This window comes from Camelus ferus, chromosome 20 (assembly GCF_009834535.1).
Source record: "Camelus ferus isolate YT-003-E chromosome 20, BCGSAC_Cfer_1.0, whole genome shotgun sequence".
NCBI lineage: Eukaryota > Metazoa > Chordata > Mammalia > Artiodactyla > Camelidae > Camelus > Camelus ferus.
In genome coordinates this window covers 32,565,896-32,710,074 of record NC_045715.1, presented here as the reverse complement: position 1 = coordinate 32,710,074, position 144,179 = coordinate 32,565,896, and the positions used below count along the sequence as shown (strand labels likewise).

Sequence of the window (144,179 nt, the reverse complement as noted above, 5' to 3'; positions counted from 1 at the left end):
ATGACCTGTCTTCCATTAGCCTGCAGTGTCCTCCTCAAACCACTTTGCCAAGACAGCTCCGATTCATCCCTCATGTCTCAAATCAAATGGCCTTTCTTCACGGAAGTCTCTGTTCCAACCCCTCAGATTAGATGGTTTTCCCTAATCCATTACCCTGTCATTATTTTTTTTAATCATAGTGCTTATCCTACTTCTCATTTATAGATTTGTGGGATTATTTGCATAATACCTTTTTTTTTTCTGCCGCCTTCCCATTGCTACTGGTCCATGAGGCATGCTTTGATGACCTCATTCCTGGCACATAGCTGGTTGAATGAATTAGGAGGTAACTTTTAAAATGAAACAAAACAAAAAGCGGCAGCCTCTGGAGGAATCGAGTCTGGTGTACTTCACAACATGAAGACATAATTCTGCTAGTAGTCATCTGACTTTCCTGAATTGTAATGCAGGTAAAGGCTAAATTAGTAGGGGAAAATAATATGAACTCAGAGGGAAAGAGTTAAAAGGAAAGACATTATCAATAAGACTGTTTTGAACATTCTTGAGAATTGCATCAGTTTCCCAATAATTCAAAATGATTACTAGATTCAATTTTGAAAATTGAATATTATTACCTAGAAGATTCATTCTGAATTTAAGGTCAGTTTAAGGGCTATTTTATTACTTGGAATTGGGCATCCACCTACACGGATGTGTACACATGTAAAATTGTGTGCATTATTCCCTTTGACCATCATTTTTAATTCAGGGAAGTCATTCGTTTTTCTCTCCTTCATTTTAACATTTACTACAATTTACATAATGTGATTTTTTTTTTCCATTTAAAACTATATTGGAACAAACACAAGTCTACCGTTAATTCAGGTTGTGAATCATTGCCACGCTGAGACTGACATCATGCGTAATGTTTTCAATAAATTTTAAGTAATATTTTTATTATCTTTGCCATTTTTTCTTGAAAGGAGGTTTTGGAATATTCATAAAATAACTGAATTTGACCATAAAAATGTGGTTATAAATAACCAAAATCAATTCCTGTTTGAAATATATGAAAGTTTTTTCCTTAGCCCAGTTTTTAAAAAAGAGTTCAGTGTTTATGTGAAGTCATCAGGAGAGGACAGCTCATGTAAGCAACTGCTAGGTAGTATATAGATGCACAGAGCAAACGCTTGAGAAAAGGGATGGTACGTGCAGGTAAATCTCTCCTATTCATAGAATAGGCTACTGGATGCTAGTGTTTTCTAAGCAGAGGGGAATTACATCACTTTATTAGAGAGAAGGCATTTGAAACGAGATCTTGGAGCACAGAGTCAGGCAGCAGATGTGACATCATTCTTTTCTGCCTTGTCATTTCCACCTTGGACAATCTAAGAAAGGAATATGCTTTAAATAAAACATTTTTTTTTCCTCTAGAAATATGACCATATGCCTCCTATGTATTATTTTGTTTAGTTTTTCTAAACCTCTGTAAAATATTACTGAGTTGAGCACATCTAAAATGTATTCTTTCCATTAAGTTATTATTCAGTATAAGTTATATTCAGTATAAATTTAGATTAGGCCAACAGTTAAGGAAAGGCTTGAGGGCTGTAGGAAGCTTATGAAATCTGGCTGGATTCCTATATTATAACTCCGTAGGATTCCCTGTTTCTCTCTCTTTTTTTTCCCAGCGAATTTGAGTTAATTTCTGCCTTTCCTACAAGTAATTCCATATAAGCGATACTGGCAGGAAATGAAAAATTACAAACAAATTATTTGGGGATAAAAAACCATTTAAATGTCTGTTGTCAGTGTCCTTTTCTTGGTGAAAGCATGTTCCAAATCTATTTTGCACTAAACAAGAAAATATTTCCCCTCTTTCTATGCATATCTACTGTGAAATCATGTAAAGTAAAAAGTAGACAAATGAGACCCTATTAAACTAAAAAAACTTCTTCATAGCATAGGAAACAATCAACAGAGTAAAGTGGCAGTCTATGGAATGGGAGAAAATATTTTCAAACCATATATTTGGTAAGGAGTTAATATACAGTATGTATAAAGAACTACAACTCAACAGCAAAAAACCAAACAATCCAATTAAAAAATGGACAAAGGACTTGAATAGAAAATCAACCAAAGAAAATACACAAATGACTAACATCAAATGAAAAGATGCTCAACATTGCTAAAGAAATGCCAGTCAAAACCACAATGAGTGATTATCTCATAACTCTTAGGATGGCCGCTACCAATAAATAAATAAATAAATAAATAAATAAATAAAATAATAAGTGTTGGCCAGGATGTGGAGAAATTGGATCCCTTGTGCACTATTGTTGGGAATGTGAAAGAGTGTTGCTACTATGGAAAACAGAATGGAGGTTTCTCAAAAACCTTAAAAATGTAATTGTCATATGATCCGGAAATCCCACATATAGGTATATATTCAAAAGAATTGAAAACAGAATTACAAAAAGATATTTGCTCAGCCATGTTCATAGTAGCATTATTCAAAATAGTCAAGAGGTGGAAGCAACCTCAATGTCCATCAACAGATGAATGCATAAAGAAAATGTGGTATATACATACAGTGAAATTGTTTTCACCTTAAAAAAAAAAAAGGAAATCCTGTCACATGCTATGGCATGGATGAAACTTGAGGACATTATGCTAACTGAAATAAGCCAGTCACAAAAAGATAAATACTCCATGATTCTTCTTATATGAAGCATCTAAAATAGTCAGTCCCTCAGAAAAACAAAGTAAAATGGTGGTTGCCAGGTGCTAAGAGGTGGGGGGAAAGAGGAGTTATCATTCAATGGATATAAAGTTTCAGTTTTGCAAGCTGAAAAAGTTACAGCCATCTGGGGCACAGTGATGTGCTTGTAGTTACTACTGTTCTGTACACTTAAGAGTGATTACAATTGTAAATATTATATTATGCATTTTAACTCTGGTAAAAAAGTAAATAAATAAAACAAAAGCATGGGAGCCCAATGATACATGTATTATATTTACTTCTTTAGAAGTGAGTCTATATGATTCAGCTTAAAATTTGCATGTGGGCTGGCTTCCTGCAAAGGCATCAATGAAGCAGGAAACTAACTGGTTTGAGGAAGCATCAGAGATTTCTCTCATTCTTCACCAGTGAGTGAAATCATGGAAAATAAAACATCAAGCCTCAGGTTTTGGCCTTTTTAGTTCAAGATGTCCAACAAAACTCTATTCTAGCGACTTTTAGACATGTAAAGGCAGAATTTAGGTCAGGGCTAGAGATCAGCCACTTATAGAGAGGTGAGAAGAAAGCTATGGGACAGAAGATATAAATAGAGGAAGGCTGAGGGCTAAGGAATGAAACTTGGGAGACATTCAGAATTTGTGGCTCTAATAAAGCTAGAGCTAGAGCTAGACGAGTAAAGTTTAAAAGGTCGTAGAGGATCCTCAGTCACAGACTTTTAGCCTGAGCTAAACGATCATGAGTCTATTCCCAGTAGCACCAAAAGAAAAATAATTTTCCCACTAAAACAAGTGGTTTTGGTCTCTTTTACTATCTTTTTTCAGTCTAACATAGTAGTCAGTTCTCATAGGACATCTTTTCTTTCATATTTTATAAAGCATCATTGATGTTCCACCAATACCTTAGGAAAAATACCCCAAATCCAATTCTAAATCACAGCTTGATGCAAGTGTTGGAGAATGGGGGAAAAAAAAAAGCAATTAAAACGAAAAGAGCACAAAAATCACCAAAGACCTGAGACACAGAAAAAGGGAAATATATTTGGAGAGTTGAAGAGACATTCATGCTTTAGAAAAATTGAATAAAAGAGGAGATTTCCATCTAATTGCTGTATAGTCAATTTTGCAATGATGACAATTTGCATGTTTAACTGAAAAGAAAATAACAGGCAACATCTGAATGCAAATGAGCGCTTTCGGTTTTTTTCTTTTAATGGGCAGGTAAAACAGTTACACAAAAACCAAACACTGAACACAGAGAAAGGAATGCTCAGCATTTAATTTAATGTTTAGCCAGGAATTTTGGTAGTTTCCCCAAATATGTATGTACATATACAAATACTCTGTAAAAAGCTATGCAAAATGTCATATGTGTGTGTGAGAGAGAATGAAAACTTAAGGTCGTAGTCATAAGCTGCCTGACCATTTAACTCAAGTTTAATTTTAGCCAAAAATTTCCTGTTCTTAACTGCTTAGTGAAGGTATAGCCAATTTGACATACCCATTGTTAAAGCATTAGTGTTAAGAAATAATGCCGAAACCCAGAACCAAAACCAAAATAGAACCAAGGTAAGGGTAAGAGACTCAACCCAAAATTATTGAGGCTGGCTTTGGAGTGAATAATTGCTAAAAATGTCATTTAGAGACAGGTCAGAAACTTTTGTTTCACTGTCCTGCCAGACCGCTGATCATGTTGTCCCCTGCAGTTAGAATGCTGCAATTATAGTCAAGTGGGAACTCAGAGAGGGGAAATGCATTTACTGAGACATGGACAGGCAAGTTGCAAGTGGACAAAGTGAACCAGGAGCTGGGCTTGACGGATACGTATTTGGTCTCCGCTCCTCAGGAGTTCACGCTCTTCCAGCCCCTGTTCTGCCACCTCCACCTCCATGGAATGACAGAGACTGGGATCTACCCAGTCTTGTGGAGGTGCCCATGCAATGTGGCAGGCCAGTTGCACAGTCTGCCACCTCGGACATCAGTGACATCCATGGCACAGTCAGGGAGGCCCAAGCTTGTGGTTGCAGCTTCCCAACGTGGCATGTCCTGTGGCTCCATCCACTTTTGTGTTTCACCTGGACTGCTTACCTCCAACATCAGATGTAGCTCATTTCTGTAGAATTTTGCAAGAAGTAGACCTGCAGGGAATCAGTCTCGGAGAAGAGAATCCTTACCGAGAAGGAATCAATCACAGGAGTAAAGGGGACGGGGAGTTGCTTCTGCAACTAAGAAATGAATCTCATTTGGGCAAATCCTACATTTGGAAGCTGTTTCTACAATGAGAAAAAAAGGAATTTAGTAGCATGCTGAGGATGACACAGCTTATAAATGATGAATCAGGATTTAAACCAGATGGCCCAACGCTAGTACCTGCTTCTTTAGCTGTGGAACAAGACAGCAAGTCTGGGGCACTCTGGGCTCCCCTCTGTCATGCACTTGTCCCAACTATTCATTTCTCCATCTTTCCTGCTGAAGAGTAAGCTCCTAAAAGGCAGAAGCTGTTTTTTTTTCTTTTTTTTATCTTTTCATCAGGTCAAGTAATTAGTAACTCTTTTTTGTACTAAGTTGCTAGTTTTATCTCATTTTTCCCTCAGTCTGGGAAATTCTAGGATAGTTTGTTCTATTCCCAGCCATGTCCATTTTGGAGCTAAGTAGCTTCTATGTTCATGGTACAAGTCTTAGCTGTACATCAGCCTTACCACCCATACCTGTGGCATCATATCTTCCACCTGGAAGAAAAACTGACCTCCACTCAGTCCCTAAAGGCACTGACTACGTTATAGGAAATCAAGATCATCTTACTTAGTAATTATGGTCTGTATATTTTTAAATCACATGATCTTTTTAAAGTTACCGTGTGCTAACCTTCTATTAACTCATGTAATACACAACAGTCCTTCAAGCTTAGCACTCTAGTTGCTCAACCTTTGACTGGGGACTGATGTTTCCAGACAGAGCACTGGGAAATGACACTGACTGTCAGGCAGCTGCCTCTCTCCCTAGGGCAGTGCTAAAAGCAGGAGGCCTCAAAGCTCTAATTTGGACCGCTTTCTCTTCATCACGTCAGCTGCTTGACTTTGGACAAGCTATTGAAACTCCCTAGGCTCTGGTGGTAGAAGTAGCAGTAGCAAGAAGGAGGAGCAGGAGCAGGAGGAGGAGGAGGAATGCACACATGCAGTAGAGGATTGTAGCTGTAATTAGAAACACTGTAAGTAGAGTGCCTGCAATAGACAAGGACTCTAATAAAAAGTAGTTATGGCTGAGGTTCTAGCCCTGGTCCTGCTGTGAAGTAGGTACGTGGTTTATGGAGAGTCACATCACCACTCTGGGCTTCAGCTTATTCGTAGAACAGAGGAAGTCTGTGATCAATGGCTTCAAGTCTTTCTACTTAGAAAGGTCAGGGGATGAGAACTGTGGTAAAGCAGCTGCTATGTCACTCGGGATCTAAGAGTCATTCCTTTATATGTCCTTCAAGAACTCAGAAATGTAAATTCTCGTCCTGGACTACCTGTTCCTTAGAGTTCTTAATTTTACCCCATGAGGTGGTAATACGCGTCCATCAGCACATATTGTTTGCACACGTATACACTGGTGCACACCTGTCAGTGTGTTGTGAATATTGGGCACTCAACACGGAAATTTTACTCTGAAGGACAGTAATATGATAATGTGTGTATGAATTATGACTGTCGCTATATGAAAATTTTGAGTAAATCTCAGTTTGCACTCAGTAAAGTGAGGTGTGAAATTGACACACATTTATGAAGGTCAAATGTATTAGGGGCTCCTGTGTTTGCCATTTAATGAGAGGAGATAAATAAAAGAATAATTAGATTTGTGAATGATAAACAGGACCTAGATTTAGTTCACCTTCTCTGCTTCAAACACCAGCTCAAGTTTGCTGTGTAGTATTTCTTTATGCATAAATCTTTGGGAGATTGCCACCACATATGTTTGTTTGTCCTATGATTTAAGCTAATGGATGAAAGCTTAGACAAGGTACAGTGTCCAGGTCCACTTTTATGAAAACCAGTCTCTTCTCTGGGAAATTTTACTTAAGTTCAATAGCTGACTAAAGTGTCAAATAATGAAATTTGTATTTTAATGGTGAATTCTGAAATCATTTCAAATTTGGGCTGTTAAGAATACCCATCCTGTGTTCCTGAAGAATGTCATTCTAAGTGAAGTAAGCCAGAAGGAGAAAGAAATATACCATATGAGATCGCTCATATGTGGAATCTGAAAAAAAAAAAAGAACATAAATACAAAACAGAAACAGACTCACAGACATAGAATACAAACTTGTGGTTGCCAAGGGGGCGGGGCGTGGGAAGGGACAGACTGGGATTTCAAAGTGTAGAATAGATAAACAAGATTATACTGTATAGCACAGGGAAATATATACAAGATCTTGCGGTAGCTCACAGCGAAAAAAAAATGTGACAATATATGTATGTTCATGTATGACTGAAAAATTGTGCTTTACACTGGAATTTGACACAACATCATAAAATGACTAGAACTCAATAAAAAATGTTAAAAAAAAAAAAAGAATACCCATCCTGAGTGAGTGCAGTGATTCAATCAACAGTGTCAAAACCAACTGCACTTTGAAATATTGGGCTCTAGTTTGCATATAGATTTGCCATCGTATGCTGTTGAACATCTTTCAGCGTGTATTGGGGTTATGTTCCTGTTATTTACATGCGTAATTCTGCCTCTTATCACAAGGTGGTTAAGCATCCCCTCTACCTGAGGATGGATCCTTATCTTGTCATTTTTTGTTATTCCCCACAGCAGCCATTGCTGACTTACAGAACCAACACATCACTGCATTTGAAGCAGCTCACCCAACACTTAGTGACAGTGTAAGCATTTGGGAAAAAAAAAAAAATTCCCAGATTTTACCAGGATGACCAAATACCATGGTATGGGTTTGTCTTCTAAATCCTGAATTCTTAAAAGAATTATTAAGCTATCCCATGCTTCAGGAAGAAACACAATAAAACCATCTCCCAAAGATGAAAAGCCATTTTACTTTTTAAAACAACCCTTAATAGTTTTTACATTCTGTCTAAGAAAACATTCAGTGATATTTGCAGTGGCAAACTATTCTTTAATTCAGCTTTGAAAAGCAGGGACATCATGTATGCATGGACACAAAGTCCCGGAGTTTTTAGAGCGTACGTAGCGGGTCCCTTATACAGAAGTGTTAAGGATCTTCAGGGATGCATGTTGGTGGCTAGAGTCCTGTTTTTGGAAGGTGACAGTCACTCCGGCTCTCTGCCAGCTTTCCATCCTGAGGACCAGAGGTCAATGAAAGGCTGAGGAGAAAAACAAGTATATCCAAAAGCTGAGAAACACAGAAGACTTAGGTGTTTAGAGAGAGTAGTGTTTGATAGTAAGGACTTCAAATCAGAGACTGGTCTTATCAGGGTCTGATACTTACGTGATCTGTGCTGTCAAAGGATTTGTTTACATTCTACGAAATTTGTTTAACTTATCAGTATTATATCATTACCTTTCTCTTAACATTATTGTTATTGTTATGGTATTGGATTTATTTACTTTGTGCATTTTTTTTCTTTGTTTTGGTGGTCTTTGTGTGTGTGTGTGATATAAAAGAAGAAGGGGACACTGATGTTAGTAATTCTGGAGAGATTTTCTCCAGTGAGCGTGCTTTCACGGAAGCCTTTCATCCTTCCAATTCTGATCTTCACTATGTACAGGCCAGGGTATAGAAAGCCGTGAAGTCTGCCCCTCTCTGCCCTACATTCGGTTCATTTCAAGATTTATATCAGAGGCTGAATGAAGACCCAGAAGGCCCAGGTATGTGGATGATGTAATACTGACACAACAGATTCCCTGGATGGCAGAAGGAACAGGCCAGAGAAATGGACATTTGGAAAAAAAAAAAAAAAAAGAGGTGGGGAAAGGGATGAAATCTAATAGGAAGTGAGGCAAATGTCCTTATTTGCTCTCATCCCCCTGAAAAGAACTACACACATGCAAGACAGAGGAGACAGATTCATGTGAAAATACCAGGGTGTAGGCTCTCTCTACGAGGCGTCTCCACCCATTACCATATGAAGGGGGCCTGAAACTCTGTTCATCTTAGAATCATTGCTCTTGTGTACTGTGCCTTGAGGACCATTGCTCCTGCCATATCTACCCACTCCTACTTCTCTTTTATAAATTAGGATGAGTATTTTAAGTGTATAAGATGCTGCTTTAGATGCTTTCTCCACTCCTAAAATGTCAAGATAAAGGAGCAAGAACTGGGAGAAGTAAGTACCATTTAGAGTCAGAGAAACCTCTATTTGAATTTATATACGTATTATATACACGCATAGATCCAGGGTCTGTCATGCCAGCTGGGTGCCTTAGTGAAGTTATGGAACATCTCTGAACCTCAGTTTCCTCCTCTGTAAAATGGAGCTGATAATACCCAGGATTTTCATGAGGATCGTAATGATGTGTTTCAAGCTTTTAAGAGTCACTTTACAACATGTATCTCCCTTCACTCTCTCCCACAGAAGGCGGCAGCTGAGATTATAAAATGCTTTCCTGCCAATACCACTTCTTTTCAGTGACTTCATATTTTATTTAAGGTCCTTATTTTTGAAAGTAGAGATATACTTTGTCTTTTTTCAAATTTTTTGGGGTTTTTTTTTCATTTTTCATTTTATCTTATTTTGTGGGGAGAGGAGGTAATTTATTTAATTCATTTATTTATTTATTTATTTTTAGGGGAGATACAGGGGATTGACCCAGGACCTCGTGCATGCTAAGCACACACTATACACTTGAGCTATACCCTCCCCCTGAGACGTACATTGTCTTTACCAAAGGAGGAAATACCTTGAGGTGAGCCCACCTTGAAATCTTGGGTCTCAAGGTAAATACTATAATCCGTGTTTAGGGAAGACTAAGATAAGGAAAGACAGGAACCCAAATACAAGTTCAGTAGCCGAAGAACAGGGTAGATAGTCAGACTGGGAAAGTGAAAACACAGGACGGAGCTGAAGGCACGTCATGCAGAAGAACAGGTCTGTTGCTGCAAAGGGCAGAAGTAGGAACCGAGAATGAGAGTCACCAAGGGACTGCCTTGGGTTTACTATAAATAGGACTTACTTACTATAATAAGAATTTAGAGCCAACAAAATTGAAGGATTAGATGACAGTCTGTCAAACATACTGTAGATACGGTTCTGCATTGAGTGAAGCTAAATAAGCAGGTGGTGACAGTATTAATGACATGTGAACAATATATGAACATACAGATATGAAAATCACTCATTTCCAGTTACGCCTGTGTGAGTCTATTATCCTATGACGGATGACACAGAGTCTGTCGAGACTTGTAAGAAGAGAAACTGAAGGCAATGATAGCATCTCTGTGGATGACTTGAAATATATTCTTGTAAGGGATGTGGCTATTGCCTCCAGTGCCCTCACCTCTAAAGATAGCAGGACGCCGGCCCTCTCTCAGTATCGCCAAGTCATATCCAAGAGTTAACCACTCACTTGCATGCAAACCTATGGGCAGCAGATACCTCCACGTGTCTGTTCTGTTCTTACTCTCCTGGTTTGGCTCCCCTGTTCACACATCTTCTGACCAAACCAGAGCCGACTCACAGCAGTCACTGCCAGTCATGGGGATGCCTCGTCCAGCCATGAAAGTTACATCTGGAGGTTCCCATTGCTGGGTTCTGTGCTCTGGGCTCCACACAGAAACAACACCAGCTTCCACATCTCTGGGCCATTCTTTATCTCTTGGGTCCTGAAGCAGCTCCACTTATGCCCAGAATCTTCAACGTCCCAATTTGCCTTTGCATCTGTCACTCTGTCCCTGCTCTGCCAGTTCAAAAACCAAGTCAAGGGACCGATTTGGAAGAGCCTCCACATCCCCTCCATCCTTTTCCTCCAGCCTTTAACTCTTCCTTTATAATTCCCTGGTCCTGCACTACCCAACCAAGACCCTTTCTGTTTCTAGTTCTCAGTCACTAAGCAAAAGCATCAATTCATACAATCAAATAGATTTGAGTGTAGGTTTCTGTTGGCCATGAAAGGAGACAACATGTCAGTGGTGATATACAGAAGGAAGGAAATTATTGTTTATTTTAGCACTAGCGAGCACAAATGCCCTGTTCCATATTTTTTCTCAAGGGGAAGGCAACTTGTAAACCCTTTTAAGATAACTTCAAATACGCTAACATTATGATTCCACAAAGAGTTTTCTTTCCTGCACTATAGAAATAGGCCATTAGATTTGCATGTCTAAAGGAACTCTTCAGTAATTGCTTTCCTTAAACACAATTAGGATGGTCAGCCCCTGAAACTGCAGGAAAAAGGAGGACAAAGTAAATGATCCAACTTTGTTTCACTGTGTGTATTACAGAGGAATAAACACGTCTCCTTTAACAGCTATACCTGTATTTTAATCTGACTTTATAATGTGAGAGGACAAATTGCATTGACCTTTTTTTAAAGCCCTCGTCTGCTTGGTCTCCAGGTATGGGAATTTTCTGGTCTGAAACAGAGACTGATTTAAGAGTCTGCTTGGAGGGAGGAACTGGATGGAGATAATACAGCTAATATTCCTGTAACCAAGAAATACTATGCCCCAGAAGGAAGAATTACATATTTTTTAATATGTAACCAGCTCTGTGTCTAATTAGCATTGTAATTTTGGAAAACTTATTTTACCTTTCTGAGCTTCAATTTGGTATTCTATAAATCTAGGATATTAGATGTCTAAAATTTCCTCCAGCTCTAAAAAAAAAAAAAAAAAAAAAGCATCTATTATTCCAAGCCACAAAGAACTTGGGGAGCTTATACACAGAAACATTTTTATTTCCATGTTTCTTTTGTAGAGAAGGAAGGATACTTCCTTTTCTCTCTCACCTTCCTACTCCCATGAAGTTAATTAAACTCAATAAAACATTTATTATGTAGGCCAAATGTTTTCAGTGTCTGGAGTTTTGCTTTGACAACTGCGTGATTAAACTAATTCTGTTGCCATAGTTTGAAAAAGCCGACCCCCTTCTTTCCACCTGGTTTATCCGAGTAGGTTTTCAGGGGCTACCTCCAAAACAAGATTTCTAAAAACTGGGAGTGGTTCAGTTTTAATAAACAGAACCTCTACTCATATATTCCACTGACAAGCTGTATGAGCTTGTGTAAGGACCTTAACTACCATGTTCCCCTAGATCCATCTGTGAATCGTGGCAAATTTCCTGCCTTCTTCACAGCCTTGCTTTGAGGATCAGTTGAAATATTTATTTGGCCAACCCTTAACTAGTGTTCGCTTTTAAACAGTATGAAACAGTGTTTAAAATAGTGTTATTTATAAAGCAAACAGTATCCCACCCAAACCTTTATTTTTATTCTATTTTATTTTTTACTGATGTGTAGTTGATTTACAATGATATTTTTAGGTGTACGGCAGTGATTCAGTTATACCAATACGTATGTATTTTTTTCCCCAGATTCTTTTCCATTATAGCTTCTTACAAGAAATTGAATGTAATTCCCTGTGCTGTGCAGTAGGTCCTTGCTGTTTATGTTTTATATACGTAAACCTTTAAATAGTGTTCTTTGTGGAGGCATTATTTGAAATGGTTTATAAACATCAATTCCATTTTCAAAACAATTTTGGTGATTTGGGGCTATTATTATCCACATTTTAGAAATGAGAAAAATGAGACCCAGAGAGGTTAAGCAACTTACCCAGACTTTCACAGCTTTTAAATGTTTGGTCTGGGATTTTGACACAATCTCCTTGGACTGGGGACCCATTTCTGTAACCCCTATGCTATGCTGTTTCTCACTTTGAAAACTCCAACATGTTGTACAAATGTTGGGCACTAAACATTATTGTTTACTGTTACTGCTTCTTTTGAAATCCTTATTAACCACCAACAGCAGTAATCAGAGAGAGATGGAGCGACAGCTACAGCATATGTCATTTTTCCACTTAGAAATGGCTTGTTTCAATAAAAAGGATTTTGCAAAGTGTATTTTTACTCATAATGTGTGTACATAGACATTCTCTTTGTAACTGTTGCCTTTATTTTCTTTTAATCAAGTGAAGGTTACTTTCCTAAAGAGAGTTCTCACTCATCAACACGCTTGATGGAAATGCAGAGGCACAAAGAGAGCAGGGTCTGTTGAGGAAACACGATGAATCAGGAAAGCAGTTTATACACACTGTGATTGTTTACCTTTTTGTGTAGGTATCAATACAATGTACTCATAAAGCATTCTGTCTTTTCCATATCCAGTATAATATTTATAGAAATTTAGTTAACTCTGCATGATAATAAGTTAACCATTTATAAGGTGCTTCCATGTGACGGGCACTATGACGGGCTTTATCAAAAAACATGATTCTCTTTAATCACAATAAGGTCAATGCCAATTAACCTAATTAGAAGATGAGGAAGCTTAGGCCCAAGGTCACACTTGTAGTCAGCAAAAGAGCTGGGATCAAAACTCTGGTCTGTCTGCCCAAAGAGATGTTTTTCCTAAGAAGACATACAGATGGCCAATAGGCATGTGAGAAAATGCTCTGCATCACTAATCATCAGAGAAATGCAAATCAGAATCAAAATGAGGTATCTCATATCTGCAAAAATGCCTATCATCAAAAAGCCTACGAGTAATAAATGTTGGTGAGGATGTGGAGAAAAGGGATTCGCATGCTGTTAGTTGGACTGTAAACTGGGCAGCACTGTGGAAAATGGTATGAAGGGTCCTCAAAAAAACTACCACTCTTTCAATTTAAGAAAATGAAAAAACATTTTTTAAGCATTCTGATCTGTCTAACTTCAAAGTAAATCCTCATTTTCATTTTGCTCTGATTTTATTTTTTAATTTGTTCCTTTCATGTTTGCAGAAACTAAAGGAAACCACAGCTGGAAGGGGGTTAAAGTACATGCTACAATAATAGTCCACAGTTGTATTTATTAAGCAGTGAGCTATTTCTGTATGTCACTCTCATTTTTACAGCTAATAATTTATAATTGAGTACAATATTTGATGATGATCAATTGATTTCAATTAGTCAGTTTGCATCCATTGGTTTATATAAATTTATAGGTAATTCTATTTTTAATAGAGGTAACTGCTTCATAAAATTTCATATTAAAAAGATCCTACATACTGCTAATATTGATCTATTGCTACTTATCTTAAAGTTTGGAAACTTAAGTTTGCGCTTGTACATTAAAAGTCTGGAGAGAGACTGTGATTGCCAGTTTTGCCCTTATGCTTCACCACCTCCCGTCAGTACTGATGGTGCAGAAGAATTTCCCGTTTCAGATGAAGGCCCAGAACAGAGGCACGTCTGTAAAGGCACATTTGGGAAAGGTCCTCAGAAATTAGATGGTGATCACTTCGCTCCTTTGCCTCCTGTGTATGAAATAAAATGAAATGAAAATATTTCATAAATTTGAATTAATTGTGACAACTTAGAAAAACACTTCTACAAACAGTCCTCATCTAAAAAAAAAAGTTCGCAAAATTATCTTAGAAGTTAGGGATTTGGATTTCTGAGCATATAAAAATATGAAATAAATTGTTAATTTTTTTTCTTATTTTTTTATTGAAGTATAGTTGATTTACAGTATTGTGTTAGTTTCTGGTGTACAGTATAGTGATCCAGTTATACATATATGTATTCTTTTTCATATTCTTTTCATTTAGGCTATTATAAGATATTGAATATAGTCCCCTGTGCTGTACAGTAGGACCGTGTTGTTTATCTATTTTATATATAGTAGTTTGGATCTGCTAATCCCATATTCCTAATTTATCCCTTGCTCCTGCCCCTTCCCCTTTGGTAACTGTAAGTTTGTTTTCTATGTCTATGTGTTTGTTTCTGTTTTATAAATAAGTTCATTTGTATCATTTTTTAGATTCCACATGTAAGTGATATCATATGATATTTCTCTTTCTCTGTCTGACTTACTTCACTTAGTATGATCATCTCTAGGTCTATCATGTTGCTGCAGATGGCTTTTTTTTTTTAATAGCTGACTGTATTCCATTGTATACATATACACCACAACTTCTTTATCCAGTCACCTGCTGATGGACAGTTAGGCTGCTTCCATGTCTTGGCTATTGTATATGGTGCTGCTGTGAACATTGGGGTGCATGTATCTTTTTTAATTAAAGTTTTCTCCAGATATATGCCCAGGAGTGAGACTGCTAGATCATATGGTAACTCTATTTTTCATTTTTTAAGGAACCTCCATCCTGGCTTTTCATAGTGGTGCACCAAATTACATTCCCAATTTCTGTTCAGCTCCCTAGAGCAGCCCTCAGCCTATGTGTGACCTAGAGCTGTGGTTACCAGCACCATGTTAAAGTCAAGATGGGTTTGCATATTTTAAGTTTAAACCAGCTCTCAGGTATGGTCAGGGTCATAAAGTCTCCTATTTCTTGACGACTGAGGGATCAGCAGTGGGTGAAACCAGGTGGGCAAGTGGAAAGATGGTTTGAAAAGCTCTGGTTACATTGTTTGAAGGGTTTGTCAAAAGGTGCTAGTACTGAAACAAGTCCATCACCAAATTCAGAACTGTCCAGCTGCCATGTTTATGGACAGATACCCTATGTCTGGTGTACAGTCAGAACTCAAGAAGATACTAAATGCCACAAAGGGCAGGAAAATTTTCTGAGATTATTTTAAGAGCAGTTGCCTCAAAGGTGACGGGAGGCTCCTTCCTGAGAGGGGGTGGTGCTCCTCCTCGGTCCAGCCTCTCGGGCACAGCAGCCAAGACCTCTCTGAGCCAGCCGTCTCTGCCTTCTTGATATGAGTTCTTGAGGGGAGACCGGGCTGAGGGGACTGGGCTTGCCATTATCCTGTAGGGGGGAAGGATGAAATCTGTCAGGTGGATGAAGGGTCCCTGCACCTGTCACGATTCGCTCCTGCCTCCCTGTAATCACAGAAGAGCCCCGACGGAAGGTATTCCCCCTCTTAACCATCTCTCACGTACATACTGAGTTTCAATTCTCCCCTGACACCCTTTCTTGACTTCTCTCTGTTAAAGAAAACCAAAGAAAATAATATTGAGTGTCTGTCGTTCTGTTGTTTCTGTCAGGTTAACAAAAGTATACATCTTCCCCAGTCTCCTCTCTTGTTTGGCGTATGTTCTTGTCTGTTCTTAGCAAATGTATTACATATGTATATTATTGTCTTGAGTTTTTTTCATAGATCGCAACACAGTCTGGCAGTCTGGGCTTTGGGCTATTCTGGCCATTTTGCTACAGACCTGCCTGCTTAATTTAAGGCATTAAATTCACACTGTCTGTTCAGTGATCCTAATGATCTGTGTCAATTCTCTCTCTCTTTTTAACCATTTCTTTTATTTTTATTTAAAAAATTTTTAAATTGGAGTATGGTTGATTTACAGTGTAACCCATTCTTTTAAGTGCTGACCTCAGAGAGCTCTGTGAGTAGTCAAATTGTTCTGTTTTCTTTCTCTCTGCCATAGAATTATCAAAATTTTGTCAGGATTTTATCTAGAAGATCCGATCGTTTTTGTAACATTTTATTTAAAATCGTTAACTTAATAGAAAAGTGAGCATGGGTTCACTGTAAAATTGTTTTTCAATAATAGAGAAGTTTAGAGAACAAAACAATACATTTTTCCTGTGCCCATACCAATTTTTATTCCATACCCAGAGGTAGTTGTCATTCATACGTTGACGTTTGAATATTATTTTCTAGGCATTGGTTGGAGGAGGTCATGGAGAGGACGTGACTGCTGGTTGACCTGCAAACTGAACCCAGACAATGGAGGCTCCTCACCCTCTCCTAGTCCTTGGAACGTACACTCTGCACACTGTTCCCACAGTGGGGCACAGCCTGGAGAGAGCACTTTGTCGTTGAGATTATCAGGTTGGGGTGCGTGACTGAACCCAGTTTCAAGACTCTGGCGGGAACTGTGGAGATCTGTTCATCTTGTGACACCCAAGACAAGCCTCAAAGTAAGTTCTCTTTCTTTTTAAACCTGTCACGACCACAGTGTGGAGTGGCAGCTTCTTCCTCCAGTCTCTCTGGGCCCTCATGTATGGGCCTTAGTTTCAGATTTCACCTGGGGAACTCTCAAGATTTTGAACTAGTAGAATTTAATTTGGCAAGAGGTGTACTATCTGGATGTCTAAACACGAGAATTTTTTAAGGCTTTATGTCTGTTCTTTGATCATCAGTTTATAAACTAAAGTATCATAATAATTAAAGTTACTAGAGTGTGTGATGCTGGTGTGTCACAGTGCGTGGTGACCGGCGATGGTCCTGTAAGTAGTTATTTGTGTTGCTGTGGAATCATGGTTCTTTGTGATCCAGCCCGGAGGTGTGGGACTTCAGGCAGGGTTGCATTAACGCCCCAGTACTGGGGCTGAAATGGCATAAGTGGTCGAAGATTATCAATTGTTTATATATTTGACAGTTAAAGATCTTTGTAAACCACTGCATTGTCCAAATGTGTATTTTATACTCAACTCTTTTTTTTTTTCTATTAAAGTTCACTGTGAGTTTGAAATACCTAAGTGTTGGAAATATAGCATTCCACCCAAACATGGCAAATCTTGGTTATGGATAAATGATACAACTGTGGGTATCTTTTTCGGCCTTTTGAAAATCTAATCTATCCACGGTGGGATTGTTTTTAGGTCAGTACATCTAGTTCCTTTCACAGGATTTGATAGCTGCACGGTACTGCATAGCTGGTCTATCAGTTGTGGTCCTAAGAAGAAACACGTGTGGGCAGGACTAAAGAAACCAGCAAGGGACAGTGACACATCCAAGGGTCTGAAACAGAGCTACCCCCTCAAGGACTGAGGAAACAGGGAGAGAAGGATCTTTGGTCCTGGAACCCAGTGAAGAGTGGTGGGCGTTTGGTAGGAAACTGCTCTTCCAAAATTTGGGGAGAGACTTGCAATGTGTACAGACCAGACATTTATAGAGAGCAGCGTGCCTCTCTTGCAATTTCCTATCCACTTGTCCCATTGTTGGAGGAGAGAAGGGGAGGAGGAGCAGAAGAAATAGGGGAGGAAAGAGAAGAAGCCGGCTAACCTTCTTCCCTTAGATTTTTGCCTGCAGAGGGATCTGGCCTGGAGAGCAGGAGATGGCTTAAATCAAGGTTTGCGTTTTTGATGAATATGTCGGACTGGACATTTAAAAGGCTGAAAGGAGACTCTGTTTAATAAATTAAACAGGAATGATCCCTTTAGAGTAAATCATAAGGCTGCCCAGTTAACCTGAGCTGAGTAGAGGGGGAAATAGCCCCACTGAGCAAAAACAATAGGACAATGAGATGCGAAATAGTTTCTTCATGACTTCCCATGAGCCGTGTTTGCTCACATGGCGGTTACACTTCTTGATCTGATGATCCTGGGATAAACTGTTGTGTCTCCCACTCTAATTACGTGTTTATGTGCTGGTCCTTATGTTTCACTGGGTTTCCTTTGCATGTTTTAAACTGATGTGGCTAGAAGAATAAAGGCTTCTGATTGTTACAAGTTCTTAGGAAAGTAGATCTCTAGTCATAATAAAATAGGTCTCTTTATCCAAATAAATAATCTTCACATTGAAGTCTATTTTTTCTTTTATTAATATTGTCACCCCATTTTTTAAAATACGTTTTTACTTGGCATTTTTTTCCATCCTACATTTTTTAACTTTATGTCGTTTTGTTTGGGATGTGTATCTTGAAAACAGCATTTAAGTAACGTTGTTTGACTTGTCTATTTGTTTTTATTCTGTGTTTGTTTAATTTTTTTACCCAATCCGATATCTGTCTCGTAGGAAAATTGAATCCTTCGGGTTCATTTTGGTTAGTTTTCATCTATCTTTTATTTATTTTATTATTTTTATTTATTTCAATGTAATGAGACTTACATATGGTAAGTTATTTTAGGTTATTAATTTGTCATGGGGGCTTATTACCTCTATGGCTCTTTTCTTAGGATTTTGATCAGGATTTCTATTCTAAGTGATAGATACACCATTCAGAGTAATGTAAGGAAAAGGCGTGCATGTGTGTTTATGCATATAGGCTGAAGCAAGGAAAACAGAACAGTGAAGGGGAAGCTGGCTTCAGTGTTGACAGAAAATCAGGGCTTAAACAGTGTCAGGTAATCTCTCCACATCTCTGTTATTGATCTTCACTCTCTCTCCTTGTTGGCATCACTCCCTGAGGCTTCTTCTCCACGTGAATGGTGTCTCCTATTTGAATAGTGATACCTACAGGCTCATGGTCTTAGAGCGCAGCATCTTAAGGGAGTAAAAAAACACATTGTTTCTTCTGCTCACTGCTACTTGAAATTATCACTCGCTATTGGCATGTCACTTTATTAACCCATCTCTCAAATCTCTACCCATTTCTCTACCCCTTAGGTCTGCCTTTAAAAAGACAGAATAAACTTCCTCCCAAGACTAGTAGATGAAGTTTAAAGTTTAATTTCTGTAGTAATTAAAAATGCATTCTCTGGCTTGGTGTTATTCACCTGACTGTCTTGTATTCACATTTTTAAAAAGAGAACTGCTTGGGCAAGTCACTTTACCTTTTGGGATTTCTTTCTTTCTTTTTTTATTTATGAGAAAAATGAGGTGACTTTGAATCGGATGATCTCTGAAGTTTTTTTTGTTTTTTTTTTAAATCTTCAGATCTCCATGAATCTGTGACTGTAATCTCTGCCTTGCAGGAATTCTGCAAGAATTAATGTTTGTGAAATAATTTCAGAATCAAGGATGAAAGGTTTTATGTGAGTGCCAAAACCTCTTTTTTATTAAATGAAGCTTAGCAGGCAAGTCTTTTCCATCTCTTCGTTGGAGAGACGGAGTGCAGCAAGGATTCAGATGGACTGAGTTTTGATCCTGTGACTACTGTTAGACCAATGGTTGGGACTTGGGTACCATGACTAGAAAGAGAGATTGTGTCAACAGAAGGAGAAGGGAAGGAATTACATGCAAAGACAGACATCCCGTTTCCACGAGGCCTCACTCATTTGGGATCCATCTAATTTTCCCTAGTAGTTTAGATGTTTTATAAACTATATTTTTTATCTTAGTAATTTCTATTACTATTTTGTCTATATTTTAATTAATCAATTAATCTAAGATATTTTTCAGTATCTACATCCAATGTTTAACTGCAACAGAAATTTTAGCATGTTTCCACATCCCCTCACCCACCTACCATGTTGCTATTACCTGAGGATTAAAATTTTCAATTTTATAAGCTATGTTCCAATAATTATTTGTCTTAACTATGCTCTCTCTGGCCTGTTTGTCCTCAATAATAGTAATTTTGCCAGCATTTACCTTGCCGTTAAAAATCCTCAACCCAGCATGTGGTTTTGAACTTCGTTAAAATGGCCACTAAGAGAAATTACATAGGAGACGTTTGCAGGGAGGTTGTTAGTAAGAGATCTACACTTGTTTATGCTCCTGGCAATACCTCGGTGAAGCAGGAAGTGCAAACAGGCGTGATGCCAAATTCCAGAGGAGTGGAGACTCCAGGGATGTCCAGGAGGCCTGCTTCTATTGGAGGCCCCTTACCACGTGCTCAGTCACTCTGAAGACTGGAAGCAGATTTCCCTGTAAGGCCTGGAGCTGTGCAGACTGGCGACTACTTTCCAGTGCTCCTGCTGTTTGGAAAGCCCCCTCCAAGCATGCGTCGGAAATCTGGATCAGCTCTGCATCAGCTATGCCAACCTTATTATTGCCAGGAAGAAAGCTTTCTCAAATAAAAAGAAGATAAACAAGCTTCTCTGTCATACCAATTCCAGACAAAAATAGCTGACATGCTCTTTAATAGGAAGCAAATTGCTATAGAGGTGCAGGGCTTGTTTTCATTTTAAGGAATCTGTATCCAAGTACTTACGACTTCAAAAAGAACGTAAGATACAGTATGCTCTTTATTGGGCATCTTAAATGATTTCATTTTTACGATATGTTAATTTTACTTCCAATCTTCATCTCTACCTTACAGTTGATGGCAATTCTTATTTCCATTATTTGAATCTTTTTTTTCCCCATAGCCACTCAGGGATAGAATGAGGACAGTTCTAGGGTTTCCCCAAACCCAGAAGGATTTGTGTTGAAAGATCGCTCTCTTTGTGCAGTAGATAGTATCAAACATAAGTGTGATTTGACCAAGGGAAACATTCATTCATAATCGTGAAATTCCCCCTGTCCTTTTAGGCTGACACTTACTTTACTTTTTTGTTTGTTTGAAGCTAATGTAACTCCTATGTTTGCTATTTTGTGCCTGGCATCAAAATTTCCATTTTTCTTGTGGTAATCGTGTGGCACGGAACTGTGGTCTTGATGGTACTTGAAGACGTCCCCAGTGGTTGCTTGCTCCTGGGCCTTACCTGGTGTCTGAGGACGTCAGTTTGGGTGATTGCGGCTGGCAGCCTTAAAAAGGGATGCGGGGCCATGCTTACTAAGACTGTGAGACCCGGCTGCATTGGTGGGACAGATAATGCACAGGAACTCAGCTACCAACCAAGGACATACATGGTTAACATAACTTCTCCTCTACTCGTAACTGCCTTCTCCTGAAGTTGACACCTACGCCGTCTCCTTCGTGCCTCAGCCCTTGACCTGACTCAGCCTATTTCACATATATCTGAAAAGATGCACTGTGGTTATTTGCAGATGGATCTAACGTCTGTATTTATGATCTCTTTGATTTTCCTTCCCCTCAGCAAACCTAGCCTACACCATGTACCTGTGCTCACTCTTACAATAGCTTCCTACTAAAGGTCTATCTTTCTGACTAGATTATAAGCTCTTAGGAGATGGTGGCTGTGCCCTACTTATCCTTATATATACTAAGGTGCTGGGCACAGAGTAAGTGCTCAGTGAAAAGTTGAATTCAGCAATTCAGAGACCCAATGTGGACCTTGTAGAAGCAGGTTGGATGGCACCTTGGGATAGTTCTTCCTCTGTTATTGGCCTTTTCATTAGTGACTTGTTAATTGCCAAGGAATGAGAGTGATTTTTGGAGCTGGGCAGAGTTGAGTTTAAATTCCAAATCTGTCATTTATCTACATTAAGATTTAAATTTCTGAGGCACATTGTTTTTGTCTTTCAAATGGGATAATGCCTCTTTTAAAAGGTTTTTATAAAGACATTAAACTATTCATCATTATTTTTGTCACGTCTTATATGAATTTCTCCATCCTAACAAGAAAATGCAATTATGTCTATCTTTAGCATGATTGTATTAATGAAAGTCTTTGAATTCAGATCTTAACAATAGTCAAACACAGCTGCAAAACTCTAGAGCTAATGAAACCTTGGAAGTTATGAAATCTAGTGGTTTTCAGACTTACATAGCTATGGGATTTCTGTTCACGCAAAATCCTTCTAGGTGACTCAAAACTGAACTTTAATCTCTAGGACGTTCTGGTTGAAGAAAAGGTCGAGGTAGTTCAGCCCCATCTCTTTTGTCTCCCCTTTTTCTCCCATCCAACGAGCATCAGCTAAGGAATTCTCTACGTTTCTAGGACTCCTCCATATGCATTTTTGGGTGAGGTCCAGCCCTGTCATTTCACAGATGAAAAGAACTTAAGAGTCAGAGATATATTACACATTCAAGGTGACACAGCTCATTAATATCAGGTCCGAGGCAAGAATCACATTTCTTAATTTCCATTGTGGTGCTTTTCCTATTCATTACAGGGCTGCCCATGCACATAGTATGAAAAGGATAATTGGTCCCATATTGGTCTTTCAGGCCGAGCTCATCCAGATAATCACAATAACAGCAATATCTAATTTGTATGGAAGGTTTACTGTGTATCAGACATTATCTACGTATTTCAGAATCACTTTCATCTAACCATTGCAGCGACTCTGTGATTTGAATACTGTTATTACCCCCATCTGACGATGGCGAGATTGAGTACCAGAGAGGCCAAGTAACTTGCTTACAGTTACCCAGCAAGAAAGTGCCCTGGTCTGTGCCAAATTCACATCTTCCCAACGTGAAAATCCATATTGAAACACTATACTCCAGATACTAAGAAAATAAATATGGATCTTGTTTATATCAGTAATCGTTAAAAACTTCAAGGCCAAAGATACTGACTCCAATCGGGGAAAAGAAAACATTCATTCTGTCTCAAGTTTTCTACTGCATACATTTGGAAAGAATCTGTTAATTATTTTGCTTTATGTTAATAAGCCTTTTTTGGATTAAATGCCATTAATAACCATGACTTTTTAAACTGTGCTTGCATTTCTCAGGCACATTTAAATTTTACAAGTCTTTATTTCCCAAGAGGAAGTTAAATTTAGTCCATATTGTTTCTAAGAAAACAGTCTTTGATCTATGGTAACATGCTAATATTAAACCTTTAAATTAAATAACAAAGACATATAATCATGACTTAACTAGTTGCTGTAAATTAATCTAGATTTATGTTGCAAAAATTGTTGTAACAGGAAATAAAATTATGGATGCTTGTGGTTGCACTCCTGTATCAATTTTTCTTTATATAACTACAAAATTATCCATTGTAAAACTCAAATATTTAATCAATGAGTTATTTTCAAACTGATTATTTTAGTGTGTTCACCTATTTTTTACTTGTCTAATGCAATGAGTTTTATATTGATTATATACTTTCATATTTAGAAACTCTAGTGGTTCCCTTGTGTCTAAGTTCTCCAGGGCAGTGTACAAAGCTCATCACAGTATTGCCCTCAATTGTTCTCAGGTTCATTATTCAACATCCTCCCACACTGGTCCTCTCCTGCAAGAACAATGAACTTCAAGCCATCGCCCAAGTACTATGTCCCCTTAGGTCTCTATGCTTTTGCACATATTTCTTCCTTATTGAATCTTCATACTCCTTTCTCTACCAAACTATTCCTTCTTCACACTATTTCTAGCTCCACACTCAGATCATTAGCTCCTGCCTCCTCTGTACTTTGACTGCATTCTGTTCATAATATAATTATAGAATTGAGAGTAACTTATACTTGTATTTGCATCTATCTATCTATCTATCTATCTATCTATCTATCTATCTATCTATCTATCTACCTACCCATCCATCCATCCATCCATCCATCCATCCATCTATCTATCTATCTATCTATCTATCTATCTATCTATCTATCTATCTATCTAACTATCTATCTACCCATCTACCTACCTATCTATCCAACCATCCATCCATCGATCTATCATCTACCTATCTCTAGGGAGAGAGAGAACACAAGCAATTAGAGAAAGAAGAGCATATCCTATTTATCTTTGTATCCCCACAGCCTTGCAGAGTATCAACAAAAACATTCCAACTATTTCTAAATAATTTCGTCTTTTTTATTAAGTCTGTGAAGTGTGGCATAGACATTTTAATTCTGATTTTGCAGAGGGTAAGATTAAGTTGCAAAATCACAGAGTAAGTTGAAGCCTTAACTGCCATCAGAGGACAGGCATCCTGAAAACAGGTCTAGAACCTTTCCCCCTTTACCAAGGAATCACAAAAACATTCTATTTTTCATAGAGATAGAATAGTTATATCTCTCTTTTCTGTTAAAATCACTGTGGAGTAAGTTCCCTTGTTCCACAGGAAGAAGAGATGCCCAGTGCTGGGTAGGCATAAGTTCTAGGAGCTATTTACGGAAGGGCTTGCCAAGAGTACTGTGTATTCTGGGTGCAAATAGATTTCCTATCATTCGTATAATCTCCTTTTTAAAACTACTTTGTCGAGGTATAATTGGCATACAAAAAATGCACATGTATAAAGTGTACAATTTGATCAATTTTGACACATGTACATTCCTAGAAAATTATGCCAGATTGTAAACCTATCCATAAGACCCACAGTTTCTTCCTGCCCTTTGATAATCCACCTCACCCTGTGCCAGTCCCCAAGCAACCACTGATTTGTTTTCTGTCCCTATAGATGAGTTTGCTTTTTCTGGAGTTTCATATAAATGGAATCCTACACTATGTGCTTTTGGTAGAGGAAGGGGGCGGGATCGGGGAGTGGAAGTTTGGCTTCTTTCACTCAATATAAAAATATTTTGGGACTTGCCTATGCTGTTATTCATATTAATAATAATACCTAAAGTCACTGGTTGCTCTAGCCTGCTGTGCTTTCAAGGAGGAGGTAACACATGTATCTTAAAAATATCTCTTAAAGTATCATTCTCTACTCGCATTTACCATATTACCCTGACTCTTCCTCATTTTCTCAGGCTGCCAAGCACAGTTCTTCCCTTGTGTTATCCTTTGAAATACACATTTCTAGACTGTATCACGTTTCTTGAAAAAGAAGGCTTTGAGAAGCTACCCCCAAGAATTTAAAAAGGTAAAGTTATTTTATGGTTTGGTCACACCCCGTATGTCTTCCAGTGTCCTGTCAGTGCTGTTCTTAGCTGATTGTATCACCCAGCGGTAAGTGAGGCCCTTGTGGGCTTCCTTGTCGTCTAGCTGATCTCAGCATTTCTTCATTTTCTCTGAAACGTAGCCCTGCTTCCCCCTTTCCTCACTGACTTCATCAGCCCAGCAGTAAGTTCTCCCAAAATGCTCCAGGTAAGTTCCCTCACATGGAATCTTCTCCTTGGCCATCGTCATGATTCATAGCTTCATTTTCTCACATTATTTTTTTTTTCACCAATTAGTCCTTTGGCTCCACCATAATACTGTCATTCATCCATAGAACTTTTTTTCCCATTGTCTTTGTCTTTCAGAGAAAGAAAGAACATGCTGCTTCTGGTAAAATATATTCCTTTTTATCTGGAATGCCCTTTCCTTCTCCACCTCATTTTGCCAATCATTTTTTCTAGACTCACATTGAGCTCTTCCCCCAGTCTTCCCTAAACCACCTATGCTGAATTTATGCTCTCCATGTGCTCCCACAGCACTTGGTTTGCATCACTATTGTGCACTGAGTACCAATAACTTTGTCATAGGCTAACTTAAGTATAGATATCTTTCTGTTGCCTGTGAAGTATCAAGTAGCAGCTTTGAATCCTTGAAGATGCTTTGCACCTAAGGGATAAGCGTATTATCTCAGTAGCTTTTGCGCCATTCTCCCTTCCCTGAATAGATGCAAAAAGGTCCTATGGTGAGCTTCCTACACCCATCCTTATGGACCAGTAGGTCTCTTCATGGTCAGTTTCTTTCTTCCCCTTCCAAACTCCTTCTTCCTTTAAAGTGGCAGGTGATTAATATGTGGAGGTGGGAGAAGGGAGTGAGAAAGTGGTAAGAGGGGGTTGGCTCTATCTAGGATTAAACGTGGGAGGAGAGTTGTCAGATTTAATAAAGAGATTCATTTCAAGCAATTCCTCTCATCCCATATCTTCCAATTAAGTGAGTAGAAATAACTTGTTTCTTCTGCTCACTGGTGTATGATTTTAAATTATCACTCATTACTGACATGTCATTTTATTAACCCATCTCTACCCATTTCTCTATCTATTGAGGCTGCCTTTAAAAAGGTAGAATAAACTTCCTCCCAAGGCTAGTAAATCAAATTTAAGGTTTAATTTCTACAATAATTAAAAATGCAATGTATGGCTTGGAGTTATTTACCTGACTGTATTGCATTTATGTTTTAAAAAGAGAACTGCTTGGGCAAGTCACTTTACCCTTTGGGATTTCTTTTCTTTTTTCTTTTTTTTTTTAATGTGAAAAATAAAGTGAGTTGAAGTGGGTGATCTCTGAAGTTTTTACCTTCAAGTCTCCATGAATCTGTGACTCTATTATATCTGCCTTGAAGGAATTCTGCAAGAATTAATGTTTGCGAAATAATTTGAGATTCAAGGATGAAAGGTTTTATGCTACTGCCAAAAACTATTTTTATTAAATGAAGTATGCCAGGGAAGTCTGTTCTGCCTGGGGGTAGCTGCTGTCAGAGTCCCCAGCACTGCCTGTGCCCAACACAGCCTCAGAAAGGGGCAAAAGGAAACAAGAATTCACTAATGGAGTCGGCAATTATGGTGAGTGGAGAGCACAAATATTCTGAAATGCAAACCAGGGAGTGATAACATGCACATTCAAACATTAATGTTTACAGAAAAGAGTCCATGGAAAGATCTTGCCTTGGTGTCCCTATTAACGCTCACTCATGTGCCAGGGAAGAGGAATTGGTGAGATCTCTGTGCACCTGCTTGCACTGGGAATCCCCAGTAACTTCCTCCTGCTGAACCTTTCCATGAATGATCCCTTCTGCACCATCAAAGGAAACCTGTTTGATGACCCCATTTTGGCCATCGAAGTGACTGAAGTGATTACTGAACCATTGCATTGGAATTCAAGACAACTTAAAATTATCAATTCAGTGTTTCCCATGTTTCTCGTATCGATAAACTGAGCTTCAGAGCAGTCAGCAGACCATCAAAAATCACAATTAATGCATATTTATAGCAGGGCTGAATAGCAGACCTGTGACTCGTAACCCAATGCGTCTTTCACCACAGTTTTGTTTTTTTTTTTTAACAATTTAACTCTTTTTATTCTGCTCATGAATGATTTAGATGAGGAAGATGGGAGAAAGAGGGTGCACCATGAGGTTGCAGAGAACCAGGGGCACAAGTCAGTCCATTCCACCTTCTGTGTCTGAGGTGGGGTCTCTAAACCCAATAAAAGGGGAGAAGGTAGCTGTAAGGACTCAGTTTGCTTCCGGACCTTTTCTGGAGCCTTTCTGTCCAGTTGTCACTGATGAACGATGACAAGGCAGCAAAGACCAAGGCCACACCCACGACAGCCTCTTGGAATTTCCAGAATAAGTGTTGTTCCGTCAGAGCAGAGGGGCAGCATTTAAACTCCTTCCTCTTAGATGAGCTGCAAGTGATTTTCTCCACACACCCTGTGGAGTCGCACTCAGGTTTCACCACAGCTTAATATCTTAAAAGTTAATTCTAATCTCAATACTAACTGATGGAAGTGTAATGGACCCCCCTCAACTGTGTGTTGACACACGCCTTCAATGCTTTAAGCCAAGAGATTAAATCAGAGAAATGAAAATCAAAACCACAATGAGATGCTACCTCACACGTGTCAGAATGGCTCTCATCAAAAAGACAATAAATAATAAGTATTGGCAAGGATATGGGGAAAAGGGAACCCTTGTGCACTGCTGGTGGGGTGTAAATTGGTGCAGCCACTGTGGAAAACGGCATGGAGCTTCCTCAACAGGTTAAGAATAGAATTATCATATGATCCAGCAATCTTAGTTCTGGGCATTTACCTGAAGAAAACAAAAACACTAACTCAAAAAGATATATGCACCCCAATGCTGTTCATGGCAGCATTGTTTACAATAGCCAAGATATAGAAGCAATCCAAGTGTCCACTGACAGATGAATGGATAAAGATGCCATATACACACACACACACACACACACACACACACACACACACACACATACACACAATGATATATTACTTAGCCATAAAAAATAAAATCTTGTCATTTGCTACAACATAGATGGGTCTGAAGATTATCATGCTGTGTGAAATAAGTCCGACAAAGAAAGAAAAACACTGTATGATCTCACGTACGTGTGGAATCTAAAAACTAAACCAAGCAAACAAAACTAAATGAAAATAGACTTATAGATACAGACGTCAGACAGGTAGTTGCCAGAGGGGAGGTTGGTGAGGGGCTGGGTGAAATAGGTGAAGCAGATTAATAGGTAGAAATTTCCAATTATAAAATAAATCAGCCACAGGGATGTAATACACAACCTAAAAGTATGGTCAAAAATATTACAATAACTTTGTGTGGGGACATCTGTCACTAGACTCAATGTGGTGTTCACTTCACAATGTCTGTAAGTGTTGAGTCACCATAAAACTCACCTGAAACGAGCATAATATGATACATCAACTGTATTTCAAAACTTAAAAAAAAAGATTAAGATAAGTAAGCAAAATGTGCTAAAACATGAAGATTGTGTCTACCCATATTTTCCCTCACCTCAGTTATCCTAAATTACAGTAATTTTGCCCAGATTTGCCTTGCTGATGGATACCATCAAACCAAGAGATGGTAAACTTTCACAATACAGGCACTATCAGAGATTGTTTACTGCAAGATTTTCAAGCAAATTGCAGTGGAAAAAGTGGCTATGCCAGACACTTGTTTACATAGTAAATGTGCAAATGAAATTCTGGGTGTGTTAAAACTCTGAAAAACTAACTATAAGGACTAAATACTTAAAGGATGCTTCTTTAAAGGATGACTAAATGCTATTGTAACTTTACTTCTGTCAAGTGTGAAGCAAAGACTGAAGGTGGATAGTTGATGAGCATTACACATGACTTCTTTTAGTGATTTGAACATGTGTGGATTCCCGCTAGCTGTCAATGCTCATTCTATATTTTGGTGTATTGTCTGCTTTATTGAGTGGCCAGCCCCATGCATGGAAAGATGACAAGGGACAGAGATTCTGCAGCCCTTGGTAACCTGATTTCCTCATGGAATAGTTCTTTTTTTTTTTCTTCTCCTTATGAGATTTTTTTTTTTTCCCCAGCCTAACATGGAAGAAAGATGTGCTTTCCAATCAGGTTGATCTCAGTTCCAATCCTAGCACAGAAACTATTAGCAGGATGACCTCCTATGAGGCTGCTTCAAATGGCACTCAAAGTACCTGCATGGCAGGGCTGCTGTGAGGATTAGGGACAGTAAAAGTTATGCAGCGTGGAAAGTGCCCAGCACATAGCACCTGTTTTCCATGGAGGAGTAATGTTTTCATAAGCTTCCCTGGGAATAACTTTCCCTGCAGTCAAATACCCAGTGATCATGTAAAAACGACTCTTGATAATTTATAAATATTGACACAAAAGATAGTAGGTGACTCTAAGAACTGTGTGCATTTCTGAATCCATATTTACTCAATATTGTTCATAATTAGGTTTGGAATTGTAACTGACATTAAATGACCTATTTTAACTTTAAACAGATAATAATAATTTTTCTGTAACAACAGTATAGGTTCTAAATATTTATTGACTAAATCAAAGGTTAATATACTAAGAAGTATTAAAATGGATTAAAAATTTAGGAAATAGCTCTTAGAAACTACAGAAAAATAGTGACGTCGAATTGACCCCTAAGCTAAAACAAACTTCTGTTATCAAAGAAGGCAGATGGACAAGATTAAAGAAAGAGAACAAGTAGAAATGAAAAGAGAGGAGACAAAGTAATCTGTGGCAGTGCAGGGTATGAACAATGAACAAGCCATAGTCAACATGGGAGGCATAGCATAGGACACAATGTGAGACTTACAGCATTGGGAATAAGAATTTGTAACGCAGTTGACAGATGCAGTGAATGCTGTCCCGATGAAAAGATTTTCCCCAGCTTGCAGAGTGGGATTTATCCTCTCTACGAAGAGCTGGTAAAGGGAATTTAAATTTAAAAACAAAAAAAATTTATCAAATCTTACACAAGAATGCAATTCAACAATGGGGGTTTATGACAGTGAGTGGCAAAAATTAAACCAGTAATCTACATGTTCATTCTCAAAAGATTCATCATTGAATTCCAGTCATATTTTATATGATTACTGGTTATTTTTACAATGACTTATGATTAACTACCTTTTAAAATGTGTTAATATTTTCTTACCAATCATTAAAATCTGTTAAAACAATGAGTTCTACATAGGGTAGCCAATTGTGATTCTTCTTTGTTTTATGGAGACAGACTGACAGGGCATATATACCCAATTTACCACTTAGTTAGTGACCGTAACTTCCCAGAGTCTCAGAGCCCAATATTATGGAAAGCATTAAATAAATAATATTTAGAGCATCCTTAAAACCATGTCTGTCCTAGAATAAGTGCATTGTAAGATGTTCTGCTGTCATTATTATTTAACTAGTCTTTTGAGAATGTTCACCTTATCTGGCCTTGCTACCATCGCTCCCACCCCATCATGGCATCAGTGTACCTTTGTCTTCAACAAGGGCACGCTAGCATCAGAGTGATGCTTACCCATGTTTCTTTACTCCAGAGATTTGAGCAAAGCCTATATGTTAGGAAAAGTGATAGGTGCCTTTGACTTTGTGAAATACGTCCATTTCCACTGCACTAAAAGCACAGAGCCTTTTAGTCCCTCAAACACTTTATTGATATTCTTACACTGCATGTTGGACTTTGCCAGAGTTTTGTTCAGAGCTTTGAAATAATGTCATCTTCCACAACTCACATTCACATTCACACAACCACCCAGACTTCTGAGTGTTCATCTCCTGCATTGCTTTTGTTTGATTTAGTCCATCATCATCTTTAACACAATCAACTCATAGTGATTTAAACAGAGGCCAAAAAGTCAATTGCTTTTTATGAAGAAAGGAAGCGCTGGAGACTATAAATCACTTACCCATCTTGGAACTTGGGGTTTTCATAAAACAGTAGATTTTCTTAAATCAAATTGACATATTTTTGAGCAGCTACACTATGCTAAGTGAGGCAAATCAATCGGTACTGACTGGAAAGACCCACACTTCGAAATGGGGCACCCTAAAATGCCATCAGTGGAGACTGAAAAAATACAGAGTATTGTTTTGTGTTTCATCAGATCAACCAAACACTGGATGCTTGCTTCCCTGTAAAGTTTCTTGCAAGAAATGACAAGGAATCTGTGAGACTGAGTAACCTAACATGCTCACCCAAAAAGATTATTTTGATTTTGAAATAAATGTAATTAGTAGTTAAACTCTCAATTTATTGCAGCCAGCTCAGTTGTGTATTATAAAATGGCATTTACATTTTAACTGAGAAGTTGCTTTTACATTAATATGTCCTGCATGTTGCCCATTTTATCTGAGGGTTAACTTCTTAAGAGGCAACCACGTAATAGTTTCTTTGAGGACAGAGACACTTCATTACAGTTGACCTTTGTCTTGGCTGCCTAACTCATGAATAATTGAGAGCTGAAGGAAATGACAGCTCACCCAAGAGCAGGCTAGTTCTTTTTCGGTAGTTATGACTTTTTCACTTGCCTCATCAGCTTTCTCTTGAGAATCTATACGCAGGCTTTGGAACAAGGAAGATCTGGGTTTGAACCTAGGCTCTGCCATCTAGTGGTGATGAGAACTTAAAAAAGTCACTTATCCTCTTGGAGTCTAAAACGCTATGGACCAGTGAGTACTGCCCACCCAGGACTTGCATGAGGATTAAATCAAATAGTGCATGCAAAGGCCCTGGATCTTAGTGAGGGTGCCATAAATTGTAATTATTATGATCAACGTTATTAACATTATCATTGTTGTATTAATAAGTGGTGTTATGACAGCACGACTTTATTGAACTTGCTATTGCATCACTTAAAAGCATAGAGGTGCTGGTTTGAGTACGTGTCATAGGGAATGAAGACAAGGACTGGGTATGAGAATCTGGGTGTTGGGGCTTCTGAAAGTGTCAGATAGGCCAGAGGAGGGAAGCACCAGGGGAGGTCCCAAGGGATGAACACCAAATCCCATTTCACAATTTTTCTAGGCTGGAGCTTGTTCTGTCTTAAAATAAATGCTATGTCACCTCACTACACAGATAAGACAGAGCACAGGAGGGGGTGGCTGGGCAGGTGGGTAAGTAATGGGAGTGGAATTGGGAGCAGCCTCCATGTCTCCCATTTCAGTGCTTTAAATACTAGGCTGTTCCATCTCTGCTTAAAGTGGACTTTGCTACAAACAGCTCTTTTGCATTTTCAATAAAATTCTGAAACTTAAGAGGAGCTGAAGCTTAGAGTATTAAGGTAAAGAGATTCTTCTTATCACCTCTTTAAGATCACTAGACTATTAACATAAAAGAATTCCTATTTGCACTTTTAGAAAAGAACAGGAATAACAAAAATCTAGGACACATCTTCTCATTTGTGCAAATGACAAAAGCAAAGCAAAACGTAGTAACTACAGAGAGTAGTGGTGAGAATGTTTAAGTTCCTCCTATACATGTGATGTTTTTCTCTTCAGACATTCTCACTTTCTTGATCTGAAGCTTTCCCTCAAACTAAAATAATAAAAGTTAAAGGGAAAAAAAACCCCACAAATGTCACTTTTTATTTACATTATTCTATGGCCGTCTGCTCATAGGGACACAGAATTCTTGGTTCATTAGTTCATCTGTAAGCAGACTTACCCTGAGAAATAAGTCAATGTGCTTCTTCCCTCACCTCCATACTCTCCATTCTTACCCATTTTTCACTGATGTATATTTCAAAAAAGAAAAAAAAAGAAATGGTGATGATTTAGCAGTTTAAATTTATTTGAAAATTCTGATTTTTTTATCCAAGGATATTCTTATACAGAGGTCTGCAAACTACAGCCAAATCTCGGCATTTCTTTTGGTATGAATTACGAGCTAAGAATGGGCCTTTCCCTTTTGGATTACTGAAGTCAAATCAAAGGAAAAAATGATTATTTGTGGCATGTGTAAACTATATGAAATGCAAATGTCACTGTCCATAATGAAAGTTTTATTAGAAATCAGCCACACCCATTCATTTACTCATTGTCTGTGGCGCCATTCATGCTCCAACAGCAGAGTTGAGTAGCTGTGACACAGACCATATGTTGCACTCTCATTGCTTTGCACCATTGCTTGGTTCACTACAAATCACAGTGACAGTACTAATTCTACAATGTTTCTGGTGTCTTGCATATCACTGTACCACATTAATTTTATTACCATTTCATTCCGTATCAAAATAGGAAAAGAAGAAAAAAGTAGACAAGTATTGCAATCTAATCATACAGTGGACCATGGATTATTTCATTATCAAATTAGATCGCAAAATATCTTTTTTATTAAGCAATGACAGTATAGCAGTGCTGAAGAAGTGTTGATATTTTCAGACTATGCACTCATCACATCTCCAACTCATGGAAAGCAACAATCAGAAAAAGTAGAAAAATGTAAATGGAATAACTAATCACAACAGCATTTCTTCACACACACACACACACACACACAAACCCTAAAATGAGGCTGCAACTAAATTTCTCAGGAGCTCATTTATTAGCCAAGCAAGAAATCTATTTACCAATGTTGGCTTAGCGATTGAAGAAATGTAATGAAAGAAAGTAATTAAGTATCAACTTTTAGGCAAAAACAGTTTCTCAAAGAGTTGAAAACATTGGGAACAACACCAATAGTCAATTAAAAACAAGGCAAGTAATCTTGATGAGTCAAACAATGTTATCAATACTAGTCTGTTGTTGCTTATCAGTGAAATCAGTGATAAATTTTAAGTGGCTGAAGAATTATTTTCTTTGAATAATCTGCATGGAACAAATAGAAGTGAGAACGTTTTCAAGGAAGTTGAGAAAAACTAATTCAGTACAACCTGAAATGGAATCTGCTAAGATGTGTTACTACTGATGGTGGTAAGAACGTGTGGAGCAGAAAAGGGCTTGGCTTTTTTTTATTAATTCACAGAGCTTGTGAAGAATTAAAGTGCTCAAGCTTAAGGTTATTCACTGTGCTATTCAGAAGCAGTTATTTGCATAAAATATTTCAATCCATCAGGTGTTACTAAACCAGTGGTGTCAACAGTGAATTCCACTCACTTTTGTGAACTTAATCATTGTCACTGGATGTTTGTGGACTCGTAACCAAGAAAGAAATTTTTCTGAATGAAAAGAACTTCTCTTAAGCACTGTGATCAAATACTGAGCAGTTTTGAAATTAGGTTTGCTGTTAACTTGATAATATTTCTTCGTGAATAAGAACAAAGGCAAAAGAGCACTTACATTATGGTCGTTTCCACAACAACTGAAGTTGTTGGAATCACAAGTAACTTTTTTATAGTCCTATGCTGTCAGAAGTTAAAACACCAAGCGAGGTCTCCATTCTTAGACAGATTGGTAGTGGGCTAAATTGCAGTTCAGAGCTAAAACTACAATCACAGTAGCATTTTCCTGACCTTGATGAAAGTGCAAGGGAGATTTCCATACTTTCAAATCAATTTAACTGTGTTAACTGAGGAGCTTCCATCTAACCTTCAAATTGGAAGTTATTAATCTGCAATATAATGGCATGTTAAAAGTCAGACACCAAGAAGGCAATGTAATAGAGTCTATAAGTTCTTCCCAAGAGATGAATGTGTTCAATTAAAAATCGCATGTTTGTGGCTTGTTACCAGTATTTGGCAGTACCTATCTGTGTGAAAAGACATTTCATAGATGAAATATACAAAATCTCGTTTCAGATCAACATTAACAGATAAACATTTGCAACCAGTTTTGATGATAGAAAACACAAAATTTGAAACCCCAACATTGTGGGTTTACTGTCCCCGCTGTAACAAATTAATTACCACAACTTAGTTGGTTAAAGCAATGCCCATTTATTATCTCACAGTTTTGTAAGTCAGAAGTCTAAGCTGCTGCATGGCTCTGCTTAAAGTCTCACAAGGCCGAAATCATGGTGTCTGCAATACTGTATTCCTTTCTGCAAGTCCTGGGAACAGTTCCACTTCTAAACTCATTCAGTTGTTGGACAAATTCAGTTCTGTGTGGTTGTGGAACTGAGACCCTCATTTCCTTGCTGACTGTTGGCCAGGGGCCAATCTTGGCTCCTAGACGCTCCCCAGGTTCTTTCTCGTGCTTTCTGTGTGGCCCCTCCACCAATAGAGGGTCAAATCCTTCGCATGTTTCTAATCTCTACCACTTCTTCCACTGCATCCTCTGTCTTCAGCCTAAGGGTGTTCCCTGTGCTTTGAAGAGTTCATTTGATTAAAGTAAGCCCAGATGAATAACCCAGGCCAATCTCCCTATTTTAACTTCCATGGTTTTGCTTTTATCTGTCACTTCCCTTTTGCTGTATATCATATGTAAAGGATCCAAGGATTAGGATGTGAACATATTTTTAAAGTCATAATTCTGCCTATCATATACAACTAAGCAAAATGTTATTGCCCCAGAAGAAATCTATTCTTTTTATTAGCAGCTGTGTTACAAAAAATTTCTACTTTATTCTTATTATATTTTGAATTTTGTTAATTAAAAGTGTATGGGAATTTGTGTTTCTCTCTTGTTCTATAAGTACTGTCTAATATCCTCAATTTTTCCATTGGCCCATAAATCTAAAATATTTACTATCTGGTCCTTTACAGAAAAAGTTTACTGATCCCTTCTAGTGGAAAAATAAATTGGTGCAGACTTTCTGGAAGGAAGTTTAACAATATGTTTCAATAACTAATACCAAAAACCCCAAAACCCAAAAAACTGTGCTAGAAACTATATTATGAGGAACTTTTCCTAGGAAACTAAGTACATGTGTGTTCAAATTTAGCAACAGGGTTTTTTTTTAATCATTTATGAAGGCAGAAATTTGTAGCTAAGCCAAGTATGTACCAATAGGAGGATGGTTAAATAAATTAAAATAAATCCATTTGGTACAAAAATTGTAACAAATGAAGCTATTTTTATCATCATTGCTTATATGCATTTTAATGTTTTTAATAATGCATACTTATTATGTTTTGAAGCAATAACTATAATTAAAAGCTATTTTTATAAAATAATTGACTTAATTTTGTGGGAACATTAAAAGAAGCAATTGAAAAAGACTTTGGTCTAAAATGGTTAATCCCAAAATAGAGCTTTATAACCATTATTTAGAGGTATGAAGAAATCTCCCAGAAAAAGGGCTAAGAAAGTAGTAAGTTATTTCTCAGGAGTGACTGAGAGTTGGAATTTTTAGAGCAGGGAGCCTTGCTTTCCATTAGAAGTTCTGTGTACTGTTTGATTTTACTTTGATAAAAGTGTAAAAATAGAGAATTATGCGTGTGTGTGTGTGTGTGTGTGTGTGGTTTCTTCTTTTAAGAAATGTGGGGTAGAAGCTGTCCTTTCCTCAAGAAATCGTTACATGCCACAAAACAGAAATGACTGAGGGACTGAAAGGAGAACTAATTACTAAAATTGCTCCCTGTGATCTAATAGACCAGAGCTTAAGTCAAAGAAACATAAATTAAATGAAATCTCGCAGGACCTGAAATAATTATTTTGTAGGTCATATTTTTCCTTTTGACCAGCATGTTCTAAAGTCTTCCTTCTACATTCATTTCCTAAAGAGGACTCCTGAATTCTCCTAGCTGTAGAAAGCCTTCCCTTTCCATCAAGAGAATGGAAATCATTAAACAAAGGTCTTTTTTTCCTAGGGCAAATCTGACAAGGTGAAGGAGTATTTCCCTTGGATACATGGAGAGGCAAAGCAAGAAAAAGCCAACAGATAGGCAATTTGTCTAAATAAGGAAAAATCCAAGATAGGCTAAGAACACAGAAAATTCTACACAGCAGCCTGAATGTCAGAATGAGCTGGGGCTTTAAAGTAGGCAGTCCTGACTTCAAATTCCAGTCATTCCTAACCCTCTGAACCTTAGGTCTAGTATCCGTTAATTGTGAGTGAGTGATATAGATGTCACGGAGTCTTTAGACATTAATTAAATAACAAATATAAAGTAACTAGCATACTATTTAGCATAAACGTTCAACATAGCTGGGGTTCTCTGCCTGTTACTGTAAACTTCTCCCCTTAACCTACACCTTTTTAAGTATCTACAACCATGTAAATAATCTAAACGTATCTATTGATACACTTAGACACAGCTTTTAGAATGAAGTATTCCTTACTAATGAAGTAATTCCTTTCATTCTATGTATTTTGAAGGCAAGAAGCACATCTAATAATTTTCACATAACTCTACGTAACATGCATCCTTCTATTAAGGTATTTGAATATTTACAGTCAGTATTCTGCTTAATCTGCACAGTGGCATACGAGGTGTGAGCTTTTATTATCCCCGTTACGGACAGCCTGTTACAGATGAAAAGGCTGAAGCATAGAACGGTTATTAAATATCTTGTCCAAGGTGATTCCACTAGAAGGAGGCAGAGGAACGATCTGAGGGCTTTGAACCAGATGTGTCTGTCCAGAGACCAGGATTCTACTGTGTGCATTGCCATCACCCGTGAAACTGATGGGACATGTTACTGACATTGCTTTCATGCGTCTCTTTGTGCGCTGAGGTGCACTAAGGAGGTGTATTCTCTGTTTTCAGTGTACACATCCACATTTAATCCAGCACCAAATTGGATCTACTTTCACTTGTAAGAGACTCTCAAATTCTTTCATTTCCCACCATCCCTGTCCTTATTACCTTGATCCAGACTGCTCTTGCCATTGGCTCAGCCTGCACCGACCTCCCAAAGGATCACCCAGTCTTCACTCTTGCACCCCCTAGTTCACTGTCTACACTGTAGGAAGCTGTGCTCTAGAACCCAGTCTGTTCCCGTGACACTCCAGTGAACTCCCACTGCTCTGAGGAAGAACCTTCTCCTCTTCCACTCCCCCGGCAATGTGGTCGCCAAGAAAGGAGCTGTCCTGTCCAGCTTGCCTTGGAGGCTTTGCAGATTTTGCTTGTTCACTAAGTCTTCAGTCAGCGTGCAAATGAACCCGGTTTCCAATCTCCTTTATGTTCTTGCACCTGCTCATTTCTTCAGCCTCATCTTTTGCTACTTCTGCCCTTGAATTTACACCCCAGATACAATGAATATTGTTTAGATCTTGAAAATCACCTAAAAGAGAAGCGTTATCAGAAACACATTGCACTGAAAAAGAGGAAGGTAAATTCCAAGAACTGGAAAACCGGGAGAGCTGAGGCTGGTGACAGGGTGGATAGGAGGGCCAAACAAAAAGACACTTGGTAAGAAAAGGAAATGGACAATGCACATAAGCAAACAGGAGCACAGACCTGTGTCATCAGCCACAGGGACTTGAGGTCAAAGGTTGTTGTGTCTTATCCTTAGTGACACATATACTTGTCCTATTTCCCTCAGTTCCTTCTGTATTTTTCTTTCACTGGGAGAGCAATTCTGGAATGAGTTAAGTAGCTATTAAGCTACTATATAGTTATTCCATGCCAGCACCCTTCTAGAAAGATGGGGTGCATTGCCTTCATGAAAACCATAGTCTAGGTAGGAAGGACATACTGATTATTTCTACACAATAGAAGAAAGGCTGCACTAAATCTTACAGCTGCTCGGCAAAGGAGGGGCACTTTGCCAAAGATGAGGGCTCACAAAAAGAGGTTTCCTCACCGTTTTTATAAAGGCCTGTTGCTTTTGTTTATGTCTACAAGATGACTGAATCTCCAGATGTTTAGTCGCAAGTTTTCTGGACATGCATGGTGGTTCATGTAGACCATGTGAATGGTCATATGATTTTTTTTTTATTTCCACTTGAGCATTAATTCATTTATGTTTGTATTGCCTTTCCTGGCTGGAAGGTTGAAATTTTCCCAAAGGTCACAGTGGAATTCCTCTCTTGGCTTGACAGGCTGAAGACCAAATTTTTGAATGTCAAATGCACTTATAAGTAGTCTGAGTTTGATGCCTGATGCCATTTCACTTATATTTCTTTCTGAAGAAATGTGTTTTCCCCAGCGTGAAAACTCTATTGGAAATTAAGTCATAGGCAGGTTCCGCTGCAGCAGGAGGCGGGTTTTTCCATGTCTCTCTTCTCAATGTCTACACCATTCTGGGAGGTGGGGGGATGGGGAGTAACCTAAGGGGCCGAGGTGATAATCATATGAGTAAAGCAACTAGGTCTTTCATGCTTTCATCCCAAATATTCCACCCCAATATTTTCAGCAATATGCAGAATTGAACATGCAGAATGGAAAACTGCTCACAAATCAGAGTTGCAAATCCTGGGAGCACTGGCATAGCAGGTGTGATCCCCACCCTGGCAGAGCCGTGGAAGCCCCCACCTCGAATGTAGGTAGTAATAGCACTGGTTGTAAAATATTTAGAGAAATCACAAGACTGACTAAAATCTGGTCTGCTTTTTATTATCACAGTGTGCCGTCATTTAAAACAACATCAGTGGCAACTTCCTTTCTGCGGGGTCCTCTGCACCCTCTCGCTGTTTAAGCCTCTCTTTCTCCCCCACCTGCTGGGCGAGGGCCGCTGTTGGCAGGCGGGGAGTGTTGTTGTCATCTGTTGCTGTTCCCTTTGCAGTGACATCACTGTTGGTATCTGATGCTGCGATAATAAAGGTGGCGTTGTAACAAGGGCGACGTCCCTGCTGCCTCCCAGTTAGAACACCTCTTCCCTGCAAGTACTGTGCCCACTTCCACTCAACAAATGGCCTCATAAAATTCTTTATTTGGCCAGGCTGTGATGGGAGACTGCCTTTTCGGGAAATAGGATGTGTCTTCACAGTCAGGCCTGAAAGCGATGAGAACAGTAATTCATGAGCACTGCTCCTTTAAGAGCAGGTTTCTCCCTGGGTCCAGTATGTACCACCAAAAGCCCAGTTTGGTAACCAACAACCTGTTTTGAATATGAGCACAAACTTTGTGGAGAATGTGTAACTTCGTAACAAACAATATGAAGAAATATCCTACTGAGTTCTTCCCAAAGAAAAGAGAGTGATTTTCTAGAGTAATTAGCAGAACACCTTGCTAGGAATATTTGAGGAAAAAAAGAATTCCTATTGGAAGGAAGGGAAGGAGGGAAGAAGAGGGGGGGGAAAAAAGGAGGGAAGGTAAAAAAAATTTTTTAAATAAAAAATTAAAATTAAAATTAAATAAAAAAGGACTGAAGGGGAAATATGTAGGAAATCCTTCAGCTTTTGTAGAGTAAACCTGATTGATGTGTACTGCATGTGGATTTAAAAAGAAAAAACAAAATTAAATTCAAAGATACTTTTTTTAAAAGTGTGTTCTACTTCTACCTACATTAAAAAATGTTTATTTAAATGATTAAAAATTGAATGAGCACAAAGCAGCACCCCATCTTTGTGCATTGATCCAATAAGACTCTGCACTGTACTGTATTTTGACAGGCAATTTTTAATCTTCAATCCAGACTCTCCCCTGTGGCCACAGTATTCTAAGTATTTTTCCAGCCTCTTTCCGCCTTTTTCTAGGCCAACAGCAAAGCTTGTGATCGCGCTGTACGTGGGGGCCACTCCCAGTCCTCAGAGATTGCACTTGATAATATGTAAACAGTAACCTGGAAAGGGGAGCTGAGATTTAGTAGGAAATCAGAGATTACTCTTGTTAAGATGTAGCAAACCTAGCAAGGAACTCCATGAACTCGAATTCCAGAAGATCACGGCATCACAACTGGAGTGAAATTAATACCACGTTAGCTCAATTCTAATGTTTTGCATTCGTTTACAGATACAAATGTAAGGGGTACTGACATTTAATGATTGGACCAAGGTGACACAGGAGTGAAGCAGGAGGAGAAACTAACTAATGATTAAGACAAAAGCAGAACCTTGATTGCCTGAAACCTGCTTCAGAACTTTAACCATGTTCCACCGTAGGAAAACAGTAGTTCTGGCAAAAATACAGTCCTGATGATTTATTTATAAATGGTATATAACTGGATGCCTACACCCTTTTGTTCCTTTTTTGAATATGCAGTGTGGATATTTCACTGTCACAATGAGAACGGTGCTTACTTTAGGTTTTAAGAATACAGGGAGCAGCAGCGTGTCAGTGAGACTAAACCTGTAAGCCACATTCGATGCACAATCTTATATATGATGAATTTTAGATTATCAATTGAGGCAAATCCTTTCCAAACCTCTTATAATTTTCACTAAGGCAAGATGTTTGCACGGACTCTTTGGGTCAGTCAGTTTCATTCTACACAGATACGGTGATCAGAGTGGATTTTCTAGGAGAATAAGACTTGTACATGTATATCCTACTTAAATTAAGGCAATTTTTAAAGATATCAGATATCCTTTGTGTACCATTATAAAGTTTCTTAACATAAATACATGACAAATCAGACAAGCATTTCCTTTGTCAGATTATAGCTCTATTTTCCATTCAGAAAATGTGGTCTCCAAAAACTAATTTGCTCCCGAAAGAAAAACTCAGAACCAAAGTTAGTGTTAGATGCCCAACATCCAAACATCCTTGCCATCACCCCATGCGTCCTAAAGAAACTTTTGTTTAAAGCAAAACACAAGACAAACTGACAAGATAAACCCCATATAAACTTCCATATGACAAAATGCTCAGCGAGGAGGCTGGCCCCATTCCCAGCCCCAGCGTGAGTCCAGATTGGTCTAAGCCAATTACTATGTTACCATTCCTCTCACCAGTGATTGATTTAGACACTAGCACGGGAAATGCAACTTAAGAGGGAATCTGTTGGAGATCTTCTGGGAAATACTTCTTCACTCTTAGAAGAGATGCAGAGAAAGAGGCAGCTTCCTTTCCCTTGGGATCTTGTTTCACCTGGATGTGTTGCCCGAGGATCTAGCAGGGGTCCAAGCCCATGCTCTAGGGGTGGGTAAAGCAGAATCAGGAAGAGGACGTGGATTCCTAATGACCACCCTTGAACCTCTAAACTATTTGGCTCTATAATGGCCATTCTTCTGGACCTCCTGTCATGTGAGATAAGAAGTGGCCTTAGTATTTAAACTAGTTGCAACTGGAAACATCCAACATGATAAAGACCAAAACTGCCTCTAAAACTTTCCCTCTCAGATGTGCCCTTCCTGGATACAACATGCCTTGCCAAGAGGTGTGGGAGATCCAGTGCAAACTCCTTAAAGCCATCACACATGGAGCTTAAGAGCGTTTTCTTAAAGCCCCAGAGCCAGCTTTGCTTGAGATGTCAGTGGCAGAAAAACAAATCCCATGTGAAATGACAGAAGGGTACCAGAGGTTCACCTTGAACACACAACAGGGGTGTGGGGCAAGAGAATCCAGGAGAGGGATGCAGGAGTTTGCACCGTGATCATCATCCCCACCTCCTCTTCTCCCTAGACGCACAGCTAACTTGCACTATTCAGCCTCTCTTGTGACTAAGTTCTAATGTAAGGAATGTCGGAGGAGGTGATGTTTGCCTCTTTCCAGACTGAGCCATAAACCCTCCAGATGGCTCTTCCAGGCTCTCTCCCCCTTCCAGCTGACTGGCTAGGAAATGGCCTTAGGAATGACCTTGGAAGCCATGAGTTAAAGGTGGATGAATGGCTTATGGACATAGACCTCTGCATTCTACCTGTTCCTGCAGGAATATCCACAGTGGACTGGCAACCTTGAACAAGATATAAACTTTTTTGTTTTATACTGCTAAGTTTGACAGGTTAACTTGTTACAATTGTTAGTATTACAACATTAATTAGTACAGAAAAATTACAGAGTTTAGGTTAACAGTGATGTGAGCAAAGTGAACTAGTGGGTTAATAGAAGCCAGGTTTATGAACAAGGAAACTGAGGCTCAGAGAGTTAGGTGTCTTGCCCAAAATACTCAGGAAGTAACTTGTAGAGCTGGCCTAGAACTCAGCTGTTCTGGGTCCAAGTTTATGTTCTTCTGGTGTCCTATCCTGCAAGAGGACAGGTGGATGAAACTCAATTGGGTTCCATGTCTTGAAAACTGATCGTGACCAAGATATATCAGAAAAGACAAATCCTGTATGAGCTAAACAGTACAGATTATTGTGTTGTTACTGTTTTAGTCCCTAAGTGCACTACTTTCAACTTTATACTAAGCTTTATTTTAAATCACATTCACTAGAATTATCATGTGATTGCTATCCACTGATGTTTTAATGCAAACTGGCTTCCTCTAGGTTGATCTAGAATATTGCTAACATTTCCCTGCTTTTTAGCATGTAATTTATCTTTCTAATGAATTCATAATGGTACTTGGCATTAAGTTTTTACAGTATCAAAATTAAGGAACCATGCCTCTCTTCTTTCCCTTAAACATTTTTTCTAATAAAAAATAATATGTTTCCATTAGAAAAAAAAGTGATTTAAAAACCACCCACAGAGCCAGTTCCTCACGGTCAGAGAAGGAGGTCACAAGCAAGCAAGGGGAAGAGACTACAATGACCCACCTGGCGACAGACGACATTTGGAGACATAAGTATGAACTCAGATTTAGCTTAACATAGATGCAGAGAGTTACATAAAGAGCTATTTATAGATACCCATATACAGGGATTGGTATAGACCCGTGCATTTCCTTTCTCTGTCAGCTGGGAGGGCTTAGAAGCAATAACATCCCAAGAGCAAGCAGCACATATGGCACCCAGATCTTTGTTTCTAATACAATTCGCCAATAAAACAAAGCCGGGCTCCTTGGAGAAATGGCTGATTCCAGGACTGGGGGCTGGAAAGATACAAGATGAGCCTGGAATGTCTTATGGTGCCAGAAAGAAGGAACTTAAAAAAATACCCCACAATGATGTAGTATCCTGAATGTCAAAGGGATACAGGAGCTCATGGAAAGAGCTCTCCATGGCCAAAACTGGAACAATTTGAGTAACAAGATAAACAGAGTAGTATCAAATTATAACCCAAAAATATAAAAGGAACCTGGAAATATCCATAAGTCTGTACTGATATAAAATACTGAATAAAGGGATAGAATAGAATCAAATAGACAAATATCCCCTGCAGAAAAATTCCAACTAACTTATGGAGACTCCAACCTCAAGAAAAAAAAGGAGGTGGACCATAACTCCCACTCCTTAAGTGTAGGCTGTACACAGTGACTTCCTTCCAAAGAGGACGGTTTGGAAAGGCAGGTGGAAGAGGAGTGAATTTACAGTGGAGAAACCTGACAAACACTACTTCAGGTAGGCGGTCAAGTTTCACACCAGTAGTGACAAGTCACATAGGTAAAATGTGCCCTTGACGTGCTGTAAGGAAAGTGGCACTTAACCTCTGTGTTATTCCTCCCCTGAAACTCCTAACCCCCGTCTAATCATGAGAAAAAACATCTGACAGTTCTCAGTTGAGGGGCAGTTTACAAATACCTGAGCAGTGTTCCTCCTATCTGTCAAGGTCATCAAAAAACAAGGAACTGTCACAGCCAGGGAGACCCTAACGAGACATGATGGCTAAATGCAATGTGGTATCCTCAGTGGGACCCTGGGACAAATAAAAGGACATTAATAAAAAACTAAGGAAAGCTGAATAAAATATGGACTTCAGTTAATTGACTTGAGTCAATATCGGTTCATGTATTGTAATGAAAGGACCACACCAGTGTAAGATGTTGATAGTAGGGGTCTGGGGGTGAGAAGGGCTCTCTGTACTCCGTGTATCTTCATAACTTTCCTATAACGTAAAACTACCCTAAAATTTAGAAGTTATTTTTTTTCAAAAAGCTACCTATCATCTTCCAGTAAACACTTTGATGCAGATTTCATCTTTTTTCTATGAGTCTATTTTTATTTTTCCAAGTGGTTTCATACTGTGCATACTTTCTCACTTAGCATTTAGTGAATGTATTTTCATGTCATTATAATCTTACAACACGATGTGTATTTATATCAAAGTAGATCATCATAGGGATGTATCATAAATTATTTAGTCAATTATCCATTGGTAACTTTATTCTTCTCTGATCCTGCTGAATTTACTGAGGAAGGAGGGGTGGGACATGGAGAGAGTCAGAAGAGAGGAATAATTCTGACATATTTGCTCATTGTGAGAAAGAGAGGGGTGGATCTGACTCAAAGCTGCCAGGGATCAAGAAACAAGAGACCAACACCAGACACTGGTGTTGGATCTGCAAATAACTCTGAGTGTAGCCTTGAAGTCACTTAACCTGTACAGTTCTTTATCTATAAAATGTCTTTATCTATAAAATGGAGTAGGCAACTTGCTCAATACCATCCATTCCTAAAATCTATTATTCTATATTTTGCAAAAAGACTATTTCTTAGGCAATTTCATGTAGATGATATGGCCAGATATACTTAATGAAGAGGGTGTAGAAAATGGGTGACAAACACACTTCCTCTTTGCTATAGGGCCAAAAACAATTTCCCACCACTTGGCACTAATGGAATACATTGCATGACGTGACAGTTGGAGGCAAAGGGGACTCTTCCTGCTGAAGGAGAGGGAGGACTAGACCCTGAATGTTGCAAGGACACTGAGTTCAGCTGAACTTGGGAAAATTCTGTCTAACGGTGGTTCCTAGAAAAATTAGTGGTTTCTTAGATGTGAGAATTTTGCAGCCTGGGCTGGGTAGAAAACTGTCAGGGATATTATAGAAGCTGTTTCTGCCCTGGGTAGGAATTCAAGCTGAATGGTCACCAAGAATACTTTTCATTTTAAAAGGCTAAGACTTTACTTTAACCTTATGAACAACACCACTTTTAGACCCCTGACCGTAAGCTTTGCCCCTGTTTCTGAGCTCTCTGCTGTCTCATTGGTCTCCTGAACTGAAGAACTGATCCATTAGCAAAAACAAAGGCATCTATTAAGCAGATAAGTCCTTGGGCTTGTTTGTACGCATTGATGGGTTCATCTCTAAGCATCTTATGAAGGATGGGCCGTTTCATTGTGATTAAGAGAGTGTGAGTGGAGTCATCTCTTGAAATTCAATCTTCTCTACTAGGTCAGTGCAGAAAACAGAAATGTTGGAAAGCAGATCTCCAGTTCACAATCAAACTTAAGTACTTGGCCTCAAAATTTCTTCATATTCTTTCCAGAACGTGAACTTGTGAAAGCCCCAATAGGTAGAAAATACTACACACACACACACACCACACACATTAATATTAAAGTTTTTGAAACTGCTCTGATCTGCAGAGGGTTCCTCCCCTTCACACTGTTAGGTTTTGAGGGAGGAACTGCACCTGGAAGGAAGTTTTCTTTCCCATGTGGTGAAGGTGCCTCACTGTTTCACACATTAGTTGACTCTCATGTGTTTCCTCCTACCTACCTACCTACCTACCCTCTTTATTCCGGCAAAGACTATGTGGTGGGTGTCCCAACCTGTTCATTTCTGGAATTCCACTCCTAGGAAAAAAATTAGATAACCTCTCACTCACTTCATCTCAGAATAATTCAGTCCTCAGGGGTGATGGGTGGAAGGGGAAATGGAGGAAGGAGACTGAAACAAACCAGCTTTAAGAACTTTTGGTCCTAAATTTCAAAAGTGCAGATAGTGAATGTAAGATTTTATGAGAAACCACATATTGCCTGCGGATGTTCACTTCCAGCACGCGCGCGCGCGCGCGCACACACACACACACACACACACACACACACACAAACACAAGCACAACACACCCCAAGCCATAGGCGACTGCTATTCGCAAACGCCTCCTCTCCAATCACCAGAGCAAGGAAGGATCCCCAGAGCCTCAGCGCACCGCCAATAGCTGGGGTCTCTGGCAGCCTCGGCCGCAACCGACCAGTCTGGGGAACGACAGCGTGGAAAGCATTGCAAGGAAATCCCTTGCATGCTTTGTGGTTTGTTAAAAATGCAGCATCATCCTCTCCGCTCCCTTTCTGGGGCCGACAAGCCGAATTCGAGGGCACAGGGAAACCAGAGGGGTGAAAAGGCTGCCTCCTCCGGGAGCCCTCGAGTCCCTCCTTCCACGCGCGCCGCCCCCCCGTCCTTCTCGGGCTCGGATCGCCACCGCTCCAATGGGCCGGCGGCGCCCTCACCATGTCCTCTTCTATTCACTCCAGCGGGGAGAGAAGAGGGAAAACAAAACTCTAAAAATAACTGTCAGCCTCTTAAAAAAAGGAAAGCTTAGCTGCCACCGCCCCCCCCCCCGACCCCGCGCTCCCGCCCGTCTCTTCTCCCTCCTCCCGCCCCCCCTCGTGGGGCACATGTCTGCTTCTTACAACACCGAGCCACATGGTTCCAGTTAGGCGCCGAACCCCACCAGGACGGAGAGGAAATCCACATCTGTGGGACGCTCCGCACGGAACCACCTCCAGCCAGGGAGGCCGGGGGACTGCAGCACCGAGATGAAGGGCTAGACCGCGGGATCGCTGCTTATGCGGTGAGAGGGGGCGCGGGAGGCGGCCGGGGCGCAGGGAGGCCGGGGAGGGGTGGGCCCGGGGCCCCCGCAGCGCCCGCCGCCCGCCCCCGCGCGCGCGGTCGGCATCTGCCCGCCTTGCTGCAACTTGCTGCAGTGTTTGAAAGAGTAGTAGGAGCGCAGGGAGGTGGGGCCGGGAAAGACCCGGCAGAGTGGTGGGGGGTGAGCGCGGAGGGGGCGGGGGGCCGGCCCGGAGGGGGTGGGACGGGAGCGACGAGGGTAGCCCGGCGCTTACACATGTCACATGTGCTTTTTAAGACGGCCGGGAGCGCCTGCGAGCTGGATTTGGTGGAGGATGCTGCGGCAGGTGCTTCGCAGAGGGCTCCAGTCGTTCTGCCACAGGCTGGGCTTGTGCGTGAGCCGGCACCCGGTCTTTTTCCTCACCGTGCCCGCAGTCCTGACCATCACCTTCGGCCTCAGCGCGCTCAACCGCTTCCAGCCCGAGGGCGACCTGGAGCGCCTGGTCGCGCCCAGCCACAGCCTGGCCAAGATCGAGCGCAGCCTGGCCAGCAGCCTTTTCCCCCTGGACCAGTCCAAAAGCCAGCTGTATTCGGACTTACACACCCCCGGGAGGTATGGCAGGGTGATCCTCCTCTCCCCACCCGGGGACAATATTTTGCTCCAGGCTGAGGGCATCCTGCAGACACACCGAGCCGTGCTGGAAATGAAGGTGAACCACAAGGGCTATAATTATACTTTTTCCCATCTGTGTGTGTTGAGAAATCAGGATAAGAAATGCGTGCTGGATGATATTATTTCAGTGCTAGAGGATCTCAGGCAGGCTGCCGTCTCCAATAAGACAACAGCCAGGGTGCAAGTGAGGTATCCCAACACTAAATTAAAGGTAGGCTCCTCCTGCATGCTTCTGCCAATTAAAGAGGCAGCGCTTCATTTCTCGCCCTAAACAAGCAAAGAGAATGCAGAGGTCTCATCCTTCAGACTCAGAAGCTGATGCTTCTTTCATTTTTGGGGGGAAATAAATGATGGGCAACTGAGTGAAGAAAACAGGCAATAAATGGCACGACTAGATATTAAGAAATTCAAAGCCAAACAAAACAAATGCCAAAATGAAAAACAAAATGGAAAAAAAAAAGTTGTTTCTGAGACCCTGCAATTACATCTTTGTTCAGGGTTAATAAATCAATGAATGGAAGGGGGAGGGGGAATCCTGAACAGTTTGGGGGATTTCTTTTCATTTTGGGGCTCGATGTATTTCTTATTACTGACTACACATCCACCTGGTGCCATATCCACCTATTTACATCTTCAGCCTGGCTTTATGTGGACATGTAGGGAGTTTGTGTTTCGCTGCCCTGTGTGTGTGTGTCTGAAAGCAGTGGGTGTGAATGTGGTAGGGATTCCAGGAATTATGTTATGTGTTTGCAGAGCAAAAGAAGCAGAGATTTTCTATGTGTGAAGATGGGGATGTGCAGCTAACTGATGTACTAGTTTACTGAGTCCTGTCATCTTCCTTCCCCTCCTCAAAAAAAAAGAAAAAAGAAAAAAAAAATCCAAACCAGAGCAAGACTGTAACAGCCCAATACCAAAAGAAAGGGGAAAATCACAGTCAGCAAAAAATTGCCGTGAATGATTATTTCAGCATTAAATATATGGTGCTGTTTAAACTCTCAATTCAGATTTTGATGTTCAAATGAGATTTCTAAACTCATTCCACACTGTCAGGACTCAGCTACTGCAGGCAATGAGGCATGCAGTCTCCAGGTGACTGAAGTTTCAGGGACAAATGTGACTTCCAAAGGAGTCACTGCACCATTTGAGTGCTCGACCCTGTGCATGCTCAGAGGCTGCACAGCCAAAAATTCCCAAGACAGGGGTTTCCCTGGAAGAAGGAATTTTCTGTCTTCTGAGGTATATGAGTATGTGTGTGTGATTCTGGGGAGATCATGGAATGGGAGGGACCCCCGTTTCAATAAACGAGTGGCCTGAAGTAGGAAATCACTGTATTTCTATTTACCTATTTGATATAGTCGGCATCTGTACACAGTTTAAAAATAACTTTCTTGGGATTTTTTTTGAGGTAAAAAAGCTCTTTTTCCTGACTTGAAGGAGGATTTAATGCACTTAGAAACCAGGGATTCCTCAGGAAACCCCATAACCTGCATCCTTTGAACATGCTGTCCTCGTTGAAATGCATCAGTGGCTGACAGGGTTTCAGCCCCTTGTTCAGAGGAACAGTCCCTTGGGGTCTAGTGAAACTGGACAGATGATTCATCAGCTTGAAATCTAGGTAAGGGCTTGCCTGCCTCACACTTATTGAAGGGAGCATGATGAATGTATGTAGTTGGGCAACACACTTTCTGTTTCCTGAATCCTTGGCCATCGACATTACTGCTTACTCAAGAAAAGGATGCAGTAAAGAGGCAATCTTCCTCGCCTACAGTCTTTTGACTGAGTTCTGTCCTAGGCTTTTACATCCGGTGTAAAGAAAGATTTTGAAACTGTGACATATTTAAACTTCAGTTTGTTTTTCCTGTTGAGGCAAGTTTACAGTTTATTCACATGCAGTCTTGGTTGGATCCCTTAATTCCTTTGGTCGGCAGTGCTCTCCAGGTGGAAGGACTTTGTCCAGTCAGCCACTGTGGGGTTTCTCTTTGTCTGGCAATATCATTATGACATTTACAGTCCAAACCCTCGAGGTCTCTAATTCACTCCTTTAATAATCATTGCTTGTGTTCCTATGATTTACCAGGTGCACCTCTAGGCACATAAAATAGCATCTGAGGCAAGAAAAGCAAGGTTCTTACCTTCATGAGGCTTAATCGTAGATGCCAGGGTCCTCACTCCGAGTTACGTGCAAGCAGGGACTCTGAAATCCGTGGGTCCACCATGCTGGGCCTAAAATAGATGCTCCATCTAAACTTTCTGGCTGATTGGTTGGATGCTCTACATCTTGGTAGGAGTCAGTAGATAATCATAAAAGAATGTGGAGTAACTGATTACAAAGAGCAAGGTCGTACTAGTGGAATTATTCTGCTAACCGTATCAAGAACAGGTGAATTATACACTGGCTCTCTAATCTGTAAAGCCCTTCTCCTGCTCCATTCTGATTGCAATGTCTCCTCAGATGCGTTGGCTTGACTCTTCTTTGCATGGCGTCAGTGGGGTCCTTAAGCTATGTTTGGGTAAAGGAATTTGAGAATCTTCTGAGAGCAGTGGGCCCTCTCGAGCACCTGGATGTAACATCACACATGCTAATGTAATACAAAGTGTAATCGATAGGATATGGGGATACCTAGAACCCCAACAGAGGGTCTTCAAGTGGAGAACTCCTTGGCACAGAGCAAAGCGAGATGGCCTTTTGTTTTGATTCTATGTGATTTGGAAATGATTTCAATTCCTATGTGACAGTGGTGCTCAAGCAGTCCCTGGGATGCTGACCCATGACAGAGTTTGAGAACTTCTATTGTATGGGATTTGAGGGAAGTTTTTAGACATACCTTTTTGGCCCTCTTATTCATTTTGCCTTCCTCTGTCCCACGTGGGTCCCTGATCTTCCCAACTCTGGCCAATATGGAAAATTTGAGTGCTGGATGATGCTGTTGGTGGGCAGAGAATCGATCGCTGAGGAGAAATGCAGAATAAACAGCAGTGGCTGGATAATGTGAGGAGGAATTGGCAATCTCTTACATAAAAGAAGCAGGAGGTCAGAGCTTGGTGATAGTCTGAAGACGTGTAAGCACTGACTGACAGAAAGAAGAGGTCAAGAACCTTGGTTATGGCAATCAGAAGGGCATCTTCCGAGTATTATAAAGACACCCAAGTAGTTCTGAGCACAGAAAGGTTTAGAACTTCTGATAGGCATGATTATCTTGACAAGGTGATCCAGACAAGTAGGGACACAGGAAGTTGCTGGTTTAGGATTCTAAACAGAGGCTCTGATAAAGCTGATATGAAAAAAGGTGCAGTCAGCCAAGAATGCTACAGAAGTGAGACATGTACACATTTTCAAAAGCTGTGTAGAAAAGATGCCAAAATCTGAAACCCTTACACCTGTATGAGATGAACTCTACAATTGTGGCTGTCCTTATAATCTTTATATTGTCGAGTCTTCTATTCCCCACCCGTGGTAAACCTTATCCAGCTCTATGCAGACAGAATTTACATCACTGATTAGTTTGTTGATTAATTTGCTCATTGATGCTGAAACATCAGAAAATTATCATCACTGTTCAAACCTCTATGACACCCTTTTATTTCAAAGGTATTCTCTACACTGTTCAGATTTCTCTACTGTTTTTTGACCCTAATAATTTGGGGGCCATTTTTCCCCACTTATTTAAACACCCATATTGTATACATTAATACAATGCGACCAGACTGAATTTTGAAATTAAACACCTAATGTTTTGTTGGAACCAGTCTTGATTAAATTGAGACAGGCACTCAAAATCCTTAAGCAAGTACTGCTCTAAACCCCAAGAAATATTTTCATTATAATTCAAGGGGCTCAGGTGGTTGCAGGTAATAATTCCCTGCTTCTTAGGTAGCCCATCACGACCTCACTTTGCCATCTGGATAGTTCCAAGAAAGTCATGATTTCCACGTGTCCCCAGTTTTTTTTTATTCTAGCCACTGAAAAAGGCCAAGTAAAGAAGCAGATAAATGTGGCCCATGGCAAATGGTGAGAAAGAAATGAAGCAGCTTTGCTTCTCCTGCAGCCTGTCCTCCTTGCTAAATTCCATTAATACACACCTCTGAATAGACGTTGAACTGAAGTGTATGTACTCCAATGTATCACATTTAAGAATAGGACCACGTTTAAGAATAGATTTTCCTACCTCTTAACAAAGGAGTGTTTCTTTGGGCACTTTTTGAGTACGTCATCCTACTTTGGAAGTTGTTGCCATTCATTACTTCGTTCCAGTCTCAGTAGAAGAGCAACTTAAGCCAACACGTAAAGTAAGGACCAACTTTTTTTTTTTTTTAAAGATTTCCAAGAAAAGTTATTTCATAGACTTCTTTCCCTAATTCATTCTAAAACCTCAAAAGACATCTCTGTCAGGATCTTCTCTGATATTTAGATTTAAGCTTACATTCCTGATTCTATCTCTTAATAAGGGAGAAAAAAATTGCTACTTTATCGAATGTTCGTTTCTGTTCTAACTGATGTGGTGTTTTATACACCGCATGTCATTTTTGCAAGCTTATGAGTCGGAGTATTTTTATCCCCATTTTGTAAGTTAGGAACCTAAAGATCAGGAGGTTAAGTGACTTCTAAGAGGTCCCCATGGAGTACATGTTGGAGCTGGGATTTAAGTCCAGGTCTGTCAGGCACTGGCGTTTATATTCTCACCATGATGCTATATTAAGTCCTTGCACATCCTGCACCATTCTCTGTAGCGACAGCCCTTTTTACTAAGAGAGAGCTAGGGCCGTAACTCCCAAGCCATCCGAGATCCACGCTAAGGTACCGCCACTGCTCTTGCACCCCAGTCCCCGCCGTCAATCACTCACTCAGAGGGACCAGCCCAGGTGAAGTGAAGCCTCTCTTCCCTCATTCACCTACAAGGGAATAAAGCTCCTAGTCTGGGCAAACTCTGTCATGGAACCTGCCACAAAGAGTGTAGCAAATTTCCCTCTGGCACATGATTTCACCTTTAATGCCATTTCACAGCAATTCAGAACAAACTAAGGTGAGGTTCCAGGATCAGCTGAGAGTGGAGAAAGCCTGAGTGTGGTCCACGGTTCTGGGCCAGGGGCTTATGTGCCAGGCAAGTTTGAGAACTTCTATCTTAAACTGACATCAGGAAAATAGAATTGTTGAGACAGCATGGGATAACACGATGCAGGCTAAATTGAGAAATGTTCAGGAGAGATCTGAGTTTTAACCCCAGTTCTGTAAAGACCAGTTTTGTGACATTGGACAAGTCCCATCACTGATCTGAGCTTCAGGCTCTGCGATTCTTCTGTAACATTCCACTGCGTCATAGATAAATATCATGACAGTGGATTTCGGGATATGTTCTAGAATATTTCTCCTCCGGAGTAAAGTAGATGTACTTGAATAGATGTGAACTATGCCACTGAATGTTGATTGTGGTTTCCTCAAGCTGCTGTTTCAAAATGAGTTCATTCATTAAACTTTTATGAATACCCAAGTGGACAAAAGACTTGCTTGGTGTTGGGGCCTAGATTCTGCTCCTTGGCTTACCAAAGACCTACTTTAAACCAAATTAAATAAATTGCATAAGTACTTATTTATGCTTCTTTCTAGAGTTTGGGAATTCAAGGATTAAGGAGAGTTTTTACAAAAGGAGAAGAGAAACAGTTCTCACGGTTTTTCTTATTTTCTCGCCGTCAGCTGAGCTGATGGTGGTTTTCTCCGTGGTTCAGGACCACCAAGGGCTTGGGGGTGGGGTGGGGAGAAGTCAAAGAGACTGACAGCATGGTGGAAATGTAGGCGGGGCTAAGGCCATGCCCACCCCACCCCCAAAAGACAAACACTCCTTTGCCTCTCTTGCCACTTTTGGCAATAATTAGCTCTCAAACTTTTTTCTTACTCTTTTCTCCTTTGAAAGTTATTATAACTGAAACAGGCTATGATGTTGTGCTTTTCAAAATATATCGTATTAGGAGAATATTTTGCATTTTAACCCATTAGCCATCACACCGTGATTGGACCACATTGCTTTTAATTCAGTTTAGAGTTGATCAGCATATGCTCAGACCTGTTCCAGATACACCCAGACATTTCTACACATGCTCAATATCAACATTTTTGAAGAAGAAATCTGGCAATTCCAAGGGTCTAGATTTGCAGAAGACAGCTCTAGATTGGATAGCAGGTCTATTTCTTCCCTAACTTTAGTTAAGCAAATCACCCGGGCCCCATCTACAGGGTGGAAACATGGAAGTGACTCAGTTCTCTGGATCATTTCTGCCAGGGTGCTGGGGGAGAGGGTTAGAGCCGTCACAGCCCTGGCAGCCGGAAACATTCGGCGATGCTTCTGCCCTAGAAGTGTGCCAAGCTGCATTGTAAGCTACACAGTTAATTTCCTTTCGTTTTCTAAGACCTTGCTCCTCAAAGTGTTGCGCAGGGACGGGCAGCATCGGCATCACTTGGGAGCTTGTTGGAAACGGAAACTCCCCAGGTCTCACCACAGACCTACCAGCCGGAACCCGCACTTTATCAAGTGCCCCAGGTGACTCAGATGCACCTGAGAGTTTGAGAAGCTCGGGTCTAAGACACAAGAGGGACTGTAGCCTTCCTCATTCCCAGCTTGAGTTTGTAGTAGCCCATAGACGCAGACCGAAAACACGGTAAGAAAGCTGATCGAGCCTGTAGCCATGCCATGTGGACGTGTGACAGAGACGCTGGCGAGATGCCTGGAGAGTCATCAAGCAGCTGTTCCACGTGGGGAAGCCCTCGGCCCTTTCATCTGTAGTTGGTTGGGCCTGTCACCTGGTTAGGCTTAAAGCTGATTACTGTAGTTCAGTATTTTCCAAAAACCTTGAAATTTAATCTAACGATCTCTTCAAGAAAAAAGAATCAGCAACGTTCTTCTCGAGCCCCTTTGCAGTTATTTTACGATAGTGGCAACATTAAGCCCTCGTTAGCCTGATTATGGTGATACTATATGAGCACACGAGGTACAGGAACTCTACATAGGCGCAAGCGGAGCGGGGGGAAATGAAACAGAGTTAGAGTGGAGTGTATTTTTAAAGTGGCCTGGCAATCCACGCCTTTCTCAGACAGGATTACTATGGCAGAACCATTCATCGAAATCAAGGCTTATTCTCTGTAAGGCGGGGGAGTTCAGGGCCTCTGAAAGGCACCTGTGCGCAGCTCTTGAAATGCGTAAGTTTAGTCACTGGATTTGTGTTGGAACAGCTAGTCCTCTCCCTCCGGAGTTCCCCTCCCAGCAAGGAGAGGCTTCACCTGGGCCGCTGTCTCCTTCCTCTCCTGTCTCAAAGGCCAAGAGGATGGCTCTGGGTCTGGAAAGCAGAAACACGTTTACAGGGTTCTTCCAGCTTCAGGAGGGTCTGAAAGCAGCTCCAGGTGCTCGTGGTAGACAGAGGCTGGACTGCACGTGTAGGGCTCAGTCCCTAAGCTCTGTCTGCCCCTTGAACGTTCAGGTCTGTTCTCTCACCTCACCAGGTCTCAGTTATGCGAGGGAGAGAGTGTTCAGTTCTCATCGTCACTGTGGGGCATGCTAACGTGGACAAGTTGTACCTCAGACTCAAAAGTCGTTTGTAAACACTAGCAGACTAACAAAGCTATTGCTGGGTGTCTGCTCTGTGTCTGGCCCTGGCTGGGAGCTGGAGATTCAGTGAGGAACAAAATAGATGTGGTGCTTGACCTTCCAGGAGCTTGAGTCTAACACGAAAAACAAAAATCACATGGGTACGTTCATAATTACAGATTATCACGAAGAAAACTGCATGGTGCTGTGAGAGAAGGATTCCAAGTCTTGGGCTGTGACAAATGACCTTCTTGAGGAACTGACTGGGAGCTGAAATCTGAAGGGTGACAGAGAGTTAACAGGCAAGGCTGGGTTAGGTGGTAGGACCAACAGGAGGGAGGGGAAGTCATGGTACCTTAGATGTGTTGAATGAAAGCCCCTGAGATGGAAGTTAAAGAGTGACCGTGGTGAGGGCGCTAAGGGCCACATTAAGAACCTCTTGAGAGCTGGTATAACACAGTTTAGATCAGGACCTATTGAGCTCCATTGTCCAGGTCTACATCTGTACTCTGTTCCTTTTGCTCTGTAACTTTGTACAAACGTTTTAGCCTCTTTGTAACTCAGTTTCCTCATCATAGCCCCGACTTCCTAGCATTAAGTGGATTCAGTGAATTTATGATACCTGGGGCGGAGCTTCTCAAACTCCATTTGTCACCTGGAGTTCTTGTTTAAAATGCAGATTCCGTTTCAGTAGATCTGGGATGGAGTGAGATTTGGCATTTCTAGCAAACTCCCAGCTGATACTGATGCCTCTGGTCCTTGATTCACACTCTGAGTAGCAAGGGTATCAAGCACTTAGAACAGCGCCAGATTCTTTGAAAATCCTTAAAATTCAGATGCACTTGAGAGTTTGAGAAGCTTAGGTCTAAGACGCAAGGGAGACCCAATGAGACTTCCTCATTCCCAGCTTGAGTTTGAAGTAGCCCATAGATGCAGACCGAAAACACGGTAAGAAAGCTCCTTGAGCACTGATATTCTGCCCTTGTTCTGGAATTGGTTGATTGACTTCTTTGTGAACTCATGGTGAGATGAAAAGCCCTTTTTGTTTCAACCCTCAAAGCTGAAAGTCTTTCTATCCTGTGGTAGTCATTGCTGTTTACTTAATAAGCAGAGTAGGAGGGGTTTGCATCCCTCTGCTTTTGAGCTAAAGAGCTTGAGCTGCCTCCAGAAACCTTGTTCTGCACGTGACCTCTCTTCTCTAAGGGCAGTAAAGAACAGATAAGAAAACTGTGGGACTTTGGTTTCAGTGTCCCCTGGACCTGGAAATATCTCAGAGGTTGTATATTTGTATCATTTGCAATAGAGCCAACCTTAACCTCTCTCTCCTGTCTGGGCTTCCCAGACATCAGCCTCTATTGAGCCTCAGCTTCTTACTGGCTCACTCCCTCACCATTCCCATATTTATAATTATTCCCACGAACTAGTCTTTGTCATTGTCTATTCTTTAAATATCCTCATTCAAGCCAGACATTGATTTTCTTCCATGTCTATAACTCTTTGAATGGCATTCTCTCCATTCTGTCATTGACTCGGGTGCAGAATCTCAGTCACCTATGATTAATTCTTCCTTTCCCCCTCACCCCCACCCAGCCAAAGACATAGAAACAGCGAGAGCTAATTCATTCCATGCCAAGGTGGCCCTTAGAACAATAGCATCCCCATTGCCTAGGACCTTGTTAGAAATGTACATTCTTGGGTCTCAGTCCAGATCTACTAATACTGGGGGTTGGGGGCCACAAGCTCCCTAGGTGATTCTGATCCCTGCCGACATCGGAGGACCTCTGTTCTGCAGTAGAGGCGTTCAACCTTGGCTGAATGTAGGAATTATGCCGGGAGCTTTAGAAATACTGATGTGTGCATCTCCTCCCCAGAGATTCTGACTTCATTAGTCAGGAGGTGTCATGGACACTGGGATTTTAAAAACCTCCTCTGGTGATTATCCTGGATTACCAGGGTTGAAGTCTTCTTTTCAAATTTCTTTTCCTCCTCACCGTCTCTTCCTCGGGCTTTTAACACCTCTTACCTATTTTATCTAAGCAGTAATCTAGTCTCTCTCACATAACTTCTCACACTTGGAACCTTGCCTGTGTAGCAGGATCATCTACCTCTTTTGATTATGTTTTTCTCTAATCAAATCCTGCAAGAGCTCCCCATTGCCTGGAGAGGACATGACAAACCATAGCCCTTGAGAACGTCCCTTGGCTGGGCCCCAGCTTGCCATGAAGTTTCAGGTTGCAATACACCTTATGCTGCAACTAAACCACAGCAAACCCATCCTGAATTTTCCTGGCTTTTTTTTTTTAACCTTCATTCATGCTGTTCCTATGGCTTGAAATTTCTTTCATGGTGTCAAACTCACATCTCTTACATTTGCCTTTTCCATGGAGCTATTCTCAGTGCTTCCAAAGGTAGGAAGCACTTTTATCCACTTTAGAGGTGCTTTGAAGGCAGTTCCCCTAATCACAGTGTAACTTGTGTTATAGACTTAGGGCAAATCTTTGCTGACGTATAACTGTACGTGCCTAATGAACCAGTAATGCTGCTAGCCCTCACTGCATACGTTGATTTGCCTCGGTGGGGTTAGCTAATACGGAGGAGTCTGTGGAACGACCCCTTGGGGGAATTTGCAAGGGAATAGAGAAAGAGCCCATCCAGTCAGTCTGCCATTCTCAGGCTGGGCTAAACCCTCAAGAAAGATGGCCACAGAAGGACATCGAAAGCTGTTTCTATGAGTGGTCCTGAGATACATGAGCCACAAGCAAGACGGCTTTGTGCTTAGGACACAAAGGACAACCAGACAAGAGAGAGAGACACTTTCGCCAGCTATACACAGCACATGTGTGACTTCAGCCCAGGAGAGGCTGAGGGGAGGTGGCTTGAACACCTGGTAGGGTTACCAGATTTAGCAAATAAAAGTACAGGCTACCTAGTTAAATTTGAATTTGAGATAAACAAGAAATAATTTTTAAGTGAAAATATGTTCTAAATACTGCCTTCTCTGCTTATCTGAAATTCAGATTTAACTGGGTGTCCTATATTTTATCTGGAAACCTAGCACGATGGGAATTCACAGAGTGCCATCTGAAGACCCCAGCACAGACTTCAGAGTGTCACGGGACCAGCACCATGTGCTCAAAGGCAAGGAGTGGCCCATCAGCCAGCGGGCCGAAGAGGCAGACCATGAAGACCTAGTTGGGAAATAGTAAAGATCTTCTAAAGACCCCCGGAAGTGCATGAGTAAAGCTTTTCAGGGGCCAGAGTTCCTGTCTTACTCAGATGGGGATGCAAGCAAGTTAAATTTAAATTTCTCTTGATGTAACCTGATAAGTGTACTGAGGCATTAGGAAACACAAGTTACATTTATTGTTTTAATAGCTCCAAATGTTTACTTGCTAATGAAATGAAAATATAATGGATACATGAGAGAAACTTGTCCAGGACTGTGCTGGATAAACATTCCATTTAGAAGATGTCTTTTGTTTTATATTTTATCTGTGAGAAGACGAAAAATATTTATACATAAATAGAAGTGCAGTTAAAGAAATTAAGTTATAAGATAAGTAAGCCTTGGGGATATAATGTTCAGCATGGTGACTATAGTTAACAATACTGCACTGTATATTTGAGGTTGCTAAAAGAGGGATGTTAACTGAAATTATGGTAATCATTTTGCAATAAACACATAAATCATGTACCCCTAAAATGAACACAATATGATATGTCAATTCTGTCTCAATTTTTAAAAACTTTAAAAAGGATGAAAAGACACTGCCCGCATTAGCTAGAACCTATCTGTATTAAACAGCAATTGATTATAAATGAAATAATTTAGGTCAACACTATGGTTTCAGAAGGATTTTTTTTTTTTTTTTGGAAAAGATCCATCAATTACTCAAGTTTAAGAGTCATTAGATTGGAGAAAGGGATATTTATTTAGCTGCCCTAGGACTGAGAATATCATAAGCAAAAATACAGAGGCCATAAAATCTAAAGTGAAAGATTTGATCATTTCTATTCATGTGATGGTAGAGAGTGAAATTAATTTCTTCAAGCATAGGGACTTGGGTAAAGAAGAACAGAAGTCCTATGAGAAAGAGAAGAAGGAAGGAAGGAAGGAAGGAAGGAAGGAAGGAAGGAAGGAAGGAAGGGAATAGATGTTGGGTGAAGACTGGTGAAAATTTGTAGGGTGAGAGTATTAGCAAGCCAAAAGCTGAACCCCTAGACAGGACAGGTTTCCCTTCCCATGAATGAAATGTGGCTTTGGAATCAAAGATGACGCATGCTCTTAGTCGTTTGTACACCAGCACTAGTAAGTATACGGGCTATTTAGGACCCATCTTATTTTCCTTCAAGATTATAAGGCTTTTAAGGGCAGGAATCGTCACTTGTTCACATTTCTAGTTTAAAAAGAATGCGAGGAAAGCCCAGCTTGTTAGTTCTCCCTTCCCAGGATCCAGGTCTCCCTGCACAGTGCAGTCTGGTGCATGATCTCAGCAGGGCAGGTTCCTGGGCGTGTGAAGCAGGGCCTGAGTACTGGGGCACGCGGTCAGGGCGGTGGGCAGCAGGCGGTGCCCCGGGACACAGACACCCTGCTCAGCTCCGGGGGGGTGGGGGTGAGAAGCTCAGGGGCTGCACTAGTTTAATGACCCCTTTTCGGAGATTGAGCAGACCTCTCTAAGGGAATAGCATACAAAACTGGTACTGGCAGCTTGACATTTATTGTTATTTCATTCTTTTCAACCTTCGTTACCCTGGGGATTATTTTTAAGGAATTGGACCCTTTCTAGGCTGTGAAAACTTTAGACAGTTCTTTTAGTAACTAATCGCATGTTATCAGCGTGTCTCTTGCGAAACAAAGTTCATTTGTATTTTTAGTTAATTTATCTCAAGGAGTCGTTTATAGACTGATGTTACTCTAGTAGTCTTCTTCCTGATAGAAGAGTATTTAGGTAATTGATAACTAAATTGACATAAGATTCTTCATTTCCGATCTTCTCCCTCAGCTCTGTGTCCTGAACTTACTGGTGATGTTAAAGTTATAAGCATTGACAGTGTGGCCCATTTCGCCTAAAGCAACAACCGTTTCTTATTGCGGTGGGTTCTTCACGGGGGATAGAGATAGGGGAGCCTCTTATTGATTAAGCCCTTTTTCAGAATTTTAAGATAATGGTGAAGAGGACAGCAAAGAGGAAATAGACAAATCTATGTTTGAACTCAGTTTGATCATTTATTAGTTGTGTGCCTTTAGACATGCTACTTAATGTCTTTGTCCTTCAGTTTTTCTATGTTAAAAATATGATTACTATTTTCTACGCTACATTAGAAGTATTATTAATATCCACTTGACAGGTTTTAAAACTTTTGAGCACTTAGTAGTTTCTTCATAAGTTGTAACTATTTTTTTTTGCACATATATTTTTACTGAAGGGTAGTCAGTTTACAATGTTGTGTCAGTTTCTGGTGTACAGCATAATGTTTCAGTCATATATGAACACACATGTATTCTCTTTCATATTCTTTTTCACTGTAAGTTACTGCAAGATATTGAATCTAGTTCCCTGTGCTGTACAGTATAAACTTGTTTATCTATTTTATACATAGTAGTTAGTATCTGCAAATCTTGAACTCCCAATATATCCTTTCCCACTCCCTTCCCCCATGATAACCATAAGTTTGTTTTCTATGTCTGTGAGTCTGTTTCTGTTTTGTACATAAGTTCATTTGTCTTTTTTTTTTTAGAGTCCACATATAAATAATATCATATAGTATTTTTCTTTCTTTTTCTGGCTTACTTCACTTAGAACGACAATCTCCTGGTCCATCCATGTAGCTGTAAATGGCACTATTTTAGTATTTTTATGGCTGAGTAGTATTCCATTGTAGAAATATACCACTTCTTATCCAGTCATCTGTTGATGGACATTTAGGCTGTTTCCACGTCTTGGCTATTGTAAATAGTGCTGCTATGAACATTGGGGTGCATGTATCTTTTTGAATTAAGGTTCCCTCTGAATATATGCCCAGGAGTGGGATTGCTGGATCGTATATGGTAAGTCTATTTTCAGTTTTTTGAGGAATCTCCATACTGTTTTCCATAATGGCTGCAGCAAACTACAATTCCTACCAAGAGGGTTCCCTTTTCTCCACATCCTCTCCAGCGATTATCATTTGTGGACTTTTGAATAATGGCCATTCTGACTGATGAACCTCATCATAGTTTTGATTTGCATTTCTCTAATAATTAGTGATATTGAGCATTTATTCATGGGCTTATTGGTCATTCATATGTCTTCACTGGAGAAATGCTTGTTTAGGTCTTCTGCCCATTTTTGGATTGGGTTTTTTTTTTATTATTAAGTTGTATGAGCTATTTCTATATTCTGGAAATTAATCCCTGTCTGTCTCGTTTTTTGCAAATACTTTCTTCCATTCTGTATGTTGTCTTTTATATAAATCCAACATCATAATAACACCAAGTGAAAAATCACAATCCTACTCACCAATTTTACAGAATTATAGACCATTTATTTCCAGTCTTTAACTGTAAAGTTCACAGTTGCCACATAGGGTGCATGTCTTTTCTGCTTGTTTATTGTTTTTTTTTAAATAAGCATTTTCATAATTGTTTTTTTTTGGTAGCTCAGAAGTCTGGCAAGTGACTGTGACATAATTTACTTAATTGCTCATTTATTGTTATCTAGAGAGTGTATCTAGGACAGTGTTTTTTGGAGCTGATTCCCACAACCCTTAACAGACAAAAAGGAGAAAGCAAAATATTCTGGCTCATCAACAGAAGCTGTAGGAAAAGAGCATTTTCTTATGTGATTTGAAATGTCGCTTTCATAAGCGTATGCACTTATGAAAGCAAGATACAAATATAGGTCAACAAGTTCCAGGGGAGCAGGTGTCCCAAGAAAAATCTTGGATAGAATTTAGAAGGACCTGATTTATTTATAGATCAACTCCAAAATGCTGTAAATTGCTTTGCTAAGGACCACATCCAAGAGTAAGCTTCTAAGAGTACCTAGTGACTTATCTTATTACAAAGTAATTTTTACTGCTTTTCACTTGGTGCAACTCAGTGCTTCTCAAAAGGACCACTTCAGGAACTTTCCAATTACAAGATGCCTGGGTCCCCTCCCCAGACTAGTGGAATCAGAATCTCCAGAGAAACGGCCTGAGAATTGGGATTTTTTTTTTAAGCTCCTTGTATGATTTACAGTGGATAACCAGGTTGAGAAACATCGAGGGACCTTAAACCAGAAGAAGGTTCCCCCATCCCACCTGACTCCTTGCCAGATGCATAGGATGCGCAGGATGAGAGGATAAGGGGATAATGCTATTTCCCCTGCACGCCCGCTTCAAGACTCATTCTGGGATCTCAAAAACAAGAGATTTGTCCTGACAGGAGCCATCTCAGTACCATTTTCCCGCCAGAAAAGCTGCCTCCTTAGTTGCTCTGTAGCTGAAGTAAACAACTTCCTTCTCTCCTGTAATTCCCTAATCTGGTATTGATTGGCCAGAAATATGATATCTTCATCAATTTGCTCTGCTCCAAAAATATCCTGGATTGACAGTCACTGGGAAAATACATCCCCTGACACTTTAAAAGGCATCCTTTCTTAATACATTTCTGCCAGAAGATTAATAAAGAAAACTTGTAGGCACATGGTAAATACTTATTACTATGGTGATAGGGCCAAAGGTAATAAATCTTGATAGCTCAAAGAAGTATGATACTTCCAATTCTTATTAAGTTGTCATTAGCTCCTTGATTTCCGTCAAGGTGACCTAAATTCATTCATATCCTGAGGTGGTCGGTGTTTGCTACTTTGTAACCAATTCATTAACACTATTCATTGTTAGCCCATCCTTTTGATAAGCATGTATAAGAGACAAAGAAATATGTGTTGAATGGATGACGGTTCGAGTGAATTAATTATTAGGCTTTATAATAGTCCCGTTTTGAGTTTTAAAAGCATCATAGTGAAGAATTTCAAAATACTCCCAGTCTTAGCTTAGTCAGAATTGACTTAATCTTCACCCAAATTCCACACCTTCTTTCTTTTCATCTGTGGAAGTCATATTATCCTTTTCTAGACAGATGCGGTCTGGGAAGGCTAACGACTAGTTTAGCAAGCTTGGGACTTCTAACTCATTCATAAACAGGTCTTGGCATCCCCAGATCAGTGTGGCAAGCCGATTCATATTAGAACCGTATTAGCACAATGTCTAATTAAAGGAAAAGTATGTTCATTAAAGCGCAATGAATATTTAAAGTAGTTTCAACGACATAGGAGCCATAACAATCCAAGTGCCCTTCTTGGGTCAGTAGAAAGCTTTCCATTATCATCCCAGTGGATTCACAAATCTTATACTCCCTCTCTTATTATTTTTAAACGGCAATTATAAATCACTTGATACCGTGAGGTGAAAGGATGTTTTTCTTGTCAATGTGAATGATGTGGTGTGCGCTGCTAGCCACCAGTAACTGGAAATTGTACACCACAAAAAGAAAGCCAAACATTTGGTACCCCACTACCACTTTTATATTAAATAGTTTATCTTTGGCAAAAAGTAAAAGCATTTTACGAAGTTGAATCCGTACTGATAGTTTGCGTAGGCATATAAAATTGGGAATTGACCTAACTTTTAGTTACTGCTAAAAAAACAAAAAAGCATTAAGTAATTGTGACACGGCTTAAAGGAGTTTGACATAATCATCATAGTACATGCATATATCTTTCCAAGGGTTCCTTGGAAGAGATTTGAGAAGGTCATCTCATCTACACGCTTCAGAAAGCTCTGTATATATAAATTGCTTCAATATACTATTCACTATTTAATGTCTCTCCAGAAGAAAATTAATCTTCATATCTATTTTTAAATTTTTAAAAAAATTTTATTAAAGTCTTGTTGATTTATAGTGTGTTAGTTTCAGGTGTACAGCAGAGTGATTCAGTTTTTTTAAATATATATATATATGTATATATACACATTCTTTTTCAGATTCTTTTCCATTATCGGCTATTCCAAGTTGTTGAGTACAGTTCCCTGTGCTATACAGTAGGTCCTTGTTGTTTATCTGTTTTGTATATAGTAGTGTGCATCTGTTAATCCCAAACTCCCAGTTTATCCCTCTCTGCTGCCTTTCCTTTTGGTAACGTAACTATTTAAAACAAGTATTTCTTTTTGTTCTTTTTTCAGTAAAGGAGAAACCTGATCTTTACTACCATTTGTGAACATCTTCTACCTGTGACCTTGGAAATGGTCATTACATTCTCTTGGACTTCTCTCTGCTGAATAATCTCTTACACATAGACCTCCTTCTCCACTGCATAGCCCTTTTGTTTTAAGCAAACTTTAAAGTTTGGCAAATTAATATGTCTTCCGAGTCTTAATCACCTATGTTGTGTTCAAAAGATGGACAAGTATTTTCCCTGCTCCGCGCTTTCTCCTCTCTGTGTTTGCCTTATCCCAGTGAATAGTTTTTCTCAGTAGAGATGTATTCTGTGCTTACATTGTTTCAGACACTGGGCTAGGCACTGGAGATAGAGATAAGTTACTAGCCCTGCCTTCCAGACGCCTATAGTCTAGTGGGGAAGGAAGACAAGTAAATAGAAAGTAAATGGGAACTGGAATCTTAAAGATTAGTTCAAAACGATCCAGAGCACTTAGTAATCCAGGATTGGTGCTACATCAGATTCAGCCTCCTCAAGGGGTCCATAATAAAAACAAACACTCTTTGCTGGTGGAAGAAGTCTTTCAGGGACACTTATTTCAACTGGTGATAAATGTTTTATTTTTCAAAGTGTATTCATTAAAATTAAGGTCAGTAGAGATCTGCTTTCCATAAGCAGGGAAATATTTCGCCATGATCAGTTACTCTGAAGGTTATGAAGTCAGCATAAAATCCCAGACTTATAAATATAGACTTAAAAAAGGAATACAAAGCAGGAAAACTTGATGGGTATGGACCAAGAAATATCAAAATGAAGAAACATGAGCGTTATTAGTCATCCACAAGACCTGGCCGGAAAGTTGTTGGACAGTGGAACTTTCCACGACCCCAGAAATCTTCCTTCCCTGAGGTCTTTCTTCTCTAGCAGTTGTAACTGATAAAGTAGTCGTGGGATTATTAACCGGCAAGAATGATGTGTATATGCAAGTACGAGGCATCTTTAATAAATTGTGAAACAGTCACAGCTAAGGCAGTGAAAATGGTGAAGGAACCACAGCTCAAATGCTGAGCATTTTTAGAAGGACAAAGGATAAAGAGTTAACTCCTAATTTTGAAGGATAATATCTGGTTTGATAAACATCTCTGACTTAGTGCCTGCTAGGGTGGTAAATCAGCATTTTTATTCCCATTAAACAAATTAGTTAAATCTCTCTGGAACAGGATGGGTAAATATAATCCACAAAAGGGGTCTTACATCTTTACTGATGGAAAGGATGTTAGCTGTCTGCTTCTGAGAGCTAATGTTTATATCCAGTGGCAGGGCATTAAGTCTGCATTAAGAGACATAAAATGGAAAATGTGCCTTTTTCTCTTTTCATAAGGATTCCTTGTACTAAGAAAGTGAAGTGGGGCATTAAATAATCGCCCAGTGAATTCAGTCTTCATGAACAGAAAGTTAACATGTTGTTATATCTGACTATCCTAAAGCAGCACTTTTATTTTTCTCTGCTTTTTCTCAGTAATTATTAGTTCTCTGAGTTTTTGTTCTTGTTTGTTTAATTCACACATAGGAAGACTACAAGTTGGGAACTCTCTTTCTTTGAATTTTTTGGAGGCAAGGACCGACCACGGTGTCTGTGGGAGTGGTTCGACTGTATAATGGTGCGAGGCCCCGTGCTCTGTCTTACAGAGCTGGTACCCTTCCAGAGAACATGCGGGATTTCATGGGGTCGCTCAGTAAGGCGCTACGTTAGAATATCTCCATTCTCACAAAGAGGAAACTGAGGCACAGGTGTGGTTAGGTAACTTGTCAAAGTCTGCTAAGACTGGAGTGGAGCATGTGTCCCTCCTGCAACCCCTAAACTCTCACTCCTAAACCACTGACCATACACTGACCGCGTGGGTCCCTCAGTCTCTAGTCTTGGTTGTATTTCTAAAGTTATTCCTGGTAGTTTTCATGGGAAACTCAAGATTCAAAGTAGAATAGGACTCACTGTATTGTCAGATTCATCCTCACCCAGAACTAATAAAAGTCTATCCCCTATAGCATTTCTTTTCCAAAGCAGTTTGGGCAGTTTTATTAAGTTCAATTTATGTGCACCTCACTTAATTGATCGAATTTCTGCCACTTTTCTTGGAATATTCCTCTAAAGTCCTAATAAACCTGACTAATAATCATGACACTTTTTCATTAAAAAACTCTCTCTCTCTATTATGATATTCCATTATTCCTTTTTCTATTAACAACATAGATTGACCCTAAATAATTCTTTTCTTTCTCATAAGTCATGCTGATTCCTAGTGTTTATGAAGACCAGGAATCAAGGTCCACGTCCACATGCTGGCTTTGTAGAATAGGAAGCATTGTAAATAGAAACATGTTTGATGTAGTTTTAAAATGACCTCTTCCTGTCCCAAATTTAGACTAGGGAAAAGTGGCAGCTGAAGTTCTTCTAATTTTATTTAGTAACCACCCCTCTGAGGGTACCCAGAATACTTGAAGGTATGAGGAATAAACATTTATGAAGTTCTTACTAAGTGCAAGGTAATAATTGATTGTGTGTTTCTGAAGCAGTCTGAAAGCCTGTCCCTACATGTCACACGTGTACAGTGAGTGTGTCTGGCAGTAAATACCCCATGAGGGATGCAGACCCTACTTGCTGTAGAAAGCAGTTCAGAGGAGCAAGCGATCGCCTTTCCCTTTCCCTGAGGCTTTAAGGATGAATTGGGGTTTGAGCTGGTTCCAAAAACAAAGGTTGGAATCAGCTGAAGAATTTCGGGGAGGGTACTTGAGACAAAAGAAGAACCGCTTGGGTGCTCAGTCCGCATTTTTGTTCACATTAAGCAGATGGGGGAAATTATTTTCTTTCCTAGAATTGGCCCAGGTGGGCTAATTAGAGTCATAGAACGCTATCTTAAAACAGTGAGTTATAGGCTACCTCCCGCCTCCCCCACCCAAGTATGCCAACATTTAAGAGCTCTGAAAAACTGTGCAAGTTTTCTAGGTCAAGGTTTCCTAACTCGGCACTACTGACGTTAGGTCTGATAATTCTTAGTCGTGGGGCCGTCCCGTGCATTGTAGGATGTTCACAGCACCCCTGCCCTCTACTCTCTAGACTCTGTTAGTGTCTTCCTCCTCTCCCCAGTTGTGACAGCCAAAAACAAATGTCTTCACATTGTTAGATGTCCCCTGGGGTGCAAAGTTGCTCCTCCTTGAGAACCACCAATCTAATTCAGAATTCTCTTCTCCTCCTGTAGCACAGGCCATCAGGAAAACAGTCTTTTTATCCAACCCCAAGCCCTGATATTGCACGTGTAAGTCCTCTTCCACGTCAGGTGTGCTCAGCCCGCTTGGCAGGATGCCGGGCTCTCATCTCTGGAGAGTTTCTGGGACGCCCGGTGAGAACCACTAAGAAATGCTCACTAATATCTCTTCTCCACTGAGGAGACCTAGGCTTGTTCACTTGTCAAAACTATAGTCCGTTTTAGATTAGAAACCCATTTCAATTGTAAATTCCATTGGTGGGAGAAGCTCAGCGTTTGGGAGCGAGCACAGCTGGTGCTTCCTGGATGTTAAATTATTCATCTTCCTCATTTTGGAAGCTCAGAAACAGCCGTGCTGAGACGCTAAATCCTCAAGGTAATATTGCAAAACCCAGTCCCTGGTACTAAGGAGGGAAAAGGCCTGCTAAATCACAGGAGCCATCATCCACGGCTTTAGGAGAAGCTGTACAGTGAATGCTGTTTGCTAACTTGATTTTTCCCCATTTTGGTAAAGCAGGAATACAAGTTTCCCTGCGAGAATTTTGTGAAGCTCTGTTAAGCGAAATCAGCCTTTCTACCTTTATATATTCTCGTGCCTGTGTCATTCATGCATGTAGTTCATTTTTCAAGTGAAATATTTTGATCCTCTAAAAAAACATTTTCTCCAGAAATCAGAAGGTAGTCATGGAAATGGGGAAGCACTTGCTCAGTTGCAGTTTGTAGAAAACAGGTGACTTTTGAACAATCGCTTGATGATAAATATTTCTCATTAATGGCTCTATCCTCACACTTGGCTATTTATTGCATAATCCATTTTAGTCCATATTGTCCTAGTACCTGTCCTAAGCTCACCTGGGATTCTCATATTATATTCAAAGCTGCGTTAGATCTTGCAGAATGCACAGCTCCTAGCAGTGTCCTACAGCAGTTCCTTAATGCTTTCTTAGGTAACTAGTAATCTTAGAACCCTTTATTTCTGTGCACTCAAAGAGGTACATTCTAACCAAAATGCCTATGTTACATCTTAACGAGACAATATTCTTCTTCATACATGACAGAGTCCCTACGTGTGCGCCTCCACCTGTATGCTCAATTCAATGGAGATTCTGGGTTATGGGACTCAACTGAGAATTTGTAATGCTCAGTGACTGCAGAAACCTTCGTTTTAATTTAGGCTGCTTGAGTGGTTGACCCCCACCTGATATAAATATCAAAACTATCAAACTTCAAATTTTTCCTTCGGTCAGGCTCTCTAGCTTTGCGTTAGCTCCTCTGAGAGTGCATGTAGACAAAGGTAGAAGGTAATAGAGGAAGCCTGCGGGCAGCCATTGCATGATCAAAGCAACACAAATTTCTAAACGACCATTTAGTTCTTTATCCAGGAGACTTCTCGGATGCATAGCTAGACAACAGTTGGATTCCCCCACTGGAAACGAGCCAAGTGTGATGTGTCACAGCTACGTTCTTTGGGAAAAAAAAAACTTGTTGTAGGCATTAAAACAAGAGAGAGTTCTAGTGAACAAAATCTCAGCTTGGGTTCATTTATTAAAGACTCTCTTCATCTTATGAAAGCAAAGGGGGAAAAATCTATTCCAGTGACCGAGCCCATGGGCCAGGCAACCCAATATTCAGGCTCTAACTGTGAATCCAAGACATCCCAAGCAATGCTCGGTTTATGGCGGTGGTGCCAGGGGAGACAGCGTGAACATCTGTCCTCTTTTTCCTTCATGATGCTTTCTTCAGGAGTTTGGAATGTAACCTGAGCTTCTCTAGCTTCTTAATAACACGGTTTACTTTAACATACCTGAAAGAGGAGCATTTAATTCAGACAACCTTCATTTTACTATGTTGCAAAGATGTCTTCTTTGGGAAACCTCATTTTACATACATTTTATTTTATTTGAAATTTGACAACTTATGTCATAAAACAGATGTTATCCTGCACAGTAAGATGTGTATTATTAAATAAGGTGTTGGACTTTTTAAAAGTCACAGTGGAGAAACTGTTCCAATATAAGATCAGTGAGTTTGGAAGCGGACAATGGAAGGAAAGTAGAAGTTGCTGGAGAAATTTAAAACTAAAGATCCCTAAAGAAAGCAGAACCAACACAATTCAAATGCTAGTTTGTAACTAATACTAAAAGGTAGAGAAGAATTAACCCATCCTATCAATTAAATGCATATTTGCTTAATTTCAGAAGAAATCGTAGTGCTGGGAATAAATCTGACACTTTAAAATCTGTCTGAATTCCATTCAAAGGAGAGTGAGTGGTTCACTCAGAACACTTTGTAAGAATGGGCTTTCCCAACAGAGCTACTTGCATCTCGAATTCTTCTATTTCTGTAAAGGAACACCCCCAATACAAATGAGTAAGAGAAACAGATTTAAACATGGATGTATAGCTGTGAATTGATGACCCAACCATATGGTTATGAAAAGGCCTTAATAATGAGAGAAGACATTTGGAAATTAGTTAAACTAGTTCAGAGATGCCAAGTTTTACAGTTTATTTTCTGATTTGTCCTCCCAAGTAACTTATACTATTTGTTCTCTGGTATTATTTAATTAATAAGTGTGAGTATTTACTCTCTAGCTTTTTTGTTTTCTCTGAATGTCTGATTCAAATAAATCGTGAAGTAGCCAGGCTGGCTCGGCCACAGCTAAACCCAGATGTGACAACTGTTGAAGATGAAGCTAACATTTTTATGTAGACATTCAATGCCTTGTTTAGAATTTGTTTAGCCCTCCATTCATTCAGCATGCCTTTTAACGAGACTCTCCTAGGAACCAGAACTTGTGCTGGACCCTGGAAAAACCAAAGGGCATTAAATCCTGCCCCCTCAAGCTGCAGAGCTCAGTGGGCAAAAGCTACATCTCTAGAATCAGACAAATCTAGGATTCCACCCTGACCTTGTCACGTATGAGCTGTGATACTGGACCATGGACAGTATATCGCTAAGCCTTGACTTCTTCAATTTAAAATGAGGATAAAGATAGGAATGATCCTCGAGGTCACTGGAAGGATTGAAACGAGAAATACGTTTCAGTGACTATCACAAAATAAAGAAAGAGTAAATGTTAGTGTTTATGCTCTAAAGGGAAGAAACACATTTTAAAAATGAAACACAATTAAATTGTAGAGGTCTCTGGCGTGGGGGTCTCTGACAGTGCACAAGGGATCTCTTGGCATCTCAAGAACAAGAAGAATGAAAAGGAACTATCCTATGTGAGTGTAGGCATTGTTGGAATAGTCAAAACCTGCAATTTTAAAAGATTTAGGGAGAAGAGGGTATAGCTCAAGTGGTAGAGTGAATGCTTAGCATGTATGAGATCCTGGGTTCAATCCCCAGTACTTCCTCTAAGAATAGATAAATAAACCTAATTATCTCCCCTTACCAAAAAATGAATAAATAAAAGTATTAGAACTCAAACATTTTTAAGTAAGATCAAACAATTACTCTACCCCCCATTTCTGCTGAGTTAGAGGAGAGAACAGAATTAAACTAAAAGATGAGGTGGAAGGAAAATTTTGTAATTCTAAAGGTTGTTAGTAAAATTTATCACCTCCAAAGATGTATTTTTAGAAATACGACATGCAGCTGTCTTCCCTGGATGATTTGGATGCAGGGCTGACTGGAGCCAGAGGGATGAAATCTTTAGGCTCTTCCTCGCCTCCTATGATTGATGTAGGAATGATATGCAGAGTTGACGACGTGTCATAAACCATCGTGGCAGAGATGGAAAGGCTGTGGGAAAAGGTCAGGAGAAATAGGTAGCAGTTATATTTTTAACAAGGAATGGAGCAATCGCCTGTAATGTGTGGCATTGCATAGTCTTTTGAAGGTTTCATGTGGAAACATCAACATGTAAATTCTGCTTACAGACGTTGCTTCGAATTGCAGCCTCCAAATCTTACAGTGCGATTGCATTGAAGCCCAACAGCATTTCAGCTCGTTAGACACTGTTTGACAGCGTTTTGAGGGCTTTGTCATTTGCAATGCATGTCAAAAATATTTGGAAATTCAAACCTCAGAATTCCTCTGTTCCTTCATTGGCAAAATGCATGTCACTTATTTCAATAAAAAGGGATTCTAAGCGCAGTGAATCATGGGAGTAAATAAAATCGGAACATTCAGATTATCTGTTTTGCCTGCTCTAGAGCAGGTGCCAGCATGCTCCTCTGTAAAATTCCAGATAATGCATAAAGAAATCAGGGTGACTAGGTACCCAGTACACCTTACTTACAAAAACAGACAAGGGCCAGATTTGGTTGGTGGGTTGTAGTTTGCCAATCCTCAGTTTAGATTTTTAAAGCTACTTTTTCAAAACGATTAATAAGATTTTCCTGGGCTGAATATCAGACACTCCCACCTGAAATCTGGGTTGTGTGTCTCTGCTTTCTTTCAGTCTTCAGAATGCAGCATCTAGAACTGCACTTAGACTCGGAAGACTCAAATCTACAAAAAAAAAAAATTAGACAAATGTATTGCAGGTTTGCATCACAAACTTGCATTCAATTTAGAGAGAATTTGTGGACACTGAAAGGCGGGGTGAGAAGGCTCTCGTTCCCGATGACATGAGAAAATCGTGGTGTGTCAAAACCTTCCGGCAGCAGGGGAAAGAAAATGTCATATTTCTCCTCTTGCATATCCAACATTGCTCCCGTCATGAAAATGCCTCAGGATGCAAGCACAAAAATTAAAATATTAATTAAAATACATAAAACAACAGCAGTCAACTCCCCTTGTAAGTAAGACCTATGCTGGGCCCCGGAATGTTTCAATCGGGAAAAAATGAGGTTCTCCATGCTCCTCTCTCCTCCCCCTCAAGTCCCTGAGTTTCTGCATTCTAATTATCACATATTGTAGACAGTTTTATTTTAGATGTTGGATCAATGGTCTAGCCTGAAAACTCTCTGCTTCTGCCTCCAGGTTAAGTACCATCCCTTCTTTAGATCCGCAAGAGTACCCTGTAACTTTCAGCGCATCTGATGAGCTCTCTGCCCTCAAGGAGGCTGACAGTCTCACTTTTATAAATACTTGGCGTTTGGAAGCACGTTTTCTTATTTTTGAATATTGTTATGGGCTTGGCAACTTTTTTTGGTGGCAGTTCTTAGAGACATACTTTAAAGGCTGTTCTTAGAGCAAGCTTTGGACTCCTTTGAAATTAAGGAGTGATACCATTTCGAGGTTGAGATCCTACGCATGCCATGCCATTATAAATCACGCTTTATAGCAAACCTGCTGTGTAAGTTGTCGCTCTAAAGACTTAACTTAAGAGTGAGGAAATGTACAGAAAGTGAAAGTATGCTCGAGGCGGAACTCAGAGACAGACGAAGAAAGTGAGGAAATAAAATCTAGACATTTCAAGTCAGAGTCTTTTGATTTGGGGCATCAGAAAACACTGCCTCTTAGCATGAAAAAAATAATTGGATACTTTGATCAAAAATGGACAGTATTCCCCTAGCAATTCTGTGAGGCGTAGGCCTCAGATTAGCTTCTCTAGTTTGTCCCAACTCTAATAATATTTCTTTCCTCATTTTTTAAGATTTTTTTCCCCCACTGTATTTATTTTAAGGGGGAGGAGTGATTAGGTTTATTTACTTATTTATTTACCATTATTAGTTTTCATAGTACTGGGACCGACCCCAGGACCTCATGCGTGCTAAGCATGTGCTCTACCACTGAGCTAAACCCACTCCCTCCTTACATTTTCAGCTTAGTCACTAGCACAGTCCCTCCGTTGGGTCCCCAGTAGAAACTCAACAAATACATTTGATTCATTTGCTAAGGAACTAGACCCAAGACCACTGATATTCATCAGAAGTCAGAGTAGACAGCAATTTGGCAGTCTTTCTTTTTGGCTGCTGTTCCTTGGATAAAAATTAAACAAATGAGAAAATACAGGCAACTGTTTGTGGGGCTGGATTTTGTTGGCAGTTGTTCCTGATTAATCACTTTATTGATTGATGTAATATTTACTAAGTTTCCACAGCATCTGATGTTGGCCCGAGTGTTTTGACTAAGGCAAGTCCTAGAAACTGCAGAGTAGAACTGCAAGGTAGAAAAATAGGAAGGAAGAAACTGCAATGCAGTGGCCGGGGAAAGTTGCCTGAGAGAGCTTCCAGCAAGCAGCATCGGGCAAAACAAGACTGGATCAGCGTTCCCATTCTCAACTTCCATTTCTCTGTCCAGGGTGCTGAACCGATATTTCTATCCCAACTTTCAGCCTCTGTGAAGGACTTGTTTTATAGGGAGCAGGGACCCCTCTAGCCCAGACATAGGTTGGAGCTTATATTTGTATTGTATGGAGTTGCATTTGCATTAGCATCCTCATTTAAAAATCAAATAACTCAGATTCCTGGAAGGAAGTGGTTTATCCAAGGACACAAAGCTAGAAGGAGTGAACTCAAACACAGGTCTTCTGGCTCCAGGTTCAGGTGTCTGCCTTTCTGCACACACCTGCTAAGAGGTTATCTGGAGCCATTCTTACTCCCACGTAGGGAGCCCTTGTTTGTGAGCCTGTATTTGATTCAAAAGTTGCTTAACATGGGTGGTGAGGAGTGACATTACTTTTTGTCTTTTCTTGGAGTTAACCAGGGAGAAGAGAAGGAAGTGTTTATACCTAACGACATATCATAGGTTAATACTACAGCCCTATACAGAGTGTGAACTTTAATAAACGACCAGTCTTTTCAGTTCCTATGGTTATGACCTTGAAAACCAAGATTCTAATTAGTTCGTCAGTGTATTTTGTGCATGTCATAAACTGTACCCATCCATGGGAATTTCACAGGGCGTTGCCCTTCCTTCCAGCAAGGCAAACACTTTGAAATTTTACACTAGTTACATAAATATTCACAAATAATTTCAGATGGCTTTTAAAAAGGTCATGAAAACAGAAGAAAGAAGAAAATGAAAATGTTATGACACATATGCTAGCAATTGTGGTCAAATGGTTACTCAGTTACAACTCCGAATTTAGATCAGTTTTCTGGATGCTAAGAGATACAACTGAAAACAGAATGATGTTTTCAACAGGAAAAACACAATTCTATCCGTTTTTCCTATCACTGAATCTTAAAGGATTGACGTCCTGGACAATAATCCCAGTGACATCTTTGGCAAGCACAGAGGGAATTTTATGTAGTTGTGGCTATCAGTAACTTATGATTAAAAAAAAATGAAAGCATAGCATTAAAACAGGTTAATGATGGGACTTCAGCAAGGGTGAGGTGTGTAGACCTCTCTTATTCTCACCAGAACCAAGGAGAGATTTTTAACAAATCCAGCAACGTTGGTGGGCGTGTCCCCTAGGCAGTTTTTGCCAAGTGTTACTTTATTTAGCTACACATTTGGTAGGAGGTGAATTTCAGAGTGTTTGAAGTGGCGTGCTTTGATAGGGACCTTTAGGGCCGGTGTCCTATACTCCTCAGAATGGGAGGGTGAATGCTTTCTGGAACCAGAGGAAGTAGTAGCAGAGTTGCTGTTCTGTTATGAAATTTGAGAGTCCAATTAGATTCTCAGTGGGATAGAGGCCCCCATCCTCTCCACTCTGTGGTATGACTCAGTTTACTCACTAAACTGAGCTTGTCACTGCTAAGTTCCTTAGGGACCGGTTTGTAAAACAAAGCTCATCTCACTGTAATAATAATAATAAAAAAAAAACCTGTTAATTTACACATAATGAGTTGATATCTGGATGGTAGTTTAAACGTTTTATTCAGAATGGGTACCTGCCATGATGGGTTTTTGTTATATCAGAGATGCAGGTTTGCAGATGTTTCTGGGTAACCTAAAGTGCATGGTACCTCTCATTGATGCTTCACCAAAATGAGATTGTGCCTCTTTCTGGAAAGTACAGTGAGGCAGCGTTGTGGGCCAGAAAGGGACGCGGTCTTGGAAGCTCGATGGCTGGCTTCTCATCTTGACCGCATCTGTTGTTATATGTGTTGCTTTGGGCAAGCCGCTTGACTTCTTCCTGTAAAGTGTGAAGAATAATAATAATACTTCTTTCACGGAGTTGTGGAGGGAATTAAAGCATAGGAAAGCACCTGCCAGTGTTTCTGACATACAGTTCAAATGCAATGGATAGGTTTTATTTTTTTCTTCCTCACTCCGAGCCTGCTCTTTTCCAGACTATGAAGTTTCCATGCTATAGCACACTCATTACTCCTAATTTACAAGCATCCTATTGGCCCACGAATTTATAATTTACCATTGTAGCTTGCTCATTATGAGAACCAGAAAGCAAGACACACTTGATCATTTTTCCTTCCTTCCTGACTCCTCCGAGTCAAAACCTGACTTACAGTCCAGGTGCCACCGAGGGAGGGAGGAACTTGCCCCTGGACCACGGTGGCTGTTCTGTCTGTGCTCCATAAGGAAAACGTTAGGATGAATGCTTACAAGGTTCATTGCTGCATTTCAGAATGGAAGAAAACAGAATCGTTGTAAATAAAGATGAGGATTGGACATAAAATTGTAAAAGAGAATGCAGGGAAAGTGGGCAAGCAGAGCCAGCGGGATTGATGAGCTGGCCTGATTATCCTGTGAGAGACATGGTTCTCTGTAGCTCGAGTCTGACTCATGCATGCGCCTCAAGTAAGAATTAGAACCATGCCATCATTAGACCTTAGGACTTAAAACTGCCTTACTCTCTTGCCACTCAAAGTGACATCCACTGACTCACAGCATTATCGTCACCCAGTGCATGTCAGAAAGGCAGACCCTCAGACTCCACGTCAGACTTACTTCATCAGGACCTGCCTTCCTACAGCAGCCCCAGGTGACAACTCCTGTGCACACACAAGTCTGGGAGGCGCTGGCCGGGCCCGTGCCCACCCCCTGGAAGCTGCAAGTTGGACATGCATGTCTTTTGTATTTTCATCTGAGTCCCTGATAAAAAGTGTCCATTGAAGCAATGAACAAGGTTGAAGACAGAACTCGTCAGTACACCTCTGAAAAATGCTCTCAGGTCGAGTGTGAGATCAGTGGTTAAATCAGTGTCCTGCTCACTAATGGAAGTTCATCTAATTAAATATATCATCACCCCAAGTATTTGTCTTCATTCTTTTCTACAATAACATCATGAGAGACCTTTTCTCTAACATTTCAGTTGTGCCATATATCATACGTAAGGAAGAATGTAGAGAGACCTGTGTAGTTTGAAGGGTAATTACTAAGCAAACACCAGGTAAACATCACCAGGCTGGAAACATAACTCATTGCCAGCAGTCAGCCTTCCTGTGAATTCAGTGGTCACATCCACTGCAAGTAATGACTTTTTATGATCCTCTCTTTCCTTGTTTTCTTTTATAGTTTTTTCATCGAAGTGTACGTTCTTCAATAATATGATTCTGTTCCACCTATAAGCATTATGTAAGTAGAGGTTTACAGCATGTGTTCCTTGCTGATTTTGCTCAGCTTTGCATTTGTGTGATTTGTCCGTGTTGATGTGTTTAGCTCTAATTGGTTTCTTTTCCTTGCTGTTGTAGTCATTCACTGGCCCCTGATTTCACAATTTATTCTAACGTTGATGAACGTTTGTGTTGTTGGCTCTTTGGAGCCATTACAGATAACATTGCCATGAATATCTGTGTACATGACTCCTAGGACAGGCGTGCAAAGTTGGTCCAGGCTACCTAGCTGAGAGAGGAATCTTGGGGTCATAGAATCTCTGCATCTCCGACTTTACTTGATGATGCCAAGAGTTCTCCAAAACTGGTTCTGTCGTTAATGTTCACATTTACATTCTGACCAGCAGAATAAGTGAGAATCCTGTCACTGCCCAGAAGAGACGTTTTCAGATGCTGCCTTGGTGGAGCCTACATGTGCTTGGTCCTCTGTAATTCTTTGTATATCTGTCTGTGAGTCTGCTTTTGCTTTAAAAAAAAAAAAAAAAAAAAAGAGAAAAAGAGAAAAAAAGCTTGAGCCAGCATTTTATTACCCTTACCTCTTATCTTAACTGTTCACCCACTACTGCCTGAAATATTAAGCTTCAAATCAACATCAATCCTTACAGAGGCATGTGAGAAATTCACCTTCTTTCCTTTTTTTAAACCCAAGGTACACTTGCCTGTCCGCAGGCCTATCCTTCTGATCCCGCATCATTCCCCGTGGTTGCATCAGCATGCCTGCTGGCAGCTCGTGCTCTCTGGGAGCAGTGGGTGGTAATTAACCCGGGTCAGGAGACAGATCATTAAAAAGCACCATTCACCAATGTTTTCATCATCTTCTATTCATTGCTCAGCTTCAGTTCCTTTTCCCCTATATTCTTTCCACCCCTTCATTCTCGTGGGAAGAGAAGACAGAAACTCAGGAGTAGTTTTATTCTTCACGTCTTTCTTTTGGGTCAGCCACCAAGAGTAACGTGACTCGCCCACAGCAGTGAGCCTATTTCTTGTCTGATCTTCTTGGTCCACACAGAGAAAAACAAAAGTCACATATCAGCAACAACAAACAAAAAGAACTTTTTTTTTCTTACGTTTAGCGTTTGGTGGCTTCTGTGGGTTTCTCCCATCTTCCTTTCTCCATGTAATTCTATTTGCATTGTCTAAATGGTATTTTAAAGACGTTCTCAGCCTTTGCGCTTTCTTTTTCTGTTATGGAGTTACGTGTCCTAGATTATGTCAACTTTTTCTTTAAACCCTTGAAATCCTTTCTGAAGCTCACTGTGCATGTCTGATTAAGCTCAAGCTTGATCAGAAGGAGATATTTTAAAAAGAAGAAAAGAAAAGGCTCTGATCTGTGTACACTTCCTTTCTGATAACAAGACCCTGACTTCTAGGGTGTGCGTACCTCTTTCTTCCCTCCGTATAACGTGCCGTCATAAAGCGCTTTCCTGCTTCCTCCCCTCACCTCTTTCACCTTTTCTCCCGGCCACCCATGAGCCTCGAGCTGTCTTGCTAGCATAACCTCATTCTCCTTAAATTGTGTCTCTTTTGGTCCCCTGCTTTTAACCATGTCTCTGCTAACATAACATACGGATTCCTAATTTCTTGGAATTAGAAACTAGGCAAGCCACTTAAGTTCTCTCTATAAAACGTGAAGAACAATAATACTCCTTTCACTGAGTGTTATTAAACGTCTTACCATGTTTCTGGTGTGAAATTTGACTCATCAGCACCAGGCTCACATTGAAAGCACAGGAGAAAGACATTCTTCTGGAGGCAGGATTCTCCAACTTGAGCGTACATTAGACTCACCTAAGAGCTTATGGAAACAAACACGGCTGGACCCTGTTCTCTGAGTTTTTGATTCAGAGAATTAGAATTTAGAGAATTTGCATTTCTACTAAGTTCCCAGATGAGGGTGGTGCTGTCGGGTCCAGGGAACACCCTTTGAAAATCACTGTGAAATCGAGTGAAATATTAGAATCTTCTGAAGGATTGATTTTCCTAATTCAGAGTGAGCCAACTTGTCTTCTTGCTTTGTTATTATAAAAGACAGTTTGAGCTGTTAGTGTGGATTCATATGTTACCATCTTCCAAGTGTTTCAATGGTAGATTATATGTATTAGGAAAAATCACGATATTCCAATATCATGTATTTCTCTGCAAAATGAAGAGGCCATTAATTATCTACCACACAGATAGTAAGGGGAAAAAAGATTATTTAAAGAAGACAAGTAAGGAAAAAGCAGTTACATTTTGCATTTGATACACAATTTTGTGTACAAGACTAGCAGAGTGTCATGAAGAAGGGGTTTTATTCTTTAAGAAATGTGTCTTCTTTCTGCAGGATGAACACAGAATGTGTGTAACAGCTATTCTGGAAAGGAAGGTACTTCACCATTCCTGATATGGTGGCTCATTGCCCAGATATCTTTAACCAGCATTTTATTATTACCCAATTCTTCAAGACATTTTATCTTCTAATCATTGTAGGGGGAGTGAGAAGATTAAGGACATAAAATCAAAATGTTCATTGACTGCAAAGGGAGTTTATTCTGATAAGAGATGGTGCCTGCAGGGATGAGGTCTTGAGTGATGCTGACAGATCTGGAAAAGTGCACAGGTCGCCAAGCCTCCAAAGGGAAGGAAGCAGCAAAGGAATGGGGAACACCCTTCCTCCCACCCCAGCATGCTCCCTGTGAGACTTTTCAAGTATGTTTGAATATTTCAAACCCCCATTCAAACATTAACAACACAACCATTTTCTGAAATCACAGAATATAAACATCGTTGAATGCTTTCCCACCCTCAGCTTTGTTCTCTGAGATGTTACCCGAAAGGTCGCCGGATCATCTTCACTTTTTTCCAAGGGAATTAAGAGTACAGTCAACTCCTGATCTTTACATCTGGGCCTTAATTCTAGCCCCTTTTGGGGAGGCCCACATCCAGAAGCCCCATCTCTCAGGACCTGCCGTGGCAACCATACCCAGTCCCCTGGCCGCGACTTCCCTTCCACAGATGTGCTGTCGCTCAGGTCTAAACCTGCTTACTTAAAACCTGCTGTTTTAGGTCATGTGCACCTGTGGGGTTTCTTGCTTTTTGTTTTTGTTTTTTATAAAATAAAAGTAACTTACATCTATCCCACAAAAGAAATCCCACAGCTCATTTTAGTCAAAAGGGTACAGTGTCTTCAAGCTACCTCATTTTCTCCATCATCCACTAGCCTATTGTCCCTCAGACCTCACCATGCCTCAAGAGGTGCTGCCTGTCTAGCTCTTTAAAACCTATTTACTTAATGGGTTGTTCTTTCAGGCCCTGGCTCTGTGCCTTCCAAGGTATCAGGGCGTTGCTCTGGGCTGACCTGGGAGAGACGCCACATCCGAGCTGATCGTTCCCATCCAGAAGGGGGATGTCACCCTCACGCCCTTTGTCATCTAACACACAGCGACAGCATCTTATGGTGAGAATTCAGGCCCAAATAAGAAGTGAAAGCAAAGCTGAGGTTGTCAATGCAAAAGATATTTGAGACACGGTAGAAGCCCTGTGAATGCACCTGGCGCTGGTCTGACTACCATTTTGGCAGAAAGAGGAAGCCACGCAGTGCCTGGATCTCACCCCTCTGCCAGCAGCTTTTCCGTCCTGCCCTCTCTTCTCCTGTGATCCGGTGTTCTCCACTATTCAGAAAGAAAGCTTTTTAGCTGATAAGGCACGTGTCACTCTTGGTTCAACAAATGATTTTTGAGGACCTATTCTCTTGTGAGGAATTGCAAAAACAAAACAAACACACACATTTATTCTGCCTCCAGGGCGTTTCCAGTACAGAAGGGGAGAACAAAATAATGGGACTACCTTAAAAATGATAAAAGCCACAGGAGCAATCCAGAAAATACCACCTCAGAGGGAAGAGCTTCCTCCCAATTTAAATTTCTTGAAATTTTTTGTCAGTTCTCACTTTTTGTTTACCACTGGTAACAGAAAATTATCTCGCAGATAAGTGAAGTTATCTCAGACAGTTCTGAAGTTCCCTTAGAAATATGGTGACTTGAATGGTCATATATTGATCCGACGTGAAAAACCTGCCCATTTTATTATTTAATTCTAACCAGCAGATGTAGTAAGTTGCTAACATTATTCTTCATGCAAATAAACTATTGCTTCATAAATAGGAGCTCATTTGGGTTATTTCTTTATTATTTAAGCTAATTTCTGTCTATTCAAGGTGTTGCTCTGGTAAATTAAATTAGAATTTTGGACCCCTACCCCCTCAACTGCCCCACCACACACACACACACTCACACACACACACACACACACACACACACAGCCATTTCCTTGCTTAAAATATCCTGCTGACTCATGTGGCCCTGAGTGATCAAATGCCTCTTTACAAATAATTCTGAGCATATTCAATGACCTAACCTAACACGACTCTTTTCATGACTTGTTCAGTCTTCATAGATGTCTGGCTGTGAAACAGGAAATTCGTGAGATCACCTCTAAGGGTTTTCTTTGTATTGTGGACAGCAGAGGAGAGTGTGGCTTTTTCATACTCACTTTACCTGGGCTTTTAAAAAATATCTGAGATAAATTTTCTGGAATCTGTAGTTACTATGTGCTAAACACATGATCCAAAGAAGTCCCTGCTTCTGTGGAGAATAACCAAGTCAAGGACAGAGGATACATCATAATAATGAAATGCAGATTTCTCATTAAAAGGCAAATCCTTCATCTCCAAAGGCTGAACAAGATGCAGCATCACTTGACTGGCAGGAATTTCCTGTTAAGGAAGTTTTCCTATTGAAAAAACATTCCAGCTGAAGACTCTTCTTTGGATCTGAACCACTATCATTTCAACAAATTGGAACATTTGAGGGTATTGTAAGCCCATGTCCTATGAAAATTTATTCTGAGATAATTAAATAAGTGTCAGCAAATGGGTTGCCATCCATTATAATCCCTCCTTTGTTTAACGTATTTTTCCCATCAGGGATGGTGAAATGTTTCGTCAGTATAGACTCTGCAAGGAGTGTTTTCGGTTTTCTGCGCTGTTTCGCCTTTTTATGAATTTTCCTGTCCTTATCATCCTCATTCCCATGGATTCTCCCCCCAGCATCCAGTCTTCCCACAGCCTGTGAGCTGTGTGACCCCTCTCAAGTATTCACCTCTAGCCTGTCTTAAACGAACTCCCCATACTTTCACTGGTTTGTATCTCCATACACGAGTCTGCTTGATGTTTTTCAGGGACCTAAGACTCGATGTTTAGAGCTCCGCCCCTGGTCCCCTCATCCTGTGCAAATGTGGTCTTCAGCTCGGGGAGCGCCCCCATGGTCTGCAGGGCTCCGAAGCCCCACTGTGGAATCACTACCTATTTCTCTCTTCTTTCCTTCCTTTCTCACACTCACTCAGGCACCAAGTTCTATCCATTGTACTTCCTAAATAGCCCTTTATTAATGCACTTTCTCTTCTCTCTGTTGCCACCTGTTCCATTTAGGGGTTCACCACCCCTCACCTGCACTTCTGTTGGAACCCACTTGTCTACCGTTCTGTTGAAATTGTTGTAACATCCCAACACGACACACATAGGCATTTCAGACCATCCTTCCGTTTGCTACCAGGGGCGACTTCTAACCCATGTATCTCACCAGGTCACTTTTAGTTTTAAAGACTTTCAGCGGCACCAGGTTCAGATTTCTTCGGGTGGTACCCAGGGTCCCTTGTGATGTCTCCCTCGGGATCATCTCCCTTTTCTGTTCCAGATGAGCAGTAACAAACATCATTGCTCAAACTGCTGTTGGAGGCAGTGGTGGGCCTCCTTTGCCCTCCTACACCAGGAGCCCTTTATCGTTCCAAACTGGGTAGCTCCGTCCTGAGTGCCACTTTGTTCCTTTAGAACCTCACTCAGTATTTCCTGGTAAACAGCTCCAATGCGGTGCAGACAGCTGCTGGCACTGGCTCTGAGGGAGGGTTGTTTTTGGTGTGTGTTATTATTGGTGTTTTTAACAGTGCACTGACAGCAATATGCATTTGAAAAGTCTCCCCTGAATACCTGCTTATGTAACTGATTGCAGTGGCTTCAAATAGCCCTGATCTTTTTCAGCCAAAACAGACACCCACTTACCAAGTGAACCCTGCTTCCATAAAGTGCCTCCATGTAAATGAAGGATGTTAGCTTTTGTCTTTACATAAACTCTGTAAAAAAGGAGAGCCTTTCACCTTATTCATAAGGAGGCCTGACATAGTCGCCTCGAATCCTCTATTTGCAAAATGATAGGGAATTAATCTGTGCTGCAGTAAGGGAGAGTGACAGAGAATGTTCTTAGAGACCAATGAGCCAGGCTTTTATAATTTTATGTCTGCAAAATCGCTTCGTTTGTAGCAGGTGCTCTGAAAAACGCATTCTTGGTTGACTGTGTTCAGTTGAAAGCAATGTCTTTGTGTCCCCTTTCTGTACTTGCATTTCTTACCCTGCATTTTTCCCTCCTCTTCACTTTGATCGAATCAACTCATCTGAATGAAGATATCTGCGATCAATGGGGAAGATGAAATACGTGGAGTTTCTGTTGACACTGTGTTAGACACAGTGTGCTTGGCATCCTGTGAGCAAACATCGGTGACGCCTCTGGCCTGTCACAGACTATGGGAGAGAACACTGAATACCGAGAGCAAGCATGACGTCTTGTTCTGAAACAAATGCATTCAAACCAAAGTTTGCTGCAAATTACCTCGATGGCATTGTTTTCCTTGGAACAGTCCAGTAAGGTGATCGGATGACACGTCAACAAACACAAAATAAACCGCGTGGGTGTAGGATAACCTTCTCTGGGTTTTGCCTGCTGCCACTTTATACATGAGATTTAAAGACGAGTGACAAAACCGGGAAGCTCTGGGAGGCTCCTGATGATTTCATCAGGCGCTGTTAGCTACAGGAACTTTGAGTGGGGCGGCTCACTGTATGGTGGATTCAGGAGTTTTAGTTCTTATTTCCATCACAGTGTTGGCTGCAAAGAAAGCCACAGAGCTGCAGCCGGCCCCGTTTTCACTGTGGAGTTTGTCACATCCAGAAGCCCCACCTGTCTGATGCCGACACGCAGGCCTGTCTCCATGTCTGAGCCCAGCGTGTCTTGAGAAGCTCACAGTGCAGGAGTGTAAACTTCATGAACTCACTTGTCCCAGAAAATTTACTTTGGCAATAAATTGTTTTCTGGACTAGGGAAATCCTATGTCTAGGTGATCATTTGGAGTTTATTAAAACAAAATTTGAACCAACTCTTTTAGGTTTCCCCTAAAAATACCAAGTACGGTTTTTCCTCCGAACCCGCACGCAGCTGGTCATATGGCAAGTGGACAGTCGGGATTGGAACAGTCAGGATCTTTTGTTCCTCCTTTAAGCTAAATATACCCTACTTAGCGAGCCCTGGAAATGTTTTGTGTTTGCAGTGTAGGCTGAGGGTTGATGGAATGTTTTTGGTGCCAAGGGGCCATGGTCTGTTTTTAATTCGTTTTAAAATCATTGAATCCCTCAACCATCATATTGTAAGTAGCTGTGAGACAGCCCCTAAAGATAATACCGGGGGTGCCATTCCTCATCTAATATCATCAAACATGTCTCATAATAAAGCTCATGTGCTAGACAGTCCTGTTTCACAACTACAGAAGGAGGCTCAGAGAATCTGAGTAACTTTCTAAAAGTCATGGCGGTTCTAAGCGGCCAAGTCAGCCATCAAATCCAAGTTCTTCAGACTTTGAACTAAGCGGCTGTCGCCAGCCATGTGGCCCGTGATGCTGAGGTGACCTGGCGTCACCACCAAGGCAGCCAGGTCATGTGACCTGTCATGTGTGCTGTATGTGTTTCCTCTGCAGGATGGGGAGGGATCTCAGTCCTGTTCTTAACATTTTGTAAGAGCAGCTTTGGAAGAATTCTCTGTACTAAAGTTCTGTCCTTTGCGAAGAAAGGTGGTGATTTGTTGAAGGGAAAAATATATTGAATGTCAAATTATGAGAAATGGGGCTGCTGAAACTTGGCACTATTTGGGAAAATTCAGAAGCAAATTGAAACCAGCCTCAAACAGGAGTGCAATTTTGATTAGAAGCCTTGTCTCCAAACTCCATGAAATAGGGCTAGGTAATATGAGAAGTGACACAGCTAAGAGGGATATTTATGTGTGGCCAAGCAGAAGCTGCAATCATGTTTATGTAGTGAAGGCAATTACACTCCCAAAGGCTGGAATGTGGGTTGATCCGCAGAAAATCGGCCCAATTTTGAATGATAAATTCACAGTGATGATTACTATCATTATAATGAGACTATCTTAAAATTTTCCCCTCTTGCCTAAAAATATAAGTAAACCAATTGTCAAAACCAGATGGGATTATGCGTCATATGTGTCTTTACTCACCGTAACTTACTACCGCCTAACTTGTTAAGGTTACCATATGTTCCAAACCAGAAAAGGGGATATAAGATCAAATTAAAGGTTTTAATTTGTGAATATTATTAAGTAAAAAGCCTTATGTAGGTATGAAACTAAGAGCATGTGCAAGTTAGCATTCCATGCATTGATCTCATTTAAATAATAAAATAACATGAAATGTTACCTGCCTTACTAAAGCTAAAGTCTACAGTCATTAGACATAACTTAATATGCTTCTGGCTTACTTCCTTGCTTAACATACTTAACTCGCTTGAGTCAGTTTTTTCCTACATCAGATGAGCATTTGTAAGTGGATTGCAGAGAAACTTTAATATTAGCCTCAAACAAAAACAACCAGAAAGGTATTTTTTCTTCCTCTCAAGGAATAAAAAGGGAAATTTATTTTCTAAATCTTTAAAGATTTCTGGATAATCTTTTGCAGTAAGTTAAATTATCAAGCAAAATCAAGCACTTTGCTTTTGAATTAATTTTTCATTCAGGTATTTTTAAGGTTTTAATTAATTTAAAAAATTTCACCTCCCAGAGGCGCCCAGATGCTCCTTTGCTAGACATCCAAGAATATAGTTTAAAAATTAGCTCATGTACTTGACTAAAATCTGTCATATCAACCCAGATGTTGTTAACATAGTTACAAAGGTGAGCCCCTCATCTCCTGTGTTGAGAGAGGATAACATTTAGCTCCCACATGCAGCCAGAAGTGGGAGACCACTTACGTTCTTGGCTTTATTGAAAAGCTTTCAATTATTTTAATATCTTTGAGGCTGAATGCCTTGGTAGTGGGAAAGAACAATTGTAAGGCTCTCATTAGAGTGTCTGTCACACACAGCACTTTCAAAGCATGTCTGTCCTTTTGGGGATTAAAAAGAAAATGTAATTTAGCGAAGATAAAATGGACTTAAGCAAGCGTTGTATTCTTTATCTGGCGTTTTACTGACATAGTTCAATAATTATCCCTAACTGTGGCTTTGCGGTTGTTGCCTTTCAAGTAAAGGAAGGACAGAGGTAGGAGCTGGGAGAGGAGAAAAATGAGGGAATGGGGCCAGAGGAGAGGAGGTAGAGAGTGGAAAAAAAAAAAAAAAGAGAGAGAGAGTGGGAGAGAGAGAAAGGAGGGGTAGGGGAAGAGATGGATCAAGAAAGAGGTAGGAGGGAGGATGTTCCTATAAGACCATGAGGTCTTCAGACCTGATTCAACTTCAGTAGAGAAAAAAAGTGTTACCCTTGTTGTATCAAAGATACAGGTAACCTCATCCACAACTGCAAATGAAGTCTATACCATTGGCTTCTTCTTTTACAATGTCGATTTCTGTACATTTCCTTGAGGTGCATGTCCCGCAGCTAGTCCCCTTTAGCCAGAAAAAGGTACCACCTTCATTTCCTATCTTCACTGAACTCGGAAGTCTAGTTGGAGTGATCAAACAAATAATGGTAAAAGGCAACACATATTCATTATCAGAAGAGGCTGCTTAGAATGAAAATGTAATACAATCTTGGAAAGCAAAGAAAAATAGAAATTAGGAAAATGGAGTCCATAAATGGTAACACTATCTTCAAACTGCCTAAATTAATGGCATATCTCCTGGAAGTTTTAATCAATCTTGTAATCTAGTGCTGTATGATTATAATTATCCAGATAATGTAAGAAAAAGAAATCAGCTTTTGCTTATTAGCATGATGTTTTATGCATAGCAAATCCTCAAACATATTTTTTTGTTTGATTGGTCAGGTAATTTGGCCTTTGTTTTCTGATTAAAGGAAAAAAATGCATGGGAAGGAAAGATACAAAGACAGAAAATTAAAAAGAACCTCATGAGGAGCATTTTGGAACTCAAGTTCAGTACAAGGGGAGCAATGCTGAGCCACCAAGGTCCTCATGGTCTTTTCTCGGAAAATAAAACATTTAGCCGAGGGCAAGGTCAGATCAGTTAAGTGTGTGTTAATGCTTTACCCTATGCTTAGAAGCCGGGAATCTGCTCTTACTCACCTGTAACTCTTAAGTAAAATACTGTTGTTCGTTACGTCTCAGCGGGCAAAACCACAGTCCTTCATGAAGAAGAATGAACCAGCATAACTCAAGTTGACTTGGAAGCCACGAGGCAAACTGCTTAGAACTTGAGCCTGGGTGTGAGGGAGTCCCGACCCCTGGGCTTCCCTCCTCTCCCACCGCCTGTTAAGTGAAATTTGATTACAAGTCTTACCTAATTTACCCCTCCCACTTCTACTTATCCTTTATCCTGTTCCTTTAGCACACTTATTTTTATTATTTTAGTTGATGAGTCAATAGGTTTTTTTTAAAAAGATAGTATAAAATAGCCTAAATAACCAAGAAGGCAGACATGACCTGTAATTTTCTAACAAACAAGAGCCAATGCTAAAATTTTGACAATTTCCTTTGAACCTTTACACGTGCATGTTTATTTTCACGTGGTTGAGTTTGTGCTGTAGGCATGTTACTCTGCAGCCCTCAGCAGTTGTCTTGATTCTTCAGGAGCACCTTCTGAGTTCTAATGCCCTGTGTGGCTTTATTTTCTTGTCATCTGATGGGCTTTGTTTCCATAACAGAAGTATAAACGCTTCCAAAGAAGAGACTTATCTTCCATTTATTTGTCACAGTCTTGTTTTCTACACATGGACTAGAATTTTCCTTCCTAGACACTTAACATGGGTGTTGTTTTAATTTGTTAGATTTATGGAGGTCATTAAAATAAGGAGGTTACTTTCAGCAACCCCTGCACCTCTAGAAAGTAAGTTTTTCTCCAAGAATCCCTCAGCACTCTGGAAGACGTAGTTCTTTGGGGAAAAAAAAAAAAACCCCAGGTGTGGGGGAAATTTAGTTCCAGAATAGGTGTGCACTCTATCACATCTGAAAATCTTTTTTTGATGTTCGTCCAATCAGTTAGGTAAGTCTTGGCTTAGATCAGTTAGGTAATCAGTTAGGCCAATCAGTTAGTCCAATCCGTTAGGTTAAATCTTAGATTAGATGATGCTGTGAGGAAGGCAAAGGAAAATGACCCCATGTCCCGTCTCTAGTGTCCCCCCCAATCCCCAAGGCACACCTAAAGTTCATTTTTCACATTACAGCCAAAGAGAGCTTTGGAAGAGGCAAATCTCCATACTCACTACCGGTTCCGATCTCTGCATTCCAGTCTTGCCTCCACCTCATTATCAAAGTCCCAGGAGCGCAGTATGCTTACCCTCCTTTCTAAGCCTTTGCACATGCTATTCATTCTGCCTGGGAGACCGTCCCTCCCCATTCTCACCAACTAAGTCCCCCATCTTCACTTGGATGACTGTTATTCATGCTTCAGGTCTCAGCAGAGATGCCACCTTCTTTGGAAAGTCCTCTTAGTCCCTGCTAGGCTAGTGATTCCATCTCACAGAGGTCTGTCTGCCTCTGGAGTCTGTTAGTCTGGTCTGCTGTTCCGCCCAGAAGTGCTGATGGCCCAGGTGTCACTCTCCTTAGAGAGCATGTGGTTGTCACCTAGAGTCTTTCTGGGAGAGTTTCTTAGCCCAAAGGAAAGGCTACAATGGCTAATGGTGGACTTTCAATCCCTCCCCGGAAGGAGGCTGTCTGCATTCCTCGAGGGCTCCTGCCAGCTTCCTTTGTATGGATCTGCATCAGAGCTCAGTCTCCTTTAACACAGAATATTTGTCCGAAGGAGTCATTGTGATCCCTTTGTGAAAGACTCACTTAAAATAGTAATATTATTTTTAATGGAAATTTCAGAGATAGGGTCACAAATATGAGTTACAGAAGAATAAAAGGGTCACTGTTATATGCTACGCACTTAATGTGGATATTGATTCTACTTCCACACGCTACATATAAATGTGTGTAAAGGTTTTGTATGAGTTGAAGAGAAATTAAATGTAGTTACCCTAGGTGATAAGCAAACCAGTATAGTACAGAGGATGCTCATGAAATAGACACCTGAAGGAAAAATGAATTTACTACCTAAGAAATAAATTAATTTCTCTGGGCTACTGAGAGATGATTTACATCTCGGTAAAGTGAGGCAAATTCTTGATCTTTTTCCATTTAAGGAAAATTCTGTCTGGAAATTACTCTAAGAGAAGAAAAAGCTACCGGGTCTAGATGTCAAAAAAGGATAAAAAGCTTCTTGTTCCTATGGAAATGAACATGGGTCATCTTGTGTTTCTTATTTATTTTTTTTTCCCTTGGGGCAGACTTCTTTAGCCTACTTTGTATTTGTCTCATGATTTTACCACGGATGAATCCTTAAATACAGAGCTAACGAGGTCTTTAGAGAGACTATAAGCCAAATATTTTATTTTGGAGATGAGGGAGTTGGCATTCAGAGAAGCCAAGCATTTTGTCTTCTCTCACCCTGCGTGGAGCAGCAGGACGGGAGCTTACAGCCAGGTGTCCGGACCCTGCACCCTCTGTTCCTCCCATCTCATTACAGACATTTGCTGGGAAGTGTGGAATGATATTAGAGGGCTAAGTAAATCAACAGTATCACTCAAATATTTAATTTATGACGTCCTAATAATATCCAAACACTATTCTAAGCGTTTTGTATGCATGAACACCCTTGACCCTCACTGCGCTTTATGATTCTTACTTTAACCAATAATAAAGCTGAAGAGACATTCACAGCTCGTCAGTGTTGACCCTGGGACTCTGAGTGAGACAGTGGACTCTTGAGTCTGTGTCCGTAACTGCTATTTTGTTCTTCCTTTCATTCAAGTCTATTCACAAATTAGTCAAACATATGCACAGCTGTGTTAAGACTATGAGCCAGAAACGGGAACCAGGGGATTGGCTGTGCAACGTGGCTGTTTAACCTGACGCTGACTTCCTCTGGCTGAGCCCCTGGGTCCTGGTGGGTGACTTGAGGCCACTTCTGAATACTGCTTCCTCAGAGAGAGGCTGGAAGAGTTACCCAGGATAATGCAAATCAAGCTCTTAAGTCTTAGGGCTGAGTCTGCCACACGTGCAAAAGCTAATAGGCTAGAGCGCTTTGTTAGCCTTATTTTATCTTCTCGTTGGCTGAAGTGCTTATTTCATGTCAACAACACAGAAACCTTGCGCTTTTAACCTTCCTCTTTGGAAAAAAAAAATCAAAAACACACCACTGCACTGTTCCAGCTTAGTAATAGGACCTGAGAAATCTGATTTATTCTTTATTAATGCACTTTAATGCTTTAAATTCTTCATTTGGAAAATGACTTTTGATTCTTTTTTCAAACTAATGACCTTGTAGGAACTTGCTTTCTCGTCATTTGCTCGTTTTTGCTAAAGTGAAGCTCTAAAGAGGAAATTCAAGATAGCTGATGGTTTTATTTAATCCTATGTTGTGTGTATATCCAGTGTTGAGAATAAAACAAAGAGAGATGTTAGGAAATAAACATGATTTTTAAAAAATCTTATTTAAACAAACCACCACCACAAATTGTACCTTTCCTTTAGAAACGCCCCTACCTACCGTACATGGGGAGATTTTCCTTCCAGCAATAAAGGTCAACTGACCAGCTAAAGCTTTCCAGTATCCTTGCTGTGTCCACCTCATCGAAACTCACGAGACACGGAGTGCCAGCTGAATGGCAGCTGTGCTGCCGAAGTATCTTGCAGTCTCAGAAAGCGTCCTCATGTCCACCTCGCACTTGTGTGAACAGACACGACACCGACTTCCCTTTAATTTCAAAGCATCGCTGAGTCATTTTTGTTCTCTGCACAATAGTTTATGACAATAGTTCGATGTCTCTTTCCTCTCCTCTCTCTTGGAGAATTTGTCCTTTGATCTTGTCTCTATGAGTTTAATTTCCTCTTCCACTGTGGAGGTGTGGATGGGGTGGGTGTAACTTTAAGAGCTACAAAGTAGTAAACCTAGTAAGACTGAAAGAACACCAGATCTTGTTTTTCTGGCATTACTGCTCCTGGAGCAATAGCGTGATGAGGTGCCTTCCTGGCCGTGAGACAGCGATGTGACCTGAAATTCTATTGATTTCACAGTGGCACAGTTTACCTTCCAGAGGTGGCCTGGGATGACACTTTTTCATGCTGCATCAAGAACCCAAAATACTGCAGGGACTTCCTAACTGACCTCCTTCCTTTAGAGTCACCCTGACTCCCTAAATCATTTGCCACAGTGTAAGGAGAGAGCACTCCGCAGGGTAAATCAAATACCAGTCCCCTGCTTAACACTCCCCAGTGGTTTCCTGTTACAGGACAGTTAAGTCCAGCTCCTTACTAGACTTAAACCTTTCATGGCCCTTACAGAAGAGGCCCGGCTTCCTTCTCCAGCCTCAGTCCCATCACATCCTTCAGTTTCTTGACCATCAAGTGCTGTTCTTTGCCTCCAGGCCGTGATGCATGCAAATCCTTTCCCCAGGTACCAAGTCCTCGCCTCTGTTCACTAGCTTACTGAAAACGCTTGGTGCGCAGTGAAAGTAGACTAGATAAAAGAAATCTTAAAAAGTATAAAGTTTACTTTTTCTCTACCAGCCTCTCATTTCTATACACACCTCTCTTCATCTGAGTTCCTCTTGTCCTCAGACACTTGGTAAAAACCTTTTACTTTTTCCTGTCTTAATGAAGTCGCTGCTTAAAAATAACCTTTGAGCAGCGAAATACACCTCAGGATGAATTCACTGAGTCAGAGATTATGGAGTGTTTCATATATACCAGGCTTTGTTCTAGGCCCAGGGAAATGACCAGCGAGCAAGATAGGAAAGGTGCCAGCTCTCAATAAGAATATGTTCTCATGGAGGAGACAGGAAAGGAGGAGTTAAATCATTAAGTAAGCTTATTTCACATAGAAATAGTTAGTAGGAAGAAGATAAAATAGGGCTAAGTAAAAGAGTGACTGCTAAGAAGGAGGTGACCACTTTAGAGCGTGTGGTTCAGAGGGTCCCTTTGAAGCTGAGACCTCGGTGAGGAAGTGGCCCTGGCCATAGAGGACCAGACAAAGGGTCAGCAGGTGCCAAAGCCATGAGGGGAAAATTAGTGCATTCCAGGAGTAGGAAGAGAGACCCGAACAGCTGGAGCAGAGTTCAGGGAACGAGGTCTGAGGGCTAGACCAGCAGCAATGATGTGGCCTCACTGAGAACTGTCCAAGCAGGCCTGGGCTTCAGAGTGAAGAACAGACTGAGGAAGAGCGGAAGTGGACCTAGGGATATGGGTTAAATGGGACTTAAATTCATCGTAAGCTGGTGATGTCAGTGCAATTCACGGAGTGACAGAGCTGAAAAATTTCTTCAACGGCATGTAAACATTTTTACTCATATGCTCGTGTCACTCATTTTATAGATGAGAAAAATGAAACTTAGAAGGGGAAATCAACCAGCCAACGGCTTCTTATCCGATTGGCCTGAGATGCACACTGCAGCCCAGGTCGCATGACTCTGGGTCACATGATTAAGTGTCCGCTCCATTATTCCCACCTGACTTCTGGCAGATCCTGGGCCAGTTGGATAATTGCAGTATATGTTATATTCACTGTTTCTCTGACACAGAAGCACCTATAAATTGATTTGTTTGGGAAACTACCGCCACTTACAAAATAGTAGAACTAGCTCTTACAAGTAATGTATAAAAGTGTCTTTCTCAGGACGATAGTGAGTAGGGTGACTGGGCCGATGGTTTGTACAAGGTGCAGACTGTTCAGTAGAGCTTTGGATTTAAGGGTGTCCAAAGACCTTGTTTGTTTTGTCTTGCTGCATGCTGTAGGGTAGATCAAGACAGAGAAATTCATCCTATTTGTTACATTCATTTAAATATAATGAGATGAAAGCATATCTTTTATGAAGTAATTTTTGTAAAAAGTGGAAATTAGACAATTTCAAAAGGGATGAGAGCAGCTAGCCAAACCTAATATAGATCAGCTACTTAAAAATCTACACTTTGCCTTCTTTAAAATTTTGACTTTTGTCCAGGCACATTATCAGCACCCTCTTTGATCACTATAATCTCCAAATGAGGCCTGAGGGATGCATAAATCTTCGTTCCGCTGCTAAAGATCCCTGAGAAGTCTTTTTGATGACAGAAATGAGTAAAGACAGATGGAACTGTTCCTTCTTAGGTGAACAAATAAAGCTTCTGAAATACTTTCTTTTTCAAATCATTCAAAGCACAGGTCAGTGTCACAGATAGGATTTCAAAGAAGTAGAAACCAGGGTAGCATGCTGGGGCAGGATTTCCTCCTCTTTCCCCAGAGCTGCGCTCCCTTTCCATCTGCATCTCACCGGAGGACCCCACAGAGTTTACTTTAAAGAGAGCCTTGGGAATCTACAGCCAGAATTTCAGTTTGATTTTTATATGGAATAAAAAAAAAAAGATGGGAAAATTACAAAGATGCCGTGGAAAGTGGGAGATATACCAAGCCAAGGGGAAAACAGCCCTCAAAGTACGTTCTTATTTAGAAATATGTTTTTCATTGAGAGTTGGTCAGGTTGAGTTAAATAGAAAGATCGTTTTTATTTAACATGCGAGGGGAAATGGGTCCACAGAGTGAGTACAGAATTTGTCTCTTGCAATTCTTGATGCTCCTACCAACAGTATTTGTACTCTCTGTGCATGTCTCGAACTTTTTGTGTTTCAGCACACTCTCAGGGATGAGGGTGGCTTTGGAGCAGATACAGACAGGTGCCTCAGATGCAGGTGTCTGGTCTCAGCAAGTCCACAGCACTTGTTACAGGTGCCTCTTGAGTGTCCAGTGCCTCACATCTCTGTGAGAACAACCGTGGTTCCCACACTGTTGGGTTTGTTACCCCCCTGTACTGCCCTCCTAGAAAGAACTGCTTCCTGTTCTGACTCTACACTTTCATATCCTCACGAGATAAAGGTCTTGCCTGATGCAGCAAACACACAACCTGTTCACGGCATAAATTTTCTTTTGTGCCTGTGTCTCTTCCAGGACCTGACGCACACTTTCAGAACTGTTCTCCATCTCTCGCAGCCCGCTATTGGGTTTGACATTCCATCTGACAGCCATTGCCACTGAAGTACACGACAGTTGAGGCGAATAAGATATATCCAAATTGATTACAATTTGGCGACCACTGTCAGGGATTTCTTTCTGAGTGTCAGGAACACGGGTTGAGAAGTACTGCTCTGAACCTGTTGCCGCAACGCAGTGTCCACCTTTGTGTTCCTTAAAGATGAGCGATCACCTCTCTTACACATACCCTCCTCTTATGATCTTGTCTACTCTACTTCATGTATAATCTTGAAAACGAGGTGATTTTCAACAACCCCACCTGAGGTCTTATCAGTCTCATGTCAGGGTATTGTCCAGTGTGTTTTTCTGGCCAGCCTACAACTGAGGCAGTTACTTAAAGGGAACGTGGGGGGAGGGTATAGCTCAGTGGTAGAGTGCATGCTTCACATGCATGAAGCCCTGGGTTCAATCCCCAGTACCTCCACTAAATAAATAGATAAGTAAACCTAATTGCCACCCCCGAATAAAATTTTAAAAAATAAATAAAGGAATATTGTGATGAGGGAACAGGTGCTCACATTATATTTAGAAAACATTTCAACCCTATTAAATTATGTGTGAAAAACAGGATTTTCCTCAATTTGTTCTGCAATACACAGCTGCACCCCCCAGAATATAAAGGAGTATGGATGTTTGTAACATTTCGTGTGTGTTTCGCATGCATGTTACTGTGAGTGTGTGTTAACCCTAGTAAGTTTAGCGTCTTTCTGTTACATATATCATCCTTTTAATTTTTGAAAAGTTGTTAACTCATGCCAGGCTTTGCTTCTGGCTGAAACTGAATGCTTAAACTTGATCCCACATAAAGGAGTTGTCATAGAAGGAAAGGGTGAGAGTGAAGGTGTGGATGAGATGCAAATAATGTTCATGTACATTTCCCTATGCATGTGGCCAGTCTTGTATAACTTCATGATGCCCTGTGCACCTTCTCTGATCCCCTTCACCTTGCATGGTGTCCCATGTAGCCCCCAAAGGTTGGATATGAATTCCTAACATGCTGCTCCACCCACATTAGTTCCACAATCGCTAGAGCCTACCCATTTGCCTTTTGCGCTCCTTCACATAGAGTAAGACTCTCTTCCCTGGAGTGTGCCTCCCTCTGGTAACTTAGGTCTCCCCTTTTTTCTGTTTTCAAGGATGGGAGGAGCAGTTTTATTGGACACCAGCTGGGCGGAGTAGTGGAAGTGCCAAACAGCAAGGACCAGCGGGTCAAGTCAGCCAGAGCCATTCAAATCACCTACTACCTCCAGACCTATGGCTCTGCCCCCCAGGACCTCCTGGGGGAGAAGTGGGAGAATGAGTTCTGCAAGCTCATGCGGAGGCTCCAGGAGGAGCGCCGGGGCCTCCAGCTCTACTCCTTAGCATCCTTCAGCCTCTGGAGAGACTTTCACAAGACCAGCATCCTGGCCAGGAGCAAGGTCCTGGTGAGCCTCGTGCTGATCCTGACCACGGCCACCCTCTCCAGCTCCATGAAGGACTGTCTGAGGGGCAAGCCCTTCCTGGGCCTCCTGGGGGTGCTCACCGTGTGCATCTCCATCGTCACGGCAGCTGGGGTTTTCTTCATCACCGACGGAAAGTACAACTCCACCCTGCTGGGAATCCCGTTCTTCGCCATGGGTAAATATCCATCCTTGTGGTAATTGGATTCTTACCGGTTTGGGGCAAGGTAGTACATTTCTTGAATTCTCAGGTGGGAGTCTGTTTTAATTTTGCATCGGTGTGCCCTGTGGGATGCGCTGACATTGACTTGGGGTGGTGTCTGTCTCACCTGATTACGTCTTTTTCAGTAAATTATAGGCTGACCAACCCGTCTTCCCATTTGCCCCAGGGACTTCAGTGCTGTCAAATGTTTTTCAAGTACATGTGATTGCAGTTCTCTACTCAGCTTCCTCAAAAAATTGCAGGTTGAAAATTACGGGGTTAAGGAAATTCAAAACCTGCTTCACACAAAATGTTGTGGTTCATATTCGTGCTGCATCCTCAAGTTGATGGTGGCGAAGAGTGGATATCATGGGATGAAAATTCTGAGAACCACCGATATGTTCTAATCTCAAAGAACCTCTTCCTTAAGCTTTGATTATTAATTCATTTCAAAGTTTTCACAGAGGATATACGCCATTTTCCCACCTCATTTAAACTAAGCATTTCCTGCAGCCACTTAGAGATGTGTCCTCAAATTTTTCTGTCGCAGGTGAATTTAATTCATGAGTCTCTTTAGTCAAGATTACCCTTTCTTGTATGTTTTTTCTCAGATGTACATAAATGGTCTGGAAAATGGTATGTGAGGCCATGAGAGTGTGTGTGTGTGTGTGTGTGTGTGTGTGTGTGTGTGTGTGTGTGTGTTTGCCAAAGAGAAGATCAGGTCTGGGAAGAAAAGTGAGTTCAGCAACAAGATTGATGGACCTTATCAGAAAAGAGAGGATCATGGTGATATTTGTGGTACCACCAAAGAGCTCTGTCAGATGTGATACAGCTCCCTACCTGCAGCGATTTGGAGGTTAAGCTGTAAAAATGGCCTCGAGGTGGTAAACTGACATACACAGGAGAGTCTTCAGCTATCAGAGAATTGCCTTTCGCTCCCCAGGTTAACATCAGCCCTAACTTACAGTTTTATTATCAAGTAAAAGAAGACGTAGACATGTGGTCAGAAAGTCTTCAGGGTGATCTGGGCCCTTTTCCTTTTGACCTAAACAAACACTCCTGCGAGCCACACTGCAAAGTGGATTTATCTGGAAACCCATCTTCCTTGTGGCCCTGTTAGTTCATCTCGGTATAAGCCTCAGTTTCCTCTTGTATCAAATGAGGCTAATAATGGGATGATAATAATCATGAGGATAAAAAGTCAAAGAATTGGCTTTTGCACATAATAGAATGTACCTAAAACTAACAGTCTAGAGTAAGCACTCAGTAAGTATCACCAAGGTTTAGTCGTTAACCTGGTGTGGGAAGTGCAGCAGACTCAGTGATGAACAGAAAACAGACCCTGACTTCAAGAAATAGAAAGTCTTCCTTGCATTCTGCATATCACCTTTAAAAGCATGTTCATCTTGTGAACAAAAAGAGTTTTTCCATTTCCAAAAGAACTTTAAATGTATGTTCAGCTTGTGAACAGAAAGAGTTTTTCTAGTTACTAAAGAACTGTATGAAATTTTTTTTTCACCAATGATGATGGGCCTAGATTTGAACCATTTATACTTGTTATATTTTAGGGGCTAAGTCTCTTGACTTAAAATAATAATATAAGAATCATGCAGCGTGATTCACAAAGATGAATGGACAAATTAGACACGTTAGAGCCACGAGGACTTGTAGTAAAACTGGTGGAAATCTAATTAGGTGGTGGAAAAGTTGACCAGGAAAATTCTATAGCATATAGAATTACAGATTCCATACACGTAAGGAGAAAACTTGTCTCCAGTGATGCTGAGTTGTATCATAGGCTCAGATGTGAGATCACAGTGGTGTTTTCATTCCTTAAAAATAAAAATAAGAACACTGAATGCCACAGTGAGGAAAATGTCCAGACCCTAAAACATAACACTTTTTACACTTTTCTCCTCTCTTGGTCACGTTTTCAATCATAAATCAGCCCTGGACACGGGCAATGCTGACTCCCAAAGCCTGGTAGATGGTTGCTTTTCAGCATTCCTGCAATTCATGTTCATAAAATATTCTGAAAGGAACTCTTCTGCTATGTTCTGAAAATATAACACCAGTAGACCCATACATATAAACTTACTTAAAATATGTGCTCCATCAAGGGGGAGCTGGTTTTGTTGTGCTTCGTTTTGTTTGTAAAATGATCCTAATCGTAAAGATACCAAGATTGAAATGGCAGGAAGGGATAGGTCACAGGACGGGGACATCTTGGGTTTCATCCCAGCTTTTCCACTTTTGTATGTTTCGTTGGGCGAGTTATTTAGAGTCACTTTGTCCCAGTTCTTCATCTATTAAATGAAGGATCTGGACTCCTCAGTCTTCAATTTTGAAGATCCTCCCATGTTATTCATTTCATCCCTCAACCAAAGTTAGAATTTGATCATTCCTTTATAAAACCATTTAAAGTTTGTATTATCCTCAACCTTCTAATCTCTATTTCTCCTTTGTTGACTGTGTGTGTGTGAGAGAGAGAGAGAGAGAGATTGCTTTAGAATGAAAAATCACAGCCTTGCGTGCAGAGCCTCAGACACACGGAGCACATCTCTGTGACGGCGGTGAGATGAATGCGATACTGAGCATCAGTAAGTTGAGTCGGGCAGATACTCATCTTCTGCTGGTACCCACAGCATTGGTTAAAACTAGTCCTTTGATGAATTAGTTTACATGGTGTCAAAACTGCATAATCCAATGTTCGTCGGCTGTAAGGGAAAGAAGCCCAGCTCTTTTTTGTAAACTTCTTTCTCTTCCTATCTTCCTGCAAGGATTTCTTTAAGGGAGTGAATATTCACTCCATTATGCTGCAGGACTCAGACCGTTCATCCTCATTAGAACTGATCCCTGAAGCTGGGTCTGTTGCTGAGGTGTTACGCTTTCCACCATCCTATTTTTGACCATCTATCTTCCTTTTATGCTGCATCTGATTGTTCTTTTTTCTGACCACTCATCCATTTAAAATCCCCAATGTCATTTCGGAGGCGTGCACACTGAACTTTTGTATCCTGCCTTTTTTTACGCCTGTACCAATTTTTATGTTTTGGCCTGACGTTCCTACAGCAAAGGTATGTTTGTCGAGTTCCACACTCCAGATTTAGGCTTAGAAAAGAAGGTGACCATAGGTATACGTTCTCTCTAGAAAAGATTTCAGAGAGAGAAATCCAGACTTAAAACACTTTTTTTAAAAAAAGCCTAAAATGACCTCTTTTATCTCCATCCTAACGTCCTTTCTCTATACAAGCATAAACTGATGAGAAGGCCACTAATTTAATTTATAACTCATTGTCAGCTTTTTTTTTTTTCATCCTCATTTGCTTTATGTGGATGTGTTTCCTCTTTCTGGAAGGAGAAATATGGGCTAATATCACACACAGACGCCAAGCTGGCTCCTGCTGCGTCTTGCTGATCTTCTGTGGACAGTTGCCAGGGACATTAGTGCCTTGGTTCACTATTATTTTTGCTGTCCATCCTGAAATTGTTTCAAGGGCCAGGAACCTTACCTTAGTCAGCCTGACGCCACCGGACATATGCAGATGACGCTTTTTTTTGTTTGTTTGTTTTTCAGGTGAACCCAAGGTTCCCAGATATGAGACTTTCTCATTTGTAATCCAAAACTGAGCTCCATACTCATTTATTTATTAATATATTCAAATATTTATTTAGCACCTACCATGTTCCAGGTATTTTTGTGTTCTGGAGTAAAGGATATTGAACAGAACGGATCAAGTTGTTGCCCGCCTGGATCTTACTTTCTAAGCCTGCTCAGGGAAGGCATAGGACAATGAATAAATAAATGTAAACTGTGTCGTATTGATAAGTGATGTAAAGCATAAAAATAAAACAGGATAAGAGATAAAGAGCAGAGGTGGTCAGAGAAAAGCCTTTCTAAACACGTGAAATTGAAACAGAGAGCTAAATAAAATGAAGAAGCACCCCTGGCTCAGCTGAGAAAAGAGTGCCTCTGACAGAAGGAGCTATCCGTTCCAAGGCTCCGAGGTGGATCTTACTTGGTGGAGTTCAGGAAGAGCAAGAAAGGGAGTGTGGCTGGAGCAGACTCGGCAACGGTCCGAGTATTGGGAGAGGGAGGGTAGGGCCAGGTCATGTAGGGCACTGAGAACATCATACTTAACTAGTAAGCTATTGGGAGCGTTTTGAGACAAGAATGTGAACTGACTTAGGTTTTATGGAAATGAGGCTCAATGGAGCAAGAATGGTTCTAGGAAGACTGTGTAAGAGGTTGTTGCAAAGTCTTCATGGGATTTAATGGGCACTTGAAACAGCGTGGGAGCAGTGACACAGTGACAAAAAGGGATTAGGCCCAGGCTATATACTGGAAAATAGCATTGACAGGATTTGCTGAGGACTGGGTATGGTATGTCAGAGAAAGAGGAGCCATGGATGACCCCAAGCTTTGAGGACTGAATAACTAATCGAAAGCAGCTGTCATTGGCTGTCGTGGAGATTGTGGGAGGAATCAGTCACGGGGGGAAAATACAAGAGTTTAGTTTCCTATCTGCCGAGTTTGATACCTATTAAGTATCCAAGGGGGGAAATGTGGAGTTGGCTATATAAGGCAGTGTATGGGTCAGGTTCAGAAGTAAAATCTGTTAAGTTGGAGCTGAAAAGTATAAAGTGTGGATTCATCATGGCATTAGCTAATAATGAAAGCCATGGAATCTGATAAGATCAACTGGAAAGATAAACACTGATGGAAAACAGAAGTGTAAGACCTGAGCCCGGGAGCATTCCGATGCTTACAGCTTGGGCAGGTGAAGATGATTCAGCAAGTGACACTAAGAAAGACCATGTTATCGAGTGAGATAGCAGGAGAGCCGAGAGAGAGCAGTGTACCAGCAGTCAAGCAAGGGAGGTGTTTCACGAAGGAGCAAGGGATCAATTGTTCCAACAGCTGCTCAGAAACCGTGCTCACTGAGAAGTGGTCGTTTGATTTGGGAGTTTGAAGGGCACTGGTGACTTTGACAAGAGCTGCTGTAAAGGAGTGCTGAGGGTAATTTAAAGTGGTTCAGTAGAGCTTGGAGGATAGGAAGTGAAGACAGGGAGTAAAGCTAATTCTCCAAGGAATTTTGCACTAAAGGGAAATAATGATTGTATACTACCGGGGGTGTACAAGTGAGAAAAGCTTCCTAGTAAAGCGGAGAGATGAAGGCTGCAGTAGCAATGTCACTGAGGAGGAGAGCGAGGACAGGATTCAGAGCATGGCTAAAGTCACCGGCTTTATATCAGCACCTAGACGGTTCATCTACAGTGAAGATAAAGGAAGGCAAAATGTGTGGACAGATCTAGATGGACTGGTCCATGCCGGGGTGGGACCATGTGGAAATTCTCTTCTGTGGCTTCAGCTTGCTTCATCAGTAAAATAGGAAGCAAGTCATCAATGAAAAATAAATTTGGGGAACATGAAGGGAGTTTGCAAGAGTCACTTCGGAAAAAATGGAGAATGAATTAAAGAAGAAAATTTAGGTGAACAACTAGGAAGCTCGAGGGCCCCCTTGAAGTTTACATTCACGAATTAAAAAATGAAATCAGTCAGTGTGGCTGCTGACTCTGTACCCACTCCAGCCATATATAGCTGCTTGGGGGAAGAGTTGAATAGGCATTCAGGTGAATTTCATCGGAAAGAAACTCCCAGGGGAAACAAAAAAAGAGAGGGAGAGAGGGTGTACAGTGTATGCAAAAGAGTGACTGTAATGCCAGATCATGGGAACTGTAATAGGGTCAGCTAGACCACGTTGCAATAACAAATAATGCCTTAAGTCCACTTCACTTAACACAACGAAGATTGATTTCTTGCTCATATCACAGTTTGGTGTGGATCAGGAAACTCTTTCTGGAAACACTTTTTCAAAAGAGATTCAGGAATATAGGATACCTCCAATCTCACAGCAGCTTGTCTTCTCAGACTTTGTGTTCCCAGCCATGGACACAAAAGAAAGACTAATTAGAGAAATCACACCCACTTATACCGTTACTTCTCATCACCTTCTGTTGGCCAGAACTAGACATATGACCATAAGGTAAGTGCAAAGGAATATGGAAAATTTAGGAGAGTAAATGGATTATTTTATGAGCATCAGCTGTCTCTTCCACATAAATTAAGCCGAACGATAAAGATAATGAGGATTTATTCCGCTTCATCATCATGGTTTAAAAAAAAAGTATTGCACGAGAGCAAGACAGAAGTCCCAGGGCTGCCCTAGACCTAGAAGTGACATGGCTTCACATCTGCCATATTCTATTGGCTGCATGCCAGTCACTAAGGCCAGCCCAGATTCCGGAGGAGGGCAGTGGGATGCCGCCACTGGAGAGAGTGGCAGCGAACTGAGAGATTGGCAGAGTCACATTGCAGGGGAGCATGTGGAATGGGAGCCATGGTCGTGGCCATCTTTGGAAAGTACAGTCCGCCACACAGTTACAATGTGAGTGAGCTGGTAAGAGGTGGATTCTAGAGATTCTTGCTATAAAGGCTTCGAGAAGAGATTATTACTAATGAAATGGCTGTGATTTGATCATTTGGGGATGGAAGACAAACGTTAGATGTGCCCTACGCTATGGGAATGAGAGTCCCGAACAGAGACCTAGAAATCGTGGGCCTTTGCAATTGCTCTTTGAGGGGAGATGTATGACTTCACAGTAGTACCAGTAGTCCCACCCAGCAGAGTGATTCTGTTAAATTGCAAGGCAGATCCTATCACTTATCTGCTCAGATTCCTCCGAGAGCTTCCCACCTAAACCAAACTGAACAGACACAGATATTCAGTGACATCCAACGTCCAACAAATCTGGCATCTGCTGCCCCTCTGACTTCTGGTCCAACCTGTCTCTCTTTCTACACTTGGAAAGCTCTTCCTCAGATATCTGTGAACTTGTTTTCTTACCTCCTGCAGGTCTTTATGCTAATGTCACCTTCTTGGAGGGGACTTTCCTGGCCACTCTATCCAAAACCACAAGTACCTCACCAGCATTTCCCATCTCCCTCTCCGCTTCTAACATACAGTATGTTTTACTTGTTGACTTGTTCATTATCTGTCTCCCCGCAATAGAATGTAAGCCCCTGAAGGATGTAAATTTCCATGGCTCCATTCACTGCTATTTTCCAAATACTTTAAACAGTGCCAGCCTAAGGTGGGCACTCAATAAATATATGTGGAATTAATGACTGAATGGTCTCTTAGCATTTCTCAAATGGGTGATGATCTACTAGAGAGTCATTAAACTTATTTAATGTATCATGACCCACATTTATATTTCACTTAAGGAGAAGAAAAGAGAATAGAAAGGGACGGGAACTACCAAAAGGTGTTGCACATAGTAGTGAAGCATTGAGTCATACTTTTGTTTCAGTTTAATATATCTGTTTGAATAATAGATCATGATGTGAGATGCATTTCCTAATGTGGCCCATGCTCAACATTTTTAGATAAAACACTGTCTAGAAACTTGTTTGGGCTAATGTCTCAAGCAGACATGGTGACAGATGGGGATTTGTTAATGGGGAGGCCACCGGGAGAACTCATCAGCTCCACAGCCAGCTGCCTCTCTTAGTTCTGCTGGAGACAGTACCTGGGCTTAGGAAAGGGAAGGTGTTGCCGGGGACCTAAGGGGTTACTTCTTGGGCACTTTTATTTTCCTTGACTTGAACCAGCACACTATTTGACACATAATGAGCTCTCTGAGTTTCAATGGTTAGCTCAAGTTTTTTTTAATGATTATGTTATGATTTTGGAAATGTTTCTCAAAAAGTTTGTTTTGCCACAGGACCTGTTTTACTCAGGGTCATTAAACTCATCAAAAGCGCTCCCCAAATAACCCTATTGCTAAAAGTTCTCTTACGGGAGCTGCTTTTTTAGCCATGTCAATTATAGCCACCCTGCTCTTGGTGAAAAATAGTTATCTCCTTTGGGAAAAGGTCGGCCAATAATGTGAAAATATTCCAATGTTTAGATGCTTGGAATCAAAAGACTTGGAATCCAGTCTAGTCCCTGTCAGTTCAGGTGACTTCTCTTTGGACCCCCCCCACTCCCCCCACCGCCACCATGTTTTCTCTTTCACAAGATAAAGAAGTTGGATTGATTGATCTTTAACATATTTTCCACTTTTACTCTTTGATCAGTGAATCATTTATTTGACATATGGGCTATATGCTGTCTCGTCTAGATTTGTGGCTCTTTGGGGGCTGGAACTGGGTATACTTTGGCATCTTTTCCAGTGTCTAGTCCAAAGTGCCTGTAGCACACACTTTACAAATGTTGACTTAATGATGGCTTTTCTAAGAGAAAGCTTAACTTTTGGGTATCTTTAGCTTGGATGTCTTACTGTTCCTATTTTTACAGGTTATTCTTGAGTTTTAATGTCTTTAGATTGGTCTCTATTCTTTGGTGCTTGTGAAACGGACCTCCAGGGACAGAAGTTTTTAGTAAGTTAAGATGTAGTGTCACTAACTGGTTTTTGTAGACCTTTAGAAGGAGTTGGGAAGGGAACAGATCTTGACCTAGCAAGCAAGAAGCTGAATTTTATGCCAAGCAGTTGAGGTAGCATTGAATAGTATATACTTTTTATTGTGTAGTACTGTCCAACATTAGTAGTAATTATATCCTGACCTCTTTAAGAATCTTATTTTCTTTGGAATCCATATCCACCTTTTGCACGTTTTATTGCTAACAAGCTTCCTCTGGTGGTAGCTGGAGTTTAGGAGTGAGGAAGGGTGCTGTTACATAACACAGCTTTCCTCAGGGAGAATGGCTGTGTGCCCATTTTGGTGATGTTGTTTATCTCAAGAATAGCTGACATGCTAATTAAAACTTTTATAATGGAAAGATCTGTAACTAGACCTCATGCTATCTAATATGGTATGCCCTTGATTTTTAGTTCTTGAATCAGACAGTGAATCAGGCCTGAATATGTAAGCAGACAGGGAAAGGAGAAAGACATCAATTTATCCAGTACGTGGTGGTACATTCCTGTGTCAGCTCCCATCACTTCTCCAGCATGGGCATCTAAGCCCTCCTCAGCTACACACCTATCACAAGCAACCTTAACTATCTTCCTTACTTGACGTTGACTTGACTGTCATGTCAGAATGTTCCAAGAAAAAAGCATCCCCAATGCAGGAGAGCTGCAGTTGCCAGCCGGGTCGGGATCTCTGCAGTGCTGCATCAGGGTAAGCACTGTAGTTCAAGTTCTTGACACTTGAAGGGTGAGAACGCACTAAGGCTATGCCATTGCTTTTCTGTAAAAAACAAAGTCTCATCCAGATTAAAAAAAAAAATCCTTTAAAAACTGGAGATTTACTTCCTGGATTCATTTTTTTTCAAGCCAGTATTTCTATACCCAGTCATCAAACAAAAACAGAAAATCAGCAGAGAAAAAAATGAGATAAATACTGTGTTGGTTTGAGGGTCCTAGAGGCCAGCCTTAGGCATCCAAGAATTGAAGACTCCTTGTGCACTGAGACCCACCTGCCTTCCTGGAACATGGTGGTTCATATAAGCATCAAATACCTGTGTGTCATCATGGGTGATTTCCTTTGTAATGAGACAGCAATGCCTTCATCCAGACCAAGGCAAAACTCCATGATTCAAGCCTTGGCTTATAGATATCACTGGGTTACCCTTAGAGAAGTTATAACCCTGAGCTTGACTTTAATATAAAGAAGACGCTGCTACTTTTCCTACTGCTTCCTCACTTTGACTTGGCCTGAATGGAATAGGAATATGTCCTGGCCAGGGATACTTCCGTAACTGTTTTCATTTTAAATGGAACATCCTAAACTAAACATTATACTTAATCATATAAATCAGTAAAGTATGAGTTAAGATTATTTACTCATTGTATTTGAGATGACTTAATAAAAAGCATTGAGTATAACCATAAAAGTCAATGATATAAACCAAATAATGAAGGAAAGGGAGATCATTTTATCAGGAAGAACTGGGTATAAAATTAGGTTCAGCTACATTTTAGGACCCCCACCGAAAAAGTGGCAGATAGGGGGAGAAACAGATTAGACGGCTCATTTCATTGAATGAAAGCCAATCAAGATCATACACACACAAAGAGAAACCAGTGGAAGACCACCGAACTTGTAGATTTTTGAATGAGACTGTAGTGAATATAATGAGGACTCATTATAATACTTAATGGCAAATTGATGGATTCGCTCTATAATTCTATCACCTTTCCCTTCCTTTCCTCTGTCAAAGTCAAGGGTCAAAGCAACGTTCTATAGTTTACTGTGTTGGCATAATATTTTGCAAATAAGAAATGCTCAATAATTATTTCTTGAATGAAAGACTTGTCATTTCACTAGCCCACAGCCAAAGTAAAGATTATTTCTCTAGAAATGGATAAAAATCTGTGTTTGGAATTATCCATGTTCTTTTTACAAATTTTAGAACCATGGCTTTTAAATAAAGCTGTTGAAAGTGATTATGCAATGAGGAGATTCTGGATTTCCAAATATGAGAGTTTAGTCTAAATGTATCTTTTGTTTGGTGTCTCATGTACCTTTAAAGTTATCCCCATGGCCGTTTTATCATGAGAATGGCTTCCTTATTTGCCCAGAGAAAAGCAGGGAGCTGTTCCCATTAAATGGGGAAGTGAAGTCATGAGAACTATTCTCAAGCCTGCTGTGGGACCAAGATCAGAACCTGTATGACTTGATTTTCCTTCCCTGGTTCCTTGACTCTTGTTAGCTGTTCTCAAACTCAGCCTGGGGGGATCCTCAGGGTGTACTGAGGTTACAATGGGCCTTGAAAGGAATTAAGCCCACAGAACTCCTGGCTGCTCCTTCCTGCTCCTGAACACACATGTCATCCTGATATTTTTATGTGGTAAATTTCCATAGAGATTTAGTTTGAGGAAAAATTCCTATAAATTAAAAAAAAAAAAGGTTTGAAAATTGCCTGCCCTCTACCATCCTGTAGTGCCTTCTTTGTAATAAAATGGAAGGCAGAAGCCAAGCTGGTGATGAGCAAAGTTTATTTTACAGCCTGAGTGACTGTGCTTTGATCCATTGCTATATCCACCTATTGCCTGTAGTCTTTTTATTGAAGTATTTCTAGAGGCATGATTTCTACTTAAGACCTAACTTTCTCTCTTGCAGACAAGTTAACCTATATTTTAGATGCAGAAAATCCAAAAAGATGGAGGCAATGAGGCTGTGTGGTTGCCAGGGAGAACTGGGTAGGATTGCCAAGAGATTCCAAAGGGTAGAATTAATTGTAATTTTACTGAATTCCGGAGTTAAAATGTCTGTCTTACAAGTCAAGAAATCATATTATAAAGGCACAGCGGCAAAACTCGATTCTCAGTGAAAGAAACCCATTAACTAAGTTGACAAGTGTAATACGTTAGCCAAAATGTTCTGGTAACCTTTTCAAAAAGTGGTTTACACCAGCTAGGCTTCCCTTTATCAAGGTATATAAAAAAGACCAGTTATTACTCAGAAGGCTTTGTGACAAGCGTAAATTAAAGCACACTGACGCCTGATGAATCTCCTTGTTCCCCACGAAGAATGCTGCTAAAGTGCCCACCACCCATGCCTCCCAGTTTCCAGTGTCCTTCTTCCCGGCGAAGTTCTGTGTACACGGTACGGATGCTCACATTGCTAGACCTTGCCCTTCTCTGTTGGCCTCCTCCATTGATAAGCGTTCTCTCTAAGATGACTATGTCAGTAAACAAAGGAAGTGAACGGTGTTTCCACTGGGATGAGGAGACATTCTTTCCCCTTTGGTTATTTATTGATGAGATGAGTTTAATCCTCAGAGCATGACCATCTTTTTATGATTTCTGGGTGTTTGAGGTTCCTCCTTTCTGTTGTCCCCGTGAACACTGTGTTTTTCTTTTTGGCTGTCTGTTTATCCCATCGTCCATGCTGCTCATTCTTCTCACTCTTATCCTGAAAGATGAAAACTCTACAGCAGTAGCAGGTTCTGTGAGAGTTCCTGTGATCCCCACCCTACCCAGGCACCGTTACCAACACGCCATCCACACACTCAGCTCAGCACTGTTGTATGTCTACAGCAGTCTGGCCAACGGAGGGATGTCTGTCAAAGGAGGCCCGTCGGCTTTGTCTCTGTGCAGCTTCTAATTCCGGTCTCCTTCACATTCTTCGCTCAGACCAAAACCAAACTACTGTGTGTCCAAAGATACAAGGCTATTTCATGTCTCATGACGTTCCCCCTCCTAGAGATGCCCTTTTATATCTACCTTGTTCTAGTTTTCAAATCTTAAATGCCTCTTGCTCCCAGGGCTTTTCTACTGACTTCCAAAGCCCAAGAATGGCTGGTTTCCTTTTTTGCCTACCTTTGTGTACAGTCTTCTCTTCACTTCCACGTCAGGCTGCAAAGCTTTCATTAGAAAGGGTCAACTTTCTGTTCTTGTATGTGTTTAGCAACTAGTACTGGGCCTAGCACAAGATAGGAAGTATTTTAAAATTATTTTTGGACCAACTGAATGAAGGACTGCTCCGCCATACTGGCCCATGAAGTATAGACCCCCTTCACCTTGGGTTCCTCGAAAAGCACTTGTGCCCGATACGCTCTGCTTGCGCTCCTCGTTGTCGCCAAGCCGCCCTGGTCCTCTGGCTCTGGGTTGAGGCATCAGAAGACGAGGACAGAAGGAGAAAGAGGTCAAGGTCTTTCTCTCCTGCTCTTTCCCTCCCCGCTTTGGCACTGTTTCTGGCCACAGCTCCAGCCTCTGAAAGGCAGCCACTCCTCCATCTCTGCAGCGCTTACTGGACCTCGATAGCACTATTTCTTCCCTTTCTTCCTTTAGACTTAGAAGTGGTAACAGCTTCCTGCTCTTGATACTCTCTGGGGAACTCAGCATCCCTTGCTACTGGTGTTTTCCATTGGCTCTGCCCAAAGCTCTGTAAGTAGTTTTTCTTTTTTTCTTTTCTTTGGAGGGAGTAAGTAATTAAGTTTATTTAATCTTGTTTTTTTTAACGGCAGTACTGGGGATTGAACTCAGGACCTCGTGCACGCTGAGCACGTGCTCTACCACTTGAGCTATTCCCTCCCCCCCAGTAGTCTTTCAATTAAGGCCATTTTATTTATACCATCTGAGGGATTTCAATTTGTCTGGCCAAGCCTTTCAATCTCTTGCAAGATATACAGCACCCTGATATTTTGTTGGATCTGAAGTCCTGCCCTCAAGTCGATCTGCCTGCCTTAATTGTTCTTGACTCTTACCAACCAACTTCCGTTAAGCACACTGGATCCTACCCTCTACCAGCCCAGCTCCAGGCTATCAATAGACCTAAGGTGCAGTCTGCATCACCTACCTGAATTTGATAACCAATTGACATCTAGGTTCTGCCTGCCATTTTGGACGTCTTAAGTCCACAATGTCCAGCTTAAGATGTGCAGAGTGTCTCCTTTTAAAGGCCAGCCTTGTGTCAAGATTCCTTTCCCATTTATTATTTATTATTCCTATACTTTGCTTTCTCCAATAAGTTGAAGTTTTGAGGGCATGCAAGCTTCCCATGCAGACTTGTTTCTGTATCTTTCATGGCTATTGTGATAGGTCTCTTTTGAGAAGGGTCCTGCAGAAAAATGTTCCAACACCCATGTTTTTACCATCACCCTTGGTAAAACTTGGGGCCGGCACTAACAGAGGCTATGCCGTCTGAGAAGCAAGAGTGAGAAGTGATCTCGCTGGAGTATTCCATGTCACCATACTCACTTTTAGGTCATGGTGGCTATTTTCTTCCTTGAACCTAGTTTAAGCTAAAAGTAGTTTGATATAAAACTGTTGCCTTACAGTCAGATTTTCCGAATATATATAAAAAGAGGCGGCCTGTCCTTGTTTTGTGCCATGGTGCCTGTGATTCTGCAGCTGAAAATAGTGCTGGCGCTCCTTCTTGGCACATTGCACTGCAAGCTTCTATCTAATTTGCTGTCCACACTCGCCCTGAAGTCCTTTGCAGCATTGCCACTTTCCAAGTATTTCCTTCTCAGTGAGCTTCTATGTCTTCCTTTCCATGAGGCTATTCATTTTCCATTTTCATGGTTGAGACACATCCTTCTACCAACCTCTCTTCTCTCTAGAAACCCTGTTTTCTGTTCCTGGGGAGTAGTTTTTTTTTGTTGTTGTTCTAATTCATTTGTTTCTGTTATTACAAAAACAATGCACTTTTAGGAAAACAATGAAAGTCAAAGTATAAAACCATCATCCAGAGATAACTGTTGATAAAAATTTCAAAGTTCCCCATTGTATTTGCAGCTCCTTAGTGATTTTTATTTTTATTTTTTCCACCTTTAAGGAAACCTTGCCACCAACCCTATCTCTAGTGATTTTTAGGTGGCAAGGATTGTTAGGGTGTTTTGTCTTTATTTTTTACCCAGCATTTTTCGTGTTTTCAGCTAAAAGGTTGATCCAGATAACACAGTCTTGTAATATCAGGAAGCAGAAGCAGCCTCAGTATCACTTTTGATGACTGTATATTATTCTAGGCCCTGTTTTTAGTGTTTTCTTGAGATGTATGTGTTGTGTACTTAATGTTAATATTAACTGCCTCTAACCCAAATTTGCTCTTCATGTAATTTCATAGGTGACAATTTGTTCATTATCTTCAGTTTCTGATTCAATAGATAATATTCAAATGCAAGCTTTTTCAGGCTTACTTCGACTGTAGCCCACATATTACTTTTTCTTTGAAAACCAGGTATCTCCTTCCCAAAGGAAAGGGTTTGCCACTCTGAGAACTTTAATCTGAATTTAGACGCAAAGTGTCTCCAAATACGAGGTGAAGTAGAATGACTTTATCTAGAGTGTGACACTTCTATGTCATCAGTGTGGACAGTGATGGTCAACGTGTCCCCCACCCTCTCCCCTCACAATGACTTACTCCTCATATCCGTGTTGAGAAGGCTGAAAGGATGCCGGCCACTGCATTATTAGATTATATTGCTGATCATCCTGTCCTACAATTCGATATACATTTTGAGAGAAAGTAGAAATAATGTTCATGGAGATTCTTAGAGCTTGCAGTTCAAAAATATCCAACTTTGGAGTACACTGGGTTCCAGTTTCATTAGACCAGACTGACAGAAAAACATGATACATCTCCACTAGGCAGAACAGCTCTAGTGATTTGATGACAGTAAGGTACAAAGACTTTCCTATAAAGCAAGTGAAGACAGTTAAGAACAGATACATACTCTTTAATCAAAAGCTTCTGAAAGTAAATGCCTCGGGGACAGGCTGCTAACACTGACAGGTTTACACTGATGTACACAATATACTACTACAGGACAATAGGGAATGGTGGGGACTGGTGCATTAGAGAATATGTAGACAGCCAAAAGGCATTGAAATTTAATTTTTAAAAATGCACTATATGTATGAGATACTTCTGCAGACCAGATTGTGTGGTCAGGGAGCCAGGAAAACTGACAGTGGAGATTTAATAATAACTAAAATGTATTTAGCACTTAGAATGTCCCAGTAATAACATTTTACAGGTATTCATGTACCTAATCCTCACAATAATCCATTATATGTCAACTTTTATTATAGATTGGAATAATGAGACAGAGAATTTTACTAAGTGCCTGAAGGTCATATCAGATAGTATGTTGGGGGAGGTGGGCCTTGGTACAAACATAGGAGCACCCACTCCAAGTTCTTTGTCACTAACCATATTGTCTCTTAGTATGTCTTCATTAGTAGCTAATTATTAGACTAATTAAATTTCTAGAAACAAAATTAATACTGTGTATCAGATTCTCTGAAGACTCAGATGTATTTTCCAACCGATAAAAGGAAAAGAAGTATATATAATATTAACATAATATTATAATATATCATATTAATGTAATAACTATATACATATACAGACAATTATTCTGTTCAGTGTAATTTGAAATTTAGCATGAAGCAGGTCTGCTTTGGCCTCTATTCAAAACTATTTTAGATACTGAAAAACCAAACAAGCCAAAAAAAAAAAAAAAAAGGCAAACAAAATTTTAAAAAGGAAAAACTCACCTCAGCAAAGATAACTTAACCACAAATTTTCCTCACCATGTAAACTCCAGGTATATTGCTAAAAACATCAGTGTGTTTGAATAAAAATTTTTCTGTTGAAATGTTAGACTTTCTATACCTGAAATGAATGGTTAAAAATAGGGCAGGGTAATAAAAAGTTATCTGAATATGGATATACAACATAAATTGAAATTGAATCAGCAACGATTTTATTTAATTAAAACTAGTTTTTTCACCTTCTGCCAAATGAAAGATTTCTTCTAAGACAAGAACATTGAATGGAAATAGTTATAAAGTTTTCTTCCTCCAGTTTTTATGCATTTCTAATTTTATAGTGAAAAGAATGTTTTGACTAAATCAGTGGCTTTCATACAATGTCTTCCTATCTTTGCCTGTCCTTTGTTACCAACAAATGATAATACAAATAATTTTATTATGGTTCAAAAATATTAGACTATTCTAGCTAGTTACTTCATAAAATTCCGTGTGTCCTGGCATCTGTCCCTGTACCACTTGTAGGTTTTTAGCAGTGTCCTTCATTTTGTGCTGTGTGGCTTTTTCCAATATTTATTTAAGGCACAGAGAACCAATCCTATCGCCATGATAATTTTTACTCAACTATGTCAGCATAAACGAGCAGGAAGAATGGAATCTATGCCCAACAAAGGCAGCAGTCAGTAAGAAGTCAGGTTCTGCAGAGAATTCCAAGGACTCACACGGAGAGATTTATTATGTTTTATGAATAAAAGTCGGCTTTCAAACTTAAAAGATGTGTTGGAATGGTCACAATTAAATTGAGAAATTCCCCTATTATTTGTTTCATTGCAAAGAACTGAGTTTACCCCACACTCATGTAAACTCATAGAGGAAATCTTAACACGGTTGAAAAAGTGAAAACTTGTCTTTAGCCACAAGCTTAAAGAAAATCTTAAATTATAAATTGTGTAACGGTTTCCCCTACCCATTGGAATGTCTCCAGTCTAAGTTATATGTCATGGCTATTTTATTTTAGGTCACTAGGGTTCAGGGCAGGCTTCCTCAAAATATGCCGCTGTGGCACACTGATTATTTTGAATTGAAGTTGCTCGAGAAGCAGCTGATACAGAAAGGAAGCTCTGACCCTCCTCTGTTCCCCTTAAAGCAGGAAATAATCTCCCATGTGGAAGGTGCCTTCTCTGCCTCTGTGGTAGAAGGGACCCCCTGTTTCCAGAGACAGGGTATTTGGGGCCGAGAAGCCTGTGTAAACAGACCCTGTTCCTTCTGTAACTTACTACCCCAAGCCTAAACTCTGTTTAGAGACTTCCTTACGATTTAAGCACCCAAAAGCTAAGTTTCTTTGTCTTGTCAATTTCTCACAAATGTATCATTTCTTTGTCTAAAAAGTATAAAAGCTGCCTGCTCTGGCCACTTCTTAGGTCCTGTCTCTAGAAGTCTCCATGAGAACAAGTTAAAATTTGTTCCTTGTTCTCCTGTTCATCAGTCTTGTGTCAGTTTTATTACTAGTCCAGCCACGAGACTGGGTTAGAAGGGGAAACTTGCCCTCCCCCTGCCCCCCATCCCAGACAGGTGCAGCTCTGACAAACTGCATGGGCATTAAGGTGTTAAGCCATACTTGTATTAACATTTATTTTCCTTTCTGATGCATAATAATTGATAAATATCTTCAGAAGCTGTACCCATATATGAACCTTAGGCACTCTTTGATCTACACTGAAGCTTTATATGAAATAGCAGCTTTTCTATTTAAAAGCATCACTTTTTAGGGCAATTATCCTTAAAATCATTGTTTTTAAGATTTAATGTAGTATAGGACAAAGTAGGGAATCCTTGAATTTTTGGTAATCTTTTTCAGTTGTTATGAAGTCAATGATAGTCATCAAGTTTAATAAGTATTTATGTAGGAATATTACTAATGAAGAATATTTATAATAAAACACTGATAACTTATTCATATAGAGCCTCTCATTTCTATTTGAACATACCATATTACAAGGTGGAGGAAATACGTCATTCTTTTTGTTTAAATGATACCTATGTTGTACTGCCATGAAGATTTACATACGAACTGGGTTAAAATGCCATCCGGTTTACTGAAATGCCTGATATTTATGACTTATAGTAGTTTTGTAAATGCAAAACTAGAATTATCCTGTTTTCTAGGTTCAAAGATTGTAATGACAATGACAGGTTAACATAGATTATCATAATCTTTAGAGTTTTAAAATTTGAACTTCATAAGCCTTTAAGCCATAGCATAGTTTGCTGAGTCTATTGGTAATTTATTATCTTCTTTATTTCTCCTTAATATGTTAAAATAACTTCAGGCATTAGCCCAAATTTTATCCTATTACACACAAAGACTGAGCTTTGTCATATGGTTGCACTATAAAAAACTAAACTTGGAAATCTAAGTTATTTGCCCTTCAAATCTTGAAATACCAAATGTTCCTTCCTAAATAGAAAAAATATATATATATTTTTTCAAAACTGTTTTAATGTCATGCATTTTAAATTGCTCTCAGAATGTCTGTCTGAATGGTAGGAAAACTAAATATTTAAACCACTGAGAACTAAATCTTTCTCTTCTGAAACTCAAAAGCATATTTTGAATCATGCATAAGTCCAGCATTGGCATTTTAAGGCATCATCAAAACTTCCTTTAGTCATATTCTTTTTAACACATTAAAATTCACTTTTTTTTTTTTTGCAGAAACAAACCAAAAAAGCAGACAAAAAATACTTTGCAAACTTTCACATCCACACAACTTTCTTTCCTTCCTCCATTTTACCTTTAACACACTTTTCTTGCCTTTGTCCTGTCATTTATTTGACTTTTTGACGTCTAGTTTTTAATTTTACCCTAACTTTTAGAAATGTGTAATCTGTATAAGTAATCTTCCAAGTGTGTCTCTAGATTTAATTTAATATCTTCTTATATTTATTAATTAAACTAAGTTATATTTAATTAATTATTTAATTCAATTTCATTCTGAAGGCATTAGGGCACATTCACTCTGTGCTTTTCCATATACATAATATATATATTATTTTATAGTCCTTTTAAAATGTTTTTCAAAGTTATGTATCTTGATATGCATTAGATACCCTTAAAAATATAACCTTGTTTGGAAGTCAGTTTATACTACATTTATGAGTTAATTCATCATTTCATTCAGAGTTCTGATTGAACACTGATTATCTGCTGGGTACTCTGCAAGGTAATTGGGGAAAAGAGGTAAGTCAACTGATGTGGTCCCTTCATTCACGGGGATTAAGTTCTAATTTTCATACATACGAAAAAATAAGGACCGACTTGGGATATAATCTGAGATATTTTGCAGAGATAAGTAGTGAGCACCATGAAGAAGCCAGAAAAAAGGAAGGTCAGGCTGAGGTGGTTTTGCTGAAGAAAATTCATGGGACGATATGATGTCAGCTTCATAGGAAGACAATTCTTCTAATTAGAGATGTAGCTACAGACATTTTTAACAGCATATCTCCTTTGCAAACCACTGAAAGCAAAAAAAAAAAAAAAAAAAAAAAAAGAGTCAGAACCTCCAACAACAAATTGTGAAAAATACCTGCTCTGTTGGACCAGGATGACAGAGATGGCGTGTCCACGTGTACCCTCCTCCTTGGTCTTATGGCAGGCTGCAAAGTTCCTGACAGTTAGATGTCACAATGCTGAAAAGAGCTCAAACCGTCTATCTAATAGATATGGAAGCTGAGACAAACCTTGGAGAGTCAGAGGAGTGTCTCAGAGATCCCAGTCTAATGCTGTAAAAGGTTAGGGAAAATGGAGCCGAGGACAGAGAATTCTTCACTGATATGGACAAGCCTGGATGAAGGCTGGAGGGGGAGCAGTGTGAACTACTTCAATCTGAGGGGACCTATCATTTCAAGAGGGTCTCCACGAGTCATACAGACGGTCTGAAAAGCAAAAGCAAAAAATATTTGGGCAAGCAGGCTGGAGGACACGGAGGAACTAGTGAGGGAGACTCTCAGATGGCCAGCCCAAACTGAGACCTTGAGCCCACCTCACCCCTGCCAGCATCCCCTCAGGGGGCGGCAGTGGCTGCTCCAGATAGAATTGCCTGCATTCTGTAACCACAGAGGCCCAGGGACACAAAATGAAGGAGGAAGGAATATATGCAAAATGCAGATGGTGAAGTTCTACCAGGAGAGCAGTCTATCCCAAAATGTGGAGAAACTGCAAAGCATGGTTCATAGAAGATACTAAGAATTACGATCATGGGGGGAATAGACACAAAAGAAAACAAAAAAAAACTGAAATGACAGCAAAAAAGGGAAAAATAAGCTGGTAAAGCTCAGAGGGAAAAAAGAAAAGGAAAAGAACTATTATTACAGAGAAGAGCTACTTTGAAAGTAACAAAAGAAGCAAAAACATTTAGAAACAGAGCATAGACTTGAGGAAATCAGATAAAATGGAATAAAGAAGAGCAAAAACAGGAAAGCAATTAGAGAGAAGATGATTGAGAAGGAGACAAATGTATTGACATAATGATAAGCTATGATTTTCTGAGGGATAATACAGAAATATGAAACAAATAAAATATTCATAATTACCCCAATTGTCCTTCAAGCATTAAGATTAAAGATGGATAATCTCCTGTTATAGCTCAGAAAATATAGCACACATGACCTCTTCTTAAAAAGAAGTTCCTTTATAAAACAACATTAAAAAAGGTATCAGATTAAAAACTCAGGAAGGAGAAACAGTGATAAAGCTGTTGAATATAGAACCAAAGTTACCAATTCTTGTTGTCATAATCACGTTGCTCAGAGATAATGTTGTAAATACGTCTGTTTTAGTTATTGATTGCTGCATATCAAATTACCCCCAAGACTTGCCAGCTTCAAACAGCCATTATTATCTACAGTTTCTGGGAGTCAGGAACCTGGGTGTGGTTCAGGTGGATTCTCTGTTTCAGAATCTCCTAAGCAGCTGGAATTCACTTTCAGCTGGGGCAGGATCCTTTCCAAACTAATTCAGTGTTTGTTGACCAGATTCAGTTCCTCACAGACTGTTGGATTGAGGGTCTCAGTTCCTCAGTAGCTGTTGGCCAAAAACCGTTTTTAGTTCCTTGTCGCATGGAGTTCTTCCAAATTAGAACGTGCTTCATGGAAACACAAGAGGGTCTGAGCAAGTTGGAAGGCATAGCCTTTCGCAACCTAATCACAGAAGTGACAGTCCATCACTTTTGCTCTCTTCTATTTATTAAAAGCAAGTCGCCAAGTCTGTCTCACACTCATTTTCCATGAAGGTATAATTGGCGTATACATTATATTAGTTTCAAGTGTACAATGTACTGATTTGATACTTGTATATGTTGCAAAATGTTCAGCACAATAAGTCTAGTTAACATCCATCACCATACATAGAGAATTTTTTTCTTGTGATGAGAACTTTTAAGATTTATTCTCTTAGCAACCTTCACATATGCAAACAGTATTGTTAGCTATAGTTGTCATGCTGTACAATACATCTCCATGACTTAATTTTATAACTGTAAGTTTGTATCTTTCTACTCCCTTTGTCCATTTTGTCAATCATTCCACCTCCTCCACCTCTGGCAACCACCAATTTGTTATCCATATCTATGACCTCAGCTTTTTTTAAAAATTCCACACATAAATGAGATCATGTGGTATTTGTCTTTCTCTGACTTATTTCACTTAGCCTAATGCCCTCAAGGTCTTGCTGTCACAAATGGCAAGATTCCATTCTTTTTATGGCTAAGTAATATTTCATTTTATATACATGTCACATTTAAAAAATCCATTCATTTTTTGATGGCCATTCAGATTGCTTCTAAGTCTTGTCTATTGTAATAATGCTGCAGTGAACATAGGGGTGCGTATATCTTTTCAAATTAGTGTTTTCATTTTCTTTGGATGGCTACCCATAACTGGAATGGCTGGATCAGAGGCTGAACTTTTTTAATCTCCTTATATTGGCAATATAAATTTCTTCTTTTGTGACTGACAATTTATATCCTTTGCCTATTTTTAAGTGGGGTATATTATTTGAATTACTAATTTATAATTTCTACTTTTAGAACATAGTCACCTGAGGAATATTGATGAATTGAGATTTTTAGCAGACTTTCAGCCAGATAGAATTCATTTCCCATCTGGGAGCAGCTTGCTGAGAAGGCTCTGAGGAGCTCATCCTTTGTCTCTGGGATGGTAGAACTGTGTGTTTGAGCCCACTCTTGAAAGACAGCCAGGAAAGTATTCATTCCCTAGGTGCTGAACCATACCTAATAAGGGCTTCTTAAGGTTTTGCGAGTTCCAGCAACAAGCTGAGTGAGGTATATCAAAAAGAATAGCAGTTTCAGGAAGTACTTTGTCAAAGTAAAAAGCATAAGAAATTAGAGAGTGATGTGGTCTATTAAAAGTCCCGAAATGGTATGACCAACCTGGAAGAATAGGACAGACAAGGCATCTGCGAGTTAAAGGGAGGAAGACGTGAGATCAGAGAATAGAGGAGTTGAAGGCTTGTTTGGGAACCAGTCTCCAACTTATGACCCATCCCGTCTGGCCCCCATCATATACAAATGGCCTGGGACGTGGGTGTAAAGTTGAAGAAGCACATGGCACTCAATGCGCTTTCCAAGAGCAGACATTTCCCTATTTGTCTTTGTATGCAGGGTGCTAAGCACAATGCCAAGTTCACGACAGGCACTTAAGAACTACTACTACTTTAACTGAAGAAGGAGTGTAGTAGCACCGTTAGGAGAGGGCCTAGGTGGGTGTAACCCTGAAACACGGATGCTTGGAGGAAGGGAGGTATGGAGAGTGATGACTGGGAGTTGGGTGTGGTTATGAATGTCAACTTCAAGGGAGTAAAAATGATCCACTGAAGACAAGGCAAAATTGGTAGCTAGGCAAACTCTCAGGAATTGCAAAGTCGATGGAAACCAAGAAGGTTGGGAATACAGGTACTAGGAAACAACAAAGGGACATCTTGATACCGGAAGCATTCCCTAAGTGAATTAGCAATTTATTTACTTATTCAGTAACTCTACATTGGCCACCCCATATGTGGCTAATAAACTACTTACTGGATATATGATTGAGAACAAGGTATATCCTATAACTTCAAGAAGCAAATAATTACAGCAGAACGTAAAGGCCTGATAGAGTCTCAGTGGGGAAGCCTAAACCAGCCTTGCAGGTGGTGAAGGCTTCCCAGAGGATTTAAGCCAAATGAGGACAACTGTGATGACTGACAACTCAGAGTTCATTAGTTGAGCTGAAGGAGGAGAGTTAGAGAGGAAAGTTGGCCCTCAGAATCTTCACTTTCCACATCCGTGGATTCAACCAAATGCAGGCCAAAAATATTTGAAAAGAAAACCCAGAAAGTTCCAAAAAAAACCCAAAACTTGAATTTGTAGAGTGCTGGCAACTATTTGCATAGCATTTACATTGTATTTATAACTGTTTACATAGGACTTACTTTGTATTGGTTATTATAAGTAATCGAGAGATGATTTAAAGTATGTGACGGGAGGCTGAGCACAGATTATATGCAGCTACTATGCCTTTGTATATAAGGACCTTGAACATCCATGGATTTGGGCATCTGGGAGTGTGGGTTCTGTCCGGCAGAAGTCCCACCTGAGACGGAATGAATTACTCGAGACTCTGTGGGAAGTCAAAAGAGCAAGAGGGAGTCGGGGACCAACTCCACGAGCCTCTCAAATGCTCCCACATTTATTGTGTACAATCGAAGGAAAAATCACCAACATCTGTGTGATGGAAGGTAGGAACTTAGGGAAAGACAGGATGGGATAGAGATTGTTGAAGTCACAATGAGTACAAAGGCTTAGTTTATCTTTAGGGAAGCCATGGGGAGAGGGGAACAAGGTACATTCTTTAGACATAAGATGTTAATTACAAAGCAGACCACCAGACCAGTCAGTTCCTTGTCTGGGGTAATAGACTATCTACAGAAGGCACACCCAGCATTTATAGCTGAGGGCCTGGGTCGTTACTTTGCAAGGAGCCGAGTGCTATCTAAAACCTCAACTACGCAAGCAGGGCGTTGTCTCTGCTTTTTTAGGGCAAGGAGACAGGAGTGCGGATGCACAGGCGCCAACTTGCAAAGCAGTTACTAAGCACATTTGTTCTTCTTAAAGGTGACAGGCAGCTGGGGTCTGTTACAATTTGTTGACCCAATCATGGGCTCCCACATGTGAGGGTCCTGGAACCAATCTCCCATGGGTACCAAGGGATGACTGTAAATTCCTGAAAGGGACAGCAGAGTGCACCAACATATGACACTGAGACAGGGTTTGGACCACTCAGGGAACCTCATGTATTTCAGTGCTACTACAACCTGGAAACTGCAATGGAAGCAGGCTTATAATTGCTTGGATTTTAAAAAATTTGAACCGCTAATCCTATTCTTAGTAGCAGGACCTAAGATAACTAAATTTCCTGAAAACTGTTTTAGAATTGTTACGAGTACAATGAGACATAAGAGTCAAAGATCAGCTAGAACACAGCGAGAATTTGCATTTTACTGGAATATGTGTGTGCAGGCACAGAAATGTACGTTCCGTGAGGGACCAGGCGCAACTCTTTTTCACCATTGAATCCTCAGTATCTGGAGGGATGCCTCATAGATAAATACTTGTTAAAGGAGAGTGAAAGTGAATGATGCTGCCACAGCTTGATTATAAAAAATGCAGCTTAGTATGAACTGTTTTAAATTCCAGATTGGTTTTTGGCTGGTATTTTTACATTTATTGGACAGCTTCCCTGTTCGCCAATAATTTGTGGTCAGCAAATAAAAATCAATGTTAATATTAGCTTACATTAAACACAATTAGAAAGGGAAATCTGCAAAAAAATAAAAAATAAAAATACTATGCTTTCCAAAATCAAATATTTCTCTTAGATTCTTGCAGTGTTCTCAACCAGGGGCAATACTGCTCCCCCACAATTCAGCAATGTCTGGAGACATTTTGCACTGTCAGGGTGAGAGGAATTCTACTGGCATCTGGTGGGTAGAGACAGGATGCTGATAGACATACTTCAATGCACAGAAGGGCCCCCAAGACAAAGAAATACACAGCCCCCCAAATGTCAACAGTGTTGTGGTTAAGAAATCCTAGATTTTTAAAATCAGGGTCTCTGCTTATTTGGTACAGATCATCAAAAGATGGTTTTATTTTTGAAATCTTTGAACTTTTCCAGCTCTCAAAGTCTATATTTTTATTAAGTGACTGTATTTGGCTCCTTGATAGAACAAAATACAGTAGGAAGCATGGAGGAGAAAATGAATTTTGGCTCTTGAGTGAAATATGCTTTGAAGAGTTAGCCATTTGCCTGCTGCTAAAATGAGATGAGATATTGGAGCCAACTTTTTTCTTGTTTTCGTTCCAGGATGGAGCCTGGGAAAAATTAACAAGTAGGAGATGTCTCTGGCATTTCTCCTAACTTACCTCTTCTCATTACTGGTGCTCACTGCCCTCCACTTCTTTATGCCTTCTCTTTGTGTGTTAGCTCACTCGTAAAGGGTCCCATTATTTGTATACGGGATTGCCCATATATGAATATATATGTCCCTCATGCTTCCAAAAGTGTCCTTCTCTTGGTAGCCTGTTCTTAACCACTTGAAAGGGCCCCGAGCCAGTGTTAATAGCGTACAAAGGCTTTGATGTACATACTTGATAGCTGTGTTTTCATTTTTTAAAGAGAGATGGTAATGCCTAATCCGAAGTTACTGGTCAGTAACAGTGAGATTTCCAGCAGTGATTTACTAGAACTCTTTGAAGCAAGGCTTCAGCTTTGCTTTTGCCCTTTAGGAATGAATTTGTGTGTAAATTCTACCTCTGTAAACATAAGGATTTATAACCAAGGTGAGTCTTCATTCTTGGCTATGGTACTGGCTGTTGTTAATCACTGATCATAGTTAAACTCCCAAAACATTTCCACATTAATAGATATATAGCTGCTTCTCTAGGCATCCTGAGTGCCCACCATCACCCCCTTTGACCCAGCCCCACTGCGGACCCTTCTTCAGCAACTACAGGGTTAATACCTGCCCCAGTGAGTGCTTTCTAGCTCCAGCAGTTTCTGCTCTGTTTGGCTGTGTCCAGTGGCCACACACACACACACACACACACACGACGTTGTTAAATAGTTTGAACAGTGTTTTGATTACATCCCCAGCTACAACTGTGGTCAAGTTATTGTGTCATCATTGTTGGCAGAGGTGGTTCTTATCTTAGATCCCAATAAGCAAAAGGGTGAAAAGCTTCCTTTCTTGATATTTGGGCACTTGTTTGAATATTTTCAAGGGAAACAGAAGACCTCAAATATGAACCAAGATTTGATCTTTCACAAAATCTTTTTTTAATTGAAGTATAGTTGATTTACAATATTGTGTTAGTTTCAGGTGTACAGCAAAGCGATTCAGATATACATCTATATGTATACACACACACATAGATACTTTTCAGATTCTTTCCCATTATGGGTTATTACAAGATACTGAGTGTCATTCTTAAAGATCCAAAAAATATATCTTTGTGCAAGAAAGTTAATAATGGTTAAAAATAATCCATGGCAAAAATATCACCATTCTGTTTGTATCCATTTCCAGAGAATTAAAAATAATGGCATAAGTTAATCATAGTTTTCTGACTCATAGGGCTAGAGAGTGCAATGTAATGATATTTACCTAGAGAAAGAATGGTAAATGAGGAAATGAGTAACGTGAAACAAGTGGTTTAATTATCAGACGGCTAAAAGCATGTTATGAAAGACTATAGATCCTATAGAATCGTGATGAAAAGTGGATGACATCATTCAACTTCTAAGCACTACGATTTGTTAAAAGACAATCTCTTCAAATTCAGAATTAAAGATATTTTAATAGTGATATTGTTACTATTTTTGTAGAAGTCCAATCAATACACAACGTGTGAAGACAAGAGTCAAAAATAATCCCACATCTCACCACTCAGAACAGTCATCATTAATAGTTGGTGAGCCTCGGTCTTGCCATGGCTCCGTGTGCCTAGGCAGACATAAGGATCAGTGGATGGATGAAGGTTTAGATAAATACGATAGATGGATAGATTGGGGAATAAAATGATAGTATGCTATATGTTATTATAAGTGATGACATTTTATTTACTTTAAACTTGTTAAAAGCCAAAGAATTTTTGGAGCTAAAATTTTGCTGAACTTTACACAATACTCAAAAAAAATAAGAGATTCATATCTAGGATTTCTATGAGTAAAAGGAAAAGACTATGCAAAACATTACAAATTGAATTTTTTAGTATTTGTTTCCCTTTTTAAGCTCCTCTCTCCATCTCTTCCCTATTATGAAACATTTTGAATTCGTCACACTTTATTTCCTTCTTGCTCCCTCTTTCCCAGCTCCTGACTTTCATTTGTTACTATGTAACGTTTTCTAACATAGCCTTTATCCTCCTAGTTATTTAGTTTCACCTCTACATTTAAACGGAGTCTGGGCTCACTGACAGCCTTTACGCTGAATCCGTACACAATTATTCTGCTGTTTCATGATTGAGTCAATAACTGTCCATTACCTATTGACTTGCTCTCGCGGAATGTGAGCATTTAGCCCGCTTGCACCACCTCTGCTACACATGCTTCACTCCTGACATCCTCTCATTGTGATTATCATATATCATCATTTTTGTTAAATCAATGGCCCGTGCTTACATTAATATGACTAAATATTTTTTGGAACTGAGCCATGATTACGTTTCTCTCCTGTTCAGATTTCTCCTTGAATTAGTACTTGCCTTAACTTTTCTATATTACTATTGCTAATTCTCCCCCAATTTAGTGTCATCTCCCACATGTCAAAATGCTTTAAGTAATTGGTTAGGTCCATTTTTCCCTCTTAGAGATGTTGCTTTTAGACAATATCTCCGGAGATAGACAGCTGATTACTCTCTCAGTCTGCTGCACTATTGTCATCTTTGGGTGGATCTGGTCCTAAGGGTATGTCCTGGGATGGTGGCCCTATTTCTCAAATCTTATGTCTTCTTGTTTACATCATTAACCAAGATTTCAGAAACAGAGATCTATTTTAATAGGCATTTATTTGGGGTTTGTTGGGGGACAACCCGGGAGACACAGATTCAAGAAAGCACTTGAATTGTGTTCCACCGAACTACAAAATGGAGAAAGTTTATAAAGGCAAAAACTGCAGGGCTACAGTTAGTTACATGAGCTGTTTGTCAAGAAGTATAACTGGAGGTGGCAAGAGGTGTGCTTGTTAAGCAAGGATTGGTTGGGGTCCAACTTGGTTGATAGTTACAAGGGGGAACAACCTTGAGACACAAGGTTGCAGCCGGCAGATGTTTTACAAACAGCTGGCGTCCTTGGGTTTGGTATAGTTCACAGAAAGTTCACGTTCAGTGCTTCAGGGACACATCTGAGTCAGGTCTTCAGTGGCCACCAACTCCATTCAGCATGCCCAAACCCTGACTGCGTCATTATGATTTCAGTCTGTCATCAGCGTGGAGTACATTCTGAGTAGGGGAGCTTGGGAGGTAAATTTTTGAGATCTGTTATATCTGAAAATATTTTTATTCTATCCTTACATCTAAAAAATTAGTCTGGCTGGGCATTAGTCAGAAACTTCTTCCTGAAATTTGGAAGCATTTTCCCATTATCTCCTGGGTTCCACCGTGGCTTCTGCAGTTACCAGATGCCAGTTTGATTCCCTGAGCTTCATGGGTAACTTGTTTTCATCTCTCTTCAGCCCTATTGTTCTGAAATGTCAAGTTCTGAATCGGTGCAGGTTTTTTTTTTCATTCTTATGCTGGGTGCACAGCAGGTAATTTCAATATGAATGACCTTCACTTATAACTCTTTTTCTTTTTTTAATTTCATCCGTCAGGCTTTCAGTTTCCAAAGAGCTCTTTCCTGTTTTCCTATTGCTTTTTTTTTTTTTAACATCCTATCAAGTTTCAGGTTTCCTGAATGCAGTCTCTTTTCTTAACTTCCTGGAGCTATAATTCATAATTTTTTAAGTTTCTTCAATGTCACCCTTCTCCCTATGTCCTTTTTCCAGTTTTGAAAAAACAGGTTTTGAAAAAAAAAAACATTGGAAACTGTGTGCATGTTTGGGTAGAGTCAAGCTGCATGCTTCCGGGTCAGTTGATCTGGGTTGTACCAGAGCACTCGAACAGTAGTACTCAAATCTGCGTTTGAGATTCAAACTTGGTCTCAGAATCAGCTGGAAGCCTTGCTAAAACACAAACTGGTGGGCACCACCCTCAGAATTTTTATTATTATTATTATTATTATTATTATTATTATTATTATTATTATTATTATTATTATTATTATTATTATTATTATTATTATTATTCAGTAGGTAGAGCCTGACATTTTGCATTTGTAAAAATTTCCAGGTGTTGCTGGTGTGGCTGATCCAGGAGCCACAGCAGAAGCACTGGTCTAGAGGAAATGCAGTTCAGTTTCCTGCCCAGTAGGGATATGTCTGCTACCAGAAGCAGAGCAAAGGAATCTGACTGCTCACTAGTGAGCTTTCTCTAAAACCTTCAGTGGTAGGAAAGTTCTTATTCTAGAGTTTCATTGTACCTAGTGTCTTGCAAATTGCATCCCCTCTAATGATTTCATCAGAGAATAAACCCTCTGCCTAGGGTTTTAGCTGTTCCTTATGAAGATTTCAAAAGACCTCATCTTTTCCACCCAACCTCTCATTCCAACGTCTTAAACTACCTCTGCTTCCAATTCCTGCAACTTGCTAAGGTCTCAGTGGCTTAAATCTTCCCAGACATCCTTCTGTTCAGGCACACGCGTTTCATTTTCCCCATGCTTAGTTAACTACCGCTATTCCACCTGCTTTCCATTTCCTCCCATTTGTTAACAATTCATCCATTATTGTCTCTATTCCCAATTTCTTTCTCTCTCTCTTTTTTTTAAATATATGCCATTAAAAAAAAACTATTTCATGGGAATCATAGCCATTACCTTGTAATAACTGTTAATGGCGTATAATCTGTAAAAGTACAGAATTACAATTCTTTACACCTGAAATTAGTGCAATAAAAAAGAATGTGAAAAAAAAATTCACTTTATTTAATAGTTCCAAAGAGGGAGCACATATAAATGCATGTGTTGTTCAATCTACTATTTTATTAAAAATCTCCCTTTTCTTCTTGCCTCTCCGCCACCCCTCGACCACTCCCCCTACCCTAAGCCGTCCTCACCTAGTGATTTCTTTTCACTGGAATAAAACAAAATCATAGGCAATGGACATATTCATGGGCATATGGTTTCTCTTTATGAAAACAATTCTCTCTTATCCCATGATATAGTCATGTGCTCAGACTGTGTTCTTACTTTTAGGGACCAATATGAACTATCCAAGATTTTAAAAGGAGTTATCTGTCAACTTTCTCAACTACTTCATTTATTTTGATCTATACTTGACAGTATTGGAATCACAGTTTATTAGAGTTGTAGGTATGTTCTTGTCTCATTAAGGATAATTTTTCTCTGTAATTTTTATTTTCTGTTTATATCAGTAAATTTCAGGGAAGAAGATTAGATTAGAAAATTACATTCTTCCATCTTCAATTGAAGTTCCCATTTATGAGAATTTTAAGTACCCTGAATTTTTTTTTTTTTTTTTGCTGTGAGCTATGACAAGATCTTGTATATATTTCCCTGTGCTATACAATATAATCTTGTTTATCTATTCTACATTTTGAAATCCCAGTCTGTACCTTCCCACCCCCTCACCCCCTTGGCAACCACAAGTTTGTATTCTATGTCTATGAGTCTGTTTCTATTTTGTATTTATTTATTTATTTTAGATTCCACATGTGAGCGATCTCATATGGTATTTTTCTTTCTCTTTCTGGCTTACTCCACTTAGAATGACATTCTCCAGGAGCACCCATGTTGCTGCAAATGGCGTTATGTTGTCATTTTTATGGCTGAATAATATTCCATTGTATAAATATACCACTTCTTCTTTATCCAGTCATCTGTCAATGGACATTTAGGCTGTTTCCATGTCTTGGCTATTGTAAATAGTTCTGCTATGAACATTGGGGTGCAGGTGTCATTTTGAAGTAGTGTTCCTTCTGGATATATGCCCAGGAGCAGGATTACTGGGTCATATGGTAAGTCTATTCCTAGTCTTTTGAGGAATCTCTATACTGTTTTCCACAGTGGCTGTACCAAACTGCATTCCCACCAGCAGTCTAGGAGGGCTCCCTTTTCTCCACAGCCTCTCCAGCATTTGTCATTTGTGGACTTTTGAATGATGGCCATTCTGACTGGTGTGAGGTGATACCTCATTGTAGTTTTGATTTGCATTTCTCTGATAATTAGTGATATTGAGCATTTTTTCATGTGCTTATTGATCATTTGTATTTCTTCCTTGGAGAATTGCTTGTTTAGGTCTTCTGCCCATTTTTGGATTGGGTTGTTTATTTTTTTCTTATTAAATCATGTGAGCTGCTTATATATTCTGGAGATCAAGCCTTTGTCAGTTTCATTTGCAAAAATTTTCTCCCATTCTGTAGGTTTTCTTTTTGTTTTACTTATGGTTTCCTTTGCTGTGCAGAAGCTTGTAAGTTTCATTAGGTCCCATTTGTTTATTCTTGCTTTTATTTCTATTGCTTGCGTAGACTGTTCTAGGAGAACATTTTTGAGATGTATGTCAGATAATGTTTTGCCTATATTTTCTTCTAGGAGTTTTATTGTATCTTGTCTTATGTTTAAGTCTTTGATCCATTTTGAGTTGATTTTTGTGTGTGGTGTAAGGGAGTGTTCTAGCTTCATTGCTTTACATGCTGCTGTCCAGTTTTCCCAGCACCATTTGCTGAAGAGACTGTCTTTATTCCATTGTGTATTCTTGCCTCCTTTGTCAAAGATGAGTTGACCAAAAGTTTGTGGGTTCATTTCTGGACTCTGTATTCTGTTCCATTGGTCTATATGTCTGTTTTTGTACCAATACCATGCTGTTTTGATTACTGTAGCTCTATAGTACTGTCTGAAGTCTGGGAGAGTTATTCCTCCAGCCTCTTTCTTTCTCTTCAGTAATGCTTTGACAATTGTAGGTCTTTGATCGTTCCATATAAATTTTATTATGATTTGTTCTAGTTCTGTGAAATATGTCCTGGGTAACTTGATAGGGATTGCATTAAATCTGTAGATTGCCTTGGGCAGTGTGACCATTTTAACAATATTGATTCTTCCAATCCAGGAGCATGGGATATCTTTCCATTTTTTTTAAGTCTTCTTTAATTTCCTTAATCAGTGTTTTATAGTTTTCCATGTATAAGTCTTTCATCTTTTTGGTTAGATTTATTCCCAGGTATTAAAAACCCTGAATTTTTATGTATCCTAGCTTGAAGTAAAATGAAAATTACTCACTGGGAAATTCTTCATGCTTCCTAAAAAAAAAAATCTCCTTCCAATAGCAATGTAGTTTTATTTTCTTTCCTTACTTCATTAAAAAAAAATGCTTCTACCTTAGAAAAATTTAATACGAGCTATTTAATGTATAATTTTAATATTTAGGTTTACTAATCTTTGAGTTTAAATAGAATTTTCCAACTTTACATAGAAATATACCTATGGAAGGTAGTGAGTGTAGATTTTTTTTAAATCTTTTTTAAGAATGAGTCTATATATTTTATTATATTTTAATATAAAAATGAAATATATTTTTCAGATTTTCTGGTGTGATTCCTAACAGTATTAGACATTCAAATGTATTATCTGAACTAATGAGTGTAAAGATGGACCCATCAAGTGCCTGCGTCCTTGTCAGATTTCATGCCCTGTGTTTGGTTCTGTCACCACAAGCAGGTCACTAGTAGGGGCATTCAAGAGCAAAACCGAAGTACGTGAAAACCCCAGGCTCCCTCTGTGCTCCTGAGACCCTGAAGTTCAGGGCTAAAAAGATGATCAATAGCCCTAGTTTCTTTTATTTTGTGTAAATTTAATATGTAGTCTTGTCTTTGTTTTATTTTCTTTTCTTCAAGATCCAATAAAGTTTTATGAGACAACAAGTCAGTATCAGGTGGAATTCAAACCATGAGAGATGAGCAGCTCTGGGTTGTTACAGAATGTATAGCATATAATAGAAACTGCATTTGTCTTTTCACTAAGAGGAATTTTGCAAGATAATCAGTAAAATGAGTCTCACATGAGATACATCGAATCATAGGGGTTTAGAACAAGAACTAGAGAGATCAGAGATGTCTATTCAGTCCCTTATGAGTTTAACAGTTGGGTGCTTAATATAATGTGTGCCATCTTACACCGTTTTCTTTTCTGTCTGTCTCCCTCTCCATATATACACACGTGTTCTCCTTGATGAGGTCTTAGAGTCTAGTCTGTATTTATAGAAGAGTTTTTTCTTCCTTTGAGTTTCCAGGCATCTTTTCCTGCCCACCTTCCTGCCTTCTCAAACCTATCAATAAGACGCTATTTGAGACCACTTGCAGATGGCACTAATGCTGCTGTGTGAAAAGTGAAGGATTCAGGGAAACACCTCATTCATTAGGCTACAGGGTGGCAGGCAGCATGTTTCCAAAGATGCCCAACTGAATCTTTCACGTGTCTTTGCATACACAGAGCCTTGAATTTGCCATTATGAGACTCTAGGTGCTGAAAGGTCTTTAAAGGAAGAAGCAATGTTGTCATTTCTTCTGAATTATGTCATATATATATTTATATTTCCTCCATTTTTTCTTCTCCAGATGCACCAATTTCAGGACGGAAACTTAGCACAGTATTGAGTTCCTTCACGTCAATGATTCTTGGTTTTCCTATGAAATAATAGATTTCCCTTTTTAAACAAGTATTACACTTATTTAAACACTTAGTTATACACTTATTTATTTTTTATGCACCATAATTTATAGACAGTAGGCCCCTGGTAATGTTTGCTTCCCTTTTCTTTGAATTTCTTCCATCATTATTCAAAATTATTAAGCTTCTATTAAAACAAGAGACTCACTCGTTGTAATATTTTGGATTGCTGTGAGACTTCTTTGAGGAGAGTAATGCTGAAATACTTCTTTCTCCAGATCCTTTAAAAGGTACAAAGCTGCTTTAAGACTTCAAGAGCATTAGCAGTGTAAAGTATACTTTTAAGACCGTGCACCTGTAAGTGATGTCTTCCTTTCTGTTTTTTCATGAAAAATTATCTATCTTCAAATGTATCCTAATAGACTTAAGCTAAAACTCAACCTAACTTAACACGTGTTCACGGCATTCAGATTCTCTTGTTAAAGCACTCAGACTCAGATGAAATTACAGAGGGACGTTTCTTATTTAAAAATATGTTCTCATTACTATCCCATCAAAAAGGCACAACATAGTGAGAGAAATAGTGATGGGAAGAGGCAGCTCGTGAGGAACGTAAAGAGTAATGAAGTCCAGGTATTTTCCAAGTAAAGACAGACAGGGACTCGGTTAGAAGCAGAAATGTGTAATGACAGTTATCAGTACGGGACCATCATACTCCATAAGGTAGTTCAGTTGCAAGAAAGAGCCACTTTCCAGGGCTATTTTCAGATCTTCACAATATTCTCCAACAGAGCAAATGGAATACTGCATAAGGGAAAAAAAAATGTTATTTCAAACAGAACTTTAGTGTCGGAATAGAGTGTATTCTGCCACTCATTGCAAAGCTACTGCAGCTTTCAAACAGTCAAAAAGACTGTTAAACAGATATATGGTATTGACATACTGCGATGGGATTAAGCCATTTATTCCCAAGATGAAACTACTTTATGTAAAAGTGTTGTTGCAGCCACCAAAAGTTAAGAGAACTCATGCATAAATCCAGAAATGCATTCAAGACATTTAGAATTATCGATCTACATTTTGTTTTTCCAAGAGGGGAAAAAAAAGTCTTCCAAGTAGTAACATTGGGTGTGTCACTGTCAGCCCAGGGCAGAGACATTCATGCTCACCATGCAATTTCCAGGCCCCCAAAGTTAAGCAGATCCACGTAAGTCATTCTGGCCCATTAAATCCCACAGGGGGTACATGTGTCACTTCCGGGCGGAGGCCACGGAAACTCCTGTGACTCTCCTGTCTTGCTCTTGCTCTGCTGCAGCAGATGTGGCATCTTTAGTGCCTTAATGCAACTTCCAATAGGTTGAAAGCCTGAGTGACTGAGGGGAACGAAGTCTCCATCCATACACAAAGGATGTGATTTGCCTAAAGCAGGAGGTAGACTGAAAATCACTTCAAAATCCTAAGTGCTTGAATACTGACCTTATAGATGGATGTGCTTTCTTTCCACCGACGTATAATAATATCTTTCTTGATGAAAAGAATATATCCCAGTGCTGTATTTATTCATCCAGAAACAGCATGAATGGGAATAGAAGTAACATAAAAAAAAGAGAAAGCTAAATATACATTCTTAGATATCAGGAACTAACAGAATAAAACTAACATGTAATAAAAACTTCATTACACTGTAATCAAAATAAGTCCCCACCTCAAACAGAAGCAGGCTTCATAAACTATCTAAACAAAAGCTGAATTTAGGTAACACGTGTGAGAGAGTGGGAGATGGGTCTTAAACTGTAGGAGTGGCAGGGTTCTGGGAGGGCAAGTAGGACCAGAAGTGTTGCGGTGGCCATTTCTGGATATTTACCACACTAGTGCTTCAGCAATACGACTAATGCTGCACTTAAGTCATGCTACTAATGCTGAAAAAATACTAATCATGCCATATATTAAAACTACCATGGTAATACTAATACTGCAACGAGTAATGCCATGTTTTAAGCCTACAGTAACAGTACTAAGCCTGCAATACTTAACACGTACCTCTGGGGCTCACTGCCTCACTGTAGGTCCTTCCTGGTTTTCATGGTCGTCTTTTTCACCGGACACAAGTTCCCTGAGGACAGGATTTGTATCCTAGTTATCTTTCCTTTCAAAACCTAGCACAAGGCTTCGTGCAGAGTAAGCCCTTAATACGTGCTTGTTATATGAGCGAGAAGTTTGAATCATCATAACTGAAAGAAACCAAGATAATATACAGTCACCCCTTGGTGTCTGTGGGGTGTTGGTTCCAGGACCCCCCTGGGATACCAAACTGCACAGATGCTGAAGTCCTTCTCCAGTTGGTGTCTGTGGGCTCCTCATTTGCGGGGATTCAACCAACATCAGATCAAAAGTGTTCAGTAGCAAAGTGGAAAGGGTGATGTCAAAAGAGGAAACATGTAAGGGGTTAAAAAGGTAGAATATTGAATTAGGATGTGAAGTCTTTCCCAGGGGAAATGTTAGGTGGAAAATTGCATGTTTGGAAGATACTATGATGTTTAGCTTCTGCTCCTGCAATCCATTTTGGCGGACAGCATTCAAAATTGAAGGAAGTTTCCAATTTAGTCCAGATAGTGCTTTATGTGATGTTGTCATTTAAGCAGTCAGTGTTTTCCTGAGAAATTATTTCATAGTCCTTAGTTACACCAGTACATCACCCAAATACTCTTTTTCTTAATGGAATATTTTTACATGCAAAGTGCTTTGAACAAGATACACTTGGCTTCATTCTGCTTCTCCATTAATGCATTTTATGTGCTTTATGTTTTATAGTCTGATTCCAGTTTTTCAAAGACTCCCCTGATTTTAATCTAAATCAATGTAATATTTTGTGTTCACACTAGAATCTTTTCTGAAGGGGTATCTCAGCTCATTTAACCTAATGGGATTCTTTTTAAGATGAATAGTGCAGGAGTGATTTTACTTAGATTCCAAATAAGATGCTGAAGGGTACAAAGATTACTTCTTGATTAAAATCTCATCTAAACTCAGAGATAAATCTCCCAAAAGTGTGCAGCTGGTGGATGTTTTTCAAACTGGTTTTCCCAGCAAAGCAGAATTCTTAACTTTTTTTTTTTTTTAATCCAAACCATTCAAAATGCTGACGAAAGTTAAGGACCTCACCCTCAGAGTAGAAACAAAGACATGCACATAGTCACATTTTTTTTTTTGTGGTGGTTGTTTTGCATACAACTGCTTAAGCTATCACAAGCTCCCAGGAGATCATCCATGATCTGAAAGTTAAGAGGGACTCCTTTGTTCTGGATGGTGCATTTTATCACTGACGTTGTCATGTCACCAGCATCACCGCCATCGTTGTCATCCTCATCCTTGTCACCGCAATCATTGTATGTTGTTTCTATTGTAGTTTAGAATTTTCAGTGTACGTGAATCAAGACTAATCGTGTGTGTGTGTGTGTGTGTGGACAGACGGACAGCAAATAATTACAGAGCAACTGGTGTACAAAGAACCAAGAGAGCTGCCGCAGAGAGAAATAAGCAAATGCTGCAGCAGCGCAGTCCAGGAGAGAAGGAATTCCTTCTCGAGGGAGCTTCATCACCAAAGCTTACCTTCCAACAGACGTGGAACAGCAATAGTTTGTCAATAAGATAAACTCAAATTACTTCTACCACTTTCACCATTCATTTAGTTGTCCCCTCTTTTAGAAGGTTCATTTCTGTCCATTTCTTTCCAATTTTTTTCTAACATGTGCACGTATATACCCAGCATCCTGACCCAACCCCTCCCATACTTGTCCAAAAAAATAAAAATCACTTGCTATAGCATCATCAGGGACTAAATGTTGCTTTGTCTCTGTTCGAAACAGTTTTCTTGGACATGCAGTTTATCTTTTCTTCTGGAACTTTCTGGTATCCTGTATCATTGGTGTATTATCTTCGTACATTATAGTACATCTCTATCTTGCTTTTCTTTTCTAACTTGGGCAACTTTTTAAAGATCATAGTAATATATATTCAGACACAAGTTAATCAGGTTTTATTTTGTCATTTGTCATTGTTGACATTTATCTCCTCAGTATTTTTCTCTTCTTCTGTTTTCTGGTAAGCTGATATCTGGTCAACTATTCTAGGATGTAAAGAAGGATCCTCTTAGGAAGGTGGAAAGATCACTTTAGAACCAAAATAAATGGAAAAAATAGCCATCTTTCCTTGTTTTGGGCCCAGGCTATCTTCAGATATTCAACCAATAATTACTGAGTGCAGCATTGGCAACAGGATTTGCGGAACCTAATGTCAAATAAAAATTTGGGGCACTTTATTCAAAAAATTAAGAATTTCAAGACGGCAGCAGCGGAACATTAGAGCAGGTGTGGGGCCCTTCTCTGCATGGGGCCTGGTCTGATGGTACAGGTCACACCCATGAAGACAGCCCTACCTTAACATGTTCTGTGTGCCTGGCACAGTGCGTGTCCAGACTACCGAGAAAATGAGGAGGAGGGAAATTTGCCTTGCAGGGAAAACAGACAGGTAAACAGACAATTGTATTAATAATTTAAAATAAATAAATCTGCACAGCACAGCATCCTAGTCTGTAGAACCACGATTTCTGGCATCTGAAAAGCCCTAAAAAGCAATTTAAATATCTACTGAAGACTTTCACTAAAGTGCCAAAAGGAAATTATATAGGAAAAGTTAGAAAATGTATTCATTTTATTTTCTTTTCCATGTTCCAAATCGGATGATACTTGTCTGTTATGGACCGAATGTTTTTGTCCCCTCAAAATTCCTGTGCTGAAATTCTATAATCTGATATAATGGTGTTAGGTAGGGGGACCTTTGGGGGGTAATTTGTTCTAAAGGAGGTCACGAGGGTGGAGCTCTCATTCATGGGATTAGCGTCCTTATAAGAGTCACAGAGAGCCTGCTCTTGGCCGTGTGAAGTTACAATGAGAAAGCAGCCTTCTGCAGCCCGGAAGAGGGTGCTCACCAGAGCTCGGCCCAGCTGGCTCCCTGATCTCAGACTTCCAGCCTCCAGAACTGTGAGAAATACGTTTCTAATGTTTATCAGCCACCCTGTTCATGGCACTTGGTTGTAGGAACCTGAACAGACTGAGGCACTGCCTTAAACCTTCCATTGTAGACCCCCCAGATCTCAGAACTTTCTGAAACAGTATCTCAAAACTCATCCACACTGACTTTTTCTCGCCTCTGTATTCTCTCCTCTCTTCACCTCATTTTGGGATGCTGTCTTTTTTTCCTAGAAAGGGGCTAGATCTTGGATCTGGCAGCGAAAATCAATCTAGCTTTCATGGGCTTTCCCTAAACTAGTCACAGGCCAGACCACCCCCAGTCATTCTGTTACACTCAGCCTTGGCATTGTCTTCATGCACTTTGCAAAGAAACATAGTTATTTCCCTGTTTGTGTGTTTTCCTTACTGACTTGTTCATTGTCTGCCTGCTGTCCAGAATTTAATTACCAAGAATGAAGACCCTCGGCCTTTCACTTGACTGCTAGAGCTTTGCAGTGTAGGCTCCATGACATTCCGTTGGATGCACGGGCTGCAGGGAGCTCAGTGCGCATGGAGCGAGGGTGAAGGAGGGAGAGTGGTGAGAAATGCAGCCGGAGAAACAAAGTTCTAGGAATAAGCAAGGCAGGACCTGGGTTTAGCCTGGACCCTTAGGGATGTGTGGACCCATCGGGAGACAGAAGCAGAGCTGCTGTGTTCAGAACATCTCTCCATGTCGAAGGACCATATAAGATGCCGTGAAGAGAAAGGATTAGATGGCAACCACATTGAAGACAAGACCCCAGTTAGGAGAATATTCTAGAAATCCAGGCAAACAACAAAGAAATAGAGAAACTGGGACTGATACCAGCTCCTTCTCTTGTGTTGATATTTTCTGTTTCCTGTGTTAAAGATAAAATCGTAAATTTCTAAAAAAAATTGTAAATTTCTATAATTTTCATGATATAAAAGTTAAGAGAGAGGTGACCTCAGGGAGGAGAGAGAAAGGAAAACATTTAGGGAAGAATCTTTGTAATGTATTTCTTAGGCTGAGTGAGGTGTATACAGCTGTTATGTTTTATTTTGTTTTTTTTTTTTAAATGAACACATACGATATACATGCCAGGAATATTTTAAAGAAAATTATATTTCTCAAATTAGGAACTATAAACTTTCACCCTAAAGGTGAATTCTTAGAACATTCATTTTCCTTAAAGATGTTTAAAACAGTTTACCATTATTCAGACCAAGTATAGTCTTGCACCTAACGATCATAGTAAAACGTTGCTTCTCGCTTTCCATGGAAGACACGGTCCGCTTTTCCTATCACCCATTTTGTGTCATTGCCTTGCAGAGGTGAATAGATTCTGTCACCCTTAGATTTATCATTTTGTTTTTATTACCTGCTTAACATCTTCCTGTCCTGATGATTCCTGTTGAATACATGACCCTCCGTTCATCCACATTTTCAAACGGCTTCTGGGTCGATCTCCTTTTCCAGACTTTGAGCCGTTGGAAACAAGAATGGATGGAAAGAGGGACAATAAAGAGGACGCGAAGGAAGGAGCAAGAAGAGCCGGTGGATTCCCACTTATCTTTCCTTCGTGTCAGGGAGGGCTCTGACCCCATTGCTTAGACCAAGTCAGAATTTCCTGGCACGTTCTTGTTGGATTCTGCATTACCCTACCCCGACTAGCACATCGTATCTTATTATAATTGCTCAGTGCCTCTCTGTGCCCACTAAACTGTAGGCATCATGAAGTGAAGAACAGGTTTGCCTTATTCGCCACTGTATTTCCGGAGTCCAGCTCAGTGTTTGGCCAAGAGTAGGTCTTCAGTGCTTGTTTGTTGAATGAATGAATGGACAAGATAGATGCTCCCAAGTTTCATCAGCAGCCGTACCTGCCATCATAGCTGTCTGAGAGGAGCAGGAGGGCCCCTGTCCTTTGACTCCCCTCCCTCCTCTTCTCTGCTCTGAGCACTGTACTTGCTAGTTAAATGTAAGTCCCCCAGAAGGGTTTTTTAGTTGAAGTATAGTTGATTTACAATATCCTGTTATTTGGGTGTACAGCATAGGGATTCAGTATTTTTGTAGATTATATTCCATCCTAGCTTTTTACAGGATAATGGGTGTAATTCCCTGTGCTATACAGTACATCCTTGTTGCTTATCTGTTTTTTATGTCATAGTTTGTTAATTCCATACCTCTAGTAGGTTCCTTCCCCCTTCCCTCTCCCCACAGGGAACCACTAGTTTGTTTGCTGTATCTGGGTCTGCTTCTGTTTTGCATGTACATTTATTGTATTATTTTTTAGATTCCACATATAAGTGATATCATACAGTATTTGTCTTTACCTGGATTATTTCACTGGGCAGAATATTCTCTAGGTCCATCTGTGCTGCTGCAAATGGCAGTATTTCATTCTTTTTGTGGCTGAGTGTATCTGTACCATATCTCCTCAATCCAATTGTCCACTGATGGACACTTGGGTTGCTTGCATATCTTGGCTATTGCAAATGGTGCTGCTATGAACATTGGGGTGGGTATACTTTTTCGAATTAGTGATGGCTCTAGTTCTGTGAAAAATGCCCTGGGTATTGTGATAAAGATTGCACTGATTCTGTAGATTGCTTTCAGTAGAAAATCCATTTTAGCAATGTGAATTCTTCCAATCTAAGAGCACAGGATATCTTTCCGTTTCTTTGTGTCATGTTTTATAGTTTTCAGAGTATAATAGAGACATGTCTAGCCCATTCTCAGGTCAAAAGCCTACATTAAAGATTAACCATGTACCTTAATGGGTCATTAAACTAGGTAATTTTGGAGGAATAATTATTGTCATCAGGCCTGCCATTAATTTTTTTTTGTCATTTATTTTTCAAGGGCATTTTTTAATATCGTATTCATCTGCTGTAATTAATTATGTCAGAGATGGACTGGGAATACTGCCATGTTATTTTCATTGGTCTAACTGATTAGGATTTTCCTTATTTTTGCAAAATAAAATTTGGGAGACTTGGATTTTTAATGGTGCAGTTATAGTCAGCTTTACCTCAGTCCTTAATTGACTTCCATAAACCACTGTGCTGTGTGTTTGCTCCAGCTGCAGCCCTATATTTTAATTTTAGCCCTTGAAGTTATTATTGTAGAAACATGGAGCTATGAAATGTTGCATTTGGAAGGTTCTTTTGAGATAATCTAGCCCTACTCTCTCATTTTATTTATTGCTACCCAGCTCTGCCATTCCCTTTCTGAACTATGTGCAAAAGTAAGTTTGTTTCCGAATACTGATAATTTCTGGGGGTCAAGATTTCTAGTCCAACATCAAAAACCTTTTTAAAAAGAAGTGTATAGAAAATATTTATTACTAATAGAAAGAAAAATCTCTCTGAGATATTTGTGATTCTGAAAGTTTGACAAGATAAGGGGGAAGGGGCTTTGTAGCCAGAAGGAACTGTGTTCAGACACCTAATTTGTAACTATAACAATCTAAACCAGGGAAAGGCAAACTTCCCTGAAGGGTCAGATTGTAAATACTTAAGGTCTTGCAACTCCTCCCTTCAGCAAATACTGTGCTTCGCTCTGTCTTTGCAGCTGAAAGTAACCACAGACAATACATAAATGAATGACCTTGGCTGTGTTCCAATAAAATTTTATTTACAAAAACAAGCAGCAGACTGGATTTGGCCTGAAGCCTGATAAACTGATAAGCCTACCCTTCATAAATTGTCATTTTCCAGGTATATAAGCTTAAGAAATTTACTTAAATGTAAGCACTTTAATTACTGGATAATTAATACATTTAACTATTCCAGATTTTGAGATCCCCAGATTAAGAACTGCACACACAGTGCAAAACAATAGTAGTCATTTAGCAAATGTTAGTTGAATGAATGAATGAGGGTATGCTTAGGAAAACTCCGGAAGATCACAAAAATAAAGAAATTTTGTGCATAATCACCAAAGACTAAAAAATATCTACAGACTTTTACCTTCTTTACAGACTTTACATTAAGCATGCACAACACTGTATGATGTGAATCTCAGATTTGCACTTGTGAGTATTTTAAATTTACAAAAAATCTGAGGCCTTTGCAGTCCTCAATCTGAGATTTTGCCCCAAATGGTTAGTATTAGGAAATTGGGCATGCCCTAAAGATGCATCTTGATAAATTACTGTTACCTGCATTCAGTTAGATAGAAATGGGACTGATTAATGAAATTATTTCTCTCATGAAACTCTGTGTTAAAAAAAATGAATCCACAAGCAAGTTGCAAACTGCAATCACAAGCTTCCAGACTGTCAGAACACTATGTTAATATAAACACCTGAGAAAATACTTTTCAGATTATCTGACATATTCTTCCTAAACTTCTCGACTGATTACTGAGACACGAAGGAACCAGAGGGAAATTTTTTTTTAATACCTGAGGGAAAAAACAAGACAGAGATTATTTTTTTCCTCATTCTCCCTTGGAGAGAGAGTTACATCTGCCAAGTAACAAAAAGTGTGTCTCACTTTGCAAAGCTGAGCAAGGTCTGCAAGGAAAATCACAGAAGGAGAAACGCTGGTTTGCTGGGAAATAAGGCAGCCTGCTTTTTGAAACCACATTTTCCCCAACTGGAACTTGCAGGTGTAAGTCTGTGCCTGACAGTTAGGGCAACCTTGGCAGCCTTCACCAGCTGTGACAAGAGCAACAGAAAAAGATCATCGTGACCCTGCAGCTTACATTCTCTGTCCTTGAAGCTGTTTTGTGTTATTGTTTTGAGGTTTTTTTTTTTTTTTTTAAATTGTGTTGTGGTTTGCTCTTCTCTATTCTCACTGCAGTCCCTGAAAATGTATGAAGGACACTGACTGCATACTCATGGGTTATTATGAGGTAGAAAACTTATTTTTCTTTAAATATAGAAACAAAGAGTTCTGTCCTTTTCAAGCTATTCTGAGAGGCTGTGAGCTTATGTCAGTGGCAGTGCCGTGGTCCAGGATGCATTCGCAGCTGCCCAGTTGGAATCTTTTCAGATTCTCTGCAACACTGTTTTGAACCTTTTTGGAGGGGAGCAATGCTTTACCCTTTGAGAGTGTGTTTGATTTTTGTATAAACGGTCCTGAGTCATTCAGAACAAAAGCATAGGAGCCAGGTGAGTGGCCAAGTTGCAAAACAGTTTTTCATCCAAAGCTGAGATGGACTGTTGGGGAGAGATCTGTACTGGGGCTCGGGAGCTTCCCTCACCGGGAAGCGGAAGAGACCAGGGTCGGAAATCAGTCCAGGAATGCGTTGAGCATTGGAATTAGTGCCTAACTTCCCAAGCAGAACCCCTTTAAGGGAACGTTCATACGTGTATTTTTTAATTAATTTTTTTCGGAAAAAATCATCTATTACTAACCATGTGCCATTCCTTATGCTACGAATTTTACAAATACAATTTCACTAAGCCACATAACCCTAGGAGGTGGGTACTGTCATCAACTCCATTTTATAGACGAAGAGAACTGAGGTCAAATAACTTATTCAAGGTCAAACAACTAGTGTTGGGGTTTAATTATCTCGTACTCGGTTCAGCTCCGAAGCATTTAGTATGTGTCCCCGTGGTGTGGGTTTGACTACTTTACAGCTGTGCCCCCTAGGAGACTAACTGTGCATCATGGATGCCTGCAGTGAACCTTTGTGTCCCACTTCACATCCTTTCCCCAGTCCGGGTATATCAGACAAGTTCCATCAAGAAAATGCGTACTTGCAGCCAGAAGAGAGTTAACACAGGGAATCGGGAGCCTCGGAAGCATCAGAAGGGCTGGAGGACAAAGGACAGGGAAGGGCTCTGCAAGCCTTCAGGAAGCCAGGTGTCCACCTGCAGAGGCACCAGCAGCGTCCGCGGCTGCCTCCGCACTGCAAATCTCGGATCTGCCAAAGCACACGTGACTTTTGCATCTTCTGGAAGAACGCAAGTGTGTCTTCTGCTTTTCCCCTACCTTCCAGACATCTTGAAAGTGTCTGATTGGTAGACGTTAATCAGCAAATCCTGCTGGTAAAGGTTCTGGAAAAGCTAGCTCCCATGTGCGTAGCTCCTGCCTTACAAGGGAGAGCTCAGAGGGCACGGTGGTGCTCGTTGCCAACAGACGGTCCTGTTGGAAGTCAGGGAAAGTTTGTTCCAGTTCAATTGATATTATGGTTCACTAGGCAGACCAGATAATGAAAGGTCTGTGCGTTAGTCTTGGTGTGGAGAATCAATATTTGTTCGTTATTTGTTGTGGACCAGCAATAGAACAGCCACCACGGGAGATATTAGACTTACAACCACCTTCCATCTTTTAATATTGATTTGACTGTGAGCCTGGAATGGCCAATTCCTCCCTCTTTAAATCCGATAGAAAACCGTATGAGTCCTGATCCTGAGCAGGAGTGAATAAACAGAAGGGAAAGAAAAATGGGAACATGTAAATTGGTTTTTCTCTTCCCTTATTCTCTGTGTCACTGCTTTTAAGCCACATTTTCAAAGTGCTGTTTCTCATAAAAAAAAAGCACAGTAAAGTGGCAAAGGGAAATGCCTGTTTTTACCAGCTTTTAAAGAGCGTGGAAGTTAAGGCTTTAAGTATTTATGGCTTTAATTTTAGGCTCAGAAGAAATACAGTGACCTAGAAAGGCTAATACTTTATGGTATAAAGTTTGAAAAATATTCAGCTGAATGACTCTGGGGAACTCCCTCTGGAGATGAGAAAAAATCATTCGTTAAATTGCTTCTATCTCTCTCTCTCTCTGATTTTATTTGGAAAGTCAACCACTAGGAGGACCTATTTAGGCAACCTGGACCTCAAGCTTCGCTAAGAACCCACCTAATGCTTCTTCCTAATAACACTGCGTGGGTCATATGCAGGAAGTATGATATGGTAATAATTTAAACCCCATATACAGGCTAGTTACAATTTGTTACATTGTCCGGTGAGATTATATGATGACATTAAAGGTGCAGTGGAAATGTTTCCATAGATTTCTGTATAGTTTCTTTTATGATTTTCCTTGTGGTCATGCATGAGATCCAAGATGAAAAGATCATGAAAAGAGCTGTGGTCAAATCCATTTCTACACTGCATGAGAGACCTTTGCAGAAATTAAACAATTATCATTATAAGAATAGCTTACGTCTGTAGAATGACAGTGTGTGATGTTATGTCGGTGTCCTTTACAACATTCCTAGTTCAAAGGAATGAATGCCTAAATCCCCTAAAGTTCCATTGGCTATAAAATTCCAAATAATATTAAGAAAAGTATAGGGTTCCACATCAAACCAGAGGCAAAAGATGAACTTCAGGGCAAGACAGAAGATTTCAGGAGACCTCATTTAAACAAAGAACATGAGGAAATGAAGAAATAGCAGGGACGACTGTGTTGAGTCTAGTGAACACCACGTATCCACACTGCCCTGAGTTCTTGAGCATTTATTACCTCACTTATCCTACCAACCACATCGGCAGGTACATTTATTTGTAGCCCTACTTTACCGATGAGGAAACAGAGAAACAAAGAGGTGAACAACAGATCCAAGGTCACAGAGCTAATAAATGACTGGTCTGACTCCAGATGCCTCCGTTGGAGTCACTGCCAAAGAGCAGAATGAAAAGATGAAACATTTGAAATGCATTGGAGTCAGACGACGCTCTCTGCGGCAGCTCATTGAGACTGTTTACCCCCAAACCCTGGGCCAGTCCCCCTCCTTTTGTTTTGGCAATTTTCGCTTTAGATTCAATGTCACTCGCTCTCCATTTATTTACCTCTTAATTCTTGATTTCCATGTACGTGTAGGGCATGTTTCCCACAGGTAGTTCTCCAGCCAGTGACATCAACACCACTGAATTCTCAGGCCCCGTCTCAGACCAACTGAATTAAAATGTCTGGGAGTGGGGCCCAGCCATCCGAGTTCCAATAACCCCTCCGTGGCATTCTGATACAGCTGAAATTGCACAACCCCTTCTGTGGGTGATCCACCCCCGAGGCCTCTGAGTTCCCTGAATCCCTCTCCTCCAGTGAGATTCCTCCCCCAGCCTCAGGCACTCCCTCCCCTGGCCGTCACCGAGGCTGCCCCAGTGCACGTCTCCTTAATCTCAGGGTCATGCGTTCACTCTCTGAACACCACCTGCATCTCTCCAACCCACTCTTTCCTGGGCCCTGAACTCTCTTTCTCCCCTGCCTTGACCTCCGGCACATCGATTCCACCAGCTTGCACTGCCCCTCACCCCCTGATAGCCCCTCTTCCTCCCCTTCCTAGTGTAAATCTCATGGTTAATGATTATAATCACCCCCTTGGAAGATCCTCAGCTCCCTGGCCCTCTCTCATTTAGCCGAACTCACCTAGTAAAACTATAATCGTTGTTAAATCTAACTCTGCCTGCTCTGCGCCTGTACCTGTGCAGAATATGCCTGAAGAAAAATACACAAGCACACTGACCAGCCTCCCCTTAAATTCACAACCACACACCTGACGTTGTCCCGGATGCTGCCCGGCAGCCGTCCCCAGGCCACACAGCCCCACTCCCCTAGGTGACTCTCCCACTTTCTCCTCTTTTCCTCAGAGACCCGACATCTTCCCCCATCTTCACTTTCAACTGATGTCCGTCTTTATGTTTCACTGAGAAAACAGAACCATTCAGGAGGAAATATCTTGGGTCCATCATCTACCTTTTAGCATCTGCAGCCACATGCTCTCCCTT

At 40.2% G+C, this 144,179-nt stretch overlaps 1 protein-coding gene and 1 non-coding gene across 3 annotated transcripts; both read left to right on the top strand.

Moving 5' to 3' along the window:
• Positions 1-47,368: 47,368 nt before the first annotated feature.
• LOC102522260 (patched domain-containing protein 4) lies at positions 47,369-96,774 on the top strand. Of its 2 annotated transcripts, XM_032463221.1 has the most exons (3): positions 47,369-47,511; positions 47,806-48,217; positions 96,120-96,774. In XM_032463221.1, exons 1-3 carry the CDS (start codon positions 47,507-47,509, stop codon positions 96,621-96,623), a joined length of 921 nt encoding a protein of 306 aa, XP_032319112.1. In that variant the 5' UTR covers positions 47,369-47,506; the 3' UTR covers positions 96,624-96,774. The 2 variants fall into 2 exon arrangements, with proteins under 2 accessions (XP_032319112.1, XP_032319111.1); XM_032463220.1 differs by lacking the exon at positions 47,369-47,511 and having other exon boundaries at positions 47,775-48,217.
• TRNAV-CAC lies at positions 95,336-95,407 on the top strand. Its single transcript has one exon. It is a non-coding gene; the product is annotated as a tRNA-Val (tRNA).
• Positions 96,775-144,179: the final 47,405 nt, after the last annotated feature.

What these genes read in the sequence shown, in the direction of transcription:
- LOC102522260 (XM_032463220.1), top strand. Translation starts at nt 47,792, where the DNA reads ATGTGCTTTTTAAGACGGCCGGGAGCGCCTGCGAGCTGGATTTGGTGG. An exon ending in GAGCCGTGCTGGAAATGAAG is followed by an intron (nt 48,218 to 96,119) that starts GTGAACCACAAG and finishes TCTGTTTTCAAG; the next exon opens with GATGGGAGGAGCAGTTTTAT.